Here is a 143121-nt window from a genome sequence, read left to right as displayed (position 1 = left end):
GAACTGTGGCTAAACTTAACTACCACTTAGGAAACGGGATCATAAACCACAGTTTGAAGTTGGCTTCTCTCCCTCAAGCATAGATAAGATTGACCACTGTTTGTCCAGGTTTAGCTGTAACACACAACCGCGGCTTGTAGGAAACTGAAGCAAAAGCTTCTGATCTTCACCTTGCAACTGTGCTAGAGGAGGAAAGAGCCTGATGCAGAATCACGTAACACTAACACTATAGTTCAGTGTTACGTCCAAAACACAGCCACCGTGCTCCAATAATGTAATGCCTTTTTCTTAAATCTTAGTGCTCTTTATTCATTGCCACATAATGTGTATTTAACAAGTGGCAGACCGCAGTCCCAAATACTGGGGAGTGAATCCCATCAGACTTAATGGGATTTGTTCTGAGTAAACATGCTCATGGTTGCTTTGTTAGGAAAGGAACTACAATAGATCTCAGTTAATTACCAGATACTTTTGAACCAGTTGGAACCATCCATTCGTGGATGAGCTCCGGAACGTGCTAAACAGTACAATACAGAACAGCTCATCACAACTGCCACCTTCTAACCCAAAGAGCTGCCTGTTATTGGAATACAGATTGGCAAAGGGACGAGACCTTGATTCAGTTATAAATATGTATGCGAGGTTTTGAACTTTGGGGACATTATTGTTTCTCGGAGAGACTTCCCTCACGACCTGGTAAATTATTTGCTTTTGATCATCCTTTGTCTGGGGATTTTGGGGTAAATCTTAACACTGCAATTGTTTCAGCAGAAGTGGGAACTCTGGGAAGGGGGCTAGAATCTAAAGTAGGCACACACTATGAAAATTCGGTTAGAGAATACTATGCATTTAAAGATGCTTCCCACCAGGTAACAAAATGTCTCCCACCAGACAGCTATTATGGAATCCAACAACAACAAACCCAAAACCCTGGGAATGATGGGGTTGTATTCAAAAGCTGTTTGTGCCAAGTGGAAGTGACTTCGACTCCTGCAATGGGACATTACCTCTCTCCTTTCCCCTCCCATGTCCTCAGGGTCGGGGGATCTGCCAGAGCAGATTTCAGGAGCATGTGGTGGGAGGACAGAAAGGTGAAGTCCCACTGCGTGGGCTGAAGTCCATTCACACAACACTGGGTTCCATTCTGTAGCTCTGCGAAATGACTGGTGGCTCCTACGAACTAGCAGTACATTGGAGGCAGTATGCTTCTGATTACCAGCTGACAAGGACAGTACATTTGTGAGCAGGTCCTCTTTCCAGGTTTCCTACAGGAATCTGGCTGGCCACTGCGAGAATCGGATGGTTCTCTGGTCTGATCCATCCGGGTTCCTCTGAGCAGCACTCACAGAACTACCATCCCTATGGTTCTTCGGGAGGAAGCGGTGAGACTTTAATCAACTGAAAACAAGCTTTAAATGTGGAGGACAGATTTAATGTTGGCTTGTAGCAATTCAGCATGGCCCCGCATTACAGCGTATTAGAAAGCCAGTGTGGCACAGTGGTTGGGGTGCTGGACTAAGACATGAGAGTCAAGGGTTCTAATCCCAACTCATCCACGAAGCTCACATGGTGACCTTGGGCCAATCACAAGTCTCCATCCTACCCCACAGGGTCGTTGTGAAGATAAAACGTGTCGGCAGTGGAAATCGTGGGTAGGACTCAACTAACAAAGCCCCACAAATGGAAGGGCCCTTGCTAGCACAACGGGCCTTTGCCCCACCTCCCCCACTGGCCTTAGCTCTGGGTGCGTTGGCAGAACCCCCGGAACAGGGAGGGAGGAGAGGGTAAAAACTGTCCCATTAGGCAAGCAGAAATGTTTGTGGTGACGGGAGCAATCTGCTTAGCACCACACAGAATTTCTCCCTGCGAATGCCTCCTAAGGCAAGATAGGAATGCATGCAAATTCCTTTTGACAATCTGAAGCCACAGTAGTAACTCCATGAGCAGTAGGGGGTTAAGATGAGGTAGAGATATTCCTCCTCCAGGCTCCAGCAGGGCGGGAGAGCAGGAGGTCTGCCCCTGCCCAAGCCCCAACTGTACCTGGCAAAAGCCAGTAGAACAGGGCAAAGCAATTCAAAGTTGTTCCTCCACCCCCAGAGAGGAGGCTGATATTTGCCCCTGCTCTGCTGCACCAACGTGAAGCTAGCGCAGCAAAAGAAGCATGCATGCACATGCACATATGCGCAGACACCCCTTGTGACCAGCAGGGTCTGGGTGCAGTGGAGGACCTGATGTTACGTTCCTCCCCAGCCAGTCTTAGGACTGCCATGCCGGAGGACTTTCACTAGCCTTGACACAAACGCAGGACACAAAACAAGGCTGGGGAAGCCAGAGCTACTCTTGCAGAGACCCACATTTTCAGCTACACTAGCATCACACGTCAAGAGCTCGCCCTGAGCAGGGAGAGCGATGCCCTTGAACATGCTGGCACCCATTCCAGGATCAGTTTGTTATGCCTTTCAGGATTATCCTTCACAGTCGAATTTTGCAGCTGAGGCCGAGCAACAGGAACATTGTTTTCCCAATTTCAACCAAGAGGGAAAGAGAGAGAGCTCTTGAAGTTCAAAAGGATAGCAGTGGAGGCGGGAGAGAGAAGAGTGATCCTAATTTAATAGCATCACAACCAGTACTGCAGGAAGCAGAACACTTTATTCCCAATTACAGTCTCTTCCATATTCTGAACCGGCCTTCCAGCGAGAGATTTCCATCCCTCCAAGAGTCTCTGATGTGCTAATTAACCTACCTGACCTGGCTATACACAAGCACAGAAAATCCTTTTTTCTTTTTACTATTTGGATCTAATCACCCTTGCAAAAAAAAAAGTTGTGTGACGCTTGCTTTCTCTTTTCGGGTCCAAAGCGTTGTCCCAATCAAAGGAATCGCCTCCACCATCAAAACTTGCAATCTCATGCAAGGCTTAAAGCCAAGATCTGCTAAGCATTCCAGACAGTGGGTGTGAAATTTTCTAGTTTAGAATCCCTCTGCAGAAAAGCTGCAGGCCTACATAGACCCTTAACCAGGAGTAAGTCCTATTGAATTCAGTGGGGCATACTTCTGAATAGACAAATGCAGGGTTTTCTCTGTTATTATCTGTGGAGCCTCCACGAAAGGAGGCTCACCAAAAACCTGCTATTAACAGTGTCCAGTTAAGAGATGAAGGTTGCAATTCTACACAGGCATAGTAAGTACCAAGGAACTGAGCCTAAATGCACAGGATTGCATTTTTGCTCACACTAATGTATGAGGACGGATTTTTTAAAAATATTATTTGGGAATGGCTATTGTAGTTGTTGCTGTTTTTTATCCTATTACATGCTACAGGAAGCAAACCCTTACATCTGCTTCTCAGTGACTTACACACAGACACACACAAAGAGGGGAAATGCTACTAATCGCCTGTGATCTTGCAGGTACTATTCAACAGACACCCAGTCAGAATAATAATAATAATAAATAATAATAATAATAATAATAATAATAATAATTTATTATTTATATCCCGCCCATCTGACTGAGTTTCCCCAGCCACTCTGGGCGGATTCCTATCGAGAGTTAAAAACAATACAGCATTAAATATTAAAAACTTCCCTAAACAGGGCTGCCTTCAGATGTCTTCTAAAAGTCTGGTAGTATTTTTTCTCTTTGACATCTGATGGGAGGGCATTTCACAGGGCGAGCGCCACTACCGAGAAGGCCCTCTGTCTGGTTCCCTATAACCTCACTTCTCGCAATGAGGGAACCGCCAGAAGGCCCTCGGCGCTGGACCTCAGAATGTTTTAAATCACACCACAAGGAAAAGCAATTGGTCCTAAAACATTCCAATCTAAAACAAAAATCGATAACTATGAGTTTTTTGTATTTTAATGCTTGCCTAAGCGTTTCACTACCAAACATACCACAGAGCCACCAAAATAACCCAATAATATAGAAACGAGTTAAAATGCCAACTCTCCAAACGTTTTTTCAGCTACTCAGGTCTTCTTCAGCAGTTTAAGCACATTAAAAAGAATCCTACAAGAGTTGGAAGGGACCATGAGAGTCATCTAGTCCAACCCCCTGCAAGGGAGGAATCTTTTGCCCAATGTGGGGCTTGAACCCACTTTCCTGAAATTAAGAATCTTTTGCACTACTGACTGAGCTAAGAAACCTTGTTCTTGCTCATCTGGGCCCTGCTGGGCCTACATATTCATCATGCCCCCAAGTTCTGGTATGCTTCATGCACACAATAGAGCTATGATGGATCAAAAAGGAAGACAATATGCCATGTCTGGGTCTCTTGGGCCTTTGTGCACATTTTTTTCTGCTTTAGCCAACAGAGGCCTTGGCATCATGATAAGAGTAGCGGAAAAGCAGATGCGAAGCCAAAACAAAGGTGACAGAATAGCACATTTTGGCAAACCGGCACTGGAATGTGACAAAATGCCCTGTGTGGAGAACTGCCGACACAGCAGGGTCCCAGGTGCTCAATTCTCCACCCCCTCCCAAATTAATTAATTAGTCTGTTTCTACTCTATACAGTGGTACCTCGGGTTAAGTACTTAATTCGTTCCAGAGGTCTGTTCTTAACCTGAAACTGTTCTTAACCTGAAGCACCACTTTAGCTAATGGGGCCTCCTGCTGCCACTGTGCCGCAGCTGTGCAATTTCTGTTCTCATCCTGAAGCAAAGTTCTTAACCTGAGGTATTATTTCTGGGTTAGCGGAGTCTATAACCTGAAGCCTATGTAACCCGAGGTACCACTGTATACGTAGTCATGTCGGCTGCATGAACAGTAAAATTAATAGAAAGTTCCTGGTTCCATTACTGAATGATCTTAAGACGTAAAGGGATTTTTTAAGGTTGTTCTTTTGCGGAGTTTTCTGGTGTCCCCCCCTTCTTTCTTGCTTCACGATTGCATTCCATATGGATTTTCATATCACTTAATAGAGTCATACCTCGGAAGTTGAACAAAATCAGTTCCGGAAGTCCATTCGACTTCTGAAAAATTTGACTTCCAAAGCGCAGCTTCCGATTGGCTGCAGGAAACTCCTGCAGACAATTGGAAGCCGCGGAAATCCCGTCGGACATACGGCTTCCAAAAGAACTTTAGAAAACCAGAACACTCACTTCCAGTTTTCGATCGTTCGGGAGCCGGAACATTTGACTCCCAAGGCATTCAGGAACCATTAAGCTTTGGATAGTATTATAACAAAGTGAGCCACTGCAGTCCTTTGTTGCCTCCTTTCCACATGATAAGCCGTCAAAGCCCCAAAGAGAGAATTTGGAACACATGTATTAAGTGAATTCTTCACCCTCCAGGGATAATCATTGCCAGCAAATAAGAGTCATAGAATAGTAGAGTTGGAAGGGACCACAAAGGTCATCTAGCCCAACCCCCCTGCAATGCAGGAATATTTTGCCCAATGTGGGACTTGAACCCGTGACCCTAAGAATAAGAGTCTCGTGCTCTACCGACTGAGCTATCTAAGCTCCTGCTTCCAGAAGCCACAGTGGAGATAAGAAGTCTTTGTAAGTATGCCAATTACCTTCAGAAGGTGTTGTGCCGTGTAGAATCCAGCAGGTCCACTGCCTACAATACATATCCGAGGTTCGGTCTTGGCTGTGGAAAGGAGCCTCTTGTTGCCTGAGAACAAAACTGGGGGGAAGACAACAGAGAAGTCACACGAAAAGCAAAAAAACAAAAACCACAGTGGTCCATAGCTGGTAGGTTCAATCCAGCTGCAGAAATGTGCACCTGGCCTGGAAAATAATAATATATCACTGGAAAAGTGATATATACACACCCCTTCAGTTCCAGCCTGATTGCTGTCAAACGTGGCTATCAGCAAACAAAGCAGAACCAAACCCCATGGAAGTGGGGCAGAAACAGTGGGGCAGGAAGAAGACCCCCTTACAACAAGAGGGCTTATGGCCCACTGTTTCCACGTTCACCTTGCCTGCTGATCACCGCTATCAGCTTATTCAGCTTGCAGAATGAAGCACAGAAGCATAGAGTTGTAAGTGTGCAATATTTTCAATTCCCCAACCATCCCCTCCCCTAGCCATCCTTGCTCAGAGTTAACATATAGAGAAAATGTTATTCTTGTGTCTGTGAATTTTATTCCCCTCATAGGGGAAAGTGAACTGGTGCCTCCTTTATTACTAAGCACCCCCAACTCTACCAGTTAATTTAAAAAATAGCAACAATTGTTCCTATAAGCAGTTATCAGCACAGTTTGGAAAAGCAGCTGTGAATCCAATATACCCACAAAATGCATGTCAAAGGAATTAGAGGGGGCCTTACACTTATTGTAACAACCTCATGGTGATAATGAGCTACCTATTATATTGGGGGGGGGGCCACCAGTCACAGCATTGCATGGGTTTGCACTGTAGTATTTTATATTTCCCCCATGATCCAAGTCCTTGACAGCTTGCTTATCCATGACAAATAACAGGGTTCATACTCTCATCCCCTTTGTGCCCCAGCAGCAATGCTGGTTTGAAATATCTCATTCACGACAGCAATACAATCCAGAGGCCAAAGATCATCAGTTACCACACGTGACTTAATCAAAAAGGCGAAGGTCTAGAGATCGTAGCCTTCCCACCCCCCCACCCCAGCCTACAAAGACCTTGGCAGTCACTGATAATTTTTACACTGTGAAGTACAAAGATAGCCCTATTCCCCAGCACGTCACTGAGTCTAACATTTTGACGAACTGTCCCTGAGTTGTTGTTTTTTATCAGTTTGGGTTGCGCAAGCATTACTTGCTTCAGAACCGCTAGACTTGCTTGGATCTACAGCCCGCCTAAACTTGTATTCCAGTTCCAACAGGGGCCAATATTAGAAGCTTGAAAACAGAGATTGAGAACCAGTGGGCCCTCCAGAAGTTGCGGCCTACAGAGCAGTCAGTGCACAGATCAAAATGGACTTCAATACACCCCTGTAGCCTTTCAGAAGGACAAGCATTTGCCCCCTATACCAAGGCTACACTATTGAAAAATGCTACTAATCTACCTCAGAAGACTCTTGTATGATCTACTGAGATAGTGAACGTGAATATCCAGAAAGACAGGAATGCCAAATCAGATCTACCGTATTTTTCGCCCTATAGGACGCACTTTTTCCCCTCCAAAAATGAAGGGGAAATGTGTGTGCGTCCTATGGGGCGAATGCAGGCTTTCGCTGAAGCCTGGAGAGCGAGAGGGGTCGGTGGGCACCGACCCCTCTCGCTCTCCAGGCTTCGCGGACCTCTCCGCAAGCAGCGGGAGCGCTCCCGCTGCTTGCGGAGAGTTGCCAGCATGCGGAAGCCTGCGCGCGCTGAGATCGGCGCGTCCAGGCTTCGCGGACCTCTCTGCAAGCAGCGGGAGCCAGCGCTGGGCTCCCACGGCTTGCAGAGAGCTGCCTGTTTGGGGGCTGGGGTCAGGGGAAGCTCAGGCCTCCCCTGCCCCAGCCCCGCGCCTGGGGGGGAAAAATAATTCCCCCCCTTTATTTCCCCCCAAAAAACTAGGTGCGCCTTATGGGACGGTGCGTCCTATAGGGCGAAAAATACTGTATATAGTGGCTGAAGGAAGCATTGTGGGTGTGAGGATCTATGGGTCTTTGGGGGCACACTATGTGAACCTGCCGTAGATGGTTCAGCCTCCCCGGCTATCACAATGCATTGTAGAGGTCATTTGGGAACTCGTCTGATTTACACAACAGACACTAAAGCATACAAGCAATTTAGCAGGATACACCCTATGCCAGTGATGTCCAACAGGTCGATCGCGATCGACAGGTCGATTCCCGGGGGCTCCCTTTTGATTGCCAGCTGTAAAAAGAATTGTGTAGGAAGTCTCCCCACCCCCACCCCCGCCGTGCTCATTCTGTCCGTGAGGTGGGCGGTCGTTTAAGATAAAAAAAACTTGTCTGTATCATTTTGTCTGCTCTTTAGACCTGTGGTTGTTTTTGAGTGCTTTATGACCCCCCCCCCAAAAAAAGTTCAACAACTTTCATCCTCCCCCCCCAAAAGGCTCAACAACCTTGGTCCCCCCCCCATCAATGACAATGGGTAGATCACTGCCAGTTGTTTTATACTGGGAGTAGATCGCAGTCTCTAGGGAGGTGGACATGCCTGCCCTGCGCTAATGCATTGCCACTGAGAAGGGGAATACCTTTACCGCCTGTGCCTGACCCCGCCTGTGTCTGCAGTCTAAAGACTACTGTGTAAACTTTACCTTTGGTTAAATACAGTCTTGCAGCCCTTGGAATACTTTGTGTAGGCCTACACCCATCTGGAAGCAGGGTGGTCCAACACACAGCCCAAGGGCCACATGCAGCCCTCAAGGCCTTTTTTGGCAGCAGTGTTAGAAAATCAGATATACAGTGGAACCTCGGTTTTCGAATGTAATCCGTTCTGGAAAACCTTTTGACTTCCGAAACGTTCAAAAATGGAAGCAATTACTTCCGGGTTTTCAGCGTTCAAAAACCGAAACGTTCAGCTTCCAAGACGCTAAAAAACTGATGTTCCACTGTTTAAGCTAACCAACCAAACGGTTCCTTAAACCTGGGTTAAGGTAAGGTTGCCACAGCAGAATATCTAGGCGCCACTGGGCGGGGGAACAGTGAGGTTTATTATTAATTATTATTATTATAATCATCACCATCATTTATATACCACTTTATAGTTTAAAGGGGGGGCATCTCAAAGTGGTTTACAATACATTAACGCATCCAATGAAACAATCCAATTTCCAGCTTCAAGTAAAATACTTCAGTGTCATTTTGCTTTCCCCATATTGATTTACCAACTTAATTTATATAGCTTCCCCTTAGCAGAAGTACTCTATGAAGACAGTGTGGTAGTTAGTGTTGGACTAGGACCTGGAAAATGCCTGTACAGTGGTACCTCGGGTTACATACGCTTCAGGTTACAGATGCTTCAGGTTACAGACTCCGCTAATCCAGAAATAGTACCTCGGGTTAAGAACTTTGCTTCAGGATGAGAACAGAAATCGTGGTCCGGCGGCGCGGCAGCAGCAGGAGGCCCCATTAGCTAAAGTGGTGCTTCAGGTTAAGAACAGTTTCAGGTTAAGAACGGACCTCCAGAACAAATTAAGTTCTTAACCCAAGGTACCACTGTATTTGTGCTTCACCCACGGCCCTAAGACGCCCATGAAATGTACGTTACCTAAGCGGGTCCAAGACAGAACAGCAGCACCATATCCAATTGCAGTAATGCTGCACCTAACCCCAAACTCACCCCTGCACATGAATGCAGAAAATCTCTGGTGTACCCTGGTTTGCACACACTCCAAATGCCACAAAACCAAATAGATCAGACAAAAGATCTCTCCCTCTCTAGTCCGGCCTCCTGTTCCCACAGTGGCCAACCAGAACCCACAGCAGCAGGACATGAGCACAACAGCCCTCACCCCTCATAGTACCTCTGGTTCTGGAGAGAGCATAAATAGCAGCCACCCTGACTAGTAGCCACCGACAAGGAATTTGATACCAAACACTTTTTCAAGCTATGCATGCCAGTGTTGGCTTCCCACGCTCTGGACTAACAACGGTGGGAGAAAGAAGCACCTTCTAACCCACTGGGGGTTAGTAGCATCAAGCAACGCCTGGGCAGATCACACAGGCAACCCACACTACTGGCCTTTCAACTGCCACACCTCTGGAGCATGGAAAGGCCAAAGGGGCAGCAGCATAGGCCTCAGCTCATGTGGCCTACGGCCTCAGGTGTGCCCAATAAGGGCACCAACTTGCCCCTCCTCCTGCTGTTGCTGGGATAGCAGAGTTGGTAGAGCATGAGACTTTATGCTGACCTTCAAAGCCCTAAATGCCCTCAGTCCTGTATACCTGAAGGAGCATCTCCACCCCCATCATACAGCCCGGACACTGAGATCCAGCGCCAAGGGCCTTATGGCGGTTCCCTCACTGTGAGAAGCCAAGTTACAGGGAACCAGGCAAAGGGCCTTATTGGTAGTGGCACCCGCCCTGTGGAACGCCCTCCCTTCAGATGTGAAGGAAATAAGCAGCTATCTTATCTTTAAAAGACATCTGAAGGCACCTCTGTTTAGGGAAGTTTTTAATATTTGATGGTGTATTGTTTTTAACACTCGATTGGAAGCCGCCCAGAGTGGCTGGGGAAACTCAGCCAGATGGGCAGGGTATAAATAATAAATTATTATTATAATTATTATTCATCTCAGGGTCGTGGGTTCAAGCCCCACATTGGGCCAAAAGATTCCTGTATTGCAGAAGGTTGGACTAGATGACTCTGAGATTCCTCACACACACATTCCCTGCGGCCCGGACTTGGGCGCCTCCCTCTCCCTGTTTCTCCACCCTGCCAAACAGCCAAGTTCTGGGACAGCTCCCTTGGTAAAAGCCTGGGACTCTTAATATCTCAGGGTTGTCTGTTCAAGTCCCACGCTGGGCAAAAGATTCCTGCACTGCAGGGGGTTGGACTGGATGACCCTGGGGGTCCCTTCCAACTCGACAATTCTACGATTCCGTTCTTCTACCTTAGTCTTTCAGCAGATCGGGAGCAAGGTATCGCTTTCGTTTCTTGCTATGCCGTTTATCTTTTGCCTTTTTATATTGCAAACCGCCCTGTGACCGTCGGGCGGTATAGAATTTTAATTGATATTAAGAACAACCAAGCATGCAATCAAATGACGACCCCCACTTATAGGGTCCCCCCCCAAAAAAAAATAATTCCAACAGCTGCACGCTTACCGGCTCCGGAGGGAGGCCGCTCTCCCGCGAGGGCTCCGCTAGGCAGAGAAGAGCGGAGCGCGCTCGCCCTCCTCCAGCGAAGGATCCCCCCGGCGCGGCTCATCCTGGCAAGCGGCGCGGCGGCATCGAACCCCGGCGCCTGTCCCGCCGCTTTAGTCTCCTCTCGCCCGGAGAACGCCGCGACCAATCGCAGGGCGCGAGGGGACGTCCTTAGCGTGGGTCCGCCCACGCGCCGCCGGACGGCTCCGTTCTCGTCCCGCCCCTCGGTCAGCCAGAGGGCCAATCGCGCCGAGCGCAAGTTATTTAGCATAGGACCGGCCCAACCCGGAAATTCAGAGCGCGGCCACAGGAGGAAGCACGTGACGGAATGCGCCTCTCCTGCCTTGGCCAGGTGGGCTGCGGAACTCTATGGTGCATCCTCCGCGAAAAAGGGGTATCGATTCTTCCCCCAGCTGCATGGGAAGCATTGATAAGTAAAGGTAGCTACGATCATGGGCGTAGCCAAGGGGGCGGGGCAGACCCCCCCAAATAAATCAAAATTAATAGAAATCTGAGGTTCTGGCTCTCCGTAACTAAAATCCTGGCTACACCTATGGCTACGGTGATGGGGAATAACCACACTTGCCCAGCCCTGAGTTGTATTCTGTTCAACAGTGAGTGGACAATTGACTGTCCACGTGCAGCAGCAGCCCTGCCTCGTAATAGGGCTTTAATCCACCCTGGTCCATACTAATTCTTCCTTATCGCAAACTAAGCCATATGATTTGCAGACAGCATGCATGAATTCCCTTGCTAGGAACAAAATAGATTTGTTTTCTCGTACACCACTAGATGTGAAACGTAAATGTGGAGCCCTACAATACAGAAGTGCAAACTGCATGTTGTTGTCACTGCCTTGCCGTGGCGAAGGGGCTTGAATAACTCAGAGAAGCTATGAGCTATGCCGTGCAGGGCCACCCAAGATGGACAGGGCATAGTGGAGAGTTTTGACCAAACGTGATCCACCTGGAGAAGGAACCGGCAAGACACTCCAGTATCCCTGCCAAGAAAACTCCATGGACAAAGACAACAGGCACATTGTTGTGGTGGTGGTTATTATTACTATTATTATTGTTGTACCCCACCCATCTGACTGGGTCGCCCCAGGCACTCTGAGCAGCTTCCAGCATACAGTGCTACCTCGGGTTGCATACACTTCAGGTTACAGACTCCGCTAACCCAGAAATAGTACCTCGGGTTAAGAACTTTGCTTCAGGATGAGAACAGAAATCGTGCTCCGGCGGCGCGGTGGCAGCGGGAGGCCCCATTAGCTAAAGGGGTGCTTCAGGTTAAGAACAGTTTCAGGTTGAGAACAGACCTCCGGAACGAATTAAGTACTTAACCTGAGGTACCACTGTATACAAAAACATCAAACGTAAAAAACTTCCCTATGCAGGGCTGCCTTCAGATGTCTTCAAAAGGTTGTATAGTTACTTATCTTCTTGACATCTGATGGGAGGAGGTTCCACAGGGCGGGCGCCACTACCAAGAAGTCCCTCTGGCTAGTTAATGATTAATACAGCCTCTTTCCTCTTCCGTTGCTTTCTACCTTAACATTAGTTAGATAAGTGTGCTGCTAAGGGAAACCGCCAGGCGTAAGAAATGTTTAGACTGGATCACTGTTGTGTGTGATAGAGGACCTTGGTGTGACACCTGAGGATGCCAAGCCCTAAGAGTTACTTGTCTAGTAATATAAACTAAATACAGGGGTACCTCGGGTTAAGTACTTAATTCATTCCGGAGGTCCGTTCTTAACCTGAAACTGTTCTTAACCTGAAGCACCACTTTAGCTAATGCTGCTGCGCCGCCGGAGCACGATTTCTGTTCTCATCCTGAAGCAAAGTTCTTAACCCGAGGTAATATTTCTGGGTTAGCGGAGTCTGTAACCTGAAGTGTATGTAACCCGAGGTACCACTGTAGTGCCTTCTGAATTGGGTGCAAAATGCTGTCCAATCACAGGCAGTTTCATAAAACTTTTAACATTATATAACCTTTATAATGTCAAACAGGAAACACTTACTACATTTTTGTTCCACCATTCCGCCTTCAGGAGGTATGGATGTTTCTCTCTCATCCCTCATTTTACCTTGATAAAATCCTTGTGAGATAGTTTAGACTGAGAGATGGTGGTTGGTTCAAGGTTATTCAGTGAATTTCATGGCCAAGCGAGGGATTTGAAGCTGGGTCTCCCACATCCTTGTCTGACACACTGATTTTTCCCTAGATTCACTAGCTCCGCACGTCAAATGTTAATGGTAAAACTGAAGGTCGAGATACAGCTGGAATCTTTTCTGGTCAACAACCCTTTATGGATGCTAATCTGAGTCATTGCTGTTCCACAGTCATCTGGAAGAGTACTTTGGAAAGCAGAATACTATTTATTACTTTGAAATTTTCTTCACAGCTCATTCAGCAGGGCCAAGCCCCCACGCCCCAGTTGTACATACGGTTACATTTGTACTGTAAATCATGTTGTTTCCAAAGAGGTATCCAGCCTGATTCCGTGCATGTTTAGTTGGAAAGAAGTCCATTTACTTTCAAGTAAGTAGGAGCATTCTCTGTGATACTGCAGTATTCGCTCAATATTCAAGTTGACAAAATCATATACATATCAACATACTAGACTTCTTGTCTATCCCATTGTATATTCCTTTTTTACAAATGAATGTACTCTTATTATTGTATATTTCTTTACATTTTATCTAATACATTCCTATATCAATATGTGCTCTTATTCTTATTTCTCAACTCAGTCTCACTCCAACGTCAATCAAATGCTAGCATAGATAACAAACCTTTTTTTTTGAACATATGTTTTTGAACATATCTTTTATATCTATCCCACTTTTCCATAAATTTTTGTTTTGAATTGCCTCTCAGGGTATTTGTTAACTGCGCCATTTGTTTTTGTTTTTTCTCTTCGTTCTTTTTTTTGGGGGGGGGGTTTGTTTGTTTCATTTTTTTCTAGGTATATAAAATTTTTGTATACATGTTGGAAATTATATTATAGTAAGTCCTGTAATGTAATATAACAACGTTTACCGATGTAATATAAGAATGTTAACAAATAGATAAAATGCAAATACAATATATATATATATATATATATATATATATATATATATATATATATTCAAGTTGACATAGTTGCTGTCCTGCCCCCAAATCTGGCTTCCTTAGTCACAGCTACCTCTTTTTTTCTTCTTTTTGGTCATCAGTTACATGTTGAAGGATTTTTTGTTCCCAGGACAAACCATGCCTTTAGAAGTCTATTTTTATTAAAGACCTTGAAGCCATAAATAAATACTTCCTAAAAGGTCTGCTAGATAAGCCACTCACAGAAAGAAAAAACAAGGCTATATTTATCTGCCTAAAATAGACCATATTTTCCCTTTCATCTTCTCTTGAAGTCATTGATCTGCAGAATTGCCAATTATTCAAGATTTCAGCATGAATGATAGGAAATGTGCCCCAGCACAAATGTTGCTAGTTCTGTCTGTTCTCCCTTAATTTAATAGCCAAGAAGAGCATAAAAACATGACCTAGGTTTATTTCAAGACAAGCTGTTGCAATCCACTACTTGTTATGCCACAATATGTGGGTTTTTACAACACTGAGTATAATGCAAAAATTATATTCTTTATAATTTCTAGTGTGTTCTGATTTCTCACTAAACTGATACAGTGGTACCTTGGGTTACATACGCTTCAGGTTACAGACGCTTCAGGTTACAGACTCCGCTAACCCAGAAATAGTACCTCAGGTTAAGAACTTTGCTTCAGGATGAGAACAGAAATCGTGGTCCGGCGGCGCGGCAGCAGCAGGAGGCCCCATTAGCTAAAGTGCTTCTTCAGGTTAAGAACAGTTTCGGGTTAAGAACGGACCTCCAGAACGAATTAAGTTCTTAACCCGAGGTACCACTGTACACAGTTGTCTAGTATTGAATCCTTCATGACACTTCCTCAGTAACATATTGCAATAAAAAAAGTTTCCATGAAGTTGGGATAAAGGGCAACACAAAATGGCCCCGTGTAGTGGCTTCCTGAGGAGGATGAGCAAGATCTACTGCCTCTGAACTTGGAGGGGATGTAATAATACAGAGCCATCGTGACTAGTAGCCATTGATAGCTTTTCCCACTGATGTGTAAAAAACCCCCAAACCCTTTTTAAAGCCATCCCTGTTTGTGGCTATTGCCAGATCTTGTGACAGCATATTCTGCAGTTCGGCCATGCACTGTGTGAAGATGTGTGTCCTTTGTCCTGATCTCCCATCATTCAGCTTTTGTTGGATGACCCCCAAGTTTTGGCACAGTGGTACCTCGGGATAAGAACTTAATTCGTTCCGAGGTCCGTTCTTAACCTGAAACTGTTCTTAACCTGAAGCACCACTTTAGCTAATGGGGCCTCCTGCTGCCGCCGCTCCGCTGGAGCACGATTTCTGTTCTCATCCTGAGGTAAATTTCTTAAGCCAAGGTACTATTTCTGGGTTAGCAGAGTCTGTAACCTGAAGCGTATGTAACCCGAGGTACCACTGTATTATTAAAGAGGGAGAAAAACTTTCCCCACACTATTGTTCTATAAACTTCTTGTAATGTCCTCCCTTACTCAGTAGAATCAGAGATGGAAGGGACCATGTGGGTCATCTAGCCCAACCCCCTACAATGCAGGATTTATTTATTTTTTACCAAGGTGGGGCTCAAACCCACAACCCTGAGATTAAGAGTCTCACGCTGTACTATCCTAGATTATATCCTATTTTTGGTAAACTAAAAAGCTGAAAATGTTTGTAACCTTTCGTCTGGGGTGTTGCTCTTGCTTCCCTGATAATTTTGGCTGCTCTTTCTCTGCAGCTTTTCCAGCTCTTAAATCTAAACCATTTCTGTCTAGACCAGCCTCTTGTTTCGTGAAACAGCTAGTTGGAATATTCTGGGGCCTTACAAGCACAGCACCAAGAGCATGGTCTTCTCCTGTTTGTTCTCCGTGTCTGGTAGTCATTTAAACAGCATATGAAGCTGAAGGTTTATTATCCATTTAGAGTCTTTCCACCCTGACTCCAAATCACTTTAGTCATCAGAGTCGTTCGTAAACATTACATTTATAGGTGCATGATATCAACCCTCTACAATGGCAGTTCTTCTGACATATATCCAAACAAGCACTGAATAAGATACTTTCTGAATATCCTGCTGGCCTGAGACAATTCTCCTGAAGTGAGAGGGACTAGCTGATTTTTTAAGCGATCTGTTTTGAATGCTGGGTCCTGTGATAGTTAATACCATGGCTTATAGCCATTGGTAGACTTAGCTTTCATAAATGTGCCTAATCCAGTTCAAGGCGGCTTCCAAACCAGCAGCTACCATCACATTTTGTGGTAGTAAATTCCACAAGTTAATATATGTGCATTGTGTGAAGCATTTTATCCTGTCATCTGTGTGCTTATTGCCAATCAGCTTCATTGAATGGCTGCCCCATTCTCACAGCATGAGAGAATATTTATTTCACCCATTTTATCCACTCTGTACCCAATTTTGTAAACTCCTTAATGATAGCAAATTAATTATGAGCAAGCCCCTTGGATCCCCATTCAACCTGCAGATGTTGGCTAAGTATGCAATCTGATGCATACTTACCTGTGGTTAAACTCCACTGGTTTGAATGGGATTATGAGTGGACATGCATAGGATCGCACTGCTAATCTCTGTGTGGTGATACCATAGAGAGGGGCATTATTTTCAGTAGCAAGCAAATTTTGCTTAAAAACTTCACCTGCATGCTGTCAATATGATTTTACTGCAATAGCAACCGCTGTGTATATGAACTGTATATTTAAGCTTTATTCTGAACAAGATCAGAGCTTGTCAAACATGATTGTTTCTGAACTGAGCTGTAATTATGCCAGCAGCATGTGGCAGCGGGATTAACCTCTTCACACAATCTGAAATGGTATCGAAATAAATCTCAGTTTAATCCTCCTCTCCCCCCCCCTTGCCCCTTAATTTTGCTGCCATTGGATTGGGGGGCACTGTGGTCTTCGTAAACCACGGAGGAAATTCATCATGATGATTAATCAAGCCTTTAATGAACAAATAGAGAGGAATGGATGGGAAATTAGACCAGCAAAATCCACCCTTGTCAGCCAGTTCAGGATTATTCCCTACGCAGTGCTTGCTTCTACTCTGAAATGATAAAGCCTTACTTTCAGTTGGTGTCTATTAAGTAAAAGTTGAAGTAAATGTATTGTTTTGAAAATATTGTGATGAATACTCAGATTTTTAAAAAAATCAGGATAACAAAAGGCCAACAAATGACCTTTCAGACATTTGTTGGAATATGACTCCCACCATCCCTGACCATTGGGCTTTGCTGATTAGGGATAATGGGAGCTGGAGTCCCAGCAAAATCTGAAGGGCCACAGGTTCTGTATCCCTGGCTTCCAAGAACATTCAGGTTTATCTTCTACTTCTAGAACTTCTTGTTCTTGTGGCATACTGCTTAATTTGCCATGATTCATTTGCTGGTCAGCAGTGAAAACATTGCACATCGATAGTTGCAAAACAGACATCACTCTGAGCTTGCAGACATAAGACAGGTGAATGACTTCTTGTATTATCTTATATTCCATCCTTTCAGCACTTACCTTTTTACATTCCACTCTTATCCTCCATGGTGTAGGAGCTCTGGAAGTGGGGTAATAGCTATAGCTATGGTTTGCCATTTCAGAAATCACAGAATCATAGAAATGTTGTAGTTAGGATTCCTTAACCATGACTTAGCATCATGTCTTACTTGTGCCTATGTATCAGTCATTAAGGATTTGTATTACAGGCTTGATATGTTGTTGAGGGGTTTATATTCTTGCTATTTGGAGGGGGGTCAGTTGTTCATAAACGACAACAATGACTTTCATAATAAAACTTGCAATATAGAAAGAACTTCAAATTTGGTCTATTTTGGTAAGTTCAAGTGATGCATAGTCTACAATGAATATTCCATTCGATACCCACTAAGACCAAAGAATAACAGTTTCAGGAACTAGCTGAATTGAAATGAATATTCAGAGCAAAATGAATTTGTTATCTTGTTCTGGCACAGCTACCGTGTTGCTAATCTCTTGCTTAAGAGAGAGCAGGCATCAGGCTCCTATTTGCTTCCTCTTCTCTTCCTTTGTCTTCCTGCCATTAACTATAATTTCACAGAACATGTTCACCAATCCAACCCAAGGTTGATGCAAGCCAGCTTCCCCTAATAAAGCATGACTTCAAACCATGGTTTTCAGAAGAACATGGTTTGTGATGGTATTCATGTAATATTCAATTATAGTTAAGGCAGGGGGAAATCATTCTGAAGAGGGCTTTGCCTCTTCTGTGATGGCTTTGTTACAAATTTAAGTGCATAGGAGCCAACTCCTAGGGCCTGGGGGTCTTTGCACTCCCCAGTAAAATATTTGAGAGTTGATGGGCAATTGCCATCCAAATGATGCACGTGCTCCATGTCATTTGATCAATTACGCAGGGCAGGCCTTACCTGCCCCCCCTCCAATATTTTATTCAAGTTGGCAACCCTGTTTAAGTGGGAACGTGTGTTGAGCACTACAAAATACTCACATTCACATCATCTCATCCTGATTTTGTGCCCCCAAATATCTCCACACTTTTTCTTCCTATCAAAAATACCTTGCCTTGTACTGGATGCTTCATGAACCTAGCTGTACCAAGTGATAACAAATGGCACATTGATTACACAATGCTCAACACTTGCAGCCAGATTCGGGATGACAGGTTTTTTATAATAATAATAAAAAAAATCCATCAAATCCATCAAATCATGGATATGTAACAGAGCCTAGTTGGCTGTCTTATTGAAAAAATGTCACTTTAAAGTTCAGTAATACTAAATTTGGAATGTTGGAGCAGCATCAGCGATTTCAATATCCTGACTACATCTGGGTCTCTGCGATAGCTCATACCATGTTCCACCCACCCAGTCATCTTCCCTTCCTGCCTCTGCTACCTGCGACCTTGCTGGTGATGCTCAATGGCGGAGGAACCCTCTCCGGCACCCGGGGCAGCGCAGCCCGTACGGCCTGTGCATGTGCGGCATCCCATGCTTGCGCAGTCCATATGGGATGCCGCTCATGTGTGGCAGCATCCCGTAAGAACGGCACACGCGAGCAGCAGCCCGTATGGGCGCCGCTTGTGCGGCATCCATACGGACTGCATGCGCCCTCAGCCGCTCTACAGCTGGGGGGGAGGCAGGAGCCAACTTGTCACCCCTCCCAGAGTGGCCCCCGGGGTGACCCGCCCCCTCCTTCCTACACCCCTAGTGATGCTCCACATTCTTTCAAAAGAAAATAAATTAGGCAAGGCACAGATGTAAAATTGCATTACCAGTTTTATCTCAAGAACGCAAGTTCTCCATCACAGGAAATTTTAGGGGGAGGGGGAGGTAATATAAGAATTCATTTTCTTCCTACCTCCCCCCCGCCATTGCATAATAATTTCCACAGCAGCAGTCTTTAATATAGACTCCCCCCCCCAACATCATTCTTGTTAAGAAGTCTACCACCCAAGGTGGTTGTGTTGCCCCAGCTTATGGGCTGTCATCATTTGCAGAGGTAACTTCCATTTTGGCAGTTCTGGAAATTTGCCTTTAAGGCCCATCAATCATTCCATGGGGGAGTATCACCTTTTCAATTGTCCTAGATTGGAGACTTGACTTAACACAGTGATTTAGCTAAGTTTAACAAAGTCCCTGAGTTATCCTGTCTGCACTGGGACAGGAGTCAACTTGATCTTTGATGTATTACTTTCCCCCTTGCAGACAGAACCTCCACACATTTCATGTCTGTTGTAATGAATGGAAAGCAGTATGAAATTTCCTCTATTGTGGATTCATAAATCAGCATCAGTCTGATCTGAGCCATACACCAAAGTTGTGTGGGGGAAACACCACTCAACCATCTTGCTGTGTGCAAGTGTTTCCTGACATGAACGTTACATCTGTTTAAGGGGCAGCAGGGGAAATAACGCATGAATCAGCCCTTACAGCAGGAGTGGCAAACCTGTGGCTCTCCATTTGTTGCTGAAACATAGCTCTCATCAGCCCCAGCAAACATGGTCAGGGATGATGGAAACTCTAATATAGCAATGTCTTGACTGGAGGGTCTGCAGGTTCACCATCCCTACTCTATAATTCATGGGAAGGATGCATCAAAGTTGTCGGTGTGCAAAATTAAAAGAGAGCGGGGAGGGGAGTCAAAGTATTAAAAATATCTCTTGTATAGGAGCAACTGATCTCCCCTTTGACTCGTCACTGAGCAGATGCAGTTTCTTATCCAAAAGGTCATCTACTTGTCCATATGGAAGATATTAAAGACATGCTGGTGTTCCCCTTGATAGCTTGATCCAGTTCCTAATCTGAATTCTAAATTTCTTGATCCTGGGAAAGAGCAGTCTTGCCTTAGGTTTATAACAGCTGTGTGTCCTAGAAGAGTTGTCACTGAATCCCAACAAGTTCAGAAATAGGTGGCGCATGGACCATCAGTTCTTCATATTTGGCCAGGAACAACTTCAGGCGGGACCAATAAGAATCCTCATTGTATGTCAACTTCTTCTCTTTGAAGTACCGGGAAACAATTGGCTTGATCTAAAAGGGAAAGGAGCATTAATTTGCATTACTAGTGATTACTAATATTTCCAGCAGTTAGGATAGCCCCTAGACTAAATCCCTCTTGGGCCCTCATTTGCCAGCTGCAGAAGCAAAAGAAGGGTGTGCTTAAACAGCATGCCCTTCAACATTTCTCTGATGAAAATAGGGACATCCTATTCAATAAATAGGGATGTGGGTGGCGCTGTGGGTTAAACCACTGAGCCTTCGGTTTGCCAGTCGTAAGGTTGGAGGTTTGAATCCCCGTGACGGGGTGAGCTCCCGTTGCTCGGTCCCTGCTCCTGCCAACCTAGCAGTTTGAAAGGACATCAAAGTGCAAGTAAATAAATAGGTACCGCTCTAGTGGGAAGGTTAACGGCATTTCTGTGTGCTGCTCTGGTTCGCCAGAAGCTGCTTAGTCAATAAATATTCAATAAATATTATTATTATGTTTATGTTTATATCTTGCCCATCTGACTGGGTTGCCCCAGCCACTCTAGGTAGCTTCAAACATATATAAAAACATCATAAAACATTAAAAAAACTTCCCTATACAGAGCTGCCTTTGGATGGCTTGGGGGTCGCAAAACAACATACCCGCCAATATTTCTCTGATGAAAATAGGAACACTCTAAGGAAAAGTGGGACATTTCAGGATCAAATCAGAAACTGGGACAGCTTCTGAAAATCCAGGACTGTCCCTGGAAAACAGGGGCACTTGGAGTGTCTGGAACAGTCCTCATGCCACAGATATTTGGCAAGTGGCTGGGGGGGGGGGTGTCCTCCACTTCCATCACAAAGCAGCCCCAGCTCCAGCAAAACTCTTTGCTGTTGACCTGAGTTAAAGGCTCAGGCCCCAAGTATCTGAACAACCACATCCTTCCCTACAACCCCTCTCAACTGTTAAGATTGGTGGGAAGGCGGGTGCTTGGTATTTCTGCTGCCCTGAAAACTAATGTGAGGTGGTGGCCTGGAAACCAGCATTCCTTGTGACAGCCCCTAAATTGTGGGATTCCCATGGCACCAAGGTTTGTCCAGCATCTTCACTGTACAGTTTCCATTGGATGCAGAAGACACTCCTCTTTACCCTGGTCTTTGATAGCCGAGAATGTAAAAATATACCTGTCTCTGCCTTCCGGTTTAAACTGCAAGGGTTTATTATTTAAATTGTATTAGTTAGTTGCTTATAAAAAATTATTTTTATCTGATTTTAAAATTAGATGGCTGCATTGTTGTAACCTTATGGTGAGGAGTGGGTAAGGAAACCTATAATGGATAGAATAAATGCAATTTCTTCTATCCCCAGAGATGTTGTGGCTTTGACCTCCCATGAATTCACTTCCTTCTTAAAACCACCAGACATGTCCCCTTCTCCTTACTCATTCCACATTCAATAGACACTCCTGCCTTCTAAAGACCCAGCACGTCCATCCGCCACCCAACTTCGCACCTTCAGGCACATGTTATCAGAAAGTGCTGGGAAGAGATGATGCTCCACGTGGCAGCTGATGATCGAGTGCCCAAAGGACCAGTCCAGCAGGGGACTCCGAGGCAGGTTCAGAACGCCGCAGCTCATCATGTGAATCCGTTTGGGCTTTTTGTCAGCTGCGAACATTGGCAGGCCAATATGCTACGAGACAAAACCACAAAGAGCTAGCTGCTGCTGATCCTTCCTAAGAGCTCGAGAGGAAGCTTAGCTACAGAAGGAAGCATCTGAATAATAGCAATAAATCATGTTTCCAGATACATCGCAGTGAGCCCCACTCTATGGTGGAGAAACAGTAACTCACTCAGAAATGGAACAGACCCAGAATTCTGCATTAAGTAATTCACAACCTGCATAAAGGCAGGGATGGGGAATCGATTTGATTTAGTTCACATAAACCTAGAATTTGTATGTTCTGAAACAACGTGCAAACTGAAATGCAAGCAAGATTTCCAAATTCGCACTTCTCTAAATTCTGCAATACTGTATAGTTTATAGCATCACAAAAAATATAAATAATTCACTTTTCAGGGGAAATGTGGCATAAAAATGCATATATTAGTGAGATTAATAGCAAAAAAATATTATTAACATATAGAGGGGAAATCTTGCAAAAACACGTACATCAAGCAAGATTTCATTCAACAATCTGTATATTAGGAGAAATGCATGCTAACATTCTATTTTTTGTGAGGACTTCTTTTCAACAAAGTAAATAGTAATGTAGGAATGTAGGGAACTGAACTTAAGATGGGGGAAAAGAGAAACTGCAAGAAACCTAAATGGACAGATTCATCCATCTATATACAAAAGATCACATCAAGTATGGATGCTGTCAAATATCTGATGTAGCCTAATTCCATGTTTACTTGCAATATTGCATCATATACCGTATACTTAGAAGTGAGTTTGTTTATAAACTACATTACACTTATTATATTTGAGTGGGACTTATTCTTAATTGAGTGAACAGGATTGCAGCCAAAATGCATACTTTTAGAGAGGCATCTCTATATGTGTGTTTGTGTAGTTAAATATGCAACCAATGTTTCATTGTTCCATTTCCTTTGCAGGTTTTGCAGAATCCCATCTTTTAATCTACTTACAGCTCAGTCCTGTGCATCCCCATTCAGAAGCTGGTTTTGCGGAGTTCAGTGGGAGTTCATATGTGTGTGTGTGTGTGTGTGTGTGTGTGTGTGTGTGTGTGGGATTGCAGCCTAAACATGTCAACAGTGGGAAAGAATAAAGCATTTGCCAAATATGTTGGATGTTTCGAGTCACACGGCCTATTGCCGCGAGACCATCAATTAGTTAAACAGCAAGAGAGCCCTTGATACAGAGTTGGTAGCATTTACCTGGAAGATATTAACATGGATGTAAGGGTGAGAAAGGAGAGCTCGTGTGACCAGCATGCAACTGAGAGCGGACCACATGGACTGGAAACCTGAGATGTTGATCAGCAGCCAGTAATGGGAGTACAGGCCAACAAACATGCAACAGAGCGTCCGGATGGCCGTCTTCAGTTCAACTTCTTTGAGCAAGCCTGTGGAATCAAGAATCTGTGAATGTAGCAGCTCTCAGGGCTCTTTCCCATAGGTGGGAAGTCATATTTCTGAGGGGCACCTGAAGCTCTGCCTCATGTGGGGCAGTTTGCAGCAAGGCTCCATTCCTCATCCTTCTCCCTGCTAATACTACAGCAACAGTCATTCTATTTTTGAAGCATTTCTATATAGCCAAGCAGTGGTGTTAGGAGAGGGGGTGTTCAGCTCTTTTTCCTCACCACATTTTCCTAACGGCCGCCTCCTTGGGAGCTCTGTGGCAGGGGAAAATATAGGTACAGCATCTATGTGTGTTGGTAGGGGAAGAGAATTTAGAGTGGGGAAATAGTTCAGGTAAGATCAGTGGCTTGATTAGGCTCCCCTCCCCACAGAAAAACGCATCACCAAAAAAGTAGCCCATGGAAGATGCAGTTCTGTGCAGAATTAGCTTCTGCTCACTTATGTAGGTGCCAATTTAGAAATACTTACTATAATCAAAAGAGAAATAAAACATACCTCACTTCACACAAGATTACAGTGGTATCTCGGGTTACATATGCCTCAGGTTACATACGCTTCAGGTTACAGACTCCGCTAACCCAGAAATATTACCTCAGGTTAAGAACTTTGCTTCAGGGTGAGAACAGAAATCGTGCTCTGGCAGTGCGGCGGCAGCAGGAGGCCCCATTAGCTAAAGTGGTGCTTCAGGTTAAGAACAGTTTCAGGTTAAGAACGGACCTCCAGAATGAATTAAGTACTTAACCCGAGGTACCACTGTATTGTTAAATATTTGACTGAAAACTAGGAAAAGGTGTGGATTTTGTTGAGTGGCATCGAGGTACTCCCCAGTAAAACTGGTTTTGGTAGGATGTGGTGAATGGTTTTATTCTGCACTCAAGGTCCGCCTGCCTGATCATAATATTTAAGGGCAGGAGTATTTGAGGTCAGGTGAGACTGGCTTAGCAACCCTGCGGAGGCAGGTTTCTCCCCTCTAATGTGGGGAATGGCCTGTTCGCTTGCTTCAAATAGCTGGAACTATGTTCTACAGGCCTCTTTCTCAGCCTGTGAGCACACTTGATTCATATTAAGTAGGTGGGACTGTTTAAACAGATGTGCTTGTCTAATGGAAGTGGATTAGACTAGCATACTACATCTGAACCCCTGGAACATGAGTTGAGAAACCTGTGGGTCATGGACTTTCTAAAGTAAACCAAACGTAATTATTGCTTTTAATCTTTAACTGGTATAATGAATACCTCTACAACTTTTTGTTTTCTTGACGTAACGCTAAAAATAAATAAATAAATAAATAAAATAAAATAAATAAAACCCCACCCATCTGACTGGGCTTCCCCAGCCACTCTGGGCTGCTGCGTTGATACTTGGATCTGAAATGCTCAAGTCTTACATTTTAATGCTTGGGAACCACTTTTGTGCAGCAGATCCAGTGACAGTTCACCACAAGGTGTGGGCCTGTGCATCACAGGCAAGCTGTAATAGTCGCTCATAATTGCTCCCTGTATGAGCACCTTGTGGCAAACCATCACCGGATCTGCTACCAGGATCAGTGAAGCCAAAGATGCTCTGAAATTTGCTCTGTCTAAATAAGAAATAATATTTTTACGATATGTATCATTAATGATCCAAGTCTATGCTATCAGTCCCCACATTTACAAACCCCAGGTAGGCAAAATTCAAGCTTAGCCATTCCACTTTGGCACTTGCCAAAACAGACTTCGTATTGAATAATTTCTCTCATGATATTGACCTATGAGTATTTTTAGTACTGCTTGTAAAACTGTACGCTTTTAAAACAATATTGCAATATCCTGCGATCCAATGGTTGGTGTTCTTAGATTCTCATAAACAAAAACAGCGAATTGCTTTGTAAGTATTATAAATATGTCAACAAATAATTCCACATTGATAGAAGCATTAAGTGCATTTTTGCTTCGATGCCTCATGTACTGGTTATAAAATAAGCACAAACTTGCAGTTAAAATGCATGAAACCTATGGCTGCCAAAGACCTAAGGTCCAAAACTCATGCGACAGTAAAAAGATGAGTCACACCACACCAAGTGAATTTCGATTGGCGGGTTGCCATACCAAAAAGGTTTGGAACCGCTAGAGTAGCATATCTTTGGTCCTTCCCCATCTTCTTACTCTGAGGCAAAGAATAAATGCTACACATACTGTGAGATACAATGACCAAAAATATCTTGATTTAAATCACCTTCTACATGAAGATACTTAAAATTGTCTAGGATAAATGTTATATTTGAAAAGTAACAGGATCCAGAGGAGAGCAACGTACCAATGGCTACCAAAGGGGTGAGGATGGGCACTGCGATGGGCGCAATGAACATGTAAACATAGCGGTTCAGGAAGGGAAGCTTCCATGTGCTAGAGTCTCCCAGGCCGATGACATTTGTGTAAGCGTGGTGGATTTTCACATGGTTGTAGGACCCCTGTTCTGCCGTGAAAGCAGAGCAAACCTGGGACAGAAAGAAATGGTAAATAAAGGAACGCTGCCTGCTCATGTATGTAGTACATATGCATCCAGGGCTCTCAGAAGTGACAGTATTACAGAATTTTACATAAGGTTGCAAGCCTTGTAAGCTCAGTATTGGTCAACAAGACCTACTAGGCGGTACCGTATTGGCCCAAATATAAGCCACACTTCCCCCCCTCCAAATTCTGATCATGAAAAGTTAAAGTGCGGCTTATATTCGGAACCTTACACCACCAGCAAAACAGCACAGCTCCCACCCCCCGGAAGGGCGGCTGCCCACCACCCCAAAGCCTTCCCCAAGCTGTCGGAACGAAGGTGGGGAGTCATACCTCACTCCTTATCCCTGGCAGCTCAAGGGAGGCTTTGGAGCAGCGGGTGGGCTGTGCGCTTTTGCCCCAGGCTCCCCTCTGGGGAGGGGGAGCTGCACCGCTTTGCTGGTGCCCACTCTTTGATCCGTCCACTCGAAGGAGGCTTTGGAGCGGCCGTTCCCAAGCCTCCCCTGACCCACCAGAGCTAAGGGGGGGAAGGCTGCCAACAAAGCGGCGTGACTCCCCCCCCCCCCGAGAGCAGCCCGGGAGCGTGGGAAACCACAGTCCACCGCAGCTTATATTCAGGGTTCCCCCCTCCAATTTCATAGGTGTGGCTTATATTTGGGTGCGGCTTATATTCGGGCCAATACGGTAAGTTTTAGAACACTGCTGTTTGGTGGTGAATGCTCTAATTACTTAATTCAGTGTAGCCTCCCTGACTCCAATGGGACTATGTTAGAATGTGTAGTTTCACAATAGGGTCCATAACACAAGATTTCATCTGTTTGTACCACCCGAGGGTCAAACTACACATTACACAGTAATATATGGAAATGTAGCTTGTAAGCCTGTTTTGAAGAGAAAGAACTACCGGTACTTGGAGAGGGGTAATGTCATCTGGGAGGACAGAAGCGGCTGCTGGGGAAGGAAATTTCATTCTTTCACTTCTCATTACTTTCCTGTTCCAGATTGCTCCTGAAAAACACAATCCTATGCATGCCATCTCAGAGTCTTAAAATTGCAGCCTAAGTGACTTTCTTCACCTGCAGAGTTACACACGTGTGCAAATATGCATTAAAGATCATACCCCAGACCCTCCCCTAGACTCTTTTTTTTTTTAGTCCAGGTTATCCCAATTTCCATTTCATATAAGACTCTGAAATTTGAATAAATTCATTTTGCAAGATAAAAGGGCAAGGTTGGCTCTGAATTTGTTTTATACTCAATCTGAATCAAGCAGTTTGGAATTTCCTCACTTGTAATCTTATTTTGACATCTTTCAATTAGGGCAACTTTTTCTCTGAAGCTTTGCCAGGTTCACCCATGCCTTGAGTGGAACTGAAGTTTCACAGACTCACCTTTGAGAGCCGCTCCTTGAATCTTGCTACCCAGGATTTGTGAGAAAGCATTTAGCAATCCCTTTGCGAGGTGTGCAGTGTTGATGTGGCCTAAAGGTTATAAAAGACTGATGCCTTGTATGTTGTCTGAGCTGCCGGCACCCTGCCACTCTCCATTTCCAACACAAGATAGGAAAACGATGGACATAATGATGGAAAGAACTTCTTTCAAGGGAAAGATTTCTATATTCAATGTACCCCTATTTCAGAGCAACCTTTCAAGAAAATGGGAGCTTTTTCAGATTTCTCAATTTTTGTCTGACCTTACACAAATATTATTTAAACCTCTTTTCTGAGGTTAAGACAGTGTGAGAAATAAACATGGGGTCAGATCCATGGAGGCACGTGAACCCCCTGACCACATTCTCCATTAATCTCCAAGAGAACTCTCAAGTTTGTTCATTGCTGGTTTTATGTGTTAGTTCAAATGGCCCACATTCAGGGCAATGGTAATGCTTCGTGTTGGCAGAAATGCAACAAAAGACAAGCTTTTACTGGATCTATCCAGCATTAAAGCAAGTGGTCGTGCAGATTGTCCTTAGAGGAGACAGAGCGGCACTGGACCCCGTTAGGTTTATTATCTGTATTACACAGAGGAAAATGCCGGTGCTGTTTGTAACCCCCTAATCATTTATTTGATGGTGAAATAAGATAAAGGTAAAGGGACGCCTGACCATTAGGTCCAGTCGTGACTGACTCTGGGGTTGCGGCGCTCATCTCGCTTTATTGGCTGAGGGAGCCGGCGTACAGCTTCCGGGTCATGTGGCCAGCATGACTAAGCCGCTTCTGGCAAACCAGAGCAGCACACGGAAGGGCCGTTTACCTTCCTGCCAGAGCGGTACCTATTTATCTCCTTGCACTTTGACGTGCTTTCGAACTGCTAGGTTGGCAGGAGCTGGGACCGAGCAACGGGAGCTCACCCCCTCACGGGGATTCAAACCGCTGACCTTCTGATCAGCAAGTCCTAGGCATCAATTACTTTAGATAACTGTTGCAATATGTAGTTTACCTCTCATGAAGCTGCAATTCCCAGCATAAACTGCAGTTCCTAGGATCCTTTTTCTTCAGGGGTGCTTTAAATGTAAAGTTTATGTAAATGTAAAACGCGCTTTTAACGTAAAAGGAGGGGGCAACTGCAGCTGAAGAAATAGCCACACACACACACACACACACACACACACACACGCAGTGCTTTCCATTCTCCTCCTCTAAAATAAAAGGGAGGAATGAGTTGATACGAGTCAAACCTCTTTGCGTTCTCTCACAGAACAGGAGCTGCTGAAAGGGAAAACGCACCTCAAGGAAGAATACGGCCCATATTTTCCCCCAGGACTTGGACTCCGCCAGAGCATTGTGGGTGGCCAGGTGGCTCCCCTTCACAGTGAGGGTTTGATGTACCACACCCAAGATGGCAATGCCCAACAGGAAAGGGAACAGATTGTCAGAACGCAGAAGCAGGAACCCTAGGGAGAGAGAGGACACATTTAGAATCTTCTGCTAGTGGTAATCAAAGGACCTAGAAGGTCCATGGGTCCTAACCAGCTCTATCATGATAGCAACAGGGACCTTAGAATTATTTGGGCTCAGCTCATAGCTAGAAGGGAGGTTGATCATACTCTCTGGTAGTCAGACAGAATCAGGACACTTGTGAAGATCAGGATCACACCTGTACTGTACATTTAAAGCACATGACGTCTCTTAACAAATCCCAAGAACTGCAGTTTGTTAAGAGTGCTGGGAAGGATAGCTCTGTGAGAAGTAACTGACCCTTCTCAGAATTCTTTAGAATAAGCCATTTCCTTTAAATGTATGGTGTGAATATGACCCAAACTGGTCTGCTTTTTGGAGTTTAATGAAGCCTGGACACTTTGAATTGAGGACTGCCCAAAAGTGGTTTGTTTTGGGGTGGGTCTTTTTTTACCATAGCCGTGTGGTGTTTTTCTGTTTTTCTTTTCTTTTCTGAAGGCCCAAATAGGCATTAAAATGAGAGGCAAAGCTTTTGCAACTCAGTGTCATGTGGGTGATGTCATTGTGCCAAATTTTGCCCTGCCCCACATCATTGGCAGGGTCAGGATAAGGCACGGCACCAATGATGCTGTGCCACATGTTCTAACTCAACATTACAGGAAATGGGAAGAGATCAAAAAACGAAAATGAAAACCACCAGCAACAACTTCCATGTCTTTCAAGATGGTCTAGTTCACGGTTTTCCAGACTTAGGTCTCCAACTGTTGTTGAACTACAACTCCCATCATCCCTAACTAGCAGGACCAGTGGTCAGGGATGGTGGGAACTATAGTTTGGGGACCCAAGTTTGGGAAACACTGTTCTTGTTGGACCTTCAAATGCACTCAGCTAAGTCAATGCGAAAGAACCACAAATACATTGTTCTCTTCCATTCTGGAATGGTTTAAGGCATATTTATCTGTTTTTGCTGTAACCCACCATGGGACCTCATGTTGAAGGAGGGATAATAAATAAATTTTCATGCAGCTGGGACAGATATGAGGGAGAACATCCTCCAGACTCTTCAGCTGGCTGAGGAATAATTTGGTCAAATACATCCCAAAAATTAAACTCCCAAAGAGAGTGTCTCTCTCCCCTGTAAATAACCTCATACCACCTGGGCACTCCATTACTGACCTTACTGTTAGATAGCACGGATTTTATTATGCAGGATGACTAACCACCAGGAGGTCAGGCTGCACAGCAAAATAGTGACTGATCTGAAATTCACCAGATTAGCTCTATAAAAGCACCTGCCAACATCAATGCAGATTTCCAAAACCACTCCAGTAATGTTTGCTGTGACTTGCTGTGTTCTTGCTTGATACCATTTGCAACATGCCCACTGAGCTAGGTTGGAGAGCTCCTCCACAAATAAGTTTCTATGGGAAATATCTCAAGATGATTTATGATAACATCAGTACAGTGTTGCACTGACTCACTTTTCAATGTGGGAAAGCTCCACCATCCTTTTCTGTTGCATAGTCCAGGGACTATGTGGCCATAAGTGGCAAAATGAAATAGTAGCCCCACCCCCAACCCCATGCTTAGGAGTGCAGCTCAAGGACGTTAACGTACTCCATGTTGTGAGGGTCAGAGACAAGTCCCAGGGCATTCTAACCAACCCATCTCTCAGCAGCCAGGCAGATGCCCCAGAGAAGTCTCTGTGCAGGGTAAGACTGGACAATGCCCATGCCTTGGTAGCTCAGCAGTTGGCAACCTATGCTTCCCCTTCTTTGACCACATCACAGGGCTTAAGATCGGTAAACTTTAAGGTGTAATAGCACCCGTCAAGAATCACAGGACTCCCCGGCCTTCCTCCCACCCCACTCCGCAAGTTCAATGAGCACCTGAGGCATTCTCCTTACCTACTGGCAGGGAGAGAAGGTTCAAAGCGATGATTGTGCCATCGATGCCATGCCTCTCCCACCAGCTGCTGCTCTTCACCACGTCCTGCACCATCTCAGAGAGCTCCCGCATCATGGATTCCTCAGACCTCCTCCCTCCAGTTGGCTCCAGTTCCTCCTTGGCTGATCTTTTTAATACGCCCATCTTGTTTCCTTTGCCTAGGCCTGAATTGCCTTGGGGGGCCCTTAGCCTTTGTTCTTCTGAAATCTCCTCTTCCGAAGGGCCTTCTCTTCTGGAGCCATTTGGCAGCTGTCGCTTGGCACCTGCGCCCTCTTGGCTCGGGGCGACCCCTTGTCCTAGCCTCCTCTCACCTTCATCCTGGCAACCATTCCCCTTTTCCGGAGCCACCCCAGGGCTTAAAGGAGACGCACCCTGCAGAGGTCCTCCGCCATTCACATCTGCTGCCTTGGGCTGCTCCTCTTTCCTTCTCTCTGGGCACCATTCCTGGTTGTCCTTCATCAGCATCTCGCCCTGCCGTGGCTCCATTCTTCCCTGCAGAGCACAGGACACTGCAGAGTGAGAGCCAATGTCCTGGTGCTTCCGCAGGATCAAATAACAAGCAAGGCTGTCCCAGCAGGAAGGGCAGAGAGAGAGAGAGAGAGAGAGAGAGGGATAGAGAGAGACAGCAGAGAAATGCAGGTGGCCTTCTTGGCAGAAGTGCCACAGTGTGCAGTCAGAAATGCTCACTGGGCTGTAAGCTCATGTTGCTTCGCTCTAGCTTTGAGAAGCTGGCCCCGGTCCCATCCCTAGGCTCTGCCCATTTTATCAGCCTCTGCTCTGGCAGCTTCCGCCACTCCCATTCTGCTTGTGTCTCCATCCCAATGGGGCCTTGTCCCTTGCCCTTGGCTCTCTCTGTCATTAAGAACAGCTTGTTCAGGCAGGAGCAGTGCTGCTGCGCTCACCACTGCCGAAGGACATGGGAAGGGCAGGGCAGCGGGTATCTTTGAAAAAAGGAGCGCGGAGCTCTGCTGGAGGCAAATAGGAAAAGCGAGAGAAGAGGCAGACTGCAAGAGAGAGACCCAGGTCCATCACATCCCAGTCTTAAAGGGCCATCCCTGATATTAAAGCAGAACACTCTTCAAACATTCCTGGATCTGCAGTTTTAAAAGTATATTCTAAATGCTTACAGCTCTCCATCTGTGTGTAGCACAGATGAACGTACAGTTTTGTGAATGTGAGGAGAGGGGGTCACAGTTGGAAGAGTTTATTATGAACGTGGATTACTATTGTATTATTTTTCGGTATTCAGCAGAACCCTCATTACTCCAACCTGATTTGTCTCTTCCTTCATAATAGAAAACCTGTGTTGGTGTAAACAGCTTTTTCATTTATCTTCTTAGCATAAGCCTTTGCCACAATGGCTCGGGGGATTTATTTAAAGGGCTGCCGTGCCAGTTCTGAAGAACTAAAAAATGAATTAAAAAAATCAACTCCTCGCAAATCATGAGACTTTATAAATGCCAGTTATAAATGTTGGGAAATTATTTGTATTGGCCCACAGATATTGCCAATATTAAAGGATACAAATAGATTTCTTTCCGTGTGTGTGTGTAGGCATATTTAAAATAAGCTAGTACCTAAACACAAACATATACACACAGAGAGAAGAAAGCACTATAAAATTCATATTAGTTTCCTGATCTCTGGCCAGGACCACTAATATTTTTGCTGTGCTTTGACCTCTTTCTCACAAAAGTTGTTTTTATTTATTATTTTAAAACAAACAGTTGAGTAGCCTAGGGCTGCCATACATCCGGTTTCCCCTGGACATTAATGGGACTTAAAAGGCAGAATTGACATCCGGGGAAGATTTGCAAAAGGTGGTGGTTTGTCCTGGGTCTTAGGCAAGTCAATAGAAAAATTCTGGGGTTTTTTTTTTGGTGTCTTTGTAAACAGTTTGGGTGTTTCCTTAAAAAAAGCTCAACAACCTTTAGGATGTCCTGGTTTTTACTTTTGGAAATATGGCAACCCTAGAGTAGCCTAAACCTATAAGAGAGTCAGTGTTGCATAGTGGATTAGGACCTGGAAGACTAGGGTTCAAATCCCCACTCAGCCATACAGCTCACTGGGTCACCTTGGGCTGGTCACTGCCTCTCAGTTTAACCTACCTCACAGGGTTGTTGTCAGGATTGAATGGGTATAGGGAGAACCACGTATTCCACCTTGAACACCTTGGAGACAAAAGTGTGATGTGAATGTAATAAAGAAATAAATGAGCTGTTTGGAACAGGGAGGGGAATCGTGAAATTTGCCAGAACAGATTATGGGGAAAGGGTTACCTTTTTGTTTTTAATGTCCCTGCTTCTGTGCCTTTTAGCTGCAGCCTGGCACACACACAAATTGAGCTGGTGAAATTATGTATTTTGTGTTTTTATATTGTGATTTTATGTTGTGAATTGCCCTGAGACTTGCGGGTATAGGGCAGTATACAAATAATAATAATAATAATAATAATAATAATAATAATAATAATACAGACCCTCCAAGTGTCCCTATTTTCCAGGGATGTAGCACTTTTATAGAAGTCATTCCGGTTTTTTATTTAATTCCATAATGTCCCGCTTTTCTTTAGGATGTCCATATTTTCATCGGAGAATTGTTGGAGGGTATGGAGTTATCTGAGTTCCAGCAGGGACCAGCCCCTCACGCAGTGAAGTTTTAACCCAACCCAGTTATCCACCATCAGTTCACCCTCCCAAATTCTAATGAAGATGTGGTATTAAAAAAAACACAACTTCCTTTCACTTTTAAGGAAAAGAATCTGTGTGTGTGTGTGTGTGTGTGTGTTTCATATACAGTGGTACCTCAGGTTACATACGCTTCAGGTTACACACTCCGCTAACCCCGAAATAGTGCTTCAGGTTAAGAACTTTGCTTCAGGATAAGAACAGAAATCGGGCTCCGGTGGTGCGGCAGCAGCGGGAGGCCCCATTAGCTAAAGTGGTGCTTCAGGTTAAGAACAGTTTCAGGTTAAGAACGGACCTCTGGAATGAATTAAGTACTTAACCCAAGGTACCACTGTACAGGGCCAGCACCCAGTATAATCAGCAAAATGCGAGGGTCCTGGGGCACCCCACTGCAGCTGATGCGGTTCAGCTGAGCAGTGGCTGCAAACGGTGGAGCTCCAAGTTTGCTTGGTGGGTGGGGGGTGAATACTGTCACCCTCTTAACCAGGGGTCAGCAAAGTTTTTCAGCAGGGGGCCGGTCCATTGTCCCTCAGACCTTGTGGAGGGCCAGACTATATTTTGAAAAAAATTATAATGAACGAATTCCTATGCCCCACAAATAACCCAGAGATGCATTTTAAATAAAAGGACATATTCTACTCATGTAAAAACACGCTGATTCCCGGACCGTCCATGGGCCAGATTTAGAAGGCGACTGGGCCGGATCCAGCCCCTGGGCCTTAGTTTGCCTACCCATGCTCTTGCCCCATAATGGCGGCAGTACCCCTGAGTTAGGGGTACGGTAGGGTAGGGCTGGTTTTAACATAGGGATTCTGGTCACTTCATGTATCCCAACTGGACCCGGAGTTCCACATGGTACCGCCATAACCAGGCCACCTCCCTGTATTCTGCCAGGAATAACCAGGCCACCTCCCTGTATTCTGCCAGGAATTTCCCTCTCAAAGAAAATTGCTAAGCAGGAATTTTCTTCAGTTAGTGCAGAAGCGAAAGGAAGGCTTAACCACCACCCTTTCCACACCTACTGGCATGCAAATAATTATCAGAGAAAGACAGACACACACGCACAGACACCCCCCTCCAGCTGATGTTATTTTCATTTTTAAAAACCTGTAAATTAAATGCGAAGTTAACATCTTACCTGGTTTGGTCTCAGAAAAATGCAACTAGGATGGCTCTCTTTGACCCATGTTGTAACCCACAGCATAAGTTCTGCATGTCAGGTGACACCCACCCACTGAGGAATTAATCATCTCTGGGAATTTGTTACATAACCATGTGATACCCATCCAAACAACTGCAGGCCATTGCTCAAATGCAATGCTAGCACGTCGCAGGATTTCTGGGAAAACCTGCCTGAACCGGTTCTTTTGTAATGACGGGGAATTCAAATTATTAGCTGCTATAAATACAGGCTTCTCCTCTTATATTCCATTGGCTCTTCCGTGGTATAAATTAGGACTGTGCACCATCACCCTGATCTGATCTGGCACTTGGGATCAGATCTGAACTAGTTTTGGGCCAACCCAGATCTGGGCCCCAACTCAACTCTATCCATGAAACCCTGATGTTTAATGAGGATTTTAAACCTTAATTACACACGCTGTCAGGAGAGGGTGCTGCTTTGCCAACACACTGCCTGCCTCAGTCTAGTCTCAGCTGGTGCCTTGTATCCGGGAGTTGTATCACACCTCTTCCTATAGGCCCAGCCAGCCTTGCTTCATTTCCATCCTGACAGAGCCCCACAGAGCCTGTGGCTCTTAGTTTCATGGGGGGGCACACTGGGACTGCCCAAGAAGGAGGAAGCTGCAGGATGAAGGGGTGGAGTGGGGGAACACTGTCCTTGCCGTGGTAATACTGCCGATGCTCCTTACTCCTCATCTTTGGCTACTTCTGCACCCGAGAAGGCAGTGAATGGGGTTGGTGAGGAGAAGCAGAGCAGAGCGCTTATCTACTTCAGCCACAAATGGAACTGACTCTGGAAGTGCCAAGGAGTTCAACATGATCCCTTAGGAACCAGCACTGCCAAGTGTGCACATGGAAGGGCAACCACCGTCTCAGACCACAGCACCAAGTCCAGTACAGTGGTACCTCAGGTTAAGTACTTAATTCGTACTTAATTCGTTCCGGAGGTCTGTTCTGAACCTGAAACTGTTCTTAACCTGAAGCACCACTTTAGCTAATGGGGCCTTCTGCTGCCACCACACTGCCGGAGCACGATTTCTGTTCTCATCCTGAAGCAAAGTTCTTAACCCGAGGTACTATTTCTGGGTTAGCAGAGTCTGTAACCTGACGCGTATGTAACCTGAAGCGTATGTAACCTGAGGTACCACTGTACTGAGTATCTGTACAGTGACGCGGGTGGCGCTGTGGGTAAAACCTCAGTGCCTAGGACTTGCCGATCGTATGGTCGGCGGTTCGAATCCCCGCGGCGGGGTGAGGTCCCGTCATTCGGTCCCAGCTCCTGCCCACCTAGCAGTTCGAAAGCACTCTTAAGCGCAAGTAGATAAATAGGTACCGCTTTATAGCGGGAAGGTAAACTGCGTTTCTGTGTGCTGCGCTGGTGCTGGCTCGCCAGAGCAGCTTTGTCACGCTGGCCACGTGACCCGGAAGTGCCTCCGGACAGCGCTGGCCCCCGGCCTCTTAAGCGAGATGGGCGCGCAACCCCAGAGTCGGACACGACTGGCCCGTACGGGCAGGGGTACCTTTACCTTTACCTTTAACCTGAAGCGTATGTAACCTGAGGTACCACTGTACTGAGTATCTGCTCAGGATTGTCCCAGTTCTTCTCGACCCTTCGCTTGTGCAGCCCAGGCAAGGAAAGCATCTATTCTGTAACACTCTCACAGACACACAGACACGTCCTGACCTCCCTCTGCTCAGTCAGTGGGCATTGCAGGAGGATGAGTGGGGTGGGAAGTCCCATTGCTCTAGCAGGAGTCCTTGTGTGGGCTTCTGCTATAGGCAACAATTTGTCAAATCCTGCCCTATAAGCACCTATGAGTATACTTAATTCAACAGTATGAATAGTTTTCATCAGTGTGTTTTTTCTATAAAAAAAAATTTAGGTTTATTCTCATTTTCCTGCTCATATTGTAATACTGCCCCTCAATGAGGCCAAACTTAGATTCACAAAATTTTTAGGGGTATGTGTACCCCTGCATCACCCCCCCCAAAAAAGCACTGGTTTTCATACTTACTCATCCGATGAGACAACAAATGCAGTTAGCAGGCAAATAGCATTTTGGCACCCCCTAGTGACAGAACACATGTATTTCAACATACTAGCTGAGAGGAAGCCAGTCTTCTGCTGCAGCCCAGAGAGACTGCATGTTTAAACAGTCTAATCCATTGAGAATCTAATTACAGAAGTCCAACCTGATATATTTTCTGTGTAAATTCATCCTCATTCAGAAATGAGGCAACTATAAGAGGCAGCTCCTTTTAAACAGTACCTCTGTATCCAGAGATGTCAGGGACTGACCCTGGTAAAGCATGTGTTCTACCACTGAGCTCAAGGTTTCTGTGTGGCAAGGTGAAGATAAAACCAGGCCTTGTGATGCCCCTCCCCCCAGAGAAAGAGAATATGAGCTCACCCACACACTCTCAGAGCGGTGCAGCAGGAAGGATTACTCTATTAGAGACATGCAACCATTTCCTCACTTAAGCTCTCCCTCTGGCGAAAGAAAGAATCCCTAGGAGCAGGCAACACTTCTGGGTTCTACACACAGCATAGGAGTACTGGGAACAGACAGGGCAAGTGGCATACTAGGTTCCCATTAAGGCCCACAATCAGTCGTATTGTGTTAAAGCTGGTTTACCCATGATGGTGATAGGAGTAGAAGCAGTACAAATCAGCAGGTAAGAGGTACTCATTTTGCACCTGACTACAGGCCACCTGCAACCAAGTGAAGGTGCCTGGGAGCCACAATGGTGCCTGAAATCTCCACCATCTGGAAGTGCATCCCTGGGGAACCTTTGATCTTGACTGTTTTCACACACTATCAACACATTCTGTAGAATTCTATCTGTTATCTTTTATCTGCACAATCAGAATGAATTTCAGACACCAATAAGTCATATTGAAAAATACAACTTTTGAGCTTTCTGAGCTCAAAATGGCAACTAGGCATTCCCTTTTGGCAACTGTAACCCTGGTTTAAGGAGCCATTTGGTGCCTAGATTATATAGCAGTTTCTAATAATGTTCCTGGGTATCTTACAAGGGTACTCCCCTACCGAGACTAAAGTTACACACTGTGCTCCTCTGCGTTTTGCTAAAATGTGCCAATTTCTGAGCCAGCTCTACTTGATCGACACCTGCCTTTCCTCTGGCAGAACAAAACTAGGGCTTCACTAGCGCTTTTCCTCAGAACACAGGCAAGGAGGTTTCAGACATGCAAAGAGGCACATGCCCCAAGCAACTGAAGTAACTATGTGCATCTATTCACTTTTTTAAAATTACGTAGTTATTTTCTGAAAAGTCAGAACAGAATCTTACCAATTCACCCAATATGTCCTCTTGCTGTATACAGACAACATAAATAATTCCTACACCAGCAAACAAAACATAACATAACCATCCTTAAAAATATTACCTCTAAATTAGGTGCGAGTCATAGGTCTATGATGTGGCAATAGGATGTGAGGAAGCAGACTACTGACCTCAGGTCCTGCAGCATGTGGGCTTCTTGAAGGCCCCTGGTTGGTCACTGTGGCAAATGGATCCTGGACTTTGATTTGATGAAGCAGGGATCTCTTGTGTTCTTATGATCATCTGAGGGCACAAAAATTTTTAATTGATTCATTTATTATACAGTGCTATACAGTGCTATATTATACAGTGCTAGAAAAAGAGATGCTGGAACTCACCATGAGGACCTCCCTTGTTCTCTTAAAATGGCAATGGCACCCACTTGAGAGGTGCCGGAACTGAGTTACAGTGAGTTCTGGGTGAAAAAAGCCCTGATATTATATACACCCCACAAACCTACCACACAAACATACCTTCAGGCAATCCAACTCTGGTTTCAATCCTTCTTTGGGTTTTCCTTCTCAACAAGCTGATAATGGTTGTCATTGGGCACCACCCAATTATACTGATGATAACTCATTGCAGCCGCTTTGGTCCAGGTCACATTATACAGGGGTCAGCAAACGTTTTCAGCAGGGGGCCGGTCCACTGTCCCTCAGACCTTGTGGGGGGGGCAGACTATATTTTAGAAGGGGGGGGGAAATGAATGAATTCCTATGCTCCACAAATAACCCAGAGATGCATTTTAAATAAAAGGACACATTCTACTCATGTAAAAACACCAGGCAGGCCCCACAAATAAGCCAGAGATGCATTTTAAATAAAAGAGAACATTCTACTCGTGTAAAAACACACTGATTCCCGGGCCGTCCGCGGGCCAGATTTAGAAGGCTATTGGGCCGGATCCGGCCCCCGGGCCTTAGTTTGCCTCCCCATGCATTATGAGGTAAATAATGAACACTAAGCAACAGCTCGTCCCGGGCATTTCCTCTGAGTGTTTTCCTCAGAACAACAGTTTGTATAAATTGTAACCACCCCCCCATCAAGAGAGGAATTAACCGCCGCGACATTTTCCCACGTATGAGAGATGGTAATAATAACTACATGCAGCAGTTAATGATCTGTGGTGAACAGCCGCTGAAGAATATTAGGTGCTCCAGGAGTGACAGTGCAAACCACAAGCAAGTAATAGACCGAAAACAGCCCTAAGAAAAACAGGAATTCAACCTGATAGTGTGTCTCATCACTTGAAGGTCAAATTTAGCCAAAGAGGGAGTGGTTGCTCTTGCATATTCAATTAGCCCTGGCCATGTGACTAACCAGCATAAGATCAGAGGATAATTGGATGACATCTATACTAATTCATACCCAGTCCATCTAAGTCAATATTGTCTACACTGACCAGCAACAGCTCTCCAAGGTTTCAGCCTTATCTGGAGATGCTGAGGATCGGGACCTTTTGCATTCCGGTCACATGCTCTGTACTGAGCTACAGACTTTCCTTAATATTAGATGTAGCCAAACATTTGATAAAAGTTAATAGAAAACGACTCAATGGGTGCCACTGAGTTGTCAGGAGAAAGAGACTACATTCAGCAATCAGGGAAAAAGGAAATGTGAATAGATTATATTAACTGCAAAAACTTTACCTAAACATACTTCCTCCCTCTATTCCTACTTCAAATACATGTGGTTGGGCAGAATTGACCATTATATTGGGAAGGAAAGTAATGATGGAAGAAAAGGACACTTAGCGTGAAGTTTGGGGCTGGGGGGTCTGCCTCTGCTGAGTTCGCCACTGTTCAGAATTGTGAAACCTAAAGGGGAGCCAAAGTCCCATGGGTGAGTTTGATTGGCATTGCTCCCTCCCTGTCCTGGTGTTTACTAAGTCAGCACCAAAATCTGGTTTCCCTCCCGCTCGGCACAGGATTTTGGGAGGGAAAAATGAGATGATCTCAGTGAAAAGTCGTTGCTATCCCTCCCTCCACTGGCTGAACTTTGAATGCAGATCTGTGGATTGTAATATATATGGTTTTTTTAAAAAGTGGCATATTTCAAAACGTGAAAATCCAGACAGTAAAGTTGTTGGCAAAGTTGTTGAGCTTTTAGTTTTGGCCAAAGTTGTTGAGATATTTCTAAGGAAAACCAGCAAAGAGGACATTTAGCAGATTTCCGCCCGGGCACTGCTTGCGGCTGCAATATTCCAGATAGGTCCTGGAAATTTGAGGTGTATGGCAACCCTAGGTACTGCATACTGTTGAGTACCACCAGAGGAAAAAAAATTTTTTTGCATCTTATCACCATTTACCTCTATGATTACCTGAACCACCCACATTCCCACTCTTTTAAAGATATTAAATACAATTGCAGCACTTTTTGGAACCGACAGCAGAATTTTCTGTTAAAGCTTCAGAAATGATGGATCAGCAATATTCTCCAAGTCCTTGTCTCATGAACATCTGTGTATTTTCTTATACACTCATTTTTACACACGCAACACTGCAAATAGAAGCACGCAAGCAGGAAACTGGCACACACAAAAGATATGAACCCTTATTTTTAGAGGCGCATAGAATTTTTAATGCTCCTGTGGCACTTTGGTCCTTGGTTTGATATTTCAGTAAACAGTAAAGACCTACCCAAGTCAGATCTGACTGTGTGTTGTCTCCAAGTGAAGAGCACCACCTACTGGTAAGCATTAGCATCGTTCTTTCTCCAGCTTAACTACCGTAGTTACTAGTCTGGTTCCTGCAGTATAATACTTTGGACAGCAGAGGATTGGTTTGGAAAGGATCCATGCACTTTTGCACAACAATATTTGGTCCTGTTGTAGCCCCATCCGAGTCCCATTGCTGAGCAAGCAGGGGCTAGGAGTCTGGAAGGAGCTTTCACCTGAGAGCAGAATCCACATACAAAGTCAAACAGTCCAGAGGTCAGGGAATCCTGATGGAGAGCAGGTAGCAGCATGCTAGGGTCAGAAACTACAGACATTGTTTCCAGCATCTGACTGCTGCTGAGAGCTCTGTTTAAGAAGGCCACAGCCAGCTGGTTCTCATCAGTGCTTTCTCCCGTAGAGTCACTCCACCTTCTCCTCCTTCAGGATGCTGTTCAACAGCTGAAACTGACTCCTGGGCCCATGACAGGTCCAGGCAGAGCACCATACCAAGCGGGGCTAGGATTGCAGCTTTGGTTTACAGCAAACCTTCAAAATAGCAAAACGCAAAAAGGGTGGGAGAGAGAGGTCACTTTGCAAAACATATCAATAAATCAATAAATTCAAAAATCAACAATTTTGCAAATGCAGAACAGAATTTCAATAGAAACGCAATAGAAATAATCTAGACTTAAATATATAGGCGGAGAGCAAAAAAAGGCCCAGGCCCTGGTCTTCTTGCTGTATGACCTTTGCAGCCTGGCTTAAATAAAGTTCAGAGGGGGAGCAAGGTCATCAGAAGACATCTGAAGGCAGCCCCGAGTAGGGAAATTTTTAATGTTCCATGTTTTATTGTATTTTTATATTTTGCTGGAAGTCACCCAGAGTGGCTGGGGCAACCCAGTCAGATAGGTGGGGTACAATTATTTAGAGGTTTGGGGTTAAACCCATCTCCCCCACCCAAGAGCTCTGCCAAAATTCAGAGCCACCATAACTGGGTTTCAGGAAATCAAAATAATAGGCGATTCATAGATCTTCCACTTCTTCTCTGGCTTGGGCTAAGTTGAATTTCACCCAAGGAACTTAGTTCAGTCTTATCTATAAAAAGAAATGCATATTAGTTGCTGGCAAAGCTGGATAAACAAACCAGTCAAATGTATCGCCCGCCTATTGTACTGTTTTCGCAAGAATCAGAAAACCAAAGGAAGAGATTAATGAAAGCACAGTTTGCATTGTTCATGACTTTTTCCCATTGAATTCCAACAGTTCTTAAGAAGACAACAATGCAACCAATCATAGATATCATCCAAAACGTTCCAAAGATTGCAGTGATAACGACAGCAGGCCCCTGGCACCTTGAAGTCTAACTATGCCACAATAAATCTGTTAAGTCCTTTAAGATACTTCAAAACTCTTTGTTGTTTCATCTGATACATGTTGCCCTAGGAAATCTTTCGACAGCAAAATATGACAACATGTGTTCTAGTCTGATGAAGCGATGCAACAATTCATTATATAAAGCGCTGGTTTTGGCAAGATAAAGCTTGTTGCTCATTATCTGGAGAATCCATGCCTAAAAGATCAATGGTTCAAATTCTGACCCAATATGGCCATTATTCTTACTTGGTGCTGAGAGGATATTTTATCCATGGAGGTAATGGTTGCGTTCTGCTTGGCAGGATGATTCTCCGGGGTGTTTTTTATCATTTTATCTGCTGGGCTGTGCAAAGGAGCAAGTGCTACGGCATATGTCAAACTGACATTTGGGGAGAGATAGGTCGGTCTGCCATTGCTTTGCTGATTCACATCATACTAGGCAGAAGTTCTCAAACTTTCCCATATTAATGGGGAAGCCTGCATTTTAAGGGAGAGACGTGCTCCATGAAGCACCACTCCCTCCGAGGGCACTGGGGCTGTGGAAGCTGAAACCAAGGGCATCAGAAGGACAGTAGGAGTAGACTGTGCAACTTCTATTTTAGTGAGCCAGTATGGTGTAGTGGTTAGAGTGTTGGACTATGACCTGGGAGAGTAGGGTTCTAATCCCCACTTAACCATGAAGCTCACTGGGTGACCTTGGGCCAGCCACTATGGGACTGAGCATGAGGGATAGCTCAGCTGGTAGAGCATGAGGCTCTTAATCTCAGGGTCGTGGGTTTGAACCTCATGTTGGGCGAAAGATCCCGACATTGCAGGGGGTAGACCAGATAATCCTCGCCATCCCTTCCAACTCTACAGTTCTATGACAGGCAGCAGAGCTGAGAGAGGCCTGCACAGAGTGAGCCATCTCTCAGCCTAACCTACCTCACACGGTTGTTGTGAGGTTGAAATGTGGAGGAGGAGAACCACTTTGAGCTCCTGGGGGGGGGGAGGTGGTATATAAATGTAATAAACACGCCAAATCCTTCAGATGGTTAGGACTACAACCAGCCATGGCTAGTCCTTTCGGGCAAATGGGGCACTGATCCACCAACCTCAGCCAACCGCCACTTGTCTGCCTCCTTCCTTGCAACCAGCCCAGTGGGTGTCCCTGGCTGCCAGCTTTCTCCTCCTCAGTTTCACCGTCACCCCTTGGGAAGAAGAAGAAGAAGAGTTTGGATTTGATATCCCGCTTTATCACTACCCGAAGGAGCCTCAAAGCGGCTAACATTCTCCTTTCCCTTCCTCCCCCACAACAGACACTCTGTGAGGTGAGTGGGGCTGAGAGACTTCAGAGAAGTGTGACTGGCCCAAGGTCACCCAGCAGCTGCATGTGGAGGAGCGGGGAAGCAAACCCGGTTCACCAGATTACAAGTCCACTGCTCTTAACCACTACACCACACTGGGAGCAGGATGGAAGCAGAACTAGAATCTATTGGCTATGCCAGCTATTGGCTCTGGCTCCACTTGCTTTACTGTGCATGACTCTGTTCCCTTGTACTTGATCTAGAAACTGCAATTAGGACAGGATGCTGCAGCATGGTTGCTGACAAAAGTGGAAACTGTGCTAACTGGCCATCTGGCACTGTTATCGGTGCCTGAAAGGGTTGCCATATTTTGGAGAGCAAAAACGAGGACGCTATGACAACTCTCATTTTAAATACCCCTACTATGTGTAGTAGGGACGTGGGTGGCGCTGAGCTTCTTGGGCTTGCCGATCAGAAGATTGGCAGGTCGAATCCCCGCGATGAGGTGAACTCCCATTGCTCGGTCCCAACTCCTGCCAATCCAGCAGTTTGAAAGCATGTCAAAATGCAAGTAGATAAATAGGTACCACTCTGGCAGGAAGGTAAACGGCATTTCCGTGTGCTGCTCTGGTTCGCCAGAAGCGGCTTAGTCATGCTGGCCACATGACCCGGAAAAACTGTCTGCGGACAAACATCGGCTGCCTCAGCCAGTAAAGCGAGATGAGTGCTGCAACCCCAGAGTCGTTCGCAACTGAACTCAACTGTCAGGGGTCCTTTGCCTTTTTTACTATATGTAGACTATAGAAGCTGTGATATATTGCTGGGGGGGGGGGGCGGGTGAGGAGAAGAGAAGAGGAAAGCAAGTCTTCAACTACCAGTTACGTCTATGTCTCATCCAGAAAGTATAGCCAGAGACATTTTGGCAAATTTAAAAAATCTACCCCGGCAGAAATTTTACCCCTGAAATAGAGGACATGTCCTGGGAGAAGAGGACACATGGCACATGGCACAAACACGTGTTCAGTACTTGTAAGATGTCAGCCGTTTGGTGTGGCAGCACCTACACACATTGGAACTCCCTGCCTAGTGACATCAGGCAGGCTGTGCTGTACTCTTCTTGGCACCTGCTTAAACCATTTTTGTTTAGGCAAGTATAGTTGAAATTAAAATGCATTTTAATTATCTGTCGAATACTTTTAAATCCCTGTTGTTAGCAGACTGCCATAGATAACTTCAATGTTTTATTTTTATTTTATTTTATTGTAAAACGCTTAGAAGTTTGACGCAGAATATAAATTTTGCTAAAACAACCAAATTAATAAACATTGTTTTAGTCTGTGTTATTTTATGGGCTGCTAAACTGACTGTTTTGTGAACAGTCTTACCACCTTGCACTGTTTCAGCTCTGCTTTGCCACTGGTTATTGTACCATTATAATTTGATTGTTTTACCATCTTTGAAAGTTCTTTAGTTGAAAGGTGGGGTATAAATTCTGAAAATAAAAAAGTCCTTATGTTGAAACTAGCACTACTTTCTTAGATCTCTTCTGAAAACATAAGACAAGAAGCTTTGGCTGTTATATAAGATTATGGAATTATGTATTACGTTTTGATTTTCTTCATTTTTTCCATTTATACTGATGCTACACTGATAAAGCGAGATGAGCGCCACAACCCCAGAGTCGTCCACGACTGGACCTAATGGTCAGGGGTCCCTTTACCTTTACACTGATATATGATGTAGCATAGATAGATGATGATGATGATAGATAGATAGATGATAGATAGATGATGATAGATATAGATAGATAGACAGACAGATAGATAGATATAGATAGATGATAGATAGATAGATAGATAGATAGATGATAGATAGATAGATAGATAGATAGATAGATAGATAGATATAGATGATAGATAGATGATAGATAGATAGATAGATAGATAGATAGATAGATAGATAGATAGATATAGATAGAGAGATTCAAAATGAGTTTTTTCAACAAAATATTGACGATGGGAGGGCTGGAAAATGTGTCTCACACCAGATCAGACTATCTGCCCACCTCACACAGTACTGTCTACTCTGGCTGGCAGCAGCCGTTCAGTGTGTCCAGTAGAGGAGCTTCCTATTACCTATCTCACCATGTAATTGGAGATGCCACCAGGGGTGGAATGTGGTGCCTTCTGCATGCCAGGCATGTGGCGCTTGACCACTGAGCTACAGCCCAGGGACATCCTGGGTGGTTGCTCAGCCTTGTGGCCACCACACTAAATGTACAAGGGCATGAGCCACTTCCCTTCCCATCTGTGATGCCTGCAGAACTCTGTGGAACAATAATTTACAAGAGGCATGCATCCTGCATCTTCATGTGATGCATGTTACTGTAAAACAACAGAATGAGCCACAACCAATTTACCGGCTAGCTTATTCACTGCGGGCTGCAGCGTGTGAACCACTGCCTCTGGGTAATGCATGCGTTATGTGTCATTTTGTGATTCTAATTAATCACTGCCACACACGTATGGATCTACTACGGATATCAGAGGCACAAACATTCTTCCCAAAGCTACATGCAAACTGAAGTGGTGAGAAAACAGCACAGTATATGGAAAGATTTGCTTTCAGATGACTTGTTTACTGAGCATTCATCCTGATTTATTTGTATGCACTTTCTGTCAATTGATGATGATCATTTATTAATTTTTTATACTGCCCGTCATCCTCACCCATTTTTTAAAAAAACTTGATTTGTTGAGCAAGGGCACCAGAGCGCTTCAATCCACATTAATTGTGCAAACCTACATTTCCCAGTATGCATTTTAATCCCTCCAGCAAAATAGTAACAACCTTGAGATAGCTAGTAAACATGGGAAGTCTATTTACAAGAGACTAGCACAAGGAGAAGGGGATGACAGAGGACGAGATGGTTGGACAGTGTTCTCGAAGCTACCAGCATGAGTTTGACCAAAGTCCGGGAGGCAGTGGAAGACAGGAGTGCCTGGTGTGCTCTGGTCCATGGGGTCACGAAGAGTCGGATACAACTAAACGACTAAACAACAGCAAAAAGCCTCTAGAGGGAGACATAGGCATAGATATAAGCAACAGTTAATGATCTGAAAAAGAGATGCAGTACCTTACCAGGGCTCATTTAGCAAAAAACAAAACAATATCTTGTGTCTGTTGGTATCCAGCTCTTTCTGCCATCTGCAAAATAGATATCAGCATTATTGTGCTAATCTTGGGGGCGATGCATTCATGATCACTGCATAAGGAGATGGCACAGCCTACACATCACATCGTAGAATATGTGACATCGTATTCAATACATCGCTTGAGTGGATAGACCCCCCCAAAAAATGTACCTAACTAAAATTGCACAATCACCTTGCCAACAAAGGTCCGTATAGTTAAAGCTATGGTTTTCCCAGTAGTGATGTATGGAAGTGAGAGCTGGACCATAAAGAAGGCTGATCGCCGAAGAATGGATGCTTTTGAATTATGGTGCTGGAGGAAACTCTTGAGAGTCCCATGGACTGCAAGAAGATCAAACCTATCCATTCTTAAGGAAATCAGCCCTGAGTGCTCACTGGAAGGACAGATCATGAAGCTGAGGCTCCAATACTTTGGCCACCTCATGAGAAGAGAAGACTCCCTGGAAAAGACCCTGATGCTGGGAAAGATGGAGGGCACAAGGAGAAGGGGACGACAGAGAACGAGATGGTTGGACAGTGTTCTCGAAGCTACCAGCATGAGTTTGACCAAAGTGTGGGAGGCAGTGGAAGACAGGAGTGCCTGGCATGCTCTGGTCCATGGGGTCACAAGGAGTCGGACACAACTAAACGACTAAACAACAACAACAACAAATTGCACAAGCCTTTATTGATCTAGTATCACACTGCCCAAGCACCACTGTGGGGTAGGGACATTTGGGAGGGTGAATTAGAGAGGTGACTGTTGATAGTTGCGAAACAGAAACTAATAAACTATTACAATGAGAGAGATGAAAGAACAAAGGCTCGGATTAAAAAGGAAGTCAGCAAAGATGCTACTTAGCTAATGCCAAGAAACAATGTTACAGAACATTTCCACAGTTCAAACAGATTAATATTATAAGAAACAGAAAAGACATGGAAACAAAGCAAATATTGGACTTAAGTCATAACCTGAAACTCAAACAGTCCATTGTTAATATATGATTTTGAAGTTAGCCATAAACTACAAACATACCAAAGAAAGCCTCTAGGTGGGAATTCAGACAGAAAGCAGGTTCTTCAAGCTCTTTGGTCGGGAAAACACTTCCTTACCCAATCTCAGCTCCTCCTCATTTTTTTGGAGCAGCTAAGAAAGCTAAGTAAGATTTTTCTAAAGACAGGCCAGCTCCTACAGCAGTGATGGGGAACAGGTGTCCATCAGGGTGTTTTGTACCACAACTTCCATCAGCCCAGTCAGCATAGCCTGTGTTCAGAGATGAGGGGCTCTGGAGCCCACCAACACCTTGGAGAGCCACAGGTTGGTCACCCCTGCATTAAGGAATACTTAGGAAGCTCGTGGAAATGCATTTCCCCCCCTCTTACAACTATCACCATATAATTTCACAATCTTTCGTATGCTCTCGTGCCGTCTGTTGCTACTGTGCAAATATTATTTGACATTTGGAGAAGACAATCTGTTTCCATAAAGGCTTTTCTCTCTCAAGCAATTTTATTCATATTTAATATCTGTATGCTATCTGTCAGGGCCCACAGGAAATGCAAGTGTGGATAATTTCATGCAAAGCAACTCACGGCTTGCTTAGATACCAGAGCACCTTATTTGTCCAGAAGCATACCCATGACAACATTCAGGGTGTGTTCCCGTGCCCTGGCAAGACTTCTAGTCAGGGCTCTTGAAGAAATCTCATAGCTTTGGCACACTCAGCGACATGGCATGCCATAATTCAGGTTCTGTGGCCGGCTTTGCTCCTTGCGCCTGTCCATCTTCAGCGGACAACTCTCCTGCCATGATATCCCTCAGTAACACGTTCCCTTTAATGTGGTTTTCATACACAGTGGTCTAACCACAGTAGACATTTTGCTTGGCCAGTCTTATCTTAATAGAGTGGATGAAGTATTGTGGTCACAAGTATAAGAAATGAAGCAGTTGTAATTGATTCCCTATAGGGGTTTTGGCAAATTGTCAGCATGTCTGCACGGATTTCCCAAAAGCATCTGATTGGCTAGGATGCTGGACTAGATAAGCCATTGGCCTGATCCAGCAGGGCTCCTCTTATGTGCTTACGTACTACTGGAGAAGAGGCAGGTGTTGCTCAGCCTCCTTCCCTTGATTTCCCTTGGTGTGCCGCTTTATTGCTCAGCGCTCTCTTCCCGTGTTGCCAAGACTTGCCAAGCTACAGCTTTAGGGAACAAATTAATGGCTCTGAGATGAATGAATGTGATAGCATATTTGCACTGGTCCTCTATTAGCTTTCAGGCACGGCCCATGAAACTTGTTCCCGACCCAAGAATGCAGCCCTAACTAGTAGATGCGTGCACTAAGTCCAAGCACATTCCCCAGGCATTTTCTGTGGCTGCCCCACAGCTGCGCACTCCCTTCCATTGCAGACCCGCAGAGCTGCTAACATCACAGACGTGCCAAAATACCAGGGCTGGTTTTAAACAGCTGGCGTTAAAACAGAAAAGGTTCCTCAGTAAAATGTTACTGAGCACCATTCCCAGAGTTGAAGGTGAAGAGGGATGGGTGGTTAAACCACTCTTGGAACTGTATCCCTGGGAGGGGAAGAGAGGTCTTCTAACAACTCTCTGCACCCTTCACAATCTACAGATTCCAGATTTCTTTGGGGAAGCCCTGACAGTTTAAAGTGGTATCACAGTGCCTTAAATGTATAGTGTGACTGTAGCCTGAGTTAGATGAGAAGCTTGGATTCCAAACTCACGTCAACCCAAGAAGCACAGCACTGTTGGAAGAAGCAAGATTTCTTGCAACCCTATAATGATCCCTAGCAAAACAAGACCAAAGCAGGTTCAAAAAGGCCTATATGGTATATAAACCAAAATTTCTCATAACTTGTTTTTTTCCCTGAAGGGGTATTTTGTGGTAGCGGCCGCCACTGCTCCTGCAAATGCCCTGGAACAATGCAAAGTCTGGAGAATTGTGGAAGAAGCAAAATGGTGGCCAGGCTACCAATGAAGAGGAATGTCTCAGGAAAAAAGAGGCTGTGCTAATGCCACTGCTCATAGGGAGTCTCGTCCCTGGGATACTGTTGGAGAATTTCTCCTCCCCCTAAAGAAATTCCAGAAAATGTCCCCCCCCCAGCAAATGGAGTGGGGAATTTTGAGAGGCCATTTGTATATAGCATTAGATATGAATGTGGAGGTTTGAATGCTGTGAGCTAAAGACATCATGTGCTGAGCAGCATATAAACACAGCTCCTGCCTAGCAAAAATCAAAGTGCCTGACAGGTAAAGGTAATGGTAAAGGGACCCCAACGATTAGGTCCAGTCGTGACCGACTCTGGGGTTGCGGCGCTCGTTTCGCTTTATTGGCCGAGGGAGCCGGCATACAGCTTCCGGGTCATGTGGCCAGCATGACTAAGCTGCTCCTGACGAACCAGAGCAGCGCACAGAAACGCCGTTTACCTTCCCACCGGAGCAGTACCTATTTATCTACTTGCACTTTGATGTGCTTTCGAACTGCTAGGTTGGCAGGAGCTGGGACCAAGCAATGGGAGCTCACCCCGTTGTGGGGATTCAAACCACCAACCTTCTGATCAGCAAGTCCTAGGCTCTGTGGTTTAACCCACAGCGCCACACCAGCTTTAATACAATATACTGATGCCGAACAATATAGCAGTGCCCTTAAGGCTCAAGGAAATAACCCAGCGGAGGAACAACTTGGCAATTGCCTGAGGGCATGCATTGGGGGCTTGAGGAACCCTGCGTAAAGTTACTGAGCTTCCAAAAACAATTCCTGTTTGCGTTCATCAAGTTGCACAGAATAGCCAAGGGGACGCAATTGGCATAAATCATGTCCTGCTCTTCAGCGGCAGATTTTGTTATGCACAGCCTAGAACTGTGGGTGTCAGCTTTTAAACTGCATGACGTTGATCCCTGGGTGTCGTCTCCCTCCAAAGCTTCACCGTGACGTTTCCCACAGAAGTTGTTGGCAATTGCATGCACTGTCTGAATCCTTTCTGGCCCATGGCAAGTTTTATTTGAGGAACCAGTTTGAATCAACACAGCATGCCTTTATGTACTCAGCTGACTTGAATTAAAGCAGGGCTTGACCTGACCTAGTGATATGTGCAAATCCCTCCAGTTCTCCCACGACTGCACTGGAGGGACATGTTTTGCCCCAGTTATTCTCTCACTTAACCCCATTCCTACAGGGTTACGTCAGAAACTCAGGGCCTTGTCTGGCCCAGTTGTGCCTCAGAGGCCTTTGACGCCTCCCACTTTCAGGAGCCTCAGCTGTTTGTTTGCAGATATGTACTTCTTCATTTCAATTTTTATTTCTTGTAAGAAAAAGACAAAGGGATAAATTAAAACTACCACTGATATAATCCATCTGGTCAACTAATAGGCACTCTTTTCTTAGCTTCAAGCCTCTCCAGGAGCCATTGTTCTCTGCTCCGACACCAAGCCATATTTTGGGAAGCAAAAGTATGCATGTAACTGGAAAGAGTGTGGAGGTGTGAGGGAGGTTTCAGGAAGCTGGCAGGTGAAGAACCAAGAGAAGATAATTGGGTATCACAGCTAGGTTGCTTCCTTTTCATGCCGCACCCCCTTTCCTAGTCTCAGGGCCTATGCAAAATGTGCTGTAGCATGTCCAGGAGAGAAAGAACAGCCATACATTGATACTACGCCGGGTGAAAACATGTAGTTAGGAAGTTTTCTCTTGCATAATTCATGCTATCTATTTCACATGTTACCTCTTACAGCACCAAGAGGAACCATTAAAGAAGAATGTGATTGCTTTGTTGGCACCAGCTCAGCCAACATTCTGAACAAAGGGAGTCACCACTGAGGAAACCTGCTGTAACGTATTGTTATGCATTTGGAGGGGTCGGTTTGGATGACACCCTGCTTCTCTTCCAAACCCTCGATCCTGTATCCATGAGGATACTGTTAAACCAGGAACTTCACCAAGGTTATGGCCTTTGCTGGCCGGTTAAGCTGCCCTCATCAGCATTTTAAAGAATGAACGGCTAGGCATTTTCCTCACTCCCCTCACCTGGCTGGAAGCCACGTAATCCTAGGTAGAAGAACAGTAGCCAGAGTTGCATGTGTGAGTTTGACTGGTATTAGAAGCTGGAGACAGAGAGACACTCTGTGCTGGATCTAAATTTGGGACTCCCTCTGAAAATCTACTTATGCTCCTTCACCTTATGCTTCAGTGTGAATGAATCCTAAAGACACCAGTCTCTACTGACCATTGTTCCAGGGAAACCAAACCGTGGGAAAGTACAGGAACCCCTGGAGTCACTCAGAGATTAGAGATGTATCAATATAAAGGGGGCAGCTGGTGAAGGGTCTCAGCAGAGGTTCTTGATGTGCAGGCTGGTTGTTATGTGAACAGGCCCTTGCCATGTTGAACCCAACTGACACTGTTAGGCATGATGTAAATCCACTTGACCAGGGGTAGCCAACATACTGCCCTGCATTTTTTAAAAAATACAACTCCTATCATCCCTTAACATTGGCCACACTGGGAGAGGCTGATGGGAACCAAAGTCCAACAATATCATTTGGAGAACCAAAGATTCCAAAGTGTGTTTCCAGTTCCCACTGCATATAAAGCAGAGGAGAGGACAGAACTGGGCCGATCTGTGACTGGGATTTTACTCTTAAACTCAAAAGAAAGCCCTCTGTGAAAAACAGTTGCATGCAACTTTTGTTGTTGTTGTTTAGTCATTTAGTCGTGTCCGACTCCTTGTGACCCCATGGACCAGAGCACGCCAGGCACTCCTGTCTTCCACTGCCTCCCACAGTTTGGTCAAACACATGCTGGTAGCTTCGAGAACACTGTCCAACCACCTTGTCCTCCGTCATCCCCTTCTCCTTATGCCCTCCATCTTTCCCAACATCAGGGTCTTTTCCAGGGAGTCTTCTCTTCTCATGAGGTGGCCAAAGTATTGGAGCCTCAGCTTCAGGATCTGTCCTTTCAGTGAGCACTCAGGGCTAATTTCCTTAAGAATGGATAGGTTTGATCTTCTTGCAGTCCATCAGACTCTCAAGAGTCTTCTCCAGCACCATAATTCAAAGGCATCAATTCTTCGGCAATCAGCCTTCTTTATGGTCCAGCTCCCATGCAACTTTACCGCAATGTTATTTAAAATCGAGAAGGAGCCGTTGCAATTTTAAGTGGAAAAAGAACAGGTGGAGAGGTTAGCATGCCAACCCCTTTCCCTTGGCCCTCGTGGTGATTTTTCTGCTCCAACTCTCACACCCATGCTCAGCTGCACCAGTGATTCTTTCCAGTACTTGGTTAGCCAATGTCACAGGAACTATCATATCTGTAATGAACTGGTCACCAGAGAAGAGATGGCACTGCTATTTCCACATGTCACCTTCCTTCTCTATGGCAAGCTCAGAGATAGGAGGCATGTTGACACCTCAGGATTGTCAGCAACCCAAAACCCAGAATGGAAACCATGATCCATCTGTGAGAACGAAATGCCATATGGAGCAAGTCCTGGCTGGAGACATTTGAATTGCCCACTGACATCATTAGTGGGCAATTAATACAGAAAACATTCTGGACTTTGTGGAATCCTATTTGGCTTGGGAAGCAAAATCAGTTTCATTTTTTCACTTGTTCCTCATCCTGTATCCATGAATAACCCACATACGCCAGTATCATCCTCCCAGAGTTTCTTCGGTCACACACATCCTCTCTTTACTTATGTGAGGCCCGCAGTATAATTTGTGTATCTATTCTTGTCTTAATTATACCAAGTCCTTTCTCCCATCTTCGTCCCAAATGTCACCACCTTTGTGGAATAAAATCCTTTTGAGTGTTAATTAAGCTCCCATTGCTCTGATGCAATACATTATTATCTTCTTGGTTTATGGAACAGCCTCAAATATTTTTACCTTAGCCATGCATGCTATTCTGCCAGTAATTATTTCTCTAAAATGCTACTGTAAATGTATACATAGTATCCAGTTGCTCTCAGCTAATCATTTGTTAATACATTGCATCTTCTACTAATTCTAAAAGTTTCATAACAGCATAGATTTTATTTCAGTCCACTAGTATGGGGGGAGCAGAAATTATTATTGATTGACACTTCAGGTTAATACCTCGAAGTTCTAGTTCTTCATGATTTACTTGAGCATCACCTTTGCCATGTAGTCTCTTCTACATCACGCTGGCATGAAAATGTTCTCCATCGTGTGGTACTTCCCATGCCATTTTATCCATGACCCCTTTTCCCCAGTGTGCCAGGTGTTTTTGGACTTCAACACCCACCCGCCCCAGACAGTATCTCCACACAGTTGGAAGCGACCCAGAGGATCATGTAGTTCAACCCCCTGCAGTGCAGGAATATGCAAGTGTCCCATATGGGGAATCGAACCTGCAGCCTTGGTGTTATCAGCACCATGCTGTAAACCAACTGAGCTATCCAGTGCTCATGCCATGCATCATTTTATATACTTCTAGCATGAAACCTCTTATTTACCTTTTCTCTAAACTTAAAAGCCCCAAATGCTGCAATCTTTCATAGGAGATTGATCATTTTGCCTGCCCTTTTCTGAACTTTCCCCAGCTCTACAATATCCTTTTGGAGGTGAGGGAACCAGAAATGTGAATTTAAGATTATTTTTTGCTCCAGTGTGCATCATCTGCAGCTCCCAACAGCACTGCTACAATCCAGAAAATGTTTTGTGACTGACTTCTGCTGATGGTGCAAACTAGTATAGAATACCTTGCCTAGTCCCTGACTATGAGGAAATCTGAGCTGAAAACTTTTACCTCACCTGTATTTCACCAGCTCTTTCATCTATTAGTGTACGGATATGACTTGCAAATTGATCTAGACGTAACCTGGTATTTCCATGATTTGCGTCATCCACAAGTAATCTGCTTGCTTTAAATTCATAGACTTTGTTGTTTTACCCATCCAACATAATGTGGTCTGTCTGCTAGAAATTCTGGGTTTGGGCCTACTATTATCACAAATACAAATCCAGTGGACCTGTCATAATCCTTACAGTTTGGAGCTAAATTAAGACCTTGAAGATAGACATCGAGAATCTGTTTGCCAACCAAATCAAACTTTACTAATTTATCAACTTTTGCAGTTTATCCAACTCAGGTGACAAATCAATATGTCAGTTCTCCCCAAAGTCCTGCTCCAAAGTTCTGTTCAACCTCGGCCACAAATGTATGCATCAAGTAGCCATCACTGATGTTATCCGAATTTACGTCTTCCAATTCTGCCACACTTTTGTTGAAACAAGGAGTCTTACTGTGTGGTCCAAGGCTGACTATTAGCAGGGCCAGCCCAAAGCATTTTGCTGCCTGATGCAGAGGACAAGATAGGGCACCCTCACTCAATCTCCATTCCACTTACAGGGCAGTGCTATTTTTCTAGAAGAAGAGGTGCCAGAACTCACTATGAATGCCTCCCTTGTTCTCTGTGCCCACCTGGGAGGTGCCAGAACTGAGTTCTGCTGAGTTCCTGCTGAAAAAAGTCCTTTTACAGGGTTATTTCCAATGTGGTGCTAAACAACTTGTTGTGTCAACACAAGGATTTACATTTGCACACAGGAACTCCCCTCCCCCACTTTCCTCTTCCCACGCACACCCTGCACTCTCTCCAGAGAGTTAGGGGGAGACCCCAGAACAAATTTAGAGGGTATGCAAGAGTGGAGAGGGGGGAAAGTTCTGTTGTTCAAGCCTAAAATCTTTGCATTGATGGAGCCAGTAAGTTGGCTAGCACCCACAGAATTCAGCTACAGGGTGGTTAGCTGAATCTCACCTTAACCCTGCTGATGGGACAATATCCTCCCACCATCCCTGAGGGCAGGAGACTAGCTTAAGGGGTACAGAGGAGGCTGGCTTAGGGAAGTCAGAGAGAATGTGAACAGGGGACTGCTGCCACCTGAAACAGCCGCCTCACTTCGCCTAACAGTTGGGCCGGACCTGAACCTGAGCCACACCCATTGGGTCCAAGCTATCTGAAAGATCGTATTCCCTCATACAAACCTGCTCAGGTTTTGAGATCTTTGGGGGAGGCCCTTCTCTCGGTCCTGCCATCCTCACAGGCACACTTGGTGGGGATGTGGGAGAGGGCTTTCTCAGTGGCTGCTCCCAGGCTCTGGAACTCCATCCCTGGAGAAGCTAGCCTGGCTCCCTCCTTGTCCTTCTGCCAGCAAGTGAAGACGTTTTCATTCCATCAAGCTTTTGGGAACTGACTGCTTCTAATGAAAGCTCTGCTGCTGTTCTTATTTGAAATTATTTGTATGGTTTTAACACATTGTATATATGTATATAGTCTTCCTTCTAACAATGCTTGATTGTTTTTTAATGATTTTTTTCCTATGTTTTTAGCGGTTCTCGTGTTTATAGATAAGCTGCCTTGAGTCTCGTCAGGGGGAAAGGGTATAAATATATGACGATGGTGATGATGATGATGATGATGATAATGATGATGATAAAAATTTCCCCACCTGAGATAATTGATCTGACTACACCTGACGGCATCTTCAGAATCAAGTTCTGGAGAAGCGGAAAAAGGTACTTTTGGACTGCTCCACAGGATTTCAGTTCCCTGAGAACATACCATGAGATGTTTGCAGTGCTTCCGTGGGAAACGTAAGAAATCACATCCTGTGTCGTGTACAGGGAACCTGCTCTGCAAAACCATTTGTCCTATTTTCAGGGTTTAGATTCCTCTTGCAATGATGACCAAGTGGCGGTTTTATTTCCTCAGCCTAACCACTCACTTTCCAATCTTGCCCTTGGAGGAACTTCCTGTTTTTGCTCTACCACCTGTCGAGCCAGAAGAGTTGCCATCTTCCAGGTTATTCCCCATGCTAGAGTTGGCACCTTGCTGCTAGTTCCTCTATGGGCTCTTAGGCTCCACATTTTAAATTCTATCACACAACATCCTTCCTGCCAGCACAATGATTCATGTGTTTTAAGATGCCGTTTTAAAGCAATATTCCGACTGACAGTGTCAGAACCAAGTCAATGGCTACAACTGGATTTTTTTCTTTTAACGAATGGTTCCATGTGATGAGGACATACACACTTGATACAATTTACCAGTTTACCTGTGGGATCACCTTACCCCAACTGCTATGATCTCCAGAATAGGCACTGTTCCTGCATTGCAGGGACATGGGTGGCGCTGTGGTCTAAACCACTGAGCCTCTTGGTCTTGCCAATCAGAAGGCTGGCGGTTCAAATCCCCACTATGGGCTGAACTCCCGTTGCTCTGTCTCAGTTCCTGCCAACCCAGCACTCTGAAAGCATGCCGGTGCAAGTAGATAAATAGGTACCGCTGTGGCAATAAGGTAAATGGCGTTTCCGTGCACTCTTGTTTCCCTCATAGTGTTCTGTTGCACCAGAAGCAGTTTAGTCATGCTGGTCACATGAGCTGGGAAGCTGTCTGTGGACAAACGTCGGATCCCTTGCCTAAAAGCGAGATGAGCACCACAACCTCATAGTCGCCTTTGGACTTAACCATCCCGGGGGGGGGGTCCTACTTTTTTTACTACTGCAGGGGGTTGGACTAGATGACCCTCATGGTCCCTTCCAACTCTACAATTCTATCATTCCCTCAATCTTTTACTTTAGCAGTACATACATACACTTTGAAACACCCTGATTATTGATAACAGGCAGGCACTTTTACTACACTCTTTTAAGTGGCTGCTAAAAACATTTTTTTTTTTAGACAAGCCTATCCCTATCCCTATCGCGGTTCGAATCCCCGCAGCAGCGTGAGCTCCCGTTGCTCGGTCCCTGCTCCTGCCAACCTAGCAGTTCGAAAGCACGTCAAAGTGCAAGTAGATAAACAGGTACGGCTCCGGCGGGAAGGTAAACAGCGTTTCTGTGTGCTGCTCTGGTTCACCAGAAGCGGCTTAGTCATGCTGGCCACATGACCCGGAAGCTGTACGCTGGCTCCCTCAGCTAGTAAAGCGAGATGAGCACCGCAACTCCAGTCGTCCACAACTGGACCTAACGGTCAGGGGTCCCTTTACCTTTTTATCCAGATATCTAGAATGAGAATGTTTTAATCTGTTGTGTGTTGCACTGGTCCCCACTAGCAACCCACCAAGGAATGCCTCACCAGTGGAAGTAGTGGCTGTGGTGATAGATGGCACCCAGCAAACAGTTGTCACACACTTTAAAAAAAACAAAACACCACCACCACACTCCCACACAATGCACTTCAGCATGTCCTGCGTAATATGTGATTTTTATATTGGATTCCCCCCAACTTACTACATTATCTCTGGATCAGGAAAATCCAAATTAAATTGGGGGTGGGGGGGTAGTAGTACAAACTGAACTTGGAACAGGATGTTGTGTGGATAATGGACAACACACACACACACACACACACACACCTGGGACACATCAAACCCACTTTACAGTGCCCTGTGTTCACACCTTGAGTCAATATTGGTGATGAGGAACTGAGGCTGAGAAATAGTAATGTACCTAAAGGTTCCAAATGACTTGAAAAGTAAGGTGGGATTTGAAGTGTCGACAATCTGGTTCAGAGCCTCAGTCACACGTCCCCAGCTCTCGAGGTCACTTAAGCTTCTCTGTCATCTACGAACTTGTAAGGAAACACATAAAAAAACCCACAACAATATCTTTTTATGGTTGTTTATGCTTTGAGGCCTTCTTCATGGGATCTGAGCAGCCGTTTTTCATCTCACCATATCTGTGGCAGATAGTTGTGTTACTTTGTTGGTGTTCCTTGTCTTTGACTGACTAGGATAAGGAAACTACGGAGGTCGGGGGTTTCCTGAAGCATGAATTGCGATGAGAAATAGGGTTGAATGGAAATATGTACTACTCCTCTAGTGTGTGTGTGTGTGTGTGTGTGTGTGTGTGTGTGTGTGTGTGAATAACCTGGTTTTGAAGGTACTGACAGAGGTGGGCATTTCTTACTTTCTTGGCAAGGTGTTTTCTGCCTGCTGCCCAGGAGGTCTCCCCTGTGTGAGTGCCTGAGGGCCCTGCTCTTACCACTTACCACCTGGCCCAGGGCGGGGCCTGACAGGCCTCACTAGGGCAGTTGCTGTTACTGCCGGAGGGGCACAGAGTGTTTTTAAAATGTTTTTTAAAAATTTCTTTTGAATTTTTTGTATGTGGGGGGTGGGGTGGGGTGGATGTTTGGTTGGGTTTGGGGATTTTTTTTTTATTTTGTTGCTTTTGTAATTTTTACAGTTTTTTGTTTGTATTGTTTTATTGGTTTTGTTTGTTTGTTTGTTTAAGGTGTTATTTTGTTCTTAAGGGGAGGGGTCAGGGCTGCCGGGGAGTGGGCCCCAGCCCACAAAATGGCTGGGGCATGTTCCACAGGGGGGGATGCACTGGGACAACCGATCTCAGTGATCACGGGTAGGAGGAGGAGTTACGCTAAGACTAGACCATGTCATTACAGAGGGGGCAGGTTTAGTCGTTGTCTGAGGACTATTCCTGCCTCCGGGTCTGGTCCTGACCGGATGGATACTAGAATCAGCAAGGGATACCCACATGACCTGAAGGTGCTGCTGTGCAATGCCAGGTCAATGATTCATAAGACCACTGCCATCCATGACTTGATCATGGATGGAGGATTTGACCTGGCATGTGTAACAGAGACTTGGTTGGATGAAGCAGATGGGCCTGTCCTTGCCGCTGCTTGTCCACCAGGTTTCTCTTACGCACAGCAACCCAGGTCATGTGGGCGGGGAGGGGGGGTTGCAGTGATTTTTAGGAAGTCATTAGTTTGCACCAGGCGTCCTATTGGGAAGACCCAGTTTTCCGAGTGCATGTTCTGGAAGTTGGGCAATAGGGGCAGTACAGGATTCCTTTTGGTGTACCGACCTCCCCGCTGCACCAAGGATTCCCTGCCCGAGCTGCTTCATGTCGTGGCGGATGTTCTCCTGGAGACACCTAGTTTGGTCGTCCTAGGGGATTTTAACATCCATGCCGACACGACCTTACAAGGGGCCGCTCGGGACTTCGTGGAAAGCATGGCCTCCATGGGGCTGTCCCTGAATAAGTCTGGCCCAACCCATAGCCGCGGACATGCCTTGGACCTGGTGTTTACCTCTATGGATGTTGGTGATCTGACACTAAGTAAAAGCGAAACGAAAGAAGTGCCATGGTCAGATCACTTCCTGGTGCAACTGGACTTCTCTGCGACCCACCCCCTCTGCAGGGAGGTGTGACCAATTCGGATGGTCCGCCCCCGCCACTTAATGGATCCAAATGGTTTCCAGAGAGTGGTAGGGGATGCTTTATCCCATGTTGATGGCCTTTCAGCTGATTCCCTGGTGGCCCGCTGGAATGTGGAGTTAACCAGGGCTATTGACTGTTTGGCTCCGAAGCGTCCTCTCCGATTGCATGGAGCCCGGACAGCCCCGTGGTTTTCCACGGATCTGAGGGCAATGAAACAATCGTTGAGACGGCTAGAGCGCCGGTGGCGGATAACTCATTCCGAATCTGACCGGACACAGGTTAGAGTTCAATGTCGAGCCTACCAAGTGGCGTTAGCGACGGCGAAGAAGAATTTCTTCACCGCCTCTATTGCATCTGCAGAAAACAGCAGCAGGAGACTTTTTCAGGTGGTTCACAATTTAGCGGAACCACCTGCAACGGCCACATGTTCTCCTGCAATGATTTTGCAAAGTTTTTTGCAGAGTTTTTTGCAGATAAAATCGCTCAGATTCGGGAAGAAGTAGACTCCACCATGGGAGCAGGGCCGGGGTGGGAGAGTGCTAGAGACCTGTCTAGTCAAGTTGCGTGGGATCAATTCCAATCTGTTACCTCCGAGGATGTGGACAGGCTGCTTGGACGAGTGAAGCCAACCACCTGTCTCCTGGATCCTTGCCCATCCTGGCTTATAAAAGCTAGCCGGGAAGGACTGGGCGATGGGCTTCGTGGGGTGGTGAATGCTTCCCTCCGTGAGGGAGCCTTCCCAGACCCGCTGAAAGAGGCGGTTATTAAACCGCTTCTTAAAAAAACATCTTTAGATGCAGCCACGATGGCCAACTATCGCCCAGTCTCAAATCTTCCATTCTTGGGCAAGGTGATTGAGCGAGTGGTTGCTGAACAACTCCAGGCACGCCTGGAAGAAGCGGACCATTTGGATCCCTTCCAGTCGGGATTCAGGCCTCATCATGGGACTGAAACTGCCTTGGTCGCACTGGTTGATGATCTCCAGCGGGCTAGGGACAAAGGTGAGAGCTGTTTCCTAGTTCTGCTGGATCTCTCAGCGGCATTTGATACCATCGATCATAACATCCTTCTGGACCGTCTTGAGGGGCTGGGAGCTGGGGGCACTGTCATACAGTGGTTCCGCTCCTTCCTCCTGGGCCGTGTTCAGAAAGTGGTGGTGGGGGATGAGTGTTCAGACCCCTGGGCTCTCACTTGTGGGGTGCCTCAGGGTTCTGTCCTCTCCCCCATGCTTTTCAACATTTACATGCAGCCGCTGGGAGAGATCATCAGGAGGTTTGGGCTGGGTGTTCATCAGTATGCAGATGATACCCAGCTCTACCTCTCTTTTAAATCAGAACCAGTGAAGGCGGTGAAGGTCCTGTGTGAGTGTTTGGAGGCGGTTGGAGGATGGATGGCAGCTAACAGATTGAGGTTGAATCCTGACAAGACAGAAGTACTGTTTTTGGGGGACAGGAGGCGGGCAGGTGTGGAGGATTCCCTGGTCCTGAATGGGGTAACTGTGCCCCTGAAGGACCAGGTGCGCAGCCTGGGAGTCATTTTGGACTCACAGCTGTCCATGGAGGCACAGGTCAAATCTGTGTCCAGGGCAGCTGTTTACCAGCTCCATCTGGTACGTAGGCTGAGACCCTATCTGCCTGCGGACTGTCTCGCCAGAGTGGTGCATGCTCTGGTTATCTCCCGCTTGGACTACTGCAATGCGCTCTACGTGGGGCTACCTTTGAAGGTGACTCGGAAACTACAACTAATCCAGAATGCGGCAGCTAGACTGGTGACTGGGGGCGGCCGCCGAGACCATATAACACCGGTCTTGAAAGACCTACATTGGCTCCCAGTACGTTTCCGAGCACAATTCAAAGTGTTGGTGCTGACCTTTAAAGCCCTAAACGGCCTCGGTCCAGTATACCTGAAGGAGCGTCTCCACCCCATCGTTCTGCCCGGACGCTGAGGTCCAGCGCCGAGGGCCTTCTGGCGGTTCCCTCATTGTGAGAAGCAAAGCTACAGGGAACCAGGCAGAGGGCCTTCTCGGTAGTGGTGCCCGCCCTGTGGAACGCCCTCCCATGAGATGTCAAAGCGATAAACAACTACCTGACATTCAGAAGACATCTTAAAGCAGCCCTGTTAAGGGAAGTTTTTAACGTGTGATATTTTAGTGTATTTTTGGTTTCTATGGAAGCCGCCCAGAGTGGCTGGGGAGGCCCAGCCAGATGGGCGGGTATAAATAATAAATTATTATTATTATTATTATTATTATTATTATTATTATTATTATTATATTTTCTCTTTGAGAATCTCCCTTCCTATCTCTTTCTATCTAGTACCCTTGTACTCTGATCCCTCAGAGCTTGCCAAGAAGATGGAGGCATACACCTTACACCAAAATGAGAGCTTCCAGAGGCATTCCTAGGGGTAACTGAAACCAGCTCTTGCTGAGGCCGCAAGCCCAGTGGGGGTGCAAAAATCACCTATCAGGTGTTGAAGTCCTCCCAATACTGGGAGCACCCCTCTCACCCAATGCTCAGCACTCCAGCATCTGTTTTGCTGACAGAAGGAATCTGCTGGGATCTCTAGCAGGAAGAACTGCTGCTCCTGCTGCAGGAGGAGGAGATGGAATGGCCTCCAGGCATAGAGCGGTGCGAGTGCCCCATTCAGCCCCAAGGAGCCATGGTCCTCCTGTTCAGGCAACCTTGCCTGCTTCTCAGGTTGTTGTTTTTTTTCAGGGGAGGGGGGTGCCTATACAGCTCCTTGCCAAGGGTGCAAGGGACACTAGGTATGCCTCTGAGAGCATCCACCTTATACCCTCAAGTGCATGTCTCATCTTCAGGCTCCTCCAGGGAAATGTGAAAATTTGTAGGTCACCTGCCACCTCCTATGGTGTTTTGTTCCTTAATTGATTTATTTAAAGCCGGCAGGGTGAAACCAAATGCAGGAAGAAACGAACGATGGACTCTCCTGCTTCCATTGCCACTTATATAACCAAATTACAACCTGGTTTAGACAATTCCCGCCTCAACTCTTATGGGTAATTTAGAGCGCCGTCCCACTGCTTGTGATGGAATTCCTAACACAACTATGCAAGTACATTTCCAAGCGATGATTGATGTAAATAACTTTTGGGCTAGCCATTATGGAGTCGTGAGAAGTCCCAAGGAAGGGTGTGTACAATTTCCTGGTCTGGTGTGTGGAGAGAAATGAAGGCTGTAGGCCTCAGAGACCCCAGAGCTATGGCAACAGAAGAGTAATATGTAACTCATACGGAACTGGGCCCTGTTAGGTGACCATAGGGCCAAACTAGCCGATACATTAGCTTTGTATCTGGGCCCTTAAATGCATCTTTAAGCCAGCTGGCTACACATCATTTAGTTTGGTCCTGCATGGCACATAACCCTGAAGAAAGTATACCAGTGTAAGTCAATGGCTCGCTCACACATCTTGAGTTGAGATTATGTAAAGGATAAACAGTAGGTGCTTAACTTGGTCATCAGGACACATTAATTAGGCTTGGCAAGCAGTAGCTGCTAAATATTTGGCAAAGCTGGAGGATTATTGGCTAAAACCCAGGTTTCTTCCTCCCTGGGCACCATATTTCCCCCTTTATGTTTAAGACTTAATTTCCAGGTGCCATTTGAAACTGGCAGGAGAAGAGAAGAGACTGGTTCATTTGCAGGCGTGTAGGAGGTTATGGATCCATTAGTGCAATTATGTGTGCTTGAGGCCTGCCGGGTTATGAACTCAGGGTCAAACTAGATCCGACTTGAAGTACCTGATTCAAAACTCTGCTTGTGTTTATTTACAACATTCCTACACTGCCCATTAATAAAAAGTTCTCTGGGTGGTTCAAGAACAAAAGTTAAAACCTCCATGAAGTGAAAAAGCAGAATGCAAGCATAAAATCTGATCAGAATAAAACCAGTATAAAGGCAGCAACAGAAAATAGTGCAAAGAGCATTAAAAGAAACCCTGAGAAAATAAAAAGGCCTTTTGCCACAGCATGGGTCTCAGGAGGAAAATCTCTCTAGTGAGAGAATTCTGCAACCAGGAGGTTGAAAAGGCCTTCCCCTAGTGACAGCCAGCGTGGTGTAGTGGGTAAGAGCGGTAGATTCGTAATCTGGCAAACTGGGTTCGCTTCTCCACTCCTCCCCATGCAGCTGCTGGGTGACCTTGGGCTAGTCACACTTCTCTGAAGTCTCTCAGCCCCACTCACCTCACAGAGTGTTTGTTGGGAGGGAGGGAAAGGAGATTGATAGCCGCTTTGAGACTCCTTAAGGGGAGTGAAAGGTGGGATATCAAGTCCAAACTCTTCCTCCTATTCTTCTTCTTCTGGCCACCAGCTTCAGTTCAAATGATGTCTCCTTGCCCTACTTTGTAGAGGGCAGACCTCTGTTTGAAAGTGTCCTCTAGAGCAGATCTCTTCAACCTTTAGAAACTCAGGACCCACCTTTAACTCAAACACGCATTTACGGACCCATTTCTTATGCTTTTACCATATTCCAATTTAAATGTTACAAATTTCTTTCAAAATTGGTATTTATACACTTAAGCTACCATATGCAAATTGGAGTCCTCTTTTGCCCCCTACTTTTTTTGGTGTCACAAATCGTAATCTCCTATATCCCACTGATTAAAATTGGGGTGCTCGTTTGTCCCCGAGTTTTTGCAGGAGCCAGCTGACTCACGCAAGAGCGCGAAACCAAAGAACGGGCGTCTTTTGGGCCAGAGATCTAGCACGAGCTGCTAGCATGTGCCAGAGTGCCCAACCAAAAAATGGAACATTCCGGGATCCAATCAGAAGCTGGGTTGGCTTCTGTAATTCCAGGATGTCCCCCTCAAATCAGGATGGTTGAGGAGTATGGCAGATCCTCAACTTTGGCAATGCGTGGCTGACCACTCTATGGGACGAATTTATTGAGGACACCCAGAGAAGGGCTTCTTAAATGAGTCTGTTGAAACAGACTGGAAAGTAATTCAGAATTCCCCGTTCTGTGTCTGGGGAAACCAACTGGTCTGAGCTGGTGAGAATAGGGAGATTAAGCCTTTCCTCCTTGCTTCCTATAAAAAAAAAAAAACAAATCCTGATATGCTATTTACAACTAGGGCAAACAGCTTCTTTGGGTGGTGCTTTATATTTATAAAATATTCTTTTAGGCAATAATCCTAGGTGCAATTACCTGAACATTAGTACTACTGAAATCATTATCTATAATTATAATATTAAGATTGCTGTGGTAGTTACATATTCACCCTCCCAGACATTTGTCAGCTGGGAACTAGGTGCAAGCCTTTCAGTAAGGGAGAAAATAGAAAATTACCTTTTACCAGCTTTGTCTGATTCACAAGCTGGGGCTGTTTGTGGACAGGGATAGACTAATGGCTGTAGTCAATGCCTTGGTAACTTAAAGGCTGGGTTACTGCAATATACTTTATGTGGGGCTGCCTTTGGACCTGACTCCAACTAGAGCAGAATGCAGTGGCCTGGTTATCCCTCAACTTTCCCAGGAAAACAGGGACTTCCCATTTTTTAACACGAGAGCGTGGCAGCCATTTTGAGATACTCTGCCAATAGAGATTCAGCAGGCACCTTCTGTTTCAACTTTTAAATGCCTGCTGAAAACTTTATATTCCATCAGGCTTATGCAGGCAACCAATAATGCATATTTCCATAGTATAGGTAACTCACAAATTGTGCACATTCAGCTTTACACACTTGGCAAATAAAAAATAAAAAGGGGTGGGGTTCTAAGAAAAATGACTTTGGCAACCCCAATCACCATCGAACCCAATGTATTTTTGACTATATACAATTTTGGCTTTACAGGTGATCCCGGAATGGAACCCTGCATAAGTTGAGATTCATTTGTAATTGGCTGCTTTCTGATTTAAACATTTTCGAATGGCATGCATTGTCCTTTACGTATGGTTATTGTAAACCATTCTGATTCTTTAAAAAATAAATGAATAGCAGTATATAAATATTTTTTATAAATAAATAAATATTGTTGTTATGCACAATGGCAAATGTCATGATACAGACATTTTCATCAGTTCCAATGGCTGGGTGGGGGGGGACCTAGTGGATATAAAGAGGATAGTAAGAGTTGCTGCACTATCAAATGCAATATACAGTACATATAAACAAATCCTGATTATCCTTCTTACTTTTGTGGTTTAGAGTCTGCCCTAAAGAATTCACCCTCATCCCGTTATGCTAAAATGAAACAACTAGTTGTCACCGTTCCTTTGTATTGTGAGTTGTTTTTCCCCGCACTCCACCCACAAGTCGTCACATATGGTCCTGGAACTGCTTATAGAGCAACAACAGAAAGCACTGTTTACTTGCAACGCAAAGCAATGCGCCATCTCTTACTGGGAACAACAGGTCCAGCATGCCCCAAAGGCCTCTGTGACGCTGTGCAAACAGCCAGAGGGAACCTTGCCCTAATTCAACAGTGTTAACTAGGCGCAGGCGATAGGGGAACCTGCCTCAAGTGCAGCCTGGACAGGAGAGCAAATTGGTCGCTTTAAATCATCTAACATTCCACTGACAGCTGCTAAAGCAATACTTCATTTGGAATAATCTGACATGTTTTCCAAGCCGGTAGCTGAAAAGTCAAGAAGCACAGGTATCAGCTTGCTCAGGGTGCTGGCGGAAACAGCAAGCCAGACTTAATGACATCCATCTAATTTGCCAGTAGGCTAAGCCTAGCCAAAGAACCTTCATACTGCAGGTGAGGGAAAAGGAAATCAGAGATATGCAACTTTCCCCAGATTTTACCATTCATTTCCCAAAGGAAGTTAAGGTTGTGGATGAATCCATCAATTTGGGGTTCTCAGTTCTCCGCATATCTGCATTAGTTTGTTATACACACACTCCAGAAAATGCATCAGCCTTTAAGTACAAATTTATCCTAATATGCAATTATTGGTGTGCAACTCTGCCCAAGTGGTGAAGTGCCCACGTTTGACACTTTGCAGGCTGTGACTGGAAATTGCATTTCCAACATTTCACAAAAGCATAGGGATATGATTGTATCACACCATTTCCCATGCCAAGGATCGGTGCCTGAGCTCCCCACAACTAGCACATATAATAAAAGGCTACCATTCACTTGATACATGGACCCCAGACCCCAATTATTTTTAATGATCACCAAGTTCCCTCAACATTTAAAAAATATATACAGTGGACGCTCAGGTTGCGAACGTGATCCATGCGGGATGCACGTTAGCAACCCACGGCGGTGCATTGAAGGTGACTCGGAAACTACAACTAATCCAGAATGCGGCAGCTAGACTGGTGACTGGGGGCGGCCGCCGAGACCACATAACACCGGTCTTGAAAGACCTACATTGGCTCCCTGTACGTTTCCGAGCACAATTCAAAGTGCTGGTGTTGACCTTTAAAGCCCTAAACGGCCTCGGCCCAGTATACCTGAAGGAGCATCTCCACCCCCATCGTTCTGCCCGGACGCTGAGGTCCAGCGCCGAGGGCCTTCTGGCGGTTCCCTCATTGTGAGAAGCAAAGCTACAGGGAACCAGGCAGAGGGCCTTCTCGGTAGTGGCGCCCGCCCTGTGGAACGCCCTCCCGTCAGATGTCAAAGCGATAAATAACTACCTGACATTCAGAAGACATCTTAAGGCAGCCCTGTTCAGGGAAGTTTTTAATCTGTGATATTTTAGTGTATTTTTGGTTTCTATGGAAGCCGCCCAGAGTGGCTGGGGAAACCCAGCCAGATGGGCGGGGAAGAAATAATAAATTATTATTATTATTATTATTATTATTATTATTATTATTATTAGGCGCTTCTGCACACGCGCAACCTCCAAAACCCGGAAGTAACCCATTCCAGTATTTCCGGGTTTCAGAGCATCCGTAACCTGAAAAAACGCAACCTGAAGCGTCTGTAACCCGAGGTATGACTGTACTGCAGTGTGATGTTCTCCGCTGGGTTTTTTTATCTCGGGTGGTGGTGTCATGGTCCCTCTCCAGCCATTGTCAACAGCAGCAGAACCGTACCCAGTAGGCTACCTGCCACTTCCTCATTCATGATCGCTTTTGCAATGCTCAGTCACCTTTGAGCACTTCTGGGAAGCCTTGTCTGCCCACTGAATGATCAGCAGCGGCTGGCTAGTCCCAGCAGAGATTGCACATTAAAGCAGCCACTGTTCTGCCATGCCAGAAGTTTCACAAAGCCACTTTTCTGTGCTAAGTGCTTGCTGAGCACCCTACATATGTCAAGTGCTTGTTTGATCAAGACTGGAATCAGGAAATTAATTATCCATTGTTTTGCGATTTGAGGACATTGACGCTGCTTATATAATAAAAACAAGAGTTCCCAAATTATTTAAGAGTTAATGAATTTAATTTAATGAAATGATGCTGAATTATTAAATATATGTCTGGCAACACCCTCTTTGTGCACTTCTGCCACATCCACTTTGGCATGCAGTCCCCAGGGAGATGGCCAGGGGACAATGTCGGCCTCAGACCAAAAACGGTTAGCTAGCCCTAATTTGGATGCAGCTCCTCTGCATACTTCCAGTCTGAGCTCACTTTTGGTGCAACCTTTCATTGAACATTCCTCCTGGTTTGTTGGCACAAAGTTTACATGACATGACCTATTTATCTAGCATTCAGTTGGATTTGTTTATGGGGAGTTTATGTGCAGACCCTTCAAGTGTCCCTATTTTTCAGGGACAGTCCCGGATTTAGAGAAGCCGTCCTGGTTTCTGATTTGATCCCCAAATGTCCCGCTTATCCTTTGGACATCCCTATTTTCATCGGCGAAACGTTGGAGGGTACGGCATTGTGTAACCCCAGAGCCCAGGAGGTAAGTAACTTGCAACCTTTAGAAGGCACCTGAAGGCAGCCCTTATGTTAGAAGCCACCCGGAGTGACTCTGGCAGCTGAGTCAGATGGGTGGGGTACAAATAATAACATTATTATTATTATTATTATTATTATTATTATTATTATTATTATTGAATAGGATGTCCCTATTTTCATCGGAGAAATGTTGGAGTGTGTGCATGTGATGTTGGATCCAGCAATCATTACCCTACATCCACTGTCTACAAGTTGGGTCAGGGCAGCCCACCATGCCACTTCAGTTGAGCTGGCTGTCTAGCAATGACTGACTAGGGGGCAACCTGGATGTAGCTGTGCTGAGGAGAGCTGTGGATCCACTTGGTGCACCTGAACTAGCCAACGCCACCCTGGGGCTGGCCTTGTGCGGAGATGTGCAGGTCGGGGCAGTGCCAGCATCATTAGCAGGGCAGCACCAGCCACTGCACATATGCAAAGCAGACCCAGAACTCCACTCAGCACAGCCACCAAACCGGAGCATCCACTGTGGGCTTAGCTGTGTCATTAAGCCCTCCCAGGGAATCCATTGTTTGCTTTGCCATGCATGCCAGGAGCAGATGCCAGGCCTATTAAATCCCATTAGGAGTAAACGTGCATAGGATTGCACTTCATGCTAAAGTCTATGGCGCTGCATTGATTGATTGATTGATTGATTGATTGACTGACTGACAGGCAGACATGGAAGAGGAGCCACAGAAGAAACCTTTCGAATTTAGGAGAGATTGGATTATAGTTTCTCTGTGCCTATAAAATCAACGTGCATGGATTGTTAGTGTGCAGGACAGCAGGCCTTGGACAGCAGGTGACACGTGTGCTTGCACAAAGCAGGTTATAAACATACTTAGTGTGGCTGACACTGACACTGGCATCTCTCTTGCACATCCTCAGATGAGAAAGAAGCCAGCCAGCCCTGTTTTATGGCTACAAATAATAACCCCTCACAATGTCCACAGTGCACCGTCACTACCATCCAAAGGGCTGGGCAAGCATTCTGTTGCATTGCTCCTCCTAGGAATTATAATTTGGTTTCACATGCCCTGCACTTACCCAGAAGCAGCACCTATGCTAAAGAGCTGCTTGAAAATTCCCTGCTGCCACCAAACTAAGGATGGAATTATCTGAAAATCTCAATGTCAAGTTTATCCGCCATATTTTTCCCCCTAATTCCTGCCTCACTCGTTCTCAAGGAGAAGTTTACTGGTTCTATTAAAAACACAAACAATTCTTGCACAGTCTACACACACACACACGAATAATATTACTAGGGGCTGCCAACCCGGCTTGCTCTATTCACCAACCCACCAATACCTTTGCCAACCCTCTTCCCCCACACCCAGCCAACCCCTTCTCGTTTCCCAACTGGGTAGGCAAATGAGCAGGGTGGGGCTAGATGTGTTTGATTTGCCAAGATGCTATAAACTATATTAACATACCCGCCTACATTTCTCTGATGAAAATAGGGGCATCCTATTCAACAATAACAGTAATAATAATAATGTGTTTCCAACATAAATATAAATATAATAAAACATTAAACATGAAAACAATTCCTTGTAAAGGACTGCCTTCAGATGTCTTCTAAAGATTTTATAGTTACTTGTCTCCTTGGCCCAGGGGTTGCATAACTCCATACCTTCCAATGTTTCTCCAATGAAAAAGCCACTTCCGCAATAAACAAGGAGGTGGGGTTGCGGGCGTCACGCCCCTTCCCCACATTTGCGGGGGCTGACTCCAGCCCCCGCAATACCTAAGGGAATCCCCGCCCGTGGGCCTCGGCTATTTAAACCTGCTGCAGCCGAGGCTCCTCCTCTTTTCCTCCACTGCTGCAGCTGACCCGGTTTTCCCGCCCATCCCACCCCTTTTTAGGATAGGTTCTCTGACGTTGCTATGAACTCCGGTTGGTCGCCGTCAAGGGGCGTGGTAGGAATTTTCCCAAATGGCAGATTGGCTCCAGCCATTTGGTTTTCGCCTACCTCGTAGAAACCGTCACAACTCCTCGGTATTGGCGGTTAGGCATTGGTAGGGGTACTGTCCTATTGTTATGCAAATGAAGGGGGGAGGTGCGCCATCACCTTCCCCCAAGCAAGGGTAGTCTGGTAAAGGATTCCAGGGGGCGTGGCCTTGTCCTAAGCCTAAGGAGGTGTGGGCCCACAGCACGCCCCCACCGCAGTGACGCCCGGGGGAGGTCCTAGTTGACGTGCCTCAGCAGGACTCCTCCCTCTGGTGATTAACCCTTCCAGCCTCTAGCCGGTTAGTAGTTAGGACCAATGCCTAAGCCAATACCGCTCAATTCCTGTAATCAATAAAGCTGTGGCCTAATTTGACCCATTAACCTGAATTCTTGTGTCCTGTGTCTTTATTTCCTCAGGGGGAGGCGGGAACTCGCCACGCAATAGGAATAGCCTACCATACCCTCCAACATTTCACCAATTAAAATAGGGATGTCCTAAGGGAAAACAGGACATTCCAGGATAAAATCAAAAGCTGAGACAGCTTCTGTAAATCCAGGGCTGTGCCTGGAAAATAGGGACACTTGGAGAGTCTATATTAATGTCAACAGAGAATTGCCAACATGTTCATCTCCCGCCACCCATTTATCTTCAGCATAATAGGGGCATCTCTTACGTAAGTTATCATTTTGTAATAAACCCTGTTGGAAATTACCTTCCAACCTTTCAGTAGCATGACTCAACAGAAGTTACATGTTTAGGGTGTGAGGTTAAAAGCCTCTGTGTACTTAAGTAGGCTTCAAGTGAGGTTGTCAGTCTGTAATAACCCCTCTTAATAAACAACCAGTGCAATGGCCAGGGAACTGTTGCCTAGGGACTTGGTGCAGGTACCACTCCAACCAGCTAGCTCCTCACACACAAAGTGGCTCAGAAGAGTGACGCATGCAAGGGAACGCAGGTCCCTGCCTGCAATTAGAAAAAGTGGCGGCTTGCCATTTTCCTGTTCAAAAAGAGAGGGAGCAAAGCACATTACTACTACATAAGTAGGCTGTTCAGATGAGCGGATAGTTATGCAGTCAAAGCTTGCTGCACTAACATCTGTCCTGGCAGTATTATTATTATTATTATTATTATTATTATTATTATTATTAAACTAATAGCCACTCTGATTTTTACAGTTCTCATGCTGTTGCTTATTGCTTGTTCTTATTAACTGGACTGCATTAAACAACTGTCACTTTTTTGCATTATTGTATTCAGTGCATTGTTGGGAAATGTCCTAGAAGCACATAAACGTCTACAAACTGGACAGATAAATAAACTGTCTTACAGCCCGCGTCCTGGAAGTGGTGTTGGTGGCGGCGGGATGAGAGGATCTACAAAGAAATGGAGCGGCTGGGTGGAAGCGCTCCCGGAAACGTGCCACTGCGCCCCTCAGATGGAGACCGGCGGCAGCAAGAAGAGATCAGGGGAGCCGGCTCTGCCATGGCCTAGCAGTGCGACGCGGTGGAGTGTCTCTACTGCGACAAGGTCTCCAAGTACGAGAAGCTGGCCAAGATTGGGCAAGGTCTTCAAAGCAAAACATCGTCAAACAGGCAAAATTGTATTGAAAAAAGTGTTGATGGAGAATGAAAAAGACGGGTTCCCCATCACAGCCCAACGGGAGATCAAAATCCTCCAGCTATTCATGCATGAAAACGTTGTGAATCTCATTGAGATCTGCAGGACCAAAGCCTCTCCGTACAACTGCTGCCAGGGCAGCATCTACCTGGTATTTGACTTCTGCGAGCATGACCTGGTTGGACTCCTTAGCAATGCCCATGTCAAGTTTACACTTTCGGAGATCAAGAAAGTCATTCAATTGCTCCTGAACGGCCTGTACTACATCCACCGGAATAAGATCTTGCATCGGGACATGAAAGCAGCCAACATGCTTATCACCCGCGATGGTGTTCTGAAGCTGGCCAACTTTGGCCAGCCCAATCACTAAACTAGCAGGGTGGTGACTTTGTGGTATCGTCCTCCGAAGCTGCTTTTGGGGGAACGAGATTATGGACCACCCATTGACGTCTGGGGCGCAGGATGCATAATCGCAGAGTTGTGGACCCGAAGCCCCATCATGCAGGGAAACACAGAACAGCACCAGCTCACTCTCATCAGCCAGCTTTGTAGATGCATCACCCCGGAGGTATGGCCAAGCATGGATAAGTACAAACTGTATGAGAAGGTGGACTTGCCGAAAGGGCAAAAGCACAAGGTGAAGGAGAGGCTAAAGGTGTACGTCAAAGACCCATATGCTCTGGATCTCATAGACAAGCTGCTGGTCCTGGATCCTGCCCAAAGGATAGATAGCGATGACACCCTGAATCACGACTTCTTCTGGTCCGACCCTATGCCTTCTGATCTCAAAAACATGCTCTCCACCCATAACCAATCCATGTTCGAGTACCTGGCTCCTTGCAGGAGGAGGGGTGGACATGTGCCACAGCAACCTGCCAATCAGGGCAGGAATCCAGTGGTGACCAATCAGACAGAGTTCGACAGAGTGTTCTGATGGCTGTGGACCAAAAACAAGAATGGAGTACTGGTTTCCAATGGAATAACGAAAACGATTTGTTTCAGCTGTTGTTGTTTTTTACTGTTGCAAAGCAAAACAAAATGAACAAAACAAAAATTGGTGGGAAGAGAACAAAACACCTGCGGGTCTGTGTATTAAGAGCTGCAGGGCTAGATTAAACACTGTCTGGAAAGGTGTGTAGAGTTCTGCCTACCTGGGCTATCACAGACCAAACTGCAGCTTTTCTGCGCTTGTTGATTTCTGAGGTACTGAAACAATCTTGGTGAACTGTTTTTCGGGGTTGTTGTTTTTAATTCATTGCTTGTATGAAGTTGCACTGCTAGGAAAGTGTGTATCTGGTGTGCAGGAGGATGGAGCAGACTGGGCAGGGTCTTGTGTCCAAGAATGGCTGCTGACTTTGAATCATACCGTGTGGCCTGTCCACTTCTGTCAGCAAGTTCCACACACGTGTTGCTGCAGTGGGTTTGTAGCAGTGGTCTCCAAGATTCTGAGAAAACCCATATTGTGAGAAACAGTTTGTCATGTACTCAATTGCAGCTACAGGCCATGGACAGTTGCGAGAAGACTTATTTTTTTTGTACTAACCAGTGACGGTAAAGCTCCCTTTATCTTATCTGTGGAATGTTGCTTAGAAGAACCAAGAAAGTCTGTTCGGAACAATAGTGAAGGCCATGAAAGAATGATTGAGCTTATGTGATAAAGGGGGAAGTTAACCTTAAAAGGAGTGAGGAAGGATGTGGTTTAACAATTAGCTAATGAATATGTAATGCTTCATGTATGTCAGCCAAAAATAAAGTATATAAGCCTCTGGGCAACCATGGCAAGGCACTCAGCTTTTGGAAGTATCCTCTGAGTATCCACTGCTTGCTGTCAGCAAACAATAAATTTACTTTCCTTTTCTCTGTTGCTGCATTTTGAAGTTTTCATTCAGTCTGCAGAGTCTTGCAACAGGTTGGTTAGGGTGGCCAGGAAGCAAGCTGCAGATCTCCCAGGCTTTGGTAACAGAGGTAGCCTTCCCATGGTGGGTGAGAAGAATGTGGCCATCTAACCAGTGTTTCTTGGATTTAGGTCCCCAGCTGTTCGACTACAAGTCCCACCATGCCTGGCCACTGGTTCTGCTAGCTATGGATGATGGGAGTTATAGTCTAGCAGCTGGTGGCCAAGGTTTGAGAAACACTGAATTCTTATATTTTTGCTGCACCACTATATAGCTCTGCCATGGATTTTGTAGACTTCAAGCTTCTTAAAAAAAAAAAAATCCCAACAGCACAGTAAATGCTCACTTACTTGGACCTAACAAGGCAAGAGGTCTGATGACTTTCCATTCTGGGTATGGGTGGGATACTTATCTGTATTACACTTTTATCATGTTCTGGTCTTTTTCTGAATAGCTCAACTGTAATAAAAGGTATTTGCATACACACACACACACTGTCTTACAAACTGGACAGAGAAACAAACTGCCTTGTTGTTATTACTTGTATACTGTACTCCACTTTCCAATTAACATTTCTCTATGTAGTGTAGGACGACGATGATTCACTTTTTAAAAAACCTACAGGGTTGGCCCAATATACACTATACAGTTGAATCAATTATATTCATCACAACAGATTATATGGGTATACATAACTGACACAAGAAAAGGGGCAGTTAAATTTCAGGCTGGCAGCTTAAAATAATAGTGCGGCAGTTGGAAACAGAACATACCAATTTAACATCAACTTAAAACATGGTCACTTCAAATGTTTTTTTAAAAAAAGGTAAACAAAGCCCCCCCCCCCCCCAGTTAGCAACAAGAAGTAAAAAAGCACTAAAAAATAAAGGTCTGGCTTCGGGCCTAGCATATGAACTGGGCACTAAGCAAGAGTCCCAGTTGCAAGTACTGAGAAGCCCCATTCACCTTACCATCACATACACAGTGGTGCCATTTAGTACTTTGCAGCAGAAGTCCAAGGCCTCACCAAGTGCAGGCAGAGCTCCCCAATGCAGCCAGGCTGGCCGGCTGACAGTTTGTGTGACTGTGACACATTCGGCTTCTGAAACTTCCATTATAGTGGTACCTCAGCTTAAGTACTTAATTCGTTCCGGAGGTCCGTTCTTAACCTGAAACTGTTCTTAACCTGAAGCACCACTTTAGCTAATGGGGCCTCCCACTGTCGCCGCACCGCCAGAGCACGATTTCTGTTCTCATCCAGAAGCAAAGTTCTTAACCTGAAGCACTATTTCTGGGTTAGCAGAGTCTGTAACCTGAAGCGTATGTAACCCGATGTACCACTGTATAATAAAAACCAGATGCTGAGCCAGTGAAAGGGTATTGACTACCAGGAGTAGGTATTGGGCTTAATCTGTGCATGATTTGGAATTTGCATCTATTTAGCTTAGAGACTACCTCCATCCATACTTTACGCACCACAGGAGGAACAGCAGTGTAGTGTTAACAAGACAGGTATGGTATGTCATCCTATAAGCAGCCTGCAGAAGGACATTCTCTTCAGAGGACTCCAAGCCTGACTCAGGTTATGAAACGTTTAGTTTATGCAGGCGTTCAGGTGATGCATCCCTAGTGATTTTTATGGTTTTAAGCTTGCAGTTTTAAGCATGTCTGTGTGTATGTATGCGTTATTAAATCTGTTTATTTTGTACATGGAGAGCTTTGGGCAATGGGTGCTTTCATTTAAAAAAAAAATCACAATGGGCATAATCCATGCATAAAACCCTCCCATTGAAATTGATGGGACTGAAAACACCTATTTGAGGCAAATTTTGTACCTCTTTTATAAGACTAATAATCAAATTTATTCCAGTCATTTATAATGTTGATTTAAAAAAAATCAATCAATCAAAATTTCAACATCAAATAAACAGAAACATACAAAATGTTTTTCTTTTCTGGCTTATACACATGCACACAAAAAGAGAAAGAGAGAAAGAGAAAGAGCATGAATGAGAGAGATCAATCAGTTGAAACTGAATTTTATGCATCCCATGTTTGCATATTTTTGTATCATCTACACAACACTGCCCTCATCCAAATGTCAGTCGGTATTTTCTTCCCATTCCTCAGACAGGAAAAATATGTCATTTGTTATCCACAATCACTGCTGCTGTGGATGTTCCTTGGCACTTTTTTGCAGTGGGTGGTTTGTCGTGTGTGGCGACCAGTTATACTGCTTTCAGTGCTCTCTATTGCCACACCCCCGACTTCCTCAGCTGAGCACAATGAAACCGTTTTGTTTCTGTGGCCTACACAATAAGAGTGTGCCTATTTCCTCTGGCTGCTGAAGGCATGCTCCCGGTGCACATATATATATTTGTTTTTAATGCACCATCCTTGCCCGAAACTACACCTGCACAAAACACCAGCATTAAAAATAATATAGAAGCATAGAATTGTAGAGTTGGAAGTGATCCCAATGGCCATGTAGTCCAACCTGCTGCAGTGCAGATAACTCAACATGTGGTTCCTCATCCAATTTGAAATCATATTGGACCCTGCTTAGCTTTGCAAATGCGCTAGCCGTTTTGTTGCTGCACCACTAGGAGATAATTTGGACTGTCATCCTCTCTTGGCTGTCACCCAACACACACAGTTAGAGGCTCTTACTTGTAACAATACAGGCTCAGCAGCAGACACCGTTCTCAGGAGTCACGATTCAGGAGCAGGACAAGAAGTTCAGAACTGGATGGAAGTGATGAAGATGTCCCAGCAAGTTTTCCCACACCTCCTGCCAAAATTTCAAAGATGAGGCATGGTACACTAACTCACAAGGCTCCAACAATTTTGCCTGCCCCACCACCGCTGCTTCCTCCTCTTCCATCAGAGCCTGTCAGCCCAAACCTAAGAGCACTGTGGGGCTCAAGACTTAACCTGAATAACAACTATGGCAAGTGGAAAGGGAGAGAGTCCAGGTGACATGAGCTCATGCCACGGACCCCCCTCCCCTCCGGTTCTACAATATGCATGAGCATGATAAGTGAGGGAGATTCACTGTGCAGATATGATATACTGTTATATCAAATTTGCAGATGACACCAAACTGGGAGGGGTGGCTAACACCCCAGAGGACAGGATCATACTTCAAAACGACCTTGACAGATTAGAGAACTGGGCCAAAACAAACAAGATGAATTTTAACAGGGAGAAATGTAAAGTATTGCACTTGGGCAAAAAAAATGAGAGGCACAAATACAAGATGGGTGACACCTGGCTTGAGAGCACTACATGTGAAAAGGATCTAGGAGTCTTGGTTGACCACAAACTTGACATGAGCCAACAGTGTGACGCGGCAGCTAAAAAAGCCAATGCAATTCTGGGCTGCATCAATAGGAGTATAGCATCTAGATCAAGGGAAGTAATAGTGCCACTGTATTCTGCTCTGGTCAGACCTCACCTGGAGTACTGTGTCCAGTTCTGGGCACCACAGTTCAAGAAGGACATTGACAAACTGGAACGTGTCCAGAGGAGGGCAACCAAAATGGTCAAAGGCCTGGAAACGATGCCTTATGAGGAAAGGCTAAGGGAGCTGGGCATGTTTAGCCTGGAGAAGAGGAGATTAAGGGGTGATATGATAGCCATGTTCAAATATATAAAAGGATGTCACATAGAGGAGGGAGAAAGGTTGTTTTCTGCTGCTCCAGAGAAGCGGACACGGAGCAATGGATCCAAACTACAAGAAAGAAGATTCCACCTAAACATTAGGAAGAACTTCCTGACAGTAAGAGCTGTTCGACAGTGGAATTTGCTGCCAAGGAGTGTGGTGGAGTCTCCTTCTTTGGAGGTCTTTAAGCAGAGGCTTGACAACCATATGTCAGGAGTTCTCTGATGGTGTTTCCTGCTTGGCAGGGGGTTGGACTCGATGGCCGTTGTGGTCTCTTCCAACTCTATGATTCTATGATTCTATGATTCTATATGATGTAGCATAGATAGATAGATAGATAGATAGATAGATAGATAGATGGATAGATAGATAGATAGATAGATAGATAGATAGATAGAGGAGAGAGACAGATACTCAATATACCAGTTTAGTGCAAATTGCTTCTCTGCAAAAAAAAAAAAAAAAGGTCTGTATTAAAATTTTGAGCAAATATTGATCCATCAGGATATGGTCAGGATTTGGTAGCCTTCCACTCACTCAGATCGCATCATGTTAAATTCAGACTCCTGTCTCTCGTCACAAAAAAACTCCCTCCCTTACCTCCTTGACTTACAGCTGTTCAGAACACTGGCGATTTCACTTTTTGTGTTGGCGAAAGAAGAAACAAAGCCGAAGGAAAAAGACCCCAAAACAGCCACTTGATTTTTGTGTGCTTGGGGAGTGAAATGGCCTGGGAATGAGCTTGATAGCAGCTTAAGAGAGACTTTGCAGGGGTGAAACACGGCGGGTGGGGGGGGGAGAGAACAATATTGGGTCCGTTTTAAACTGCTGTGTAGACAGACCAAGCCTGGATAGAGCCCACTGGTGTGGACTGCAAGCAATGCATATAGTGTCTAAAAACCCTGGAGTGTGTGTGTGGACACTTGCAAGCCAATAGTTCACACACATGAAACAATTCTGAACCACCTGTTTGCAAGATTACAAGCATCCCTGAAGCTGAAAGAAAGATTGATTCCAACCTGTTTATAAAGCTTCCGTCCTGATTTCTTTGTACAAAGGTTGTATAACTTACCATCAATTGATGGCTATGCCATGCTTTCTTGTGCCATTGCAAGCAATCATTATCCCACACATTCCAGCACATTTTCCCACCACTTTCCTTACCACAAAAAGTCTATTAAAAGAAAAGGTGGATTTGTTGTGCAAGAGAGCCAAATCCACTTTAATTGTGCAATGTGAATTTTCTCGTTTGCTATTGGATCCCACCTACAAACTAGCAACGGTCTGAAAACAGCTAAATCAGCTCATGTGTCCAGTGTCATGTATACACATCTCCATCTTGCATTGTAAATTAAGATGCTAATTCTATGAATGCTTATGTTTAATTATTCATAGGACACTTAAACTTATAATTGACATGTTACAAAAATAAAAACAGGCCCTGCCTGTAGGCGTTCAACTGGAAATCAACCTGTGCAGTCAAAGTGCTTTTTTAAACTTCAATTGATTTCAGTGGTAGAGAATTAAGCATGGGCTTAACTTCTGTGGATCATGCACTTAGTAAATATCATCTCAGAAAAGGCCCTCCTGCAGTGCAGTGAGGCTTAAATTCTGAGTAAACATACATACAGGATGCATATGATGTAATGTTTAGTGTCTCCCAGCTCAATATGTTTTAATAAATGCTGTGTGGTGCCATAGGGATTGATCATCAGCTCTTATTGCCTCACTTATATTACGGGAGAATCCTGTAAGGAATGAACACTGTCCAGAAGAGGAGATCTATTGCGGAATAAATTACACCAGGGTTTAGCCAGTCATCACCTCCTCTGCCCCTATTTGTCAACTCCTTTCAATGATGCCGGAGAGAAAATCCCATGTCCCTCTCACCTTTCCTCATTCCTCTGGGCCCTTTTCCCACGCCCAGCAAATCATTCCAAAACATTTCCAACAGCATTCCACCACATCCTTTTTCTTATTAGTGCATATTTAAATTTAATTGTTCTCAACAGTGATTTCCCATGAAAACATGTTTTAGCACCCCCCCCCGGTAGCTTTTCTTTTTCGCTTTCTAAAATCACCATAGGTAAAGGTAAAGGGACCCCTGACCATTAGGTCCAGTCATGACCGACTCTGGGGCTGCGGCGCTCATCTCGCTTTATTGGCCGAGGGAGCCGGCGTACAGCTTCCAGGTCATGTGGCCAGCATGACTAAGCTGCTTCTGACGAACCAGAGCAGCCCACGGAAACGCTGTTTACCTTCCCGCTGGAGCGGTACCTATTTATCTACTTACATTTTTATGTGCTTGCGAACTGCTAGGTTGGCAGGAGCAGGGACCGAGCAATGGGAGCTCACCCCGTCGCGGGGATTCGAACCACGACCTTCTGATCGTCAAGTCCTAGGCTCTGTGGTTTAACCTACAGCGCTACCCGCATCCCTTAAAATTACCATGGTGGTGCTCAAATCTAGTGCCCCTTCAGACATTCTGGTTTCCAACACCCATCAGTTGTGTGACCAGCACAGGGAATGGGAAAGGATTTGGGGAGTTGTAGTCTGGACCAAAACCCCCGTTCAAGGAAGGATTAACTAGGACTGGGACCCCCAATGGTGGCATCCATGGGCATCAGGTTCTCCATCCCCTTGGTGCCTAACAAGGCACCCCTCTCTTTTTTTTAACTTGGAGGTTGGGGGAGACAACCATTTGGGCCAAAACGAATTTCAACAGATGTACTGCTAAGTTAATAATGCAAAGGGCTGCCCTGTACGCCTGCTATTGAGCAAGAATTTTGCTAGTTCAGTAGGCAAACAGGGTAAAAGGGAAATTAAGAAGGTAATGAAATGTTTTTCTTCTGGCTTTTGTGAATGAGGCACACAATTTCGAAATGATTCTCTAGAAGGAGCCAAATTTAAATATGTCCTTACCTGCTCAAAATGTCCCCAAGCAACTACTCAGAATTGCTTTTTTTAAAAAAAATAGAAATGTGTAACTTGCGGTTTCTCTGCATTCTTTCCTTACTTTTCTGTGTTTTGAAGAGGTTGTTTGAGCAATTCCCACTGGCACAGAACCCACATCGTGAATGCTGTACTTTCTACCACGTCAGAGTAATGGTTCAGGCCTGGTCTACACCTTGTAAAAACTGAGGTGCTGACAGTCGTATACTGATAAAAGTTATTTGGGTGCCAGCAGAAAATGGCTGCCATGGACAGTAAGAGAGACAGAGACAGAGACAGAGAGACTGACTGACAGACTGACTGACTGACTGACTGGCTGGCTGGTACTCCGTGTTGTTGAGTACTGTAACAGAAAAAAGCCCTGACATTATTTTTAAAAACAGCCTGTTCTTGAATCCTGATTCTATCTTCTGAGGTATTAGCCACCCCTCCCAGTTTGGTGTCATCTGCAGTTTTAATGAGTATTCCCTCAATTCCTTCATCCAAATCATTTATAAAAATGTTGGACAGCACCAAGCCCAGAACAGGAACCAGTAGCACCCCACATATAGGGCCTTGGTACAGTTTACCAGGATAATAGAACCATAGAATTGCAGAATTGGAAGGGACCCTGAGGGTCATCCAGTCCAACCCCCTGCAATGCAGGAATCCTACTCACAGCCATGTCTTGGTGGGCTCAAACCACCAGCCTTCTAGTTAACAGCCAGACACACTGACCCATTGCACCACAGGCTCCCTTAATGTGTGTGAAGAACTTTGAACACTCAAAAAATTTAGTTGTTTCTGTTTTAACTATTTGCGTTTTTATCTTGTATTTTAATCTTTTGATGAAGGGTGGTATATAAATCTAAAAAAAGAAAGAAAAGTGTTATATAAATTTCAGTGGTTTGTACTGGTAGCAGAGAACACACGAACCCTCCAAGAGCTTATGTCATCAAAGGACCATACAAAGAGAATAAATCAACAAATTATTACTACCACTATCCTTTTGGGTCTTTGGACTGCAATAAAGAATTGACTGATACTACTGCTATGATCATGTAGGCTTAGCACTTTTCATTTTAGAAACAGAATACTACTTTGCAGTGCTTTTTTAAAAAAAATGTTTAGGGGTACTCTCATTTTGACTCAAGGAAATCACCATTTTATAGTTCAAATTGGGGAAAATAAATACAGTAAATGGACAAAAGTACAAAGATTCGCAAAATGTTAATGGGTATGCATACCCCTGCATACCTCCAGAAAAAAACACTGCTACTTTGTAACCCTCAAAAGGTAACGTGGAAAGCAGTCCGTCTTTTGTCCTCCTCGCCCCCTCCAGTTAAATTCTTTAAAATGAGATACTGGAGCTGAAGCCATCTATACATGAGTAACATGTAGTTGTGCACACACATGCACATTCAGAGGGTGTTCACATACCCAAGAATCCTGGGATCTGTAGTTTGCTAAGGGTGCTGGGAAATATAGTTTTGTGTGTGGGTGTGAACTGCAGTTCTCAGAATTATTTGAGGGCAGTGATTTAAATGTATGGGATCTATGCAGCCTCAAATGTGTGTGGGCTGGTCAGGTATGATATTGTAGTTGGTCATGCTGTTATTTTCTTCGTTGTGGCCAAACCCGGGAATGCAGGTAAGCCTGGCCCAGCTCAAGCTTCCTACTGACCTCTAGCGGTATAAAGAAGCAAGAACAAATGGAACTGAAGCAAGCCACAACCTTGCGTTTTAAGTGCAGAGACAGGGGACCTGGGGCCTTCCCCTACAGCTCCCATTATTTTGACTATTGGCCATGCTGGTGGAGGCTGATGGGCATTGGAGTGCAACAACATCTGGAGGGCCACAGGTTCCCCACCCTGGTTGAAAGTGTATTTTCCAGTTCTCACTGCATATGGGGGCAGGATAGGATAGGACTGGGCAAGATCTGTGGCTGGGAAGATTTTGCAGAGGACATTTGCGGTGGCACGCACTTTCCCAGCTGGTGCTCAGAGGAAATGCATGCCCAAGTAGCAAAACAAAAAGGGCTGTTTTTGCTGTGTGTGGTTCCTTGTTGCCTGAAATGCACTCTCCAGAAGCCTTTTGCTTTAATCAATGGGAGATTATCATATCGACAGAGAAATTCCCTTTTGTTGCAAAGCCAGCTCCTTGCCATTTGGGCTTCAGCTCAACTTTAAACAATAAAGAGTAAATATTGGCTCTAGTTTCACATAGTTGTTAAAAGGTGGCTGTTTTCAGCGGCCCTCCAGAGGCTGTTTAATTGAGTCCAACAATACCCAGAGAGCTGCAAAGTCATCCACCCAGATGTAGAGTTTCTCTACTGCCGCTGCCCCCCCCCTGAAAAACTGAAATTAGTAATAGGGTTTTATTATTTATTCATTAATAGATTTGTACCCCACTTATCCATGGAGGCCATATATTCAAAATGGCTAACAAGAAAATCCAAAAACCTATCATAAAAACATCCAATATAATTTCAAATGGAGCTTGCTCTTATTTGGATTCCACCTGGCTGAAATCGTTTCAGTTCAAGTCAATCAAATTTCTATAACCAGTTCAGCACAAAATAGAAGAAAATAAAATGATGCTTAATTTCTTATAGGTGAGTAATACCCATTTCAGAGTCAGAGCAGAACAAGATGACCTAGTGACAGAAGCCAGTGTGTTTTAACATTACTTTCTACAATAAATCTGATCTGCTCCAGGGTGAAGTTCCCTTTGCATCAATGGGCAGAGTTCTTATCTAGACACCACACAGAAAAGCAGTAAGTACTTTATTTCACAATTCCTTCCCCCCTCCCCTCTCCATTTCAGTGTAGAAGGAAGATGGGAGAGAATTCTCAACTGGTTTGCCCAATCACAGCCAACTTGCACCAACTAGGAGTTCTGCAGGTCATGGAAAGGGGTGGGGCTGTGGTTCAGGAGGCAGGGAATCTCATCAGGATTAAAAGTGCTATATAGAAGCACCTGCCAGAGTCATTCTGCTCTCAGTTGCCCAGTGCTGCATCATCAAACAGCTTCCCGGATCGTCTACTCAGCCTGGATTGAAGACAAACACCTGTGCTTTCTTCTTATCCCACTTACTACCTGATACGCCTACTGCAAGCAACAGACCTCGGTACATCACTTCTGTAGGGATAACCAGCACGCATCAGGGGAACATAAAGAAGAGTGATGATGGAGCAAGGTAAGTGAAGCAGGATAACTTCTTTATTGCCTTTTTTTTTTAAAGTGGAGCTTGGAATATGCAAGATCAAAAGAGTTCTGGCATGCTGAAGTTTACCATTAAATAATGTACTGCTTGCGTTTTAAAGGGTTTCCCCTTCTTCTGCCTTCTCTTGCTGATGAGACTGGAAAATATGGGATGTTAAATAGGTTCTGAGCTACTAGTATTTGGTTTAGCTTGTTGATGGTATTCCTGTGCCTTCCTCTGCCGCCTCCTGAAAGTTGTTGTCGTTCTCGTTTGAAGTCTCTCTGTGCTTTTTTGTGCCTTACCCATCTTTGAACTCTAGGAGTGAATGAGTAACATAACCAGAATTCTGCCTTGGTCCTCATCACACAGGAAGATCACTGGGCATTAGTAGTGGCTGTGCAGCAAAACAGTCATCCAGCTAATTTGTCACATGTACAAGTTGGGTTTCACCCTGAAATAATGTGCCACAGAAGTCAATAGTTCATCTCTTTAACTGGTTGAAACTTGATCTAAGTGCATGTTGGAGCCATCAGACATTTCCAGGACACAGGCATGGGGTGGTCAGTTAGTTTCTGTTCAAAAAAACATGAACTGAAAGTATCAGACAGATATCTGTCTGGGATTGTAGACCAGGTGGAGGTGATGTGATTGATAGGTTGTCAGTGGCACATGCACTTATTTCCCACCCCACTCCTCCTCCTATTGCCTCTGGTCAAAGATGTTCAGTAGGGCTTTGAAATGCTGAAAGCTCATTTGGCCAGAGGCAATAGCGGTGTCAGTGCCAGCTCCAGGTTTGGCCAAGATGCCTTCAGCCAACCTTTCTCTTTTCTTCTCTGAGTTGACCCACCTTTAAACATCTCTGCCCTTTTGCTTGTCCTCACCCTCTGGACTCAAGAGAAATGGTTGCTGCTTCATTCCTGCTGCTTAAATATCCAAAGAGGACCAATGATTAGGTAGAGCCAGAGATGAAAAAGTAGCAAGGCCAGGAGGCTCTTAGCATTGATGATGGGCTCTCTGCAGGGGTGTAGACCTTGGCAAGTGCCTGATGATGATGATGATCATGATGATATCCTGAGCCTAAATGCCAGGGAGGAAAACCAGTGAGTGCAACTGTGAGCATCAATGGTTTTACTCTGCTATCTTCAACTCTCTTTGAGGAGGACAGGAGAAGAATCTCTTGACTATCTCCATCCTGAAATATCTATAATTCTTTGTGAGCCTCCTAGGATGGTAACACAAGAAGAGGCCTTCTCTGCAGTGGCTCCCCGTCTGTGGAATGCTCTTTCCAGGGAAGTTCGTCTGGTGACTTCCTTATACACCTTTAAGCACCAGGCAAAAATGTTCCTTTTTAACCAGGCCTTTGCATGTTTTGATTGACATCCTATGCCCTTTTAAAATGGGGGGGGGGAATTGTTTTTTATATATTTTGTGGTTTTATATTTTGATTTTGTTCTGTGAACCACCCTGAGACCTCTGGGTATAGGGTGGTATACAAATTCAATAAATAAAATAAAATAAACAATAATATAAGGCCATAATAATCCATAATGTAACTGAGAGAATGGAGTCACTCTTTGAAATAGATAGCAACTTGATTCCATGGCTACAACTTCTGTCTACTCAAAATTACATGCAGAACATAGATTGGAATTTAGATCTTTATTGGATCTTAGTGTTGTGCAAGCATATTTGTCCAAAATGTCAGGCAGAGACGTTTATTGGTACTTTTTCCTTCCTTGTAGTTTATAGAGCTGTTGTATATAATTCCTTCACCATTAATGTTATGTCTGCAATCCAGCAAGTGGATTTTCAGGCTTCATTCCTCTTTGTTTCACCATACATAGGTCTTATTTTATTTTCTGCAAAGCTCTCATTTATTTCAATAGAATGTACAGTACGGGTGCTTCCAAACTACCGCTATTTTGGGATGGAATTCAGTCACAGACCAGCAATTTCAGGTTGTGCAATGGTAGTTGAGGTTAGGAATTGTGCAACAAAACTTCTTCCCAAAAAGTTCAGGCTTTTTGCTGTAAGGCAAGTGATGGGGAAATGAACCAGAAAGTGTGGGATAACACCTGTGTCTTCCAACCTCTTCGGAAACAAATCAGGATGACTGCTGAATAAATGGTTTTTGCTTGAAGAGGCCTCAATGTCATGCAGGCTTGCTTGTAGTCCACATATTTCCCTCTGGCTTTTATCCTTCCTTTCTTATTTGTCTTGCAAAGCAGACAGCTTTGAAGCCATTTAGGTAGATAACTAAGAGTGCAATAAATACCACGGGGGGGGGGGGGGGAGAGAGAGAGAGAGACTAAAAATTTTATTAGTTAGTAATACACGGAGGCATAAAAGCAGAATGGTGACCACAACTATTTTTCCCAAAGAAAGAAGAAATGGGGCAGAGGTGGGTGTGTGAAGCATTGTTGCTTGGGAGTGAAAAGTTCAAATGTTACCTTACACTCTAAGTAAGCAGCTTCAGAGCCTCGCAGCAAGATTCATAAAACTTTTAGGGGAACACCTTTCCCATAAGATGTCCTGTTTAATTTCCTTATGGGTCCCAATTTTGCAGAAAGGAAGTGGGTTATAAGTCTCCTTGATGGCTATGTCTTCCAGTTAATTATTTGGGATCCGAAATAACTAGCTTCAGTAGAAGTAAATTGCACACTAATGTTTTGAGGACGACAGCCTTGCAGATAAATCTTATGCTGCCTACAGGCAGCACTTTATTCCATTTACTCAATGTTTATTACCTGTTAATTTCTGCAGTGAGGCTGATACTGACCCAAGCAAGCATGCATAAAATTGCAGCCTTGGCTTCCTCACTGTTAAACGTTATCTCCCCATCTCAGTCAGCCAGTCTCAGGGCCCCTCCTGCCTTGTGTGTGTTTGCCTTTTTTGCTGGTGTCTTCTGTGACACGCCAGTGATGCAATAATTGTGCATTAGTGGTGGATTTACTCTGGACCATCCGCACATCATTCTGCTTTATTAGTTGCTCTGCTATGCTTCCTCTTTGTTACTGCATTATAGCCATCCGGACAGGCACTTTTGCACTACAGTGGTACCTTGGTTCTCAAACTTAATCCGTTCTGGAAGTCCGTTCCAAAACCAAAGCATTCCAAAACCAAGGCATGCTGTCCCATAGAAAGTAATGCAAAACAGATTAATCCATTCCAGACTTTTAAAAACAACCTCTAAAACACCAATTTAACATGAATTTTACTCTCTAACGAGACCGTTGATCCATAAAATGAAAGCAGTAAACAACATACTGCAGTCACACAATCAATCAATCAATCAATCAATCAGTAGCTGAACTGAGTTCCACACAGTCACAAAAAAAGGTCACAAAAACGTAAAATAAATAGCAAAAAACAGACAGACCTCAGTGTAACGCTCAAAACAGAAGTGTGGCACTCAAATCAGAAGCGTAACACTCAAAACGGAGTATGTTCAGCTTCCGGAAAAAGTTCGCAAACCGGAACACTTACCTCTAGGTTAGCACTGTTTGGTTTTGAGTACCAAGGCATTTGAGAACCAAGGTACAACTATATAGCACAATAAAAATGGGACAAAATAAATAAATAAACCAGAATCTTGTGGTATGAAAAGTTACAGGATTTCAGCAGACACGAAATGAGGCAGTATGTCCGCCCCGAAACATTTGCAGGCACAAATAGTACTGAAAGCAAGATCGCATATACATACGCCATCTGTCACGGATGCTATCGCTGAGATTCCTGCATTGCAGGGGGTTGGACTAGATGACCCTTGGGGTCACTTCCAACAACAACTGTTGCTGTTGCTGTTGCTGTTGCTGTTGTTGTTGTTGTTATACCCCGCCCACCTGGCTGGATTTCCCCAGCCACTCTGGGCAGCTTCCAGGACATATAAAAACATAACAAAACATCTGCAATACTATGATTCTACCCCAATACTATCGCAAACACAAGCACAATGAAAAGGATGTATGGAGAAGCCCTATTATCTTTTTAAAAGATTAGAAAGGACAGGATGGCACAAGATTGCACCTTAAGCTGCATGTCCAGTGACCACACTATGGGCTTGGGAAAGATGTGGGGCCATAACGTCTATCCAATTTTACATATGGTTTAACAGTTAAACTTTAACTCATCTGCTAGTGTGGACTAAAGTATATTGTCCATTGATGAGCTATGTTTGGTCTGTGTGTTGCCCAAACCCCTATGGCCACGTGAAGGTAGACCTGGGAACAAATGAGGAGGGGAGTGGCTTGATTTACCACAGGCACTTCTGCATGACCGAAAGAACTCTTGCAGAGTCTCCAGCTTGGTGCAAATACTTCCAGTTGCAATGTGTGTAATTAACTTAGAAGCACTCTCTGTTGCTAGATATCAGCAAGGGCTGAGTCACAGGGAGGAGACACCAAAATGACTAGGGTGAGCACATGCAGTGACTCTAGCTGGGATGCCAAGAGTCTATTAGTGGTTCAGGCATTTGTGTTTCCTTGAAAGGCTCTTAGGCACAAAACTGGCATCTCTCCATCCCCATCAGCTCCACATTGTTTGTTCTGTGGCTGGTTCTCCCTTGCATTCCTGTGTGGCGGATAGGTAAGGCGGCGTTTATGGATCTGCGCTACCCATAGCAGGCAATCTTAGGTGCTTGAGGCTGCAATCCATGTATACTTATAGTTGGGAGTAACTCCCATTCAGCTTAATAAGGTTTAATAGGGTGCTGAGCTTCTCTGCTGTCACGTCTCAGTGGCCAAAGCAGGTAGATTTCCAGAACCCACACCTGATCCTGAAAGAAGAAGCAGGAGGGATCTATAAGATTGTACCAGTTTCTCTTCCCTTCCTTCACATGTTTTGCTAACTCTCTCATAAGCTGGTTTCCAGCACCCAGTTGACTTCTGTTGGCTTTGAACCATAATTTTCCAGCTGTAAGTATCTGTGAGAAGGGAGGAGACTGCCAGTATCCACATTTCAGCCTTGTGACATTTGGCAAGTCAACTCCCAGAGTCATCATACCAAGCATACCTGTCATAGGTATCATAGGTGCCAGATTGCCTCTTAATTTCCAAATCTGATCTCCCGGCTGCAGAGACATGCTGGAGACTCAATAGAAATATGGAGCAGGGGGACGCAGTTTTAAATCCTTGCAGTTCTATCAGATTATGGACTCCACTTACCCACCCAAGACGAGAATTACGGTACATAGGAACTCTGTGCTGGGGATATGAAATGATAACCAGGTTAAAGGACGAGCTATCAGAGTGCTCTTTTCCAGATTACATGAAGGAGCAGTGGGTGTTTTGAGATGCCAAACGCTGATCCCATTATTTTCATTATTATGTATTTATATACCGCCTTTCCTTTCAAGCAGTTCACAAACCACAATCAACCGCAAAATAACAAGAATAAAACCAAATGGTAAAAATGCAGCCATACAGGTCTAGCACAGGTCTTTCAAAGCTCTGGAGCGATAAAATCATTTCCTGGGTAATGAAGTAGATCCCATGTTTATGAAGAAATAAAATGAGGTCTTTTTTATTCTAAAGCAATGGTTTGGCTCTCAACACTTCTTCTAAAAGAGACACATGTTAGAGGTAGTTGCAGAATGTGATCAAAGTGATGAGGTGACAAATATACACATGGCAATAATCTACAATGGATTTTATCACTTCATTTGAAAATTGGGAACGCTCATATTTATGTAAAAACTCCAAACTGGTACCACCACTTTTTAAACCATCCCCCCCCCCACTGCCACAACTTTTATTTAGCATAGCCCACAAAGAAAAGAAAATACTATTTGCTGCATAGTTGCAGTTTTAACTGGTGATTCAAGCATGCATTTTTTCTTTCATGATTCCACAGCTGCCCCCTCGCCCAAATGAAATATTTGTGCAGATCATGATTCCTCAGTTTCATCACAGAAAAAGGATACATAATCCCAGGTTTCTAGCTCTTAAGACTGCCATGGAAAGCTTAAAAGAGGGTAAATCTCAGAAACCACAATATGAGTTAGGGATGGGTATTAGTGCCCAGCCTTTTGCCCCTCCCTAGGGCTAGCAGAATAAGCATCAGAAGCAAGGATGTTGCAACACTTTAAGTGGCATACTATGTCCTGTCATAAACCTTTGGGGCAGGGGATATAGTACACAACACCGTCACCTATTACAGTTTTGAAGTGGCACATATAAAATAACCCACAGAATTAAATCTTACATATGCTAAAATTTCACACTCTGAAAAAGATCAACTGTGCTCACCAAAAGCCAGACCAGATTTCCTTTTTTGTTTAAATGCTTAGGGCCAGATTCAATGAAGCTTTTGCGCTAGAAGAAGCCAGCGCAACGAATCCTACTAGGGCAATGCTAGTACATTGTCACATTCCAGCCAAGCAAAGGACAGGGTGTGGGAAGAGTCAACGGGCCGCCTCAAGAGGCCTGGAGGGCTTCACTCAGTCTCCTAGGCCCGAGATTTCCTTTCCTTGCTGCAAAATATGCAAGGCCCCTAGCCGATTTGTGCCATGCAACAAGCATTCACTTTTGCTTAATCACCAGTTTCCTCAGCCCCTCCCCTAAAAAAAACCCCCATTCTATACTGAAACCCATCCCAGGTTGAAAACAATGTAGGGTGGAGTGATTTGGTCCAAACCCCAACTTTTCCTTGACTCACATTATTCTGCTTCCTTCCTCTAAAACTTCTCTTGATTTCAAGCCAGGAAGGATCATTGCAGAGCTTCTTTTCACGCCTTCCTACTGAACTGCTAAATAAAGGTGGGATTGGGAGCAAGATCACTACAGACCTGTCCTCCCCCCTGACAAAACAGTCCAGGAGGAATGGCTAAATTGTGGCCCTCCAGTTGTTGGATTCCAGCTCCCAGCAGCCCCAGCCAATATAGCCAGTGGTCAAGTATGAGGGAGGTGTCGCCCGACAGCAACCGGGGCACCACAGAGTTCCTCATCCCTGCATTACAAGAGCAACACCTAGAATTTGGGTCTTTTATTGTGAGCATATCGGATTTGGTGCATATCCCTCACACCCTTAGAGTGAATGGAGATCTCATATGCCAGTAGTAGCTCATGCCATGGTGACAACAGTAGTCCCATGACTGTGGAACCAACTGTTGCTAGACGCACCAATTAATCGTCAACATACCTCGATTTTCTCGTTTTTGTGAATAAGGAAACCAAGTCACACAGGAAATGTAGCGAGGCGTCCGGAAACGTGGGCTGAGCGCCTGAGTTCTACCTCAGTGCTCCCTTGAACCAGTCAGATGGAAGCAGGTGGAATGCCAAGGAGGTGACTCCATTTTGTTTGTGGCTTCCATCACACCAGATTAATGAAGGCATAATAACTGTGAGAAAAACGCTGTGCTCCCTGAAGGTCTAGCATGTGGTGAAGTTGTTTTCTTCTTCTTCTGAGTAGCATGGAATGAAATTTAAAAATACATAGAATCAAATACACCCCCACTCCTGATTTAGTGCTTTAGCAGGAGCCTGAAGCAAAGTGGAAACTGGTGAAGTTAGAACGATATTGGGAGTTATAAGCTCTGTGAAGTGAACCCATGTTAAGGGTCCTCCAGACTGCAAATCCACAACTCCTTCATGCTCAAGTGAAAAGGCTGAAGCTCATCTCAGCTTTATTAGACATTTGGAATAAACTGGTTTTCATCCAAGTGCTTCAGCTCCACTGGGCAGTGAAAATACTAGTTTGGATGAGACGCTAGTGTAATGAAGAGCAATGAGGCCTATTTAGCTGAAGAACATAACCATGCTGGATTAGGTGTTTCTTTTTCACCTGCCCTGTTTTAAACTGCACAGAGCCCCTTGTTTTGACAGACGGGGGGGGGGGGGGCGGTCCTAACAAATCTCATAAGCCTCAACAAACTACAGTTCCCAGGATTCTTTGGGGTCCGATAAATCTTTGATATAAGCTTGGATTTATAAACCATTGGTGCCATAAATAAAAGCTGGGTGCTAAAAGAAATGTGAACCAGCAACCACTCTCCTTGTGAACTCAGTTATCAGACTGCAAGAGAATTCAGTGTATAGCAGATTTTAAATAAATACATTTTAAAATAAAGTAAGTTGAACCAGTAGATGCTAAACCTAGAATAGTGATAAGGGTGTGCTGCCTATGTGGACTGATTTTATGCTTGCCCTGTAGTGGTTTGAACAGTTGATGTGCCTCCAGAATCCAGGGGTGTGTGTGTGTAAATTTGTTACTTATGGTTATGTTTGTAGTAGCACATTCCTCTTATAAATACTTGACGTTTTGGTTCTGAATGTCTGGTTTCATTACTGTCCTCTGTACACCATGGTTTTTGCCGCCTCTCTTTATTTGTAGAGCCACTTTGGTGTTGGTGGGAGTGGCAATGGCAAGACGTCTTTCCAAGATCCAGCAGCTTTTCTTCCTCACTTGAGTATCCCACAAGGTGAGGCAGTCTGAATAGCTGCCAACTTCTGACATCCCTACGATTCTCTCCAAACAGGTTTGCCTAGTTTGGGCATGAGAGGGAAAAAACCTTGAGCTGAGCTGTTCATTTTGTGGCTTCTGTAGTACTATTGACATCGCTTCCTGGCTTCTTTCGATGGCTTCCTCCTGGGCTCTTCTTGCCATGCTGACCTGTCCTTACACCCCAATGGAAACGAATTGCCAAGCTTAATAAATGGAGCTCTTTAATGCAGCGGTAACATATATCCACAAAACCCTACGTTAGGCTGGTAGGTCAGCCATGCATCGTCTCAAAATGGGTGGAACAGAGAGCTATGAATCTCCAGAGTTTGTGAATTTAAAATCTGGCCTGCTAAGTCTCACATTGATTGACTTTGGTTTGTTGACTTGAAAAGTTTTTGAAATCTTGCTGCAGAATCGTTTGATGATCTCAGCCTGGCTTTTATTTTCTCGTCATAGGAACCTTTTCCACAACCCTCTTCTCCCTCCTATATTACATCATAGAGCCTCTCTTCCATTGGGATTGGTTGCATCATTTTTCTGACTTTCCAGCTGATAATACCCAAAGTCTGCTTTGGATGGATCTACACACGGGGGGTGGGGGGGGATGCTATAAATAAGTCAGAAATTGAATCGTTATAACAAACGAGAAAAAAAGCTATGTAAATTCGCTTCGTTGTTTGTTTGTTTTTGCTCTCTGGTGCCATCTTGCATGTTTATAACGAATTCAAAATGTTGGTTTTTGACTAAAGTAGCTGAGTCCTTTGTCTGTGATACTGTTTCTCTTGAGAAGTTTGAAACCGGGATGCCAACTAAATCACAATCCTGGTGATATCCTTAGTCTTTATCTTCAGGAGTGTCAGAGTGGGCTGGCAGCAAGTTTGCACTTAGAAAACCAGCAGTTTGGGCTGCTTCTATAGCTTAACATAAGAACCCCAGAATCAGGGAATTGTTGAGAATGAGATAAACCAAGCAGTCCTCTGATCCACACTCCAAGGCAAAAGATGCACCAGACATTTAAGCATCCCTAGGAGATGAGCACAAGATATTCAGATGGCAGTATTCTGCGATCAGTTTACCCACCACACAGAATTGCAGCATCTCCTGGGGGGTGGAATAACCTACAATCTTGATTAACACACCGCAAGGTTGCACAACATTTCTGTGGAAGGAAGCAAACCTTTCTGCTGAAACTTCAGGGATACTCAAGTAGGCAGATTGTAATTGCTCAATCTGGGAAAAACCCAAAAACACCTGCAGTGTTTCAGGACACCAGCGAGCATGGTTCTGATCTTCCATTTTCCCTAGGTCACTGCACATGCATAAAGAAGTGATCCGTAGTAGGGCATTCATTCAGACGTCTCACTGGGAAAACCTGTAAGTCCAAAGCTTGCATGTTATAGAAAGTATGTGGAAGTTAACTTAATGTGCTAAAAAAAAATCAAAATGGAACTAAATTTCTGATACTCAAACTTTCATAGCTAGTTTCCTTTGCTTTAGCGTGCATGTGCCAAACATATATCTTGAACAATTAGAATACAACCCAAAAACACATTCGGGTACAATACTTGTAAAAGGTTGGTGTGGTGTGATAACACACACAGTTGACTTCTATAGACAGGGAAAGCAAAACTTCAGTTACTGTACTAGCACATAGGAATGTGCTCTCTTAAATATGGGGGAGCAGAAAATATTTACACTACATTTTGTTACCTCACTCTATATGGATAGAGTTCTTTCTGATATATGGGAGGCCACAAAGAGAAATGACTGGACCTGCTTTTGCAGTAAGAAAGACAAAATTGGTGGGTGCAAGAGAAAATTATTTGATAAGCAGAGTTCTACATTTCCCACCATGTTTTGAATATGCTTCTCCTGGGGAAACTAGTCAGCTTTTAAATTTGAAACTAAAATTCTGATTCCGTTCAATTTCTTCCATCTTACTCCAGAGCAAATCACATCTATGCAGTGCAATTTAAAGCATGTGGTGTGTCCCGTCCCCCCAAAGAATCCTGGGAACTGTAGTTTGTTAAGAAAGATGGGCATTGCAGCTCTGTGAGGAGTACAGAACTTCTACCAAGATTCTTTGGAGGAAACCATGTGCTTTAAATGTATGGTTTGCATACGAGACAATTGTACAGGCTAACCTGCTGTATACATTGAGAGAGAGAATATCTTGCCTTTACGATCAGGAAATAGAATTAAACTTTCTTGCCATTGTGCAGCTATGAAAGGAGACTTATCTGGAAAGAGCTTGAAATCAAGAGTACTGTTTTCTCAAACAAGATACCAGGTAGTTTCCCAGAAAAACACTGTGTTTAGAAACCAGCCTGGTATCTTATTTCCTGGTGTCGTCGTTTTTAACTGTTTTAACCTCCATAGTCAGCATGCCATACAGTTGCATATTCTGGTGGGAGGGATTTGGATCTGAGTAGACCCATGGGGTAGTCTTGGGTAACCCTCACCCATAAAATAAGAACAAAGAGAGATGGGTGGGGATTGTAAAGTAGATTGGCTGGTGTCATAAGAAGCAGTCATATTTTTAAATCCATGGGACAGCTTTACCAAGGCGACAAAAGGCCTATATAGAAATGCTGAAGAAGGAATAGGACGTTTTGCCTGTAGGAAAGGACAGTTGTTTTCTCGTTGTTATGAAAAGAACCAATTAAAGGGCACTCACAGTCTGAAGCAGTTTCTGCCTTGGAGGCAAAATACTTAAGCGTGTTGGAAGGGGTGCAACCTCCACTGGCCTGTGTGCTGGTTTCACAAGATGCCTCTCCAGAATGCATTTGCTACAGCCATAAATAATGGGCATGCAAATCAGCACGTGTGGCGGTGGCCCTGCCTGGCTGACCTACCGCCTGTGCTTCCTTTCAGCAGCAGCCAAGGAGCTTGTTTCGGCATGTGAGTGTCACCAAGCAAAAGCAGAACACCAGCCCCAAGATTCCTCTGTTCTTGCATATATTGTCTCTAGCTAGGATCAGGACAGCGATAGCTCTCTGACCTTCCGCCTGTTTTTTCCCCAAAAGCTAACCCTGCAAAGCCTTCATCACAAAAGACTTGAATCACCTATGTCCCGATTCCCCAAAGGCTCTCTCCTTCCAGGAGAGCCCTGCTTTGTGGAATAATCTCTTTAACAAAATGAAAGCTACTTGGCCAACTATTTTATCTAACAAAGCCAGACCTCTGTGGCAGGTTTGACCAGTTGAGCAGGCCCCCTGCCCTATTTCCAGACCCCAGCCTTAAAAATTTTTTTTTAAAAATGAGCCTGGGAAGTATCCGAAGGGGAAATCCAGACCAATCCCTCCACTAAAAAAAAATTCCAATTCTCATTAGCCCAGCCAGCATAGCTGAAGGTCAGGAATAATGGTTCAGCAACTTCATCGATGGCTGAACAAGTTTCAAGTGAAGGCACTCTGCAGCGCCTTGCAGGTGCTGGCCCCTCTTGCCCTGGTTTCGCCTTTCCCAACCAGACACCTTCCAGATGCTTTGGACTACAGGACCCATCATTCCTAACCATGGGCCATACAGGCTTCTGGTTAATGGGAGTTGTAGTCTAATAACACTGGGAAGGTACCGGGTGGGGGAAGGCTATCTAAATCTTTTTCTTTTGTGGAAGGAGAACAGGGGCATTTGCATTGACCAGATAGCAAAGGGGTTACAGCCTTATCTTTTAACCAAAAGAAAAAGGATATACTGTGCTTGAGGACAGCTAGAGACCCTAGGAAAGTAGCATAAAACAATCTTAAAATCAAGTTGTAAAATGGGTGTTTCTCAGCCCCAGTGGACTGCACCTGCATATCTTTAAACTTGGAATACATGGTCAATGTGTCCTCTTCACCTCTCCCCGTATCATGTGAAATGGACAATTACCAATGGGCCACCAGTGTTCAAGCAGCTCAATAGCAAAACTGCTGTTCTTGCAGAGCTGCTCAAAATTCTGCAGCAAGGTCTGTCGCCCCCTTAGCTAGCAGGGTTTGACTCACAGCAGCAAACACACACCTACCTCCAGAGGTTTCCAAATGCTGCCTGCAATGGGCGCAGCTTCTTTTTGCCTCACACCCCCTCATTATGCTAGCCTGTCAGTTAAGATCTCAGATGCTTCCACATCTGAAGACACTCCTGCTAAGTAACTGCTTAGTATTGGTTTCACTCCATTTTGCGTGGTATGGACTGAGAAAGGGAGGGAGGAACAAATCTCAATCATTGTGTCATGAAACAAATCCTGGAATGGAGCAAAGAGGTTGTCAGGGACACAAGGCTTCGGTCTGAGTTTTGCAAAAGGTCACCCTGTTAAGGGCTGTCCGCACAGTCTGGGAAATCTAAGAACTGTATACTTTTCCCCCGAAAGAAGAGGTTAATGTGAGGAATACTGTTTCAATAATTCAAATGCATATATTTAGGCTGTACCGAGAAATCGGTATATATAAAATTATATATATATAAAATAGGGAAAAATATATTCATCATTGCACCTTCATTTAATAAGTTACACTTCCAGACATTAAGGCACTGCCATTTTAAGAGACCTAACAGGATTTGTGTCATTTATATAGTAGAAATTAAATTGATAAAGCTTCGTTTAACTCAGAATGCCCTCTTTTCTTTTGCTGCAGGCAGCAAAATGTCTTAAGACTGTGCTTTTATACGTCCACCGTGCTCTGCTTTTACTGTGTATCTCTTGAGGAATGGCTGTTTAGCCCAGTGTCGGACAATATCTGAAGGGCACTGCATCAACTGCCCATGCTGTGTACACTTCCCTGGTAGTCAGTCCTATGGATATACTTCCAAGTAGGAATGCATGCGATTGCACTTTATATCTTTGAGATCAGCAGCAAGAAAAAAGCCACACCTGTCAGAAAGGAAGGTAGATTCCAGTACAGTAATTCCTTTATCAGCATTCTCCAAGCAGAGCCAGTAGATCTATTGCACATACAGAGAGTGGGGGGGAAGAGATGCCCTGGAGCATACAAAACGCCTTCATGTTTATTTTGCAAGTTCTGAAAACACCCCAAATGGCTGGCACTCCTATTGCACCTCTTTCGCCACCACCCCCAGTCACACCGAAAGAGCACGCCTAGGCTGCTGGCCGGCCTAGATATAGAAAGCATGACAGGGCGTGCTTTTGCAGAATTGTTGTCAAATGTTTCTGGTGCTTCTTTTCCAGCAGAGGGTGCAATCGCACTACCAGTTCTATAGTCCATTAACGGGGAGTGGTTTAGGAGCAAACAAGGTGAAAGCCAGGACTCTACTACAGAGAGCTATTTCATGACCGGCTGGCTATGCTACTGGTCTGGTGGCGTGGAAAAAGAGAGAGACACGCACAAGACGACTGCAGTTGTGAGTGTTCACTCACTGTGTTTGTTATATGTTTACATAGAATAGCCACAGACTGTGCAGACTGTATTTCTTTGTGGACATTTTGTCCCATAGCCTATATTTTATTTCCTGGGTGGAAAGCCCAGTTCCTATTATCATTTGTTGAAGAGTTCTAATGATGTGGCTTCACAAGTTGTCATTTGGGGTACACTGATCTGTCATGCAGTGCCTTGTACCAATAAGCGTCCCGATTCACCGGCTGTTATGTTCCGGGAACGTGCTCAGCTGCAGTGTCACACCTTCCTTAAGCCAGGTGTGCTTGGCCACCTCACCCCAGATGCTCACCAGTCTGCAAAGGCACAAGGCAAGAACAGCTGGACTGCAACCCAAACATTAGAGAAACAAGCCATGGTTTGTTTGGTCACCTATGGGGCAACTCAGCATTTGTTCAGCAAACCATGGTTTAGCATTAGCTGCAAACTGGGCCAATGTCAAAGCTGTCACAAGGCTGTTTGCTGGCCCCCCAGTACTGAGCATACACTTCTGGAAAACTCACCTTAACCTCTGTGAAATGACCCACAGTGAGATTATATGGGTGAACAAGGATTCAACTTCCTCACCTTCATTGCATAGCAATGAAACTCAATATCAGCTGAACACTGGGACCTGCACAACACTATGCAAGTTCTGGTGATCACTACATCACTACACCTAGATCCACTATCTAGGTGCACCTTAAATGTGTCTGTGAGAATCAGCATTTCAGGAAGCTGCAGCTGCTGCAATCTCTTGCTTTCTTCAGCAGTGTTGTGCTCAATCTGTGAATGCATCCCAGAGCACCTATTGCTCCATCTCAGTAGAGCCACTACCTATGAGAAATGGGGCTTCATGCCAGGCTCAAAGCGCCTGGAATGAGTGATGCAATGGTCTCTCTGGCTTGGAAACAGCAGGAATGGAGTCAGTGGGCTTCATTTTGACCAAAAACTGGAATTACTGGGATGTGGCTATACTAAAATACTGCCCTTGTTCTAGTCCCAAATAATGCAATTTGCATTTAAAATAAACCTGCAGGAAACGTACCTGGAAGCAACTTCCTCTTCTAAATTACAATCATGAAAGACAAACTATGCCAGGTTCTTTTTATTAAAAATATTGTAATCAGGCAGTGGCAGGGAATAGTATGCACATGGTATAATAAATAAGCAGTAAACAACAGGGCCCTTTTACGGGTTGGATATGCATACATACATACAAGGAATACAAAACATACCAAACATCCACAGAAGATAGGAGATGTACTGTAAATGCACAAACATTTACCAAACTGCAGCCCAATTCTATGCATATTTACTCAGAAATGAGTCCCTGTTGGATTGTAAAATTGACTTCTGCTCATGCAATAGGACTTCACCTTCTCTCTCTCCCAGCCCTCTTCACACCTCAGAATATGTGTTCTGGATGCTTGGGATTCCCCATCCAAAGCAAAATTTGGGTGTTCACAGGAGAGAGAGAAGGAAGCAGTGAAGGCCCATTGTGCAAGAGAAAGTTTGCACAACATTGGATTCCTCCCACTGATGTTCCGTCAGGCTTACTGCCAAGTACACATAAGATTGCAGCCTGAAAGATATACACTGTAGATATGGTCGGGCACAAGAGAGTCATGTAAAGTGGAGAAAGGGAAACAGTTTCTCTCCATGATCTCAATCCACACAACACTTGCTCCAGAGAAATCCTACTGAATAAAAGTAGGCTTGAGAATTGCAACCAAGTTTAGGTTGTTCATTTAATGGCTAATATAAACAAAGAGCTTGGCTAAAATTCAGTTTACCACAGTTTGAATTTGCCCAGTATTGGTCCTTTGGATTCAAACCACAAGCAAATGTGATCAGATGCTCTTAATTGCTGTCAAATGACAGTGGCACAGGGGCAGCGGCTGTAGGCAGGATCCTGCATTCCTAGGGGGTTGGACTAGATGACCTTCTACAATTCTGTGAGTGGAGGGACCCTATGTTTACACATGACAATAAGCTGTCCAGTGCTGAAAGGTCTGCCCCTATATTTTGTCAGTGGAGTTTTCTTCACCAATCGCATCGGTATGGCTTAGCTTGTTTTACCTTTATTTAAAACGTTGCAACAAAGCCTTTGCAAAACTGATGAAGAAGCATCACCAGGAGAAGTTCTATAACACAGACCAGCCCATCCAAGCAAAAATATAAACCTTGTGGGGGAAAGAGGCTTAAGACACTCTCTCTCTCTCTCTCTCTCTCTCTCTCTCTCTCTGTGTGTGTGTGTGTGTGTGCGCGTGTGTGTGTTCATTCCAGTCACAGTAAGTGAAAGCAGCAGGCATAAAGACAAGGCAGGCATAAAAAATAAACTAATTCCACTCATGCCTATTTCCATACATTTGCCTCCCACTCCAAGTCATGCAGCCTGAACTGTGCAAAGTTACTTGGAATAAGAGCAATTTCCCTAGAGTTCTCAGAGCAGGAAATGCAGGTGAGCTCCTGCTCAACTTGGCCCTAAGCCTGGTGGCTTCACAATGTGATAGCCAAAGTTACAATACTGGTGGGACTCCACTGACATTGCAAATCTTGGTGGTGGTAATCACAGAGTCGTGAAGGTTTGGTTCAAATGAAGCTCCTTCATCCGTCGCTGTTCAGATAGGATAGGCCTGGAAAACCTGTGGTGGGGGAAAGTGTTCGACAACAGCTGGAGCGCCACAGGCCCTGTAAGTCCTGTTGGACTTGATGGGGCTTACTTCTGAGTAGACATGTATAAGACTGCATGGTTAGATTAGTGTAGTGCAACTCATGTCCCCAAAATGCTCTTAAGCAAGAGGCTGTTGTCTGGCAAAAGTCTGCAGGCAGGAAAGCAGAGAAAGGAAGCTGAGAGGTGGTTAGAATTGGGCCTTTTTTTATGGCGTTCATTATTTCCCACTGTTAGGATCACTGGGAGATGTTTTCTGGCAACTTAGAACTGGGGTTTTGTTTTTCTGTTCATTTCTTGTTCCTTAAAAACAGCTATCTGCAACGGAGAAAAGAAATTTTGTTAACGTAAAAGGACATTAAGGTACAATTACTGAGCTTCGCAGGGCTACGGAGTCATCACCGATACAAAAGCATGAAGCAACAAAAATATTACTGGTATCTGTGAGAAGCCCACTGTAAATCCAGCATTCCACAAAACGTTCCTCAAAGCTGCCTAGGAGATTGCATTTCCTGTCCTCCATTCTTTGCAACACGTAAAGATGCGTACTTAAATCTTCAGACCTGCTTTACAAATAACCACTTAAGGCTAGGAACAAGAATGGGGTAACAGGCTTGCGGTTTACCAAGAAGTGGCACAGGTTTTTAATGCCAACACTATGATTAATTGAAGGCTCCCATGCTGTCACATAAGAAATATATTATCAGACGGCAGCCACTGATTAAGTAAATGAGAGTCTGTTTACAAAGCCAGATCTATCTTTTCTTCAGACCAACCACCTGAATACTATTTTTGCCTTTTAAGGGATGGTGGGGAAACTCTGGCCTTCCAGATGCTGAGTCCCATTAGCCTCAGCCAGCACAATCCAATGTACAAGAATTATGGGAGCTGTAGTCTAGCATCTGAAGGGCTGTGAGTTTCTCATGCCTGCTTTAAAGCTGCCAACAGGCCCGAACTAGCTGTTGGACAGGTACAAATAGTATGGGGCTATGGGCCAGTAAGCAACAGCCAAAGGGAAGTCTCCCCACCACCACACAACACGCTCCTTTAGCAGAGGGTGATGCAATGCAACATCTGAAGCAGCAGGAGGTGGCTCTGCCAGCACTGTGCTTGTGAGTTTGCTGATCAGATGGCATGAGCCCAAAAGTCCATAAGACCTGTCCTGTAAGGGTATGGAGTAGCCCAAGGTCTGTCCCTAGAAGCTCAACTTTTGTCTGGTTGTTTGGCCAAGACTACTTAAAAATGGCTTCCAGTGGCTTTAATGGCAGCACTTTAGTGTTGATTTCACTGGGTAAAAATTATATTGATACCAACACTACCTTAATCTAGGTAGCAAAAAGAATCTGATTTAAGACATTACCTCAAGGCATCTTGTGTACCCAGCTTGCAAATATTGAAACATTTGTATAAATTCATTTTTGTCAGTTAAGTCAAGTTCTTTCCGCTGGCAATTTTCTGACGTACGCTAAGCAGACATTCTCCTAGCACCCTGATCTATCGGAGAATTCCTGTTATTCAAATACATAATATGAATGTACGTAAGAAGTACCATTCTATGCTATGCGCATCGCATGCTGAAGACCTGTGTGCATTCCATGAGTGTGAAAGGAGGGGGCTCAATTGCTTACAGCTCAGTGTCTTCTATGACTTCAGGGTTCTCCATAGTCTGTCTCCTCCTCTTGCAAGCATCCAGCATCTTTTTCCGGGGCCCCAGTGGAATGTTGATGCTTTTCAGATCATTGTCCGAACACAGCATAAGAGCTTCTAGGTCAATCTTCTCCTTCTTGAGGATTGAAATAAACTCAGACATATGCAAGGAAGCCAGAAAGGTCTCCAGAGGGCTCGTCTCGGGTTCGATATCATCATCCAGGCCCAGCTCCACCTCATCCCACGGCAGCTCCTCCACGTTCCTCTCCTGCAGGCTGTTGGCACTGCCGATGCTGTCATTGAGACTTGGCGAGCGCTGCAGGCGGTTGTGAAGTTTAACACCCATCCTGTCCTCTCCCAGCATGCTGGGGTCATCCTGGCCAATTCCAAACAGTCCGCTACTGACATAGTTCCTCCGGAAAACCATCGTGCCAAGTCCAGGTCGATTGAATAAAGAGTCGTGACCAGAATCAGTGCTGACCTCAGAATGGGCCGAGTCCATGTGCAAACCTGGGTCACTTATGGCACGGGAGACAGTATCTTCGTCTGTCATAAACATGTCCCTAACATTGCGCCGGGTCCAGTCCTTTGGGCTAACGTAGGTGCCTTGTTTCACAAACATGACGTCGTTGCCCAGCTGCAAACCAGACAAGGACCTCACACTTTTCCTCCCATCCTCGTAGATTTTGAAGGTGCCATCCACTTGCTTCTTTTTCTCCAGCTTCTTCTGGATTTTGGTCTTGCCCTTGGCTGTGCCGTGTATGGTGGCCTGAGAATATGGCAAGGAAGTCATCATAGACATGTGCTGGAACCTCCTGCTCAGAGTGCTGCTGGAGTAGCTGGAAAAACTCATAGTGTCCGAGTGGTCAGACATTTCCTTCTTGTACCGCTTCTCCATCCTCTCGTGGTGCTTCTTCTGCATCTTTACACAGTCCTTAATCCGCTTCTCTGCGTCCTTGAAGGCCTTGTCCTTCAGCTTGCTCACCAGCTTGGGGTTGAGGCCACTCTGCTTGGCAGCAATGGAGTCCAAATAACGCACACACTCCATGTGGCCCTTCATGGCTGCCATGTCCAGTGGAGTGTGGTAGTCATTGTCCAAACACCAGATGTTGGCCCCAAAAGACACCAGGAAGGAGAGGCAATTGAGATGACCATTGGCTGCTGACAGATGAAGAGGCGTGTTCCCCCAGATATCACATTTGTCTGGGTCACCCCTAAAATGCAGGAAACAAATAAGTTAGTGATCAAGGAAGCCTGTATACGTAATGAGTAGATGTTGCTTAGGACTTGTGAAATGTATCAAATCAGTTTACACATTCTTATTCTGGTGCTTACCTTACCTGTGGCCCTCGTGCTAATCAATCACAGTAATTCTGGAGCATTTTTTGGAGGAGGAAATCCACACAAGCAGAATTATACCCAATAAGCTTCCCTTCATCTCCTGTCAACAGATCTCTTTCCACCCTTCTCCACAATGCATTATTGACCTTTTTTAAAGCTTAACTTCAGACCTGCTGTGCTTGTTCAGTCTTCTTCTCTTCCTCAGAGTGAGAGAGGGTATATTTGAAGTTTGGGGATGGCAAAGGTGGCAAGCAGCACTGACACTCTCGACCTTTTTTGTGTGGGCATGAGGTGAAACGAATCCCTGCTTTTCAAATACACTAGAGGTATTGCACAAATTAAAGCAGCTCCTCCCTACCCACTCACGCCTGCTCAAATGCCCTTGGTTATCTTCTCCAGAAATCCAGGACAAGTTAGCCAGGAGCACATTTCACAAGGGAGCAAAGGTGAGTCCACCTCCAGAACCACAGTCTTCACTAGCACCAAGCTTATAATCAGGTCAAACCTTTCCCCAGCAAAGTCGGCATAATGGGAGGCTAGTATAACCAGGCATGCTAAAAGCTGCCCTAGTATGCAAACCAAAACTCAGTCCTGCAAACAACATTTTGTTATTTTATTTTCTGTCCCGCCCTTTCCCTCAAGGAAATCCAGCTGTCATGCATGTCCCCTGCACCGCCAACTTTATCATCAGTAAGACCAAGGAGACCTAGGTTCAAATTCCCACTCACCTTTAACCTACCTAGGTGACTTTGAACCAATCATACTACTTCTTAGGGCTTATGCACACTTTTGCCCCACGCTTTCCAGGCACAGGCCAGCGCTTGAAATCTCTGTGCCCAAGCATTGTGTTATGTTTGCCCCGGAGCTTTTCCTGCAAAAAACCCCTGCTCTTTAGTGCTCAATCAGCACAACTGTCAATACTGGGTCTTCATGTGGAAAACTCTGGGGCAAAGAAAAACAATGCTTGGATACAGAGCTTTAATGGATAAGCCTTGGTTATGTTGACTTTAAAAAAATAAAATTAAATTGTTATCAGTTATGATGTTTTATTTATTGTTTATGACTATTTTTGTTACATTGCAGTTAAGTTTCTTTCGTGTTGTAAGCTGCTTTGAGCGCGGCTTGAACTGTGGAAAGGTGGCATACAAATTAAATTACGTACGCATGCATCCCACCTCACAAGGTTGTTGTGACGCTTAAAATGGAGGGGAAGGTAGTACCCTGCACACTGCCTTTTCCCATTAATATTTTACATTTTTATGGCTGCCCATCAGTACAGTTCTCTAGTCCACTTGCAAAACATGTGTTCTGCCTCGCTCTCTTTGGAGGAAAGGCGGCATACAAATATAATATATAAAGCTGAGTGCTGTTGTTTTGAGTAGTGCTTGTTAACTACATAGGCAAAAGGAGAAGACACATTTTTAAAAGAGCAGTGTTGCTTAGTGGCGTGCCTTCTCCCTAATTTAATGAGATGCTGGAGTGACCGATACAAGATTTCTAAGCCACCCAACTCCAGATAAGCTCTCTGTTGAGTTTCCCACATAGAGCGAAACCTATCTAACCAGCCAGGCCCAGCAAGCAGCGACAGGAGGTGGGAGGATGAAGCTGTCTGGCAGCAGAACGCTGGAACAGGTTTCCTTTTGCTTTGTGGCCCTGGGTAAATGAGTACCATCCAGGAGCTGGCAACAGGTTCGCTGCGACTCCTTCGCCAGCCTGCCCTCATCCCTTCACCTTGATACTGGCCTATCGGTAGTGGGGAACTCAGGGAAAAGATGAATATTTGATGAATTGCAAGAGGGGTGAATTATTGATGGTGATTGCTTAAAGAGACACAGAAACTGTAAATGCTGGAGCCGGCTGGGAGCTCAGGGCGTGTGCGGCATTGTTTATGTTTGTTCTGAATGAAGACATGTGCGTTGGAATTGGGCGTGGAGGCTTGCAAGCAGCCGGAAAAGCGGAATCAGACCCTATTGTTTTCTCCCTGCAAGCGAGAAATGCCGCTTGTTTCCCAATAAAGCAATCTATTTCACACCGATACAAAGCAGTATCGGGTGCAGGTCCAGGGCAGGAAAATGCAGCTATATCAAAGATTCTTGTTGCCAATGCAGGAAATTTCAACACGTCTCATCAGAATGTCCCAGCTTGGCGGGGCTGAGGGGAAGGTGGGTGATGGTTGCTTCCCACGTAACCTTTAGTTGGAATGTAAATTCACCAAAGCTTAGCGACCGAAATGTTAAGGAAAACCATTTAGATCCACTTCACACCGAGCATTTTTTCGCTGCCCTGAGCTGGAATTTGACGTAAGAATCCTGCTAGAGTAGGCCAATGGGCCACCCAGCTGCCAATGGCATTCTGTCCCCACAGTGGCCCACCAGACACCTATGGGAAACAAGCAAACAGGATCCGGACACGAGGGTACTCTGTCCTCCCATTGCTTCCTGTGACCATAGAGGCAGAGCATAGCCATAATGGCTAGTAGACATTAATAGCCTTATCTTCCATGAACTTGTCCAGTCCTTTCAAGATGGGAGCTGCGAAGTACAATACAACCGTTCCTTGCACCGCATTGTACTGCAGCCCCTCAATATTGAAAATTGCAACACAAATTTAACCGCTAAACCATAGAGTATCAGGGCTGGAAAGAAGCAGTATGCCTCATATTGTCCTCTCTTACATTCACCCACTTGCCCAAGACATGTTAGTGCCTGAAGCAGGAAAAATCCCTGTGGAACCTACCTCCCAAATAGTGGCTAGTCTCGTGACACAATTGACAGCTTGTTGCCCTTTAAATGGTACTTTAAAATCTAGTGCCCAATGTGACCTGCCTCCACCTGCTAAAAGGTGGCCTCAGTCTGGATAGCAGCTTCTGCTGCTGCCAGATGATTTCATGAGGCAGGTTGTAAGGGCTGGGCCTCTTCAAGGAAAATCAGTGAAGTCTTGTGGAACCTTGAAAGATTAACCATATTTTTATAGCATAAGCTTAAAACTACTACTACTACTACTACTACTACTACTACTACTACTACTACTACGAAATAGGATGTTTAGTCTCTAAGTTGCCACAATAGTCTCCTTTTTTGGTTGCAACAAACTCACTCTGGAAATTTGTTTCAATGAAAATGACTTCTGGGAGAGCCAATGTTTGAGAAGGGTCTTTACATCAAAATGGTGAGGTGTGGATTAGTACTTGAGGCAGATGGGGGATGCTGGCAGCTCCAGGCAGGGCATTAGGCAGAGTGGGGTGACCGCCTCAGGGAGCAGCCCTCAAATGTTCCTCTTGAGCACACATCTCTTCTGCCATTCCTCTCTGCTGCCACACTGCTTGTCCTGCACGCTACTGTGGCCTGGTGCCTCAGATACAGTGGAGAAAGCTGTTGCACCCCCGGTGTTGATATCAGATTCCACTGCCATTCCAATTGATTTCTGCGCTTGGAATGTGGAGGGGCGCCATCTTGTCTGCCTCAGGCAGCAAGACGACTTGAAGAAGAAGAAGAGTTTGGATTTGATATCCCACTTTATCACTACCCGAAGGAGTCTCAAGCAGCTAACAATCTCCTTTCCCTTCCTCCCCCACAACAAACACTCTGTGAGGTGAGTGGGGCTGAGAGACTTCAAAGAAATGTGACTAGCCCAAGGTCACCCAGCAGCTGCATGTGGAGGAGCAGGGAAGCGAACCCGGTTCACCAGATTATGAGTCTACCACTCTTAACCACTACACCACACTTGGGCCAGCCCTGCCTCCAGGGCTGCTTGATTCCCACACTGGAAGGGCTCTCATACTGCAAACAGACTCCATGACTAGGTCAAGTTTCAGTGCCAAGTGCCAGATTGGTGTGCTTTCCATTCTGCTCCAGCGTAGGATTTCCGTAACCTCGCTGCACGGCCGCCTCCTTTGGTATGATGTGAAGTGCTTCCGCAACACAGCTGGACACCATCGTCACGTGGGACAGGGTGCGTGAGCGGGGCTACAAGGAACACGAGAGACCAAGTAGGCATGGGATGCAGGGAGAGGAAGAGGCCTGTCCAAAAACCTCCTTCCCACTTGACTGATACCAGATCATCCTTTATGGGAAATTCAGTAATCCCTGCTAACAACATCCAGGCAGGAAAAACATAATTAAGTGCAATGACTGGTGGCAGTTACAAAACCACCAGAAGCAGGAATCAGCAAGAACCAGTAACCAGGGGGAAGTCCCTTTGCTAGGTGGAACATTTCCCGTCTGGCATTGGGGGAAGTGCATGGGAAGGGGTAAGGTTGCATCAAGCTCCAATTAATGTGAACCCGAGCTTAATCACAGTTAATAATAATCTAATTGGCTGTGATGTTTGCTTAATTGTGACATATTGCCGCTTTCAAGCACTTACAGCGCTTCCCTTAAAAAAAAAATGCCACCAAAATACCCTATAGATAACTGTTTCTCAAAGAGTGGGCCGGGACCCACCAGTGGGCCTTGGGACGCTTTCAGATGGGCCTCAATGCCACAGTCTGCCCATTGCTCCCTCCTCACTTGCCTTCCCTGCTTCTTGGCCACGCCATACCCTTTTGGTTGGACCAATGGCAGTATCAGCCAACTGCTTAAAAGTTAAAGGGACCACTGATCATTATGTCCAGTTGTGGCCGACTCTGGGGTTGCGGTGCTCATCAAGCTTTATTGGCTGAGGGAGCCGGCGTACAGCTTCTGGGTCATGTGGCCAGCATGACTAAACCGCTTCTGGCGAACCAGAGCAGTGCACGGAAACGCCGTTTATCTTCCCGCCGGAGCGGTACCTATTTATCTACTTGCAGTTTGAGGTGCTTTCGAACTGCTAGGTTGGCAGGAGCAGGGACCGAGCAACGGGAGCTCACCCTGTCGCGGGGATTCGAACCGCCGACCTTCTGATCAGCAAGTCCTAGGCTCTGTGGTTTAAGCCACAGCGCCACCCACGTCCCTCAGGCAACTGCTTACATGGTGAGAAAACATGGCTGGAGACGGGGTGGGGGGTGGGAAGGAGCGGAGGAAAGAAATGTCCCCCTTCCTCTGAGGAGAAAGCTGTTTTAAGCTGCCTTGAGCATAGTTTGAACTGTGGAAGGGCAGCATACAAATCAAATTATGTATGTATGTATGCACGGCTTTTTAAAAAAAATAGAAGAAGTTGTCGGTACTGACCGTGAAGTTGTTACAGCAAGTGCCACACTTTTAACATTTGGGGGGAAAGGAGGTGCCCAGAAAAAAGCGCTGTATGTATTTATGAATAGAAATGAAGAAAGCTGTTTTACATTAAAGGACCAAGTGAAATGGCAGTTGAGTCCAAGTTCAGTGTGAAAGAAAGGGAAAATAAATCACAGGAGATGAGCAAAAATACTTTGAGAGGCATGCAGAGTTGGGATGATAAAAATATAAAAGAAAAAAATGAAGTTCTCTAATTAGGAGCCTCTGGATTAGCAAATTCCGCCTAAAATAGGAAGGCTGAGGTACACCTTACCTCCAGAGCAAATGTCTGTAGTAAGCAGAGCTATGGAACTCATTGACGCAAGGAAATTGCTGTGGCAAAGAAGTAGGCCATTTCAAAAGATGGATTAGGTGTAACTAGAAGGTGATGTCAGCAACGGCTAGCTGCTTATGCCGAAGTCTGCATCCATCTGCCACCATTTTGTGATGGGTGTGCTTCAGTAATTTTCGCCTGTTCCAAATGGGTCCTAGGGAGCAGATAGTTTGAGAACGCCTGCTTTTGTTAACCCAACAAGTGGCCTACATTGAGCAGCCTCTTTTTATCTTCTGTAAACCTCAGCCCCATCCATTTGTTGCCACATATAGTGATGCAACAGCTATAAATCAGGCCCTCACTATTTGCATACATAATATTTATGAGTAATCACAGGTATTTAGGATTGCCATTTTTTGTCGCTATGGATTCTATGCCTTAAACAGACACGTGATAGGCAGAAATGCTAAGGTTGTAGCTTTTCCCAGCCTTGTGCTATCATGACAGGGTAAAAAGGCCTTTGTTGAATTTCTGCTCCTTCTTGACACTTGTAAATGTACAGGATCACAGCATCTAAATGTAAAATAAATACAGAAAAGGATGCTACAACTACATTAAAGGGAACCACTGAGTTCTCTTGAAGCGTCTGCAAGATGTACAGATCACTGGGCCACTGTGGATTTTATTTTTAACTGCTCTAGCCAGCACATTCACTCACTTCCAACACATTTTTGGAACTTTATAAACAAAAAAACAAATCTCTGACATTCTGTGCTCATCTGTCTTCTTGCATGTCAGCCTTCTCATGAACTGCCTTCCTGGAACAGGCAGAAATCTGAGAGGGAAGGGAACATAACAGGCTAGTACAGTGGTACCTCAGTTTACGAACTTAATCCGTTCCGAAAGTCCATTCTTAAACCAAAGCTGTTCTTAAACTGAGGTGCGCTTTCCCTAATGAGGCCTCCCGCCACCGGCCCTTCAACCGTTTGGCCTTCGTTTGTAGACAGAGGTAAAGTTCACTAACCGGAACACTAATTCTGGTTTTGTGGAGTTCATATACTGAATAGTTCGTAAACAGAGCTGTTCTTAAACTAAGGTACCCCTGCATTTGGAAACATGTAATCTTTAAGTGGGGAGTAAGTGTCCATCTCTATCCTCCACTGCAGGGATTTTTTTCAGTGGGCAGAAGTTAGCAAGACTGAGTATAGAGGCTCAAGTGTCTTTACAACATTTGGTAAACTAAATCTCACTCCTTTCTTTAAGTCAACAATCCTCACAATCACTACTCAGTAATTAAAAATATTGCCTTGCAAATTACTGATGTCCTGACTTCAAATAGAATTAACTCAGATTCTGGGCAAGGATCAATTATTGCCATGAGTAACCAGACAGGGAAATGATCTTGGCAGTGGCGTCTGTCTAAATTTTTAAAAGACTTCTGCTACATAAAAATGTCAAATTAATTTTATAATTGGTGTAGAGGCTCAAGGCGGCTTATATTATTTTCCCTGCAGCCTGTCTAAGGCAGGAAGAGGTACCAACAGGTGTGCCTAACTGGAGAAGGGAAGGATGAGAGAGGGTAGCATGCATGCATGGCAAGCATGCAGGATAAAAATGAAGAACCAGGGGAGAGAAGCTATGAGATTGTGCAAAATTTGGGGTGGAGGAAGGGTACAATAGAAGGAAGACAGCAGATTGCAAAACAACCTTGCTGTGTGTTAATCCACTAATGTGAAAACATCCTACATCAGGGATGGGGAACCTTTGTACAAGGCTGGCAGGCTGCCCACCTGTCACTCAACTGGTGTCAGTATGGCAACAGGCGATGCTGCGCTTTGGAGTCCCAGGTCGTCAAAACTTCCAGAACTGTTTGAAAGCCTTTTGCTGTTTCCCTCCCCTCTTACTTTGGATTTGCACCAGCTGAAGCTTAAGCCCTGCCTAGATCAGGTGGAGTTCAATGCATTTGCACTCCAGAGCCTGCCTCACGGTGTTTGCTTCCTGTGAGGAAGTGTGGGATCAAGTTGAAGCCATGAATTCAAATCCAGAGCAGGAAGTATAGCTAAGATCAGGGTCTCTGCATCCTGGAAATCTGAACTGCACACTGCATTTGGTCTACAACTGAATTATGAAAAGAGAGCATCTCTGGCATTCACCCAGGAATAAAACAAACGGGGGGGAACGACACATTCTTTAATGAGTGTGTTGTTGCCAAAATAACACACTGCCACTTGGACAGAAGGCAACTTCACTGCCACCTCATCTCCTGAAACCCTTCATTGTGAAGCCCAGCTAATCATAAGCTGGCCCATCTCCCATCTTGGGCACTGCTGCCGATGAGCTTGTCAAAAACTCTCACTAAAGAGCAATTGTCTCTCTCGGAGGCTGTGGCACCAAATGCCAGCTTGCCTCCCTTTTCCCAGCCGTCACATTAATTGTGTTCCTTTCCCTCATTAGCGCACAGCCAGGAGGATGAAAGAGGCCTTTTGTCTGACTAATGAACAGGGCAGATCTACCACCAAATCCTCCTGTCTTCCCCACAATCCTGCCTTCATCATGTGCTGCACAAAATACAAACATGGTGTTTCTGCAGAGCTGTGCACCCAGACAAAACCTTCGTGTGCAACAATAGTATTGCCTCACTGTTCCCTACATTGTACATTGAGAGGATAAAGTGGTGCACGCAGTTGATATAAGATTTGGGAGTGAGGCCTATGATCATAGCCTCCATATTCATCAGATATCCGCTTTGGAAAAGCTTAGGGAGGCAGTCCAGACAGCAATTTATCCTCCAGTCTAGCACATCAAAGCACATTCAGCGACTGATTACTGATGCATAAACGTCTGCAGGAATTAGTTGCAATTGTGCAAAAGTATTTGTCCAACAGAAGACCTAAACAACTGGAGCTCATAATCTTCTACAACAGAGTTAAGTTCCCTGCCGATTTCTGCTTGCAGCAGCTAGGCAGCTGTGCCAATAAAGGATATGTTACTGTTGTTAATTGGGGGACGGGGGGGAGAATAGTGACATTGCAGATGCAGGTAAACTTTCCCAGTCAATACTGAGCATCAATAATTTTGCTTCTCTGAGCGCAGCAAGGCCTCCTCCCTCCCTCTTGCAAATTCCGTGCTGTTTTAATTAAGCGCCAGGGTATATTTCTTCCATCTCTGACAAACTGTGGCCAATGATGAAAGCACCTTTTAAAGAGCCAGCCTCATCTGTCTTTTCCTAATAACATTCATCACCAAAAGGGCATGAGCATTCCTCTCTACTATATCCTCCCCACTGACAGCAAGCACATAGTATTTTCAGTTCATTAAACACTAGCTGAGCTGCAGGGAAGATGCTCATCCAGGACCATCTATTCCAGTCCAAATGTACCATCAGGTACCTTTCTGCAGAAATCCACATTTAAGCCCATTTGAGGGGTGGCAAAATTGTATGGAACTGCAGCCAACACTGAAAAATTAGGGGAATGCCGCTTACCCATCAGATAATAATGAGAGCACTCGTATTTAGTGCTCAGAGGAGAAACATATAAAAATGTGTGCATTAGCAATCATGGAAATCAAAAAGTCTCAATGTAAGGCAAGTCAGTGTAATGACTTGTTCTTTGCTTTCTGTGCGAAAGCTGAGATTTCAAAAGACCTTTTGAAAGGGACCTGCTTTGGCCCAAAAGGTTATAGGCCCCTGTGCTGCTCCTGCACACTGGAGCTATCTGAGAGCGGCTTGGACACTTCAGCATTTAAGCAGCATATGAATACCTTAAATAAATAAATACTTTGAATTTCTAATAGTCCAGCAGCACCTGCCCAAGCAGTTTTGGCAAACCTCATACAGTACTAGCTATGGTCCCTGGTCAACTGATCTATGCTGGAGCTCTGCACTGACTGGCCTCAGGTGAACTTCCATTCCTATCCCTAAGTTCATTTGGGGAATGGGAACAACAGCACTCCAGTCTTGCAGATTTGTGAACAGCAGTGGCTGAACTGAGGACACCTTAGATTATTTGGTCACCACAGAACCCATAGCCTTCATCCAATAGTTAGAGCTGATTTTGCATAGTGCCCATCTTCAATAGATAACCAAAACATGTATTTTCATCTTGTAAAAGTTCAGCTTTTCTGGGACACAGAGGCTGGCCTGCCTCTAGGAAGAGGATCCAATTATCCTGATACCTCTCTGCCTCTCAGATTCTTCCTCTTGCAGCTTCTATGATTAACGCCATCAGTGATTGTGATGGAGAAGATAAGAGCATAGGTCTGATCTGTGTTTTAGCACACATATTTTGCAGGCCTCCTCCATCCTTCTCAGCACACTGTCTTCAATGGATTTTGGAGGGGGTGCATAGATAATTAATTCCCTCTTCAAACTATAACAGAAGAACCGATACAGCCCCATCAATGCCTCATGAGCCAGAGTTGGCTTGAAAAACAAATCGCTTTGGGGAGAGAGGGGTGTTGAGAGATCTCCTCCATCCAGCTCCCACATCTAATAGGTTTGGTAGGTTTTTGTAGTGCTTCAAAATGCACACAAAACCCAGAGGTAATAGAAATGTGAGTGCATGGAGGAAGCAATACTAAAAAACCACTTTCATGTCTCTTTAAAACTATTGACACACATAACAGGAGAGAGTTACCAACCCCTGCCTTTGCCAGATAAAACAAGAGAACGGGGCTAGAGTTGCCAGCCAAGCACCAAACATCTTAACCAACATTGAGAGAACACAGTGCTGCGGTCTGTCCATTCATGATAGTTTTAAGGGTGAAATCTGCAAGGGAGGGAGACCAATCCAAGACATTCACAGGCAGTGAAATATACAATTGTTAAAAGATGGGATAAGGTGATGGGGGAGGAGGTTTTCTTGCCCACTGACCCAAAACAGCAGCTACACCGAGTCAAAAGCTTCTCTGCTTTCCCAACATGTCCATATGGGAAATTTAGGCTAGCACAGATTTACACATTCCCCCCCAAAGGTGGAAAAACAAGCAGGCTCAATCCACCTGCCTTGCTTTCATTCCCTGCGAGGCTGTGTGGCCTGTCAAGGGAAAGAGCCGTGGACTTTTCGCTGAGCCCTGCATCACAGCAAAGTCAAAACAGGGCAAAAAGCAGGACTTACCCTCTGCTAACTATCAGCCTTAACGCATCCAAGTTGCCATGGTAGGCGGCCCATAGGGTTGGGGTCATGCCATCCTCATCCAGCGAGTTGAGGTCCTTCTTGGTGGCTTCCTTCAGCAGGTCGAGGTAGCCATCCCTGGCTGCCCTGTGGTAGTGGTCGTTCATGGTGCAGCTTTACTCCCTGGCCGCTTCATTGGGAAGGGCGAGAGGGGATAGTAAGAGGACGGGCATGGAGTCTGAGGAGAGAGTTCCAGGAAAGCAGCTGGCTGAGAAAAGAGAGGAGGAGGAGGAGGAGGGAGCTTTGTTACTTGGACACCTGAGAATCCCTGACCAGTGAGGGGAGGAACTCCTCATATTGAATGCATGAGATTAGTTTCTGTGGATTCCCCTGGGTCCTAAGGATTCTTTGCCGCTCTCTGGTGTGCACTTCACCTTAGCAAACCCCTTGCAGAAGACACTCATTCTGTCCTCTTCCTAGCACCAAAATGGGCTGGTAACACTGTGGAATTCTCTGCTCAGCTGTTGCCTCAATAGCTGAAGTTCTCGCTTTCAAGGGACTTAAAACTTTCTGCCTGCTACCTGCTATTCTGAGACATTTTCTCCCTCCCCTTCAAATCTGAGATAACAGTGTTGTTGTGTTTTTTGAAAGGAAGTTTCTGGGAGGGGTAGTTGCCGCATACAAAAATCCACTTTTGAAAAGGCTTCCCTCCACAATTTCCATTCAACAGAGAACTCTACAACTGTGTGAAGCAGCAAAGCAGCTGACTTTTAACCAGTTAGACCCTTGCGCCATCCATCTCAGTATTGTGGGCACTGACTGGCAGCTCTCCAGGCCTTCAGGCCGGGGGTCTCTCCCAGTCCTACCTGGGAGGGGTGGGCAATAGCCCTGGGACCTTCTGCATGAAAAACACCACCCGCTGTGCTATGGCACTTCCTCCAGTGTTTACCCAAGTGAGAAGGTTCAATTTCAGAATAGCAGTAGTCGTCTTCCAGGAATGTTCTTCAGAATTGCCTTGTGCCTGTTTACTACGCAGTGTATGCCCACATCTAATGCAGGCTGCGCATGTGGTGCCTGTACGATGCATGTGCTTCCAGGCACCTGTTTGTTGCATCAACCATCTCAGTATGCGTGACCTGAATTTCAAAGGGCTGTGAGTGACCACTAGTTCCCTCTTCCCAGCTCTCTTTGGGAATACCTGGTCTTCTGGCGCCATCTGTTGCTCAGAGAATGAAATTCACTTAGAAGTTCTACCAGAAATAACTGGCACTTTAGTGGCATACGCTGTCATGGACTAGCGTCCAGAAATGTTTGTTTCCTTCCAGCCTTATTGAGCATGGAACTGGATGATTCACTCCTGCAGTTTTCTTAGGATAAATGGCTGCAAATGGCATTCTATTGCAATAGCATAAGTGGATGTCATGGATTATTATTTTTTAATGTAAATTGCTTAGAGGTTTTGATGGTGAAGTGGTGTATAAATCTGGTTAAGTCAGTGAACAACTCATTGCCAGGGTTCCTTCCCTACAGTGCAATAACAGCAATCTTCTAACTAATCTGAATTGTGCACTGTTGGCTAAAGGACACTGATATTTAAGCACAAACAAAAACACAGACCCACAGGAAACAACACTGGCATTTCATGCCTAGGATAGTCAGGTGAAAAAGGGCTAAAGGTAAAGGTAAAGGGACCCCGATCATTAGGTCCAGTCATGATCGACTCTGGGGTTGTGGCGCTCATCTCGCTTTATTGGCTGAAGGAGCCGGCGTACAGGTTCCAGGTCATGTGGCCAGCATGACTAAGCCGCTTCTGGCAAACCAGAGCAGCGCACGGAAATGCCGTTTGCCTTCCCGCCGGAGCAGTACCTATTTATCTACTTGCACTTTGATGTGCTTGCGAACTGCTAGGTTGGCAGGAACAGGGACCGAGCAACGGGAGCTCACCCCGTCGTGGGGATTCGAACTGCTGACCTTCTGATCGGCAAGTCCTAGCCTCTGTGGTTTAACCCACAGCGGGGCTCCTTTGTCTTTAATAGTTGTGTAGAAAAGGGTTTGGTTGTGATTTTGTTTTGTTGTCATTTATACTGAAATCCCCTCCCCTGCATAACTATTACAGGCACAAGAGCTCTGTACTCTTTTTCATCTGGCCCCCAACTCCAAAAATATGCAGGAGATAAGACACCGACAATGCAGTCCTTATATATCACATCTACTCAGAAGACCCAGTAAGTTCAATGGAGCTCGTATAGGATCAATGGAGTGTGTACTGTATAGGATTTCAGCCTAAAGAGGTTTTACTTCCAGCTCAAGACTGGCAGGTTGATACTAAGCCAAGGCCAATTGTTGCTGTCATGCTTTATTAAAAATAATAATAATAATGAAATGTGACCTGTGCAGTATGGTTTGTGATAAGATCCCACCTTCCCACCATTTTTACTGTCAAGTGACCTTGACCCTCTCTTCCTCATCCTTTCTTCCCTAAAACTAGCTACTGTACAAAATGGATCATGTGAGCCTTACTGAGTTTATGAAGATCACTGGTGGTGTAAATCACAGAGGTGTCCGGACAGATATAAATTCCAGGGCATCTGTGAGCTGGGGGGAAAGGAAGCTTGTGTGAAAGCAGCGGTGAGGAAAGAGAGTCGACTTGCGGGTGGAAAACAGGTAGGTGCATTTGTTCTTTGTTGTGATTACTGTTCTTGTCTCTTCGTGCCTAGTTATAAAATACCAACTTAGCGATATCAGTAGCAAATCTTAACTCCAGCACTGCATGCAATCCCATGCATCTAAAGTAAGTTCAGTTTGTTTTCAACGGGACTTATTCCCAGGCTAATGCTCATACGATTGCAACCTAGGGCTGTAGGTTTCAATACGCACCTGGGAATACACTCTCGAGTATATTTTCAATGGAGTTTGTAGGAGCCAACGCCAATGGCTGAGGTCCCTTTGCCCCCGCCCCCCCAATAAAATATTTGAAGGGGTCAGCCTCCCCGCCAAAAAGTTGATGGGCATTGCCATTCAAATGGTGTACGTGCACTATGTCTTGTGACTGATATTTTATTCAAATTGGCACCCCAGGTGTGCTCCCCTAGCTGATCTGTTTCTTCACAATGCAGTAGTACAACTAGATAGTTCTTGCTGCTTGCAAATCCCTCAAAATAAGGGCCTTAGAAAGTAACAGAATAGGCTTTCACAACATGGGAGCTTGCTATGGAAAGACCAGGTGAAAGATTGCACCTTGAAGCCCATCTTTGCAGGTCTTACTGTTCTCTTTTTATGTGCATCTTCCCCCTTTTTCTAACAATACCATAATTTACAATGACACTAACGTAGGTGTGTACATTTTCTCTCTTCCTGCCCCCGCCTTCAGGCCAGCAGCAGCATCTCCTCGGTGCCCATTAAATCATGACCGAAGTATCAATGTGGCAAGACTGTGAGATCAGACGTGAGGATTCCATTATGGGCTCCGGCCACAAGGACGATAAGGGCAGCTTTGGACCTGACCCGCTATCTCCCACCTCTCCCATTGGCTCCCACAAGTGCCCGTCTCCCTCGCCACACAGCTCCAAAGAAGTCTGGAAGAAAGGAGGGCGTGTCTTCTCCATTCTACTAGCCATCAATTTGGTGCTTCTGTCCTGCACACTGGTCAGCGGTGGGGCTTTCCAAGAAGTAAAGCTGCATGACTATGATGTCTTTTTCATGCTCATCATTGTGATGCTGATCAACATTGCCTGGATGCTCTTCTACATCTTCAGAACCTCCAGGCTGCAGGGTGCCATTCCTTGCAAGGACAACCATGCAGGGCCCATCTGGCTGAGAGGTGAGCAGGAAGCTATATGTTGTTGGGTGGGAAGGACAAAACGTAAACATGATGAGCAAGTGGGTCTTATTCCCATGGGAATGGGGCAAATCCATGAAAGGGGTGCTGCTGCATTCATAAGAATATAAAAAGAGACAGCTGGATCAGGCCAGCGGCCCATTGTAGAACATCGACCTATTCTCACAGTGGCCAAGCACAGTCCTGCCTATATTTAATCAAAAATCTCAACTGTTCTCTAAGTTCTGCGAGACTTGCTGTTCTGTTGAGAGCCATAAGCGGGAAATACCTTCAGTGTCCAAGAAGAAAGCTAGGTAAAAAGTTATGTCACATTTGGTGTGGCAGCCAGAGGTGATGCCAGGATCTGGAGCATCTAACCCAGGTTCATGAGTTTTCAAAGCAAAGCCGTTGATCCAGTACAATCCCTAACATACACCCCCCCCAACCACTTATCCTTCATTGCTTTGGAGAGCATTAAGGAGGGTGGATTTAAGAATTACAGAAGCAAGCAAGTGACATAATATTACTGGGGAGGCTCAGATGTCTTGTCTGCCTGTCAAACAGAAAATGGCGCAGAGCAGATCTTTTGCCAAAGGGGCCCAGCAGAAATCTGGAGCCAGCTCTGAGTACCCCTGTGTAATCAAGGACTTGGAAGAGTTGGAGCTCCATTTACTGAGACAGATTCTGCACCCTGACATTGAGTTTGGACTTGATTTGCTTGAGGCAACACACACACACACACACACACACACACACACACACACACACACACACACATTTTATAAAAACAAAAATAACCCAATAAGACTCCTGTTTCAGCAGACTGGTACCTTGTGCATGAAATTCCATTGTTGTTACTTTATGTGGGCTGCTGGCATAAAGGATCCATGGCTGTGGGTAAAAAGACAAAATAGAGGAACTATAGGAGTCTAGGAATCTGATGTGCACAGTATGTGATTGCATTTTTTTTCCAAAACAGGAGGCTTGGTCTTGTTTGCAGTCCTCTCGCTGGTAATGGATGCTTTTAAGACCGGATATTATTCCAGCTACTATAAGTGCCTGTCACCCATCAGAATAATGTTTCCAGTGGTACAGGGTGTGTTTGTGATCACTCAGGTGAGTTGGACTCTTCTTTTGGGTACATAGGAGATGGTCTATGGTGGGAGAAGCCAGCCTGGGACTCTCCAGATGTTGTTGGACCCCAAATCCCATCAGCTCCAGCCAGCATGGCTAAGGCTTAGGGAAGATGGGAGTTCAGATCTTGCTGTGACTGATTCACTGAACCCAGCACATGCAGCAACCTTAGCTGAGATGAGGAAGCAAAAGGAATGGGTGGTGGCAAGTTCTTTAGCCTCGTTAGCTGTGCTTGTGTTTACTGGAGACTGTTCTTAGTTAGGACCTTGTCTGCTAGGAGGAGAGTGGATAAAATTATGCCACCGTTTCCTTTTTGTGTGGCCTCACAGCTGCCTGGTTAATATACTTGGAGAGCCTCTTGTCTATCTTTTGGATTACTTTTAGACCTGGAAAGGTTAACATTCCTGTAGAAAACATTCTAATGGGCGCAGGAGAATCTGTCACTAATTAGATCCAGGACACTTCCAAACTATGGGTTTTTTTGGGGGGGAGGGGAGATCTGAGTGTATTCTGCAACATGTCACAGATTCAGCAATTGTGCATTAGTGGTGGATTTATACTTGGCTGTCCACGCAGCATCCTGCTTCATTAGTTTAACACTCTTCTACAGGAATGATGTATAGAAACAGCTGGGTGGGAAATGAATCCTACAGCCATTTTATATTGGAAGGGCAAGGATATTAGTAAGACTAGCCATGCCTTTAAGGCCCCAAAGTGATCCTTGGGAGTTGGCGAGTTTGCATCGCTTAGAAGTGGAAGGAATATTTCCTCTATAAGCTGGGTGAAGGGACAGAAGTTACTAAATAGGATAAGAAGAGTAAATGTGACATCAAATTTCTTTGCTCTCTTTTTTTGCCTCTTCCATTCATTCCCTGCACTTCATTCCCTACCTACTTTGGAATGTCATTTTAAATATACTTCTTCCCTGTTCTAGACTGTCTTCCTCTGGATGTCTGCCCAAGACTGCATCCACAAGCATCTGAATCTTACCAGGTAAATATCCAGGCCACCTAACTGAGTCTGTCCATGCTGCTTTGTCATTTTATTAAGCCTCAGCCTAGGCTGGCTGAACAGAGGGCCGAATCCCAACATGCTAGCCATAACATCATCATCAGTCATGAAAGACAAGGAGGGGATCTGCAACAAAATGCAGGGTCCTGTTCCGTCTTAAAGGGCTCTTTGAAAAGGCCAGCCCAAGACATGTTGCTGCTTGAGGTAGAACAGCAAATGATATCATCCTCTCGAGACCAGCCAAGTTATTCTGGGAACTGCGTCAGAAAACCCCACAAGTATCTCTCCCCCTCCCTGGCAGTAAATATACAATCATAATAAGTAAATAACAACTTGCTGCCTTCTCATGAATCCCAGAATTGTTGCCTGAAGTGGCTGTCTTGCTCTACCTAATGGTGGGTGTCTTCTGCAAGTTCCTGCTCCAGAGGATAAGTTACAAGTAGGTAGCCATGCTGGTCTGCTGTAGTCGAAACAAAATAAAATAAAATAATTCCTTCCAGTAGCACCTTAGAGACCAACTAAGAAGTGTGCATGCACACGAAAGCTCATACCAATAACAAACTTACGGTAGTTGGTCTCTAAGGTGCTGCTGGAAGGAATTTATTGATTTTGTTCCAGAGGATAACTACATGATGGAAGATCTCCTCTCTCTGCCTGTTGCTGTTGTTGGTCTTAGCCCTCCTGGTGGAAATAGCTAACAGCAACAACAGCAGCTTAGAATTTTTATATTGAGCTTTTTCTCAGTGCTCCAAAATCCCACCTCTTGCATTTATTGTCATGGTGTATAATCCTGTAATGAACAGAGTTTAACTCCATGGTTCCACGCTTTCTCTTCCTACAGATGTGGCTTGATGCTCACGTTGACCACCAACCTAGCAGTGTGGATGGCAGCTGTAACAGATGAGTCAGTGCATAAGGCTGAATCAAAGAACCCAGTTGCAAATGTTACACACAGAATGGGTAAGTGGCTCAAGCAAGGCGATCCATTTAGAATAACTGAGATTAAAACTCACAAGGCTTACTCACTCACACATTACACTGAACTCAGGTACAAGCTGTCTCTGCACATGTACAAGTGGTTGCATGAAGCAATGTATACTTGTAGATTTGCACAACTCGTTGTACATGGACTGCATACCCGGTTGAATGTTAATATGTGAATAATTCTACAGATGTACAGCTCAGCTCCTTATGTACACAGATTATACACTTGTCGAATGTTAATGTGTGGACATGCCTACAGTGCAGTGGACAGCCCTACAGAGCAGCAGTTTCATAGTGGATTGTTTTACAATTTTATTTTACTTTTGCTTATATTAAAGAGCAGTTTACCCAAAAGCAGACTTCAGTGGAAACTTCCATGGAGTAAGGTTGAAATTAGAGTCCCCACTTCTTAACCAGCCCATATCTGCCCTATCTCCTGAACATTCCAAGGCCAAGAAAAATTAGTTGGGTAGTGGTGGTGTTTCTTTGTTTTGTGAAGTGCTACATAGATTATTCGAATCCCTGCGAGGGGGTGAGCTCCTGTTGCTCGGTCCCTGCTCCTGCCAACCTAGCAGTTCGAAAGCACGTCAAAGTTCAAGTAAATAAATAGGTACCGCTCTGGTGGAAAGGTAAACGGCGTTTCTGTGCGCTGCTCTGGTTTGCCAGAAGCGGCTTAGTCATGCTGGCCACATGACCCGGAAGCTGTACGCCGGCTCACTCGGCCAATAAAGCGAGATGAGCGCCGCAACCCCAGAGTCGGTCACAACTGGATCTAATGGTCAGGGGTCCCTTTACCTTTACCTTTACCTTTACATAGATTATTGTCCCCCTTCTGCACCACAACTCACAAACTAAAAGATTCTTCCTGGGAAGACATCAGGAACAGGCCTCGGCCTCACATGCTCCCATCCCTTCCCTGGTCTTCCTACTCCATTCTGGAAAGTATGAGAAGTGAATCACCAACAAAGGAGGCCTGCTGTTATTTGAACAAGAAATCTCCCCAGCCGCCAAGAAAATAAACTGTTTCTAAAAGGGTAGTCGGCCATTCAGTCTCTCATTTAGCTCCTGTAAGAAGGGGTTGGGAGGGAGAGCATGGGCTTGTGTGAGTGAACCTAAGGGCCCCTCTCAGTCTCCCTCTTTGAGGATAACATCCAAAGAAACCCAAAATAATCACACACACACACACACACACACACACTCCTGCCCCTTCCCCTACCTCTTAGCCTAACTAGTTTCAGAGTTGTTGGGAGAGGGGACATCTGTGTGTATCATTTTGACCACCACAGAGGAAAAGCAAGATATAAATGCAATGCACAAAGCACCTGTAGAGTTTTGAGAGGGCTTGAAGAATCATGGAGATGGCTCTGAAGTGGCAGCTCTCATTTCAATCCCATTCCAACAAAATTCATAGATATTGCAATCTTTGGCTCGTTTCTTCTCAGAGTCCTATTTTGTTTAAAGAACAAAAACCTTTCACAGAGCAGTAAGTAGCCCCTAACAAGCTTGTTTTCTCTTTGTTGCAGCTCTGTTAATGATGAGGGCGGCCTCGCAAACAGAAAACTGTGCCTGCAAAAGCCAACTCTGCAAGATCTTCCAGAATGGCTATTACTGGTTGTACCCCTTCAATATCGAGTACAGCCTCTTCGCTTCCGCCATGGTCTACGTCATGTGGAAGAACGTTGGCCGCCTCATTGACCCCCATGACAACCATATCCACCAACTGAAGTTCAAGCTTTTCAGAAGGACTTATTTTTTGGGCACCATCGTGGGGTTCTTGGTCCTTGTGACGGGCATAGCGGTCCTGATTGTGTATGAGATTCAGGTAAATTCAAAGGAAGACTCTAAGAGGACCGACCAGGTGCTCACTATGTATTTCGGCTTCAACATCGTTTGCCTGAGCCTGATGTCCGCCATCTGCATCGCAGGCTCCATCGTTTATAGATTTGACAAGAGGGACATGGACCATCACAAGAACCCAACCAGAACTTTGGATGTAGCGTTATTGATGGGTGCAGCCTTGGGGCAATATGCCATTTCCTATTACTCTATTGTGGCCACAGTGGCCAGTTCACCAAGGGACACCATAAATGCCCTCAACTTGAGCTATTCCCTGCTGATGCTTGCTCAACCCACTTTCCAAAACATTTTCATCATTGAAGGCCTGCACCGGCAACCCCCAGAAGAGGAAGACAAAGTTGACCCTCAGCAGAAGGATATCTATGGGCTCACTTTTGTCAATATGAATGCAGTTTCGCTCCGTGTTCCCGAGAGTTTGAGTGCTCTGCCACCCAGCGCACTGCCAGGGTTAGCCATTCAGACTTCTGAAGCGAGGCGGTCCCTTAAGGCCTCCAAGAAAATGAACTGGAGAAGAAGATTCCTGAAGGAGATCTCAGTGTTCCTGCTCTTGGGGAATGCCATTGTAAGTAAATCAGCTAATTAATTTGGAAAATTTCTTATTCCTTAGGGGGGAAATACCTAGCAGCAAAGCATGCAAGGAACTCCTGCTCTGAGGCAAGGGGGGAATGTAGATGTACAACTTGAGTATTTTCTTTTATAACCAGTTGCGGTCATGTTAATTACACCAACACATTTTCATGTGTGACAAAAGATGTAGCTGTAGGGTGTGTAGTGGAGTCTCTGATAGAACTAGGTGTTAACAAGAGACATGGAACTCTAGTAACAGTGTGCTTTCTCTCTCTCTCTCTCTCTCTCTCGCTCTCTCTCTCTCTGTGCTAACCAGTGGCGTAGCGTGGGTTGTCAGCACCCGGGGCAAGGCAAGTAATTTGCGCCCCCTAACCCGTGGATTTGCGCCCCCTAACCCGTGGATTTGCCCTAACCCCCAGATGTTGCGCCCGGTGCGGCCGGCCCCCCCTGCACCCCCCACGCTACGCCACTGGTGCTAACAAAACGTACTGTATTTTTCCGTGTATAAGACTAGGGTTTTTCCCTAAAAAATAATGTCAAAAATTAGGGGGCGTCTTCTATACGGGGCCATCTCCCCCATTTTCTTAAATCTGAGCCCCCCCCCAAATAGGGGTGTCTTATACATGGAGGCATCTTATAGAAGGAAAAATATGGTATATTACACTGTATTTTTTTTTCTATACAGGGCTCACCCACACTTCCTTCTTTGCCATGCTTTCTAGGCTAAAGTCCAGACTTTCCAGATCCAGAATTTCCAAGCTGTTTTACCTCCTTCCACTGCTTTCCCCTGGAAAACCGGCATATTTTTCTGCTGAATCCAAGCAAATGTTTGCTCCGATTCAGTGGTAAAACCCGGGTCTCCCCGGGCAAACAGTAGGACCAAAACAAGTGCTCAGACGTGGGCCTGGAAATCCTAGATCTGTGCCTACAGTAGAAAACACAGCACAAAAGGAAATGTGGATGAACCCACAGAGTGGGAGAAATGCATGGCATGACGGCATCATCTCCTGTGCTGTTATTTTTAAAAACTATTGAGAAGTGAGCTCCAGGTCTCTTGAAAAGCCTAGTTTCCGCCCTTTATAGCTTGCTGATATAAAACTATGTAATACAGAGGGTGGGATGTGGGTGGTGCTGTGGGTTAAACCATAGAGCTTAGGACTTGCCGATCAGAAGGTCGGTGGTTCGAATTCCCACGACGGGGTGAGCTCCCGTTGCTTGGTCCCTGCTCCTGCCAACCTAGCAGTTCAAAAGCACATCAAAGTGCAAGTAGATAAATAGGTACCGCTCCGGAAGGAAGGTAAACGGCGTTTCCGTGTGCTGCTCTGGTTCACCAGAAGGAGCTTAGTCACGCTGGCCACATGACCCAGAAGCTGTACGCCGGCTCCCTCAGCCAATAAAGCGAGATGAGTGCCGCAACCCCAGAGTCGGTCACCACTGGACCTAATGGTCAGGGGTCCCTTTACCTTTAATACAGAGGGTGCTTACAGATTCCTAATGTTCTTGTGTGGTTTTTTTTTTTCTTCCTTTCCCCAAACAGCTCTGGGTCATGCCAGCATTTGGAGCCCGGCCACAGTTTGACAACAAAACAGAGCTCGCGTTCTACGGTTATCCCATGTGGGCTGCCATTGTGGACATCTGCTTGCCATTTGGCATCTTCTACAGAATGCATGCAGTGGCCAGCCTACTGGAAGTCTACATCATGTCTTAATCGGAACAATGAAGAGTTTCTTATAAGGACCTACGTTATCATGCCCCTCCCAGGACTGGATGATGCACTTAATTGGGGGGGGGGGAGGTTGAGTTTCACTTTGATGTCAGACCCTGGTGATTGGTGGGCTGGCAATAGCCCACATGTACCCTAGGGATTTTGTTTGTTTCTTTGTTTTCCCGTGTGTGTTTTGTCGTTCTATTTAAGTGCCTCCTTTTCTTCATCCTACTAAGGGTTGTTCATCTTTGATTACTTTTCTCCCCCCACCCCCCCCCACCACAAAATGCTGACATGGACTGTTTGTAGCCTGAGGCTAATTCCTGGTCACTTTAAGGCCTGTTCAGTCAACCAGTCTAGGGAAGGTCAGTTTGAAAGAAGAATCAAGTGAATGTTAAAGCCAGTTAAACACTCCGCAGTCGTTTGGATGCCTTTGTAGGTTCCTGTTGTCCCCCCTCCACGGAGACTAAATCCAGCGGTTATTAACGGCCTTGGGGAGTATGACCCTGTTGGAACTCACACGATAAGTATAAGGCTGAAGTCCCAGAGGTTTCAGTGAAACTTACTTGCTGTCCTGAATCAGGGCCTGCAGCGTGCCAGAGTGTAGGGTTGTGCTTTCAAAAGGGTATTGAGATATGTTAGTTTTTAAAGGTAGCTTAATAATTTTTTTAACGAGTCTATTTTTATATGAAAAAATATTTATTGATTTTCATTCTGGTAGCACACACACAAACATATATGAGTGAATAGGGGCATTGAGGCAATCACCATTGAACTCAATACAATGGCAGCGCCTAAAGTGCAGGCATGCCCAAAAAGGTCAGAGCCTCTTCCTCAGCTCAGATGTTGTAGGAAGCGGGGTGTTCGTTGTTACCCTTGCTTGGCCTTCAAAGTTGACTGAAAATTATTGGGTGAGGTGTCTGCAAATGTGTCCTACATACGGTGGGATTTGATGGCTTTTCCACCATCATCAGCTTTTAGTCCAGCCTTCCAAACCTAGAGGCCTCTGGATTTATTTTATTTTTTACTACTATTCCCATCACCCCTTGCCATTGTCTAGTCTGGATGGGGCTGGTGGGAATTGTAGTCCAAGACATCTGGAGTGCATCGGGTTTTGGAAGGCTGTTTAAATCCAATGCAAAGCTTTGGAAAGCCTAACCTGCTCAAGATGCTCTTCCATATTGGCTAGGGCCATCATATATGTTACAAATCCTTCATAGACACTATACAGGGAATATTCTTTCAATGGAAAGTCTTGAGGCTCATTCAGTTAGAATATCCCTGCTCTTTTTCGGTTGTTATTCAAGCATCCCCGCCCCCATGAATTTTGAATGACTGTCAACATGTAAGCAGCCTAGATAGACACTCGTACACTTGTCGTTAAAATTTAGCCCATCTAAATCTATGCCATGGTTTAGTGACGTTCTTCCACTGGAAGCCACAGCTGCAACATTAAGATGGAGAGTAGAGGTGATGGTTCCGTCAGCTGATTCCATTCCCCCCAAATGTTTGTAGATCCAGATTTACTAGGTACACACCTACATGCACTGCCAGGATTTTAAAAAAACCATGAAACTGTATTCACAATGGAAAGAAATGTCTTTTGCTGCTTAAAACATGGAGGGCGGGTGCTGAAAAATCTAAAATGTACAAATAAATGAAAATCATGTTTGATTTGGGTGAGTTTATTCTCTTCTTTTGATATGCCTTAAGGATCAATGCAGAGGGAGAAGGTTGGGTTGGGGTTTGAGCTTATTTACTGTGTCAGATACTTAAAGTCATTTAGAAGTTTGGAGTCTACATTTCCATGGATACAGTTGGGGGAAAGAAACATTTTTGTGCAGTAGTAAAAATATTTTAGCTAGAATCCTAAGAGTCAGCATAAGTTAATGGAAGTAAGGTAGGGATTTACATGCCCTCCAAAACCTCTCTTAGGTTTCAGATATGGGGCTATGTGGGGCTGTGTTCACATTCCCGTTTAATGTGCACTCACTTTGTTTGGAGTGCTGGGATTTTAATCCATGTTCACACTACATTACCCATCATGCATATGGATCCTGTACTTCATTATGAGAGCCCGTTGTTTAATGCATTGTTTCTCAAACCAGTTTCACACTGATTGGAACCATTAAGCCACTCCTAATTCGCCTTTAGTCAAGGTGTGAACAGTCTTGCACAGGTTAAAGGCATCCCGTCCTATCAAGGGGAAAGCACCTTCACTGCACTTTAAGGTGCTAATGTGAACACACCCTAGGATAGGGCATTGAGGCTGCTGAGAAGAAATCACCAAAACAGCTTCGCAGCCCCTCAAAAATCCATGCCCAGGGCCATGGTCCCTTTGCCCTGTCCCATGCTACGCCCCTGGCCCCTGCAGACATACATAGCCATGGGCAGTGTGAACCGTAGTTCATTATCTAAATCTTGGTTATATTTTCAAATAGACAATGAAACCCGATTTTGTTTTCTGAAGTTAACCCCTGCTTCCCTCAAGCATCTGTAAAGAGACAACCGAGTTGCATTTGGCTGGCATGCAGGAGAGAGCATTCTGTAGAGTTTCACCTAGATTTTGGAATTTCCTTCTGAGGGAGGCCTGCGTAGCCTCATGCCTTGCGGCCCTCTCTCAGCTTGCGAAGATTGGTCTCTTTCACCTCCTGAATTCTACCTGCCCAGTTACTGTGTAATTTTTATTGGCTGTCTTCTTTTGATCTCTGAAGTCTTTTTTTAAATCAAGCATTTTTACAAATATCTATTGTTTACCTCATAGTGAGAGTTTCAATGGAAAGATGGGGAGTAAGAGTTTAGAAAAAGAACTAAGCAGGTGGTTTTTAAAGGACACAGTTAAACACACTGTTTGCTGATGGTCCTTACGTGCCATTTTGTTTGCAGGAGGCGCTAGCGCAGTGTTTGCCAACCTGGTGCCTTCCAGATGTTTTTGACCAAAAAACCCCCACTAGTGCCAGCAAGAGCAGTCAATTCTAGTCCAAAACCTCCGGAGAGTGGCATCATGTTTGCAGAGGCTGCCCTTGTGTAGCTGCTAGTAGTGTTCTGTGTACATTTCAGGGCTGCTCTCAGCCTATAAATTTTTCAAGATCCAACAGACAGGCCATTTCCCTTTGCCCTGCCATGAATTTTACCTAAGAAGAGCATCTCAAATAGTTCCTTTGTGGCACACTGCTATCCACAGGCACACTTGGGTGGTATTATTTCAGAAGCATTCACAACACCTTTTCATTTGGGCTAACATGTCGCATTTGGGCTTTGCAAGTTGTGAGATATTTAGTGGTGCCAGCAGCAGCTAATTTAATGCCCACCCATTGGTATGAAGCTGTAACCAAGGTGTATTCATTCCTGCCTCAGTTTATGGGCAAATGAGTGGGGGCCTAGGAGCTGGCAGGGGAGCAGCTCATGTCTACACAAACACAAATACAGTGGTACCTCGGGTTACATACACTTCAGGTTACAGACTCCGCTAACCCAGAAATAGTACCTCGGGTTAAGAACTTTACCTCAGGATGAGAACAGAAATTGCGCAGTGGCAGCGGGAGGCCCCATTAGTAAGTGGTACCCCAGGTTAAGAACAGTTTCAGGTTAAGAACAGACCTCCAGAACGAATTAAGTTTTTAACCCGAGGTACCACTCTACATTTATGCTTACAGAAAGGTCCCACACGACCAGCTCTACCATTAGGTAACATGAGGTGGCTCTCAGGTCCCTAATTTTGGATTGCCACAAAAGGACAACAAATTGTAAGAAGTTTAACTGCATTGTTATATGTATACTGCCAGAGAGAGGTACGTTTGAACTTTTTTTGCCTCAGATGCCAAAATAACTTAGCCAGTCTTGGGTACCTAACTTTTGGGGTCGGTGTGGGGAGTGACATTTGTTGTTCTGCTTCAGGCCAGCCCTGCAGAAAAGTTGGCGTGTTGTAAATGCAGCAGGTGTGTTAAGCGGCCTCATTAGTCGTTGGTGACTGAACCAAGGCCAACACAAAAGCCAAGACTTTTCACTGTCTAATTACTTAACAATGGCTCTAATCTTGTTAATGGGCAATGATAAGAAAGCTCTCATACTTTAGCTGCTCATGATGTGTCAGCGTTGTTAGACAACATAAGAACTGCACAAGCTGTCTTCCCCAAGTTCTTCACTCTGAGAGGGTGCAGCATGTGTGCGTTTGCTTTATGTTTCAGTCGCAGAAGAAGATGCAGCAGCCTCAGGGGTCTTGCAGTTGCAATTGCCCAGCAAACAGGTGCAAGAAGGCCAGCGTGCTTGGGAAAATGAGAGGCAAATGCTCACCACTGTGCTGTGTGCCACCCTTAGCAATATGACCATGTTTGGGGGGGGGGTGTCTCAAAGATGTCGCCGATTTCTGCTACCTAACAGTGTCTGCCAGGACTTACCTTTGAACGAGGCTTGAACCAGGCAGCTCCTGGGCTGGAGTCTCTTTGGTCCCCAACGTGGCTTTTGAAACCATTTTTTAAAACAATGTTGCTATCAAATAAAGACAATATTAACAGAATTACAAAGGAGAGCATAAGCGGTAGTGTCGTAATATAGCAAAATCCAGTCAAACTAAAACTGCTAAAACATGGGTGAGGAATCTCAGACCCAAGGACCACATGTAGCCCTCAAACCCTCCCATTCCCAAGTCACACCCCTCTCTGGTGCTGTCCTGTGTCCTCCTCAAATGCAATAATACTAGTACTAATAACAACAAACAACAACAACAACAATAGTATTTGTATCCCGCCCATCTGACCAGGTTGCCCCAGTCACTCTGGGAGGCTTCCAACACATATAAAAACAAAATAAAACGTTAAACCCTAAAAAGTTTCCCTATATGGGGCAGTCTTCAGATGTCTTCTAAAGGTTATATAGTTACTCATCTCCTTGTCATCTGATGGAAGGGCATTCCACAGGGAGGGTGCCACTACCCAGAAGGCCCTCTGCTGCTTCTCTGTAGCTTCCCCCTGCTCATGCTAAAACTTGGTTAAACAAAACGACTTTCACTTAGTGCTTAAAGAAAATAAACACAAACATAAATGTATTTAGGGACCTAACCAGATAACCATCGCTGACAAAGCTCCGCCCCTGGTCACCACCCAAATCACCTCCAAAGCTGCAGACTATTGATTCTAAGAACTGGGGGGGGGGGAGTTTTCTGCAAACAGACAAAAACCCACCACAGAAAAGGTGATTTCATTGACAAAACATCATTGGGGCATTTATCTGTGGGTGAGAGCAGCTTGAAGCGATGCATACTGGAGTGTCCTATGCGTATTATATTCTGTAATACGATAGCATCTATGCAACCCGCTTGAACAAATCTTGATGCTTTACATAAACTTCCTATGACCTGATTGTTTATTGACAAATTGCTGTGTGCAAGCAGGCAAAGACTCCACCCGCATGTAACCTTCAGCTTCTCCCTTTTCAATCCTGCTCTGGTCCTGGGAGACAGTGGAGCAGCAGACATTGGGGGCAGGAGGTGTGGAAGGCCTTGACTCTACAGCAGCCTGACCTCCCTCTCCCACCTCCTGCACCTGATCTTTACTCCCCTATCCTGCCGCTTCTCCTGCCTCTGACTCCCAACATCTCCTGGCTGTTACAGATTCCCCCCAGGTCATGGATCCCTTCTTCCAAACCAGCCTCCAACTCCCCTGCTCCCAACGCCCACTTATCAGTATCCAGCCACCCCTCTGCGGTGCCCAGCCATTCCCTGGCCTACAATACTGCTTAAAATGCATACTGCAGATGGAGCTTCAGCCTTCATAACAAGGACGCTCTGCTAGGACATTGGGAGAGCACCTACCACTGCCTCCTTCCCCTCCTGTCCCAATGCATGTCAAGAAATCAAACCCTGATTGATCCTTGCTCCATCTTTGCCAATAGCCATGTCTTATGGTGATACCTTCCTTAATCTAATTGCAAATCTTCCATTGTTCTGGTCAAGCAACCTTTCCTCAAAGGGATTACAGTGGTACCTTGGGTTAAGTACTTAATTTGTTCCAGAGGTCCATTCTTAACCTGAAACTGTTCTTAACCTGAAGCACCACTTTAGCTAATGGGGCCTCCCGCTGCTGCCGTGCCGCCGGAGCACGATTTCTGTTCTCATCCTGAAGCAAAGTTCTTAACCCGAGGTACTATTTCTGGGTTAGCAGAGTCTGTAACCTGAAGCGTATGTAACCCGAGGTACCACTGTACAGAAAATAAACAAGAGTCCAAGATGACAAAGGGAGAGCTTCTGAACCTCTGAAGAACATGGGCCAGAAATTCAGATCATGTAGCAGTCCGCAGCGATTAAACTTCAGGCGATCCAGTTAGCCTAGAACGGGCCCATTTCTCGCACCCTGGATTCCTCTCAAATTGCAGCCTCGGCGGCATTAGTCATGGAGCTCTGTGGTTTTGCACTCGGCACATACTGTGCTGCAGACTTAAACTGTTGACGTGAGCTGACCAGGCAGGTGTACATGAGGGTGGCTGGATCCCATTGGTTGGACTCTCCAGCTCTAATGAACCTCTCAGCCTGGTAATTAATATAATGACACGACTATCCCCAAAGTAAACAAGGGGAAAAAATCAATGCAAACTACACTTTTTATTGGCAGCTAGGCTTGCCTGTGACTATTTCTCAGTCCTTCTGAGAGGAAAGGGCTTCACAGCCCCGGAGAGGGAATGCCTTTTACTACTACTACTACTTGTTTCTAGTTATGTTTCCCTGGAAGATGTAGGATAAGACAGTTTCCCACTATTCCAGTTTTCCTGCTGAAGCTGCCAGTGATCAAGTGCGAGGTAAGAAGTGTGAAGTCACACTCCTTAAACTGCATTTTCTAGATCTTCCCTTCTTCGCTGGGGATTTGATTTAGGGTTGATCAGGGATCCCAGAAACATTGTGGCTCTGGGGGCTTGGTGACAAGAAGATGGATGCATTTTAAACATTCCTTTTGAAATATAATTGGACGGTTTCCAATGAGGACACATTAAACCGATAAAACCCGTCATGGTGTGTTTAAGTCGGAAAATAATGGCAGCATGTTAAATGACCAATTCTAATTTGTTTTTAAGGATTTGGGGTTTAAGAGAAACAGGAAACCAGGGGGGGAGAGATTTCACAGAGGATAGAATTCATTTACCTTTCATAGTCACAAAGAATAAGAAAAGCTGTGCCTGCAAATCATAATCTAGAAGATTGCCTCTGAGGAAGTACGGTAGTTCTAAGGTTGCCCCTGAGGAAATAGTTCTCAGGATCAAAGAGGTTTCCCACATCTGGTATAGACAATGCCGAGGGAGGTAGACGGCTGATCTTAGCGTTAGACAGTTTCATACGAAGCACCCCGAACCTATCCCACTAGCATCTGCAGCTTCCTTTGGAGTAAAGACTTGGTCAAGTCTAGTCCAACAACCACCTCTTGGTCCTGCACTTATGGTGTCAATGACCCAACCTTTGTTAAATGTCTAGGTGGTTTAAAAGCAAACTCTTCCTACCCAGCAGCCAAAGCATCATCCAGCCATGGATATCAAAGCAACAGCGCATCAGAGACACCATCCCCAGGAAGGTGGAGAAGATGAGACTGCTTCCCCCAACCCAGAGGGCTGGAAGATCAACTACGAGAAGTCGTGGCTACACCGCCATTGCTCTTCCTTGCTCCTCCGCGACAAGCAGGCCCAGAAGGCTGGGCGGCTTTTCTCAGGACTGATGGCCATGAACGTGGTGTTCCTGGGCAGTGCCTTCATCTGCAGCATGATTTTCAACAAGGTGGTCATTACGCTGGAAGACGTCTGGATCTTCCTCTCCATCCTCAAGGTCCTGGCCTTAGGCTGGATGGCAAGCTATTTATTGTTCACCAGGAGGAAGCCACACGCTATCTTGTACCGGGATGCCCATGCAGGGCCCATGTGGGTTAAAGGTAAGCAGTGCTGCCACCATCTCCAATGTCCTGACAATGTGTCAGTTCTAGAGTACTTCGCATACCAGGATCCAAGCATAGCTCCTGGGGCACCTAGCTGGTTAATAGGCCCAAGTACCTGTTTTCACATCTTGGGGAAAACCTTAATGGTGGGCTATGGAAGCTCTAGAAGAGATGGTTCACTAATTGTTTTTAGGCAGCCTAAGAAGTACAGATTAAAAAAAAGACACATACTACAAACTCTGGGGACATTCGCACACCTTGTTGGTGCATTCCCTTTTGCACTGTGCTTGGTTTTTTTAAAGGTGCTTTTATTTAATACCAGGGGTGGGAGATCTCAGGTTCAAAGCCAAATGTGGCCCTCCCTGTCCTTCTGTCTGGCCCTTGGAACTCTCCCCAGGTCACACACTACAAGTGGTTTTTTCCTGGCTGCAATGCATCCTTTAACTCTGCTCATGTCTACCTCCTAACTCGACAAGCAAGGGAGAGGAATTATGTGTATAGAAAGCAGCTACCTGTACAAAGGTAAAATCTGCGTTCAATGCTCCACCCACTTTTGCCTCGGTCCCCCACCCACCACTGGTTGCCCAGAAGGGAATGCGGTGCTCAGGCTGAAACAGGACCCCCACCTCGCAGGTTGACTGTTCTTATTAGATTGCTCTTAACAAAACATGGTTGGTTTGTGTGTTCATACAGGTTCTCTAATCCTGTTTGGTGCTTGCAGTGTCCTCCTGCACATGTTCCGGATTGGGTACAACATTATCCATATTCAGTGTAAATCCCAGGTGGCCCTTTTGTTCCCATCCATAGGAATCCTCTTCATCTGCATTCAGGTATTAGCTCCTGCTTTTGCTACAGCCCAGCCTCTTCGCTAACAAAAGAGCTCACTTTTATCATTGGTATCAAAAGTATATATACACATTATTGTATAAACACAATGATATTATATGCTGCCATTCTAAGAGTTGTGTGTGTGTGTGTGTGTGTGTGTGTGTGTGTGTGTGTGTGCGTGTGTGCGTGTGTGCGCGCACACACACACACACACACACACACAAACACACACACACACACACACACACAGAGGTTTGCTTGCCTTCAACTCCTGAGTTTTCTCCCAGACCTTCAGATTTGCAGGAGCGGGGGGGAAACCCGCTGCCATTTCTCCCATTTCCATCTAGTCCCTTTCACATTTTATCTGCTGCAGCAAACAGGAGACTTCCAAAGTGGGAAGAGGGCAGACAGGCAAAACACAAAGTTGCAAAGTTACAACACACAGGGAGGGAAGGGAAAACCACAAAAGTGCCCTTCAAAACTGCAGTTTTATATTAAGTACTAGCAGCCTTGTACCTGACATTGCTTGGTACTTCTAAGTAACAGACAAAAATTGGAGCAGTTCGAAAATTATCCACATATAGACAAAAACTTGCTCCTAGATCTCAGGACCCATAGTGTAGAATTTGGTTACATCTCAGGAGATGTTCAAATGCTAACAAGGTTACATTCAAGTATCTGTAGCCGAACACAGAACAAATGGCCCACTCCCTCCCAGTGGCATAGCTTGAATTGCCAGTGCCCAGGGCAAGGAAAGTATTGTGCCCCAATTACCTGTACAAAAATACAAGCAACATGCTTAATTTATCTAACAAGATTTACTGTATTTTTCTGTTTATGACTAGGTTTTTTTAACCAAAAAATTAGGTTAAAAATTGGGGCTCATCTTATACATGGGTAGTGCTGAGGGGTGTTTTACTTAATTTGGAGTCCCCCAAAGTAGGGGGCGTCTTATACATGGGGATGGAAAAATACGGTATATACTGCTTGATTGTAAGAAAGCCTTTAAGTGGTTTTTACATGTTGGCTATCTGTACAAAACTGTTTTCATTCTTGCTGCAACACTAATTTTCCTCTCTGCATTGATTTCAGACTTACTTTATATGGTGCCATGCAAAGGACTGCACCCAGGTTCACCACAACTTCACCAGGTAGGAAAACAGAAGCAGCATGAAACCTTTACAAATCGTAATGGTGAAACGGGAGCAGTGGGGGCTCACTTCATAACAGAGGCAAAGAACCTGTGGCCTATCAGGTGTTATGGCCCCAACTCTCATCAGCACCAACAGCCAACAAGGCCAATGGTCAGGGATGATGTGAGTTGAGAGAACAGCATCTCATAGGGCCACCAATTCCCCACCCTTAACAAAATTAAGTACTTTGTCACACAACACATAGCTAAACTATGGGATTTGCTCCTTTTGGTAGCAATGGCCACCAACTGAGATGGTTTCAAAAGAGGATTAGACCAATTCGTGGACAATAAGTGGCCACTAGCCGCAATGGCTGTATTCTACCTCTACCATTAGAGTAGGCCTCTGAATACCAGTTGCCGGGAATCGCAAGTGGGGAGACTGACACTCAAGTCCTGCTTTGGGGCAACTGGTATTCAATAAGCTTCTGGCTGGCCCTTGTGAGAATAGAGTGCTGGACCAAATAGGTCACTGGCCTGATCCAACAGGCTTTTGCTATGCAGAATCTAACACTAGTTATATAAGATTGCATCCAGTTGTTGCCCTACTAAGGGTAGACCCACAGCAGTTAACAGGCATAACTAAGGGTTGGTCATTTCAATGGGTCTACGTTGAGTAGGGGGACGTGGGTGGCGCTGTGGGTTAAACCACAGAGCCTAGGACTTGCTGATCAGAAGCTTGGCGGTTCGAATCCCTGCAACGGGGTGAGCTCCCGTTGCTCGGTCCCTGCTCCTGCCAACCTAGCAGTTTGAAAGCAAGTAAAAGTGCAAATAGATAAATAGGTACCCCTCCGGTGGGAAGGTAAACGGCGTTTCCGTGCGCTGCTCTGGTTCTCCAGAAGCGGCTTAGTCATGCTGGCCACATGACCCGGAAGCTGTACGCCAGCTCCCTCAGCCAATAAAGTGAGATGAGCGCCGTAACCCAGAGTCGGTCACGACTGGACCTAATGGTCAGGGGTCCCTTTACCTTTATGTTGAGTAGAACTTAGTTGTCTGCAGCCCAAACTGTATTTACTGAAGTTTTATGATCAGAAGTTGATTCAAGGAAATGGCATTAAGGTGTTTAGGTTGTTTCTCTTGGGATAGCCCTCCTCTCCCTCGCCTACTCATTCTCTCACTCACAAACACCTTTTACATTCAAAGTTTATTCTGCAGCTTTGCAGGCTAGGTAGGAACCTTTTTCATTAATGAAAGAGGAAGCCCTCAGGGTGCTGATCTCTGCTCCCGATGCCAGACTCCACAACTGGAACAGGATCATGGAGCTGGATTGCGTTAGCCACACAACTAAGGACTTTCACACAGCCGTTTGTCCTGCCAATTTTCCCCAGGTAAACTCTGCTCTTTACCACTGAATCAGAGAAAACATCAATTGGTCTTTCCACAGATTGAAGTTTGCTCCGATTCAGCCATAGAGAGCGGGTTTTCCTGGGAAAAGCCAAAATCCATTGGACCTGTGCTATCTGGGCATGGGACAAGCGAGAGTGTGGATGAGCCCTTAACTTTGCTATGTTAACTCAAACACGGAAAGGTCAGTCAAGTTCCCCATTCAGTTACCAACAAGAGAACTGAATACCAGTACTGTGAGAACAGGTAGAATACAGCTTCATTAATAAAAGACCGATGTCAAAAGACTATAAATATGTGTTTCTTTTTTGACAGATGTGGGCTAATGCTGACCTTAGCCATTAACCTCTTGCTGTGGCTCTTAGCAGTGACCGATGACTCAGTTCACAAGGAAATTGAATCAGAACAAAACAATACCATGCAGAGATATGAAGGCAAGGTTCATTATCTATTTTATTTTATTTTAAAGTGGGCAAGAGATCCAAAAACAAGATACATTCTTCATCTTCTTAAAAAGGGTAGAGTAGGAAAATGGGGAACATGCCAGGTGAGCAGAAAGCTTTGCACATTTCCACACAGAAAAACTGTGATTGTGAAGACATCACATGCAATAAGATGCTAACTTAGGTTATGAACTCTATTGATAGCTTAGGTGATTGGAAAGCAGAGTGGGTTATTTGCTCACTGAAATTAAGTGAGCCCTGATGGATCATTTATAGTCCAGCATCCTGTTTTCAACATAGCCAAGCCCAAAAGCAGAACACGAATATGACAATACAAATGGTTTTCTATATGCAAAACCATTTTGGGGGTGGAGAGGTCCTGCTTCTTGTAGACCAGTGATGGCCAAACTTGGCCCTCCAGCTGTTTTGGGACTACAATTCCCATCATCCCTGACCACTGGTCCTGTTAGCTAGGGATGATGGTAGTTGTAGTTCCAAAACAGCTGGAGGGCCAAGTTTGGCCATGCCTGTTGTAGACCTATATGAGGAATAGAATGTAGGGATGATCGCGGAGTGGGGAGTGGGGTCCGGAGGGAGCACACTCCCCACCCGCAGGCAGCCTCAGCCTGCCTGCACGTGTGACCTTGGGGTGCGGAGCACATACACCCCTCACAGACAAAGCCACGGCTGTCTGAACATGGTTGCCTCTGTCTAACCTTTTGCGGTCTCAGTAGTCTGTGGTGTCCTGTCTGTAACCTTTGTTTCTGAGACCTTTTGTCTCCTTCGTCATACACTGTGCAAGGGGAAAATGACGCGGTGGAAACAGGTGCCAAAATACCTTTGTACCACCCCACGATCTCAGGACCGGAAGATGTGTAAAGGTCACAGCCCAAAATGTATCTGCTTGGTTTGCATATTTGTCTCAATAAAAGGAGGCTCTACAGGGCTGGCCGGCAGCTTGCATGCAGCTCACCTGTACACAGCTCACCTGCATTATCAACTCCTGCCTTACGTCCATCACTTCAATAGAAACCCAGTCAATCTGATGCCTCCTTTCCCAACTGTATTGCAGAATTTAGAGTTCCAGTCCTGTACCTCGATAAGTAGGAGAGAGGGGAGAATGGTCCAACAGTAGTACCGTGATTGGTGGCTCCAGATATGTCCAGTTTCCTTGTAATGTGACAAACTGTAGTCTAATCACTGGATTACTTGGTCTGTGCCTGTCCTGATAACTTAAAATGCCAATATTAAACAGACAAGATCAAAAAACACACAGAGCTGCAATCAGGCGTAATTCACAAGGAGCCAAGAACAGAAATAAAGTCATGTGCCTTTCAAAAAGAAATGTGTGCCAATACTGATGGGTTAAGACAGTAATGCCCCATGCAGGTTGAGTATCAGCATTTGATTCCAGCACCTTTTCATGTGCAAACTTCATAGAAGTCTTCTAATTCTCCCCATCTTATTCCAGGCAATGGGACCAGCTCCTGCAGGTGCTCCAACAAAACAGGCTGCAAGGTCTTCCAGAATGGCTATATTTTGCTGTACCCCTTCAACACGGAATACTGCCTGATCTGCTGCTCCATGCTTTATGTCATGTGGAAGAACGTGGGCCGGCGCATAGCTCAGCACCATAGTACTTGTGCCAAGCCCAGATTCAAACCCCATGGGGTCATTTTCGGGCCGCTGCTGGGCATCTTCGCAGTGATCGCTGGCATCTGCATTTTCATGATGTATCAGGTCCAAGCCACCAGCTCCTCCCCGAGCCATCAAGCATTCATTCTCTATTATTCCTACTACATCGTTTTGTTGCCTGTGATGACACTAGGAGCCTTAATTGGAACCATCACCCATGGCTTAGAAGAGAGGGAGCTGGACACGCTAAAAAACCCAACACGAAGCCTCGATGTGATATTGCTCATGGGAGCAGCCTTAGGCCAGATCGGCATCTCTTACTTTTCCATTGTGGCCATTGTGGCCACAGACCCAACGGATTTGTTGAACAGCATCATCCTAGCCTATTCGGTGAGCCTCATCATTCAGCACATCACCCAGAACATCTTCATTATTGAGGGGCTCCATAGACAGCCACTGCCGGCAAATGAAGGTCGCAGCCAGGCTGAACATTCCAGGAATGGCTCTACCTCAACCCAGAGCCCACTCAGTGAAGAAATGATTGCATCATCTGACTGTCAAGAACCTGTCTCATCCACAGCCAACAAGGAGGCAGATCCCAATGAAGGGGAGAAATGTGAACATGCTAGTGTCCCAAAAGTTTGCAACCCAGAGAGAAGGCAGGACATCCGCAAAGCTTCACAGACCTACATCCAGACCTACAGCCATTTGAACTGGAAGAGGAAAGCTCTGAAAGAGATCTCTAGCTTCTTGATCATGTGCAACATCATAGTAAGTGCTTGACTTCAGTGCATATAGAAAACTGAGGTGCGGATTGTAGTGAAGAGCCCCAAAGCCTGCCCAGGAACACGAGTAGCTCCCATCTCTACTTGAGGTATACTGCCACCAGCCCTCACTTTTCCCTCTTACTTTGAGACAAAGACAATTCTCAAAGCTACAAGCAGTTAATATTAGTTAGGGCAGAGTTTGCCAACACACCATCTGTGAGCACCACTGTGCTTGTTAGTACCTCCCAGGGCACCCATGAAACATCTCTTCTAAAATCTGCAATGCATGAGAACACGGTTTGCTCATCCTTAATATAAGGGTCAGGGCAGCACTTTTTTTTCAGCTGGAGCTCAGCTCTGGCACCTCTCAGGTGGGCGTCATTGCCATTCTAAGAGAACGAGGGAGAAGTTCATGGTGAGGTCCGGCATCTCTTTCTAGGAAAAACAGTACTTGGCGGGGGGGGGGGGGCAAGAAAACAAGAGGATTGATAGACCTTTGTATATGGGATCACACTAGCAGCCGGAGACAACCCTGGCACATAGAACCAAGGTTGCTTTGATTTTCAGGTCACTGGAAAAGGAGGAACAGGAAGTGAGGGCCTAAATCAAAGGCAAAAAATACCTTGAGGTATCTCTATATTAACTGTCCCCCTTCCCTGAGCTTCGACTGACAAACATTCTCTGGTTTTTGCTCTATTCACACCCCTTTTCAGTTATGGATCATGCCATCATTTGGAGCGCATCCGGTGTTCGAGAATGGAATAGAGAAATCATTTTATGGCTACTCTACCTGGTTTGTTATTGTCAATTTCGGGCTTCCCTTGGGTGTGTTCTACAGGATGCATTCCGTTGGCGATCTTCTGGAGGTGTACCGATCTGCTTGAACTCAACTCAAGCCTTCATACATGGACAGCAGAGTGAAAACTTCACTGAAATATTTATGGAAGCCAGTGACTGTTATGAGAATATGACATTAAAAAGTGGAAATTGTGGCTACAGTTTGAACAGTTTACGAAACTGGGGTGGGGGAATCAAAGTAAATTTAACCTTCTTGGTACATAGCCTACTATGTCATGGGAGAATGCACATCCCATAACAGATTATTATAGAACTGACACATTCTGTGTACATTATAACCTCTAATTACAATTATGCTAGTAAGGTAAAGGGACCCCTGACCACAAGGTCAAGTCGTGACCAGTGCTCATCTCGGTTTATTGGCCGAGGGAGCCGGCGTACAGCTTCTGGGTCATGTGGCCAGCATGACTAAGCCGCTTCTGGCAAACCAGAGCAGCGCACGTAAACACCATTTACCTTCCCGCCAAAGCGGTACCTATGTATCTACTTGCACTTTGACGTGCTTTCGAACTGCTAGGTTGGCAGGAGCAGGGACCGAGCAACAGGAGCTCACCCCGTCGCAGGGATTCGAACCATCAAACTTCTGATTGGCAAGTCCTAGGCTCTGTGGTTTAACCCACAGTGCCACCCGCGTCCCTACAATTATGCTAAACAACCATTAATGAGAAACACAAGACTTGGAAGATGTGGGAACTGAGCTGGGCCCAACAATCCCTTGGGCAAAACCGTCACCTTCCATGAATATGTCAATCCTTTGGGGTGCAAGAACCAGCCTTCAGAGACTGAGAAGCGGGTCGCCAGAGGCATTTTGAAAAGGACACGGTAAGCGAATACTCGTGTTAACACCCATCCACATCTAAAGAGTTAACAAACCACAATGTCTGAATTTGATGCATGTCTGGCAGTTCCAGAGATGCTTCTGGAGTTTTGTCCTTCGTGTTGCTTCAATAGGCATATAGCGCATGTAGTAATGCTCAGGAAGACTGAAACATAACCTGGTATGAAGCAGAAAAGGAGCAAGAAAATCTGTAACACCAGTTTTCCAATATTGCCTTCAAAGTAACTACTGTATTTGAGCGAATGATTTGAGTTTTGATCTCTGCTGACACTGGGCTATTAAACTTTTATTGTCAGGGGTTTACAACAATTTATAGGACTTTAGGGGGTGTGGAAAGGGACAAAGGACCCTCAGGATACTCACATAGCCTCAATAGTTGTCCCATTCCCACTAGAAAGCCTTGTTTAGAGGACGTCCCCAGGACATGATGGAATAAGACAAGGAGTATAAAGTGTTCAGAATGCAATCACACGTTTTTTAAGTTAGCATGGGCCAATAGTCTAATTCTGTTTCCATGATTTATCTAGTAACACTGAACTGGGAACAGATGTGATGTATAGTTTTGAAGACATTGCATTCGATCTGTAGCAATTGTGATGGCACTGTGGCGAACCTTGAAAAGCCACATCATTAAGCAGTTAATATGGCTAGCTAAATGTTCAAAGTTTATTGCATGTGCAATCTGCATTTCACCCGTGTTCAGGACACAGCAAAGCCAGTAGAACACAATGAAAAGCTGCCACTAAATTATAATAGGTCTTGGCTCAGCCTGGTGATCCATTATATAAAGGATTAAAAGCTGCTCCTGGCGTTGCAATCAATTCATCTTTTAGCACTATCTAAATCCTTCTTGTTGCCGAAGGCTAATAGATGGAACTGTAAACATCTCGTTTTATTACTCTCCTGCAAAATAAACCACTCTCAAGCAATTTCTTGGTCAAGGTATGGGCTTGACGTCCTTTTTAAAAATAATAATAATAAGGAGTTATGAGAGGCAAAAACAGTATGCACAGGTCTTAGGTTCCCATGCCTGTCCAACAGTGTGGAGACTATTTCACTTGGACTTATAGGGCAAAAGGTCTTACGCTTTTGGACTTTGCATCTCTGTTAATTTTACCCAGCCTTATGTCAACAGGAACTGTCAGAAGAAATAAAAGCTGGATAAATTAGCACTCTTAAAAGTTAATTATTACCCTAATCCTCATGGGCAAAAGCACAGGATCCCATCAAAGGAACTTACTGAAGGTTAGTCCTCTTTTTAAACGAAGAATTAGGGAAAGGGTTATAGATCTTGCAACAAAGAACTCTGTATGTGCAAGGGAGGCTGCCTGGACTGGAGTATACACATGGGAAGCTGGGCCTGTCCTATGACAGTTAAGTTCAAACAGATCCATTGCATAAGCTGATCAGGATTTTAAACATCCCATTCAAATTCCCACATTGCTTTCAGAACATGTTCATGTCCAATGCTTTTGGTTTCCCATATTGCTCTGCAGATGGACTTCTTCTGCACACCCTAATTTGACAAACCTGTAAGCTCGTTGCAGGCATGGGGGAATGGATGGGTGAGGACCCCTAAGCTACATTTAAACCCTGTTGAGATGGAGGCCTTGTGGGTGAGTGGCTCCTGCATCCAAGAAACAGGAGTTACCTGCTCTGGATGGGGCTTCACTCCCTTCTGAATGAACAAGAATGGAGTCCTGCCATGCTCCTGGATCCCTCTTTGTCACTGAAGGCACAGGTAGCCTCGGTTGCTAGGAGTGCCTTTTACCAGCTTCATCTGGTAAGACCATAGTGGCCACTGGAGTTAGGGACCTCAAGACTGGATGCCTGCAACGTACTGCACGTGGGGGATTCCCAGAAAGCTGCAGCTAGTGCAGAATGCAGCAACCAGGCTGTTAACTGCAACGTCTTCCCAACAGCATATAGCACCTCCGCTAAGAGAACTGCATGGACTGCCAAAATGCTATAGGGCTCAGTTCAAGAGTTTGCTTTCAGTGTTTAAAGCCCTATGCAACCTGGGGCCAGGTTACCTGAAGGGCATCTTGCTACGTATATCCTTGGTCAGCAATTGCATTCCTCTGATGGGGTGTTGTTAAGAGTTCTGAATATCCCAAAAGTACATTTGATCTCAACTTGGGAAGCAGGTCTTTAGTGTTGTGGCTGTAGCTCTAAGTAATCAGCCTCCCACTGAACAGACGTGTGCTTAGCATCTTTACTTTTAGCAGCTACTGAACACTTATCTTTTAAAGACGTTTCTTATCTTTTTAAGAAAGTCAAAATGACCCAGCCATTTCATACTGGATTACACAGAATTTTGCAGTTTGACATTTTAAATATATGCTTTAAAAAACAGTTGTGTATATT

At 45.1% G+C, this 143121-nt stretch overlaps 5 protein-coding genes, 2 long non-coding RNA genes and 1 pseudogene across 18 annotated transcripts in view; 4 read left to right on the top strand and 4 right to left on the bottom strand.

Moving 5' to 3' along the window:
• FDXR (ferredoxin reductase) overlaps positions 1-11041 on the bottom strand; it is a 29165-nt gene extending 18124 nt beyond the window's left edge. The window contains exons 1-2 of the mRNA XM_083598195.1: positions 10714-11041; positions 5525-5634 (exon numbers count right to left, since the gene is read on the bottom strand). Of these exons, the coding sequence (XP_083454321.1) occupies positions 5525-5634; positions 10714-11023 (420 nt within the window). The 5' untranslated portion in view covers positions 11024-11041. The remainder of the gene's footprint in view (positions 1-5524; positions 5635-10713) is intronic.
• Positions 11042-11085: 44 nt separating this feature from the next.
• Positions 11086-23232, top strand: LOC310755469. Its single transcript, XR_014544381.1, has 3 exons — positions 11086-11192; positions 13157-13293; positions 22957-23232. It is a non-coding gene; the product is annotated as an uncharacterized lncRNA (long non-coding RNA).
• FADS6 (fatty acid desaturase 6) lies at positions 19126-43211 on the bottom strand. The gene is given in 10 exon segments (XM_083598208.1): positions 19126-20397; positions 21848-22027; positions 23239-23426; positions 25738-25918; positions 28658-28824; positions 30736-31267; positions 38124-38174; positions 38176-38235; positions 40632-41194; positions 43117-43211. Coding segments are annotated over 9 exon segments (1575 nt in total). The 5' UTR covers positions 40698-41194; positions 43117-43211; the 3' UTR covers positions 19126-20247.
• Positions 43212-54292: 11081 nt separating this feature from the next.
• LOC310755465 lies at positions 54293-92859 on the bottom strand. 3 transcript variants are annotated; one of them, XR_014544374.1, is made up of 5 exons: positions 90087-92859; positions 76713-76833; positions 70912-71024; positions 57988-58101; positions 54293-54997 (listed from the first exon to the last, which is right to left on the bottom strand). It is a non-coding gene; the product is annotated as an uncharacterized lncRNA (long non-coding RNA). The 3 variants fall into 3 exon arrangements; XR_014544375.1 differs by having other exon boundaries at positions 54293-54994; XR_014544376.1 differs by lacking the exons at positions 54293-54997; positions 57988-58101 and having other exon boundaries at positions 70405-71024.
• Positions 71914-73252, top strand: LOC310752674 (cyclin-dependent kinase 9-like; annotated as a pseudogene). Its single transcript has one exon. The product of its transcript is annotated as a cyclin-dependent kinase 9-like (transcript).
• On the top strand, positions 83614-126616 carry OTOP2 (otopetrin 2). The gene is made up of 8 exons (XM_083598194.1): positions 83614-83835; positions 116356-116531; positions 117238-117687; positions 118664-118800; positions 119753-119811; positions 120671-120789; positions 122337-123232; positions 124775-126616. Exons 3-8 carry the CDS (start codon positions 117273-117275, stop codon positions 124943-124945), a joined length of 1797 nt encoding a protein of 598 aa, XP_083454320.1. The 5' UTR covers positions 83614-83835; positions 116356-116531; positions 117238-117272; the 3' UTR covers positions 124946-126616.
• USH1G (USH1 protein network component sans) lies at positions 99843-129559 on the bottom strand. 8 transcript variants are annotated; one of them, XM_083598227.1, is made up of 6 exons: positions 129340-129559; positions 122136-122259; positions 118515-118575; positions 113871-114135; positions 101931-103163; positions 99843-100620 (listed from the first exon to the last, which is right to left on the bottom strand). In XM_083598227.1, the coding sequence occupies exons 4-6, from the start codon at positions 114032-114034 to the stop codon at positions 100617-100619; spliced, it is 1401 nt and encodes a 466-aa protein (XP_083454353.1). In that variant the 5' UTR covers positions 114035-114135; positions 118515-118575; positions 122136-122259; positions 129340-129559; the 3' UTR covers positions 99843-100616. The 8 variants fall into 8 exon arrangements, 7 of the variants coding, with proteins under 7 accessions (XP_083454353.1, XP_083454352.1, XP_083454354.1 ...); XM_083598226.1 differs by lacking the exons at positions 118515-118575; positions 122136-122259; positions 129340-129559 and adding an exon at positions 114302-115550; XM_083598228.1 differs by lacking the exons at positions 118515-118575; positions 122136-122259; positions 129340-129559 and adding an exon at positions 114734-115550.
• Positions 129560-130722: 1163 nt separating this feature from the next.
• On the top strand, positions 130723-140050 carry OTOP3 (otopetrin 3). Of its 2 annotated transcripts, none has more exons than XM_083598189.1 (7): positions 130723-131731; positions 132432-132846; positions 133543-133679; positions 134770-134828; positions 136529-136647; positions 138128-139062; positions 139772-140050. In XM_083598189.1, exons 2-7 carry the CDS (start codon positions 132450-132452, stop codon positions 139940-139942), a joined length of 1818 nt encoding a protein of 605 aa, XP_083454315.1. In that variant the 5' UTR covers positions 130723-131731; positions 132432-132449; the 3' UTR covers positions 139943-140050. The 2 variants fall into 2 exon arrangements, with proteins under 2 accessions (XP_083454315.1, XP_083454314.1); XM_083598188.1 differs by having other exon boundaries at positions 130725-131731; positions 132429-132846.
• Positions 140051-143121: the final 3071 nt, after the last annotated feature.

This window comes from Podarcis filfolensis, assembly GCF_964270895.1.
Source record: "Podarcis filfolensis genome assembly, chromosome: 2".
In the NCBI taxonomy this organism is placed as follows: domain Eukaryota; kingdom Metazoa; phylum Chordata; class Lepidosauria; order Squamata; family Lacertidae; genus Podarcis; species Podarcis filfolensis.
Note: the sequence above shows the minus strand (reverse complement) of the source record. Positions and strands in the feature narration are given on the sequence as shown.

Bases quoted from the DNA above. Each gene is read 5' to 3' on its own strand.
- USH1G (XM_083598227.1), bottom strand. From the start codon at position 114,034: ATGAACGACCACTACCACAGGGCAGCCAGGGATGGCTACCTCGACCTG. The intron at 103,164-113,870 runs GTAAGTCCTGCT...CCTGCATTTTAG, and splicing joins AGGCTGATAGTTAGCAGAGG to GGGTGACCCAGACAAATGTG.
- OTOP2 (XM_083598194.1), top strand. From the start codon at position 117,273: ATGACCGAAGTATCAATGTGGCAAGACTGTGAGATCAGACGTGAGGAT. The intron at 118,801-119,752 runs GTGAGTTGGACT...TCCCTGTTCTAG, and splicing joins GTGTGTTTGTGATCACTCAG to ACTGTCTTCCTCTGGATGTC. The intron at 123,233-124,774 runs GTAAGTAAATCA...TTCCCCAAACAG, and splicing joins TGCTCTTGGGGAATGCCATT to CTCTGGGTCATGCCAGCATT.
- OTOP3 (XM_083598189.1), top strand. From the start codon at position 132,450: ATGGATATCAAAGCAACAGCGCATCAGAGACACCATCCCCAGGAAGGT. The intron at 136,648-138,127 runs GCAAGGTTCATT...ATCTTATTCCAG, and splicing joins TACCATGCAGAGATATGAAG to GCAATGGGACCAGCTCCTGC. The intron at 139,063-139,771 runs GTAAGTGCTTGA...ACCCCTTTTCAG, and splicing joins TGATCATGTGCAACATCATA to TTATGGATCATGCCATCATT.